Below are 144,179 nucleotides of genomic sequence, written 5' to 3'. Positions count from 1 at the left end.
TCCCCCTGAACACGTGCAGGACCCGCGAGTCCCCAAAACACGTCATCTCTCCCGCCTCGCAATCCAAGAAGAACCCAAACCGTTCATGATCCCCCGGGACGGACAGGAAGGGACATTGATTGTTGTGAAATGCGGAGTATTTGTTATTACATTTATATAAACACCAAGACTCGGGATTCTCTCCCAACCCGCTCTCTCCCCCTTTTCTCCCCATGGAGTTTAAACAGATCCCGATTTCGCACCAACGACTCGACCCCACATCGACCTCCCAGTAATGGCGACCTGAGGAGAAACAATCACGGGAAACAACTTGTTCATAAACATCAAACCGATCAAGATGTTCCGGGTACTGATTGTCGGTCCTGGTTCGAGTCGCCGTCCTGAGATCCCCAGAGATCTTGATCTGTCGATGTGCAGAGTTTGGTTCCAGACTCGGGGTCCGTCCATCTGCGGACATGACACGGGGTCGCGGACATTGTTAGACAAACGGACAGAAACACAAACCATTTATCTTTATAACAAAAAAACTTTTATTACAACAATTGTTTTGTTTATTCACTTCACGATCAACAACTTTATTTGTTTATTCACTTCACGATCAACAACTTTATTTATTTCGCAATGAACAACTTACATTATTTATTTATTTATTTCACCGAGAACAACTTCGAGGGGAGTGGATCGGGAGGGGAGAAGACGAGGGACGAGATCTGTGAGTGAGGAGAGAGGATGAGGAGGGGACAGAGGTTGAGGGAGCGGAAGAGGTTGAGGGGAGAGGGGTCAGAGGTTGAGGGGCGGCAGAGGTTGAGGGGAGAGGGGTCAGAAGTTGAAGAGGGGGGAGGGGAGGGGAAATGAAAATCCTGCAGGTGTGACACTGTTTAACAGGTCGACACACACATTGATGAGTCACTCTGCACCTGTGAAACACCGGGATGACAGTTTATAGCTCGGTCGGGATTCAAACCCAGGTTAGACACCTCAGAGCGAGTGTGGATACCTCTCAGACATCGTGCTTCACCTGTTACTTTCATCCTCCATTTGCTTTCCAATTCCGGAGATGTCTCCATGAAGCGAACCACCGTATCACCATGGAAACCAAGTGGTTTTAGCACTCCACGTTGATTGTTTTACACGTGTATTTATCTCACCTGGAACGAAGTTCAGGTGAGCTGATCCGATGACGCGTCGTCCGTCCGTCCGTCCGTCTGTAAACACTTGAAACTTCTTCTCCGAAACCGCTGATGGGATTTTGACCAAATTTGGCACAAATGATGTTTGTTGTGTTGTGACTAAAGTTTGTTCAAGGCATAAAAACATTCGTCGTCTAAGGGGTTTACCGGGGGTCAAGTGGATCCGGGTTTAACCCCCAAAATAGGAATTTGCTTTTTCCTCTGAAACTACACAAACGATTTCGATGAAACTTCACCACAACCTTCATCCCCCATGATGGACCACAGTTTATTCAGGGCAATAAAAAAAATCTGCTCCTTTGGGGATCTACGGGGTGGGAGGTGTTTCCCCGGGTGGAAGGTGTTGCCACGGGGTGGGAGGGGTTGCCCAGGGTGGGAGGTGTTGCCCCGGGGTGGGAGGTGTTGCCCCGGGGTGGGAGGTGTTGCCCCGGGGTAGGAGGGGTTGACCAGGGTGGGAGGTGTTGCCCCGGGGTGGGAGGTGTTGCCCCGGGGTGGGAGGGGTTGCCCAGGGTGGGAGGTGTTGCCCCGGGGTGGGAGGTGTTGCCCCGGGGTGGGAGGCGTTGCCACCCTCCACCCTCCAAAGGGGTGGGCAACACCTCCCACCCCTTTGATAATATAGATATAAGATAGATGTTTAGCAATCTACTGACAGCTGAGTTTCTCCATTCTGCTTGGAAGAATAAGATGAAGAAGAAGAGGAAGGGGAAGGGCCTGTGCTTTGTTTACGCCCTTTCTCCAGAAGAAGAAGAATGATCATGGCTGTTTCTCTGTAATGTTTTTCCAATTTGAAGAAGATTTATCAGAAGCAGATCGTTTCTCTGTCATGTTTTCTGAGTTTGAAGAAGAAGATTTATCAGAAGCAGATCATTTCTCTGTAATGTTTTCTGAGTTTGAAGAAGAAGATTTATCAGAAACATTTCATTTCTCTGTGATGTTTTCCGAGTTTGAAGAAGAAGATTTCTCAGAAGCAGCTCGTTTCCCTGTAATGTTTTCCGAGTTTGAATAAGAAGTTTCTCGTTGAGTATGAAATGCAAAGCTCGAACCAACATGATGGAAATCCAACACGAGGTCGATGGACGTTATTTTTATACTGGAAGAGTCGACCTGTCGCTTCACTGATGGATCAATTAGTCATCATGTCTCTTGCTGCTAGAAGGGGAAGGAGGAGGGAAGAGGAGGAAGGGAGGAGGAAGAGGATGGAGGGAAGGGGTGGGAGGAGGAGGGCAGGGGGAAGGGGAGGGAGGAGGAGGAGGAGGAGAAGGGGGGAGGGGGAGAGGAAAGAGGAGGGTAGAGGGGAAGGGATGTACTGCATATATTTGGGGGGGGGGGCTTTTACAGGATCCTCAATTTGGGGGAGAAGGAAAGGAGAACAAATTTACCCGTGCAAACAGAGCTTTAACATCAGCGTTGCCCAGGTAAATAGAGAAATTGTAATAACCTCTGCCACCACACCTTTACATAGTGTTTATGCCTTCGCACCAGACCCCACACTTCCTCTTGATGCCGAGGGCACATTTCCGTTGTTAACCTCCCGCTCCCTCCCCCCCCATGCCCCCGCGTGATGCCGTGCCCACATTGCCGATATCACCTCCCCGCCACCCTACCGCCCACACCCACAAGTGATGCCATGGCCACATTGCCGATATCACCTCCCCGCCACCCTACCGCCCACACCCACAAGTGATGCCATGGCCACATTGCCGATATCACCTCCCCGCCACCCTACCGCCCACACCCACAAGTGATGCCATGGCCACATTGCCGATATCGCCGATATCACCTCCCTACCGCAAACACCCACAAGTGATGCCATGGCCACATTGCCGATATCACCTCCCCGCCACCCTACCGCCAACACCCACAAGTGATGCCATGGCCACATTGCCGATATCACCTCCCCGCCACCCTACCGCCCACACCCACAAGTGATGCCATGGCCACATTGCCGATATCACCTCCCCGCCACCCTACCGCCCACACCCACAAGTGATGCCATGGCCACATTGCCGATATCACCTCCCCGCCACCCTACCGCCCACACCCACAAGTGATGCCATGGCCACATTGCCGATATCGCCGATATCACCTCCCTACCGCAAACACCCACAAGTGATGCCATGGCCACATTGCCGATATCACCTCCCCGCCATCCTACCGCCCACACCCACAAGTGATGCCATGGCTACATTGCCAATGTTACCCTCTCCCCTTCATAAATGTGTGTTTGTACCCTGAGTCTGGAGATTGTGGCCGTGGATAAGGAACAATGGCGGACAGACAATGGTGTATATATACACCACTCACAATAAGTTAGGGATATTGTCAGGTTCTTCGGTGTGGTTGGTTTTGTGTATTAATTATGTTGAAAAAGGTTGTTGGTCCTAATTCTATGGTTATTAACGAGTGTGAAAAAACACAGCATTCTTGATTTCAATACCATAACCCAAACCCCTATAAAAAAAAACTCACTCCCACAATATCCCTCTCACTCCCACAATATCCCTCTCACTCCCACAATATCCCTCTCACTCCCACAATATCCCTCTCACTCCCACAATATCCCTCTCACTCCCACAATATCCCTCTCACTCCCACAATATCCGTCTCACTCCCACAATATCCCTCTCACTCCCACAATATCCCTCTCACTCCCATAATATCCCTCTCACTCCCAAAATATCCCTCTCACTCCCACAATATCCCTCTCACTCCCACAATATCACTCTCACTCCCACAATATCCCTCTCACTCACACAATATCCCTCTCACTCCCACAATATCCCTCTCACTCCCACAATATCCCTCTCACTCCCACAATATCCCTCTCACTCCCACAATATCCCTCTCACTCCCACACAATTTCAATACCCTAACCCTAACCCTAACCCCGATAAAAAAAAATAAACTCACTCCCACAATATCCCTCTCACTCCCACAATATCCCTCTCACTCCCACACAATATCAATACCATAACCCTAACCCCTATAAAAAAAATAAACTCACTCCCACAATATCCCTCTCACTCCCATACAATATCAATACCCTAACCCCAACCCCTATAAAAAAAAATAAACTCACACCCACAATATCCCTCTCACTCCCACACAATATCAATACCATAACCCTAACCCCTATAAAAAAATTAACTCACTCCCACAATATCCCTCTCACACCCATACAATATCAATACCCTAACCCCAACCCCTATAAAAAAAAATAAACTCACACCCACAATATCCCTCTCACTCCCACACAATTTCAATACCATAACCCCAACCCCTATAAAAAATAAACTCACTCCTGTAGCAGTTACCGCTGGATGCACACAATCGCCTCGCACCGGCCAGAACACGGCCAGACGCGCCTCTCCCGGGCATGCCCGGACTCACTGTTCCCGGGCATGCCCGAACCTCCCGGGCACGCCCGGTCTCGTCTTTCCCAGGCATGCCCGCTCTCGCCTTTCCAGGGCTCGCCCAGAGCGTCCGGGCATGCCCGCTATCGCCTTTTCAGGGCTCACCCAGAGCGTCCAGGCATGCCCGCTATCGCCTTTTCAGGGCTCGACCAGAGCGTCCGGGCATGCCCGCTATCGCCTTTCCAGGGCTCGCCCAGTGCGCCCGGGCACGCCCAGCCTCGACTTGCCAGGCCACAGCCAAACACGCCCGGGCAGGTCCAGACTCGCCTTTCCAAGGCTCGCCCTTGACACCCGGGCATGCCCGGTATAGCTTTTGCCGGGCAAACTTCCCGACATAAATGTGTATATATATTGCTGCCCGATAAACGGGCTTGTCAGAATACCTGAGCTGTTTTGTTTCAATAAAGCAACTCGGACGAATTCCGTCTTTGGTCGCGTCAATTCTTTTGACTCGCGTTGGAGCGCATTTCCTTCATTGGTGACCTACCGACATGGATACGGCAGTGACGCTTAAACTGCCTACCTTCTGGGAGGCTCACGCGGCTGTTTGGTTCGCTCAGGCGGACTCTCAGTTCACCCTGCGACGCATCACCGCGGACGACACCCGCTTCCACCATGTTGTGGCGGCGCTCGGTTCCGCCACCGCGGCCCGCGCCTTCAGCCTCCTCGAGCACCCGCCAGCTGCTGACAAATACGACGCGCTGAAGACACTCCTCCTCGACGCTTTCGCCCTCTCACCGGCAGCACACGCACGGCGCCTGCTCGCTTTTCCCGAGCTCGGCGACACGCGCCCGTCTGAGCGCATGGACTATATGCTCTCGTTGCTCGGTGAGCACTCTCCGGATTTTCTGTTCCGCGAGCTGTTCCTTCGCCAGCTGCCTCACCCGGTACGCCTTGCCCTGGCTGGCACGTTGATCACGGATTCCCGCGCCCTTGCCAGGGAAGCCGATAAGATCTCCTCGGCGGGCCAGCACATCGGCGTGGTTACCTGGAGCCCGCCGCCGTCTGAGGCGAAGCCCACGATGCCCGAGCGCCCTGCGCAGTTGGAGGCCGAACTGCCGGTGCAACTGGCGGCCACCACGCCGCACCGCCCGCTTCCGACACGACGGCCGGGGCCTCCACCTGACCGGGCGTGGTGTTATTACCACGCCAGGTTCGGACACAAGGCTCAGACGTGCCGGCCCCCGTGCACTTTCGGCAGGTCGGGAAACGGCCGGGCCGGCGTTCATTCCCAGCCATAAGCGCCGGCCACTCGGGCAACTTGCTGTTTATTCGGGACAAAGCGTCTGGGCGGCGTTTCCTGTGTGACACCGGCGCCCAACTGAGCGTCATACCCGCCTCCAAGCAGGACAGGTGGGACGCCGTCTGCGGCCCCTCTTTGGTCGCTGCTAATGGCTCGGCCATACGCACCTTCGGCCCATGCGTCGTCACCCTCTGCTTCGGCAGCCAGCGTTTTCAATGGACTTTTGTGACCGCCTGCGTCCCCATGGTTTTGCTGGGCGCCGACTTCCTCTGCGCGCACGGGCTGCTGGTCGACGTCAAACGTCGTCGCCTTGTCAACGCCGAGACCTTCAGCTCCCTGGCGTGCACGATGAGCAGCTCCGCGCCGACCGAACTGGCGTGCGCCCTCCCGGCAGTGAACGAGTTCGCTCGCCTGCTCACGGAATTCCCGGCCCTCACACGGCCGACGTTTTCGGCCGTCGTGGTGCGGCACGGGATCGAGCACCACATACCCACTACGGGCCCGCCGGTCTATGCCAGGGCCCGCCGCCTCGACCCGGCCAAGCTCGCCATGGCGAAGGCCGAGTTCGACGCGTTGGAGCACCTCGGCATCGTGCGGCGCTCCGATAGCGCGTGGGCCTCGCCACTGCACATCGTGCCAAAGCCGGGGGGTGGGTGGTGCCCGTGTGGTGACTGCCGCCATCTCAACGACGCTACCACCCCCGACAGGTACCCGATCCCGCATATTCAGGACTTTTCCGCCCGTTTGGTGGGACGGGTCATCTTTTCGAAAATTGACCTGATAAGGGGCTACCACCAGGTACCTGTCCGGGCGGCCGACGTCCCGAAGACGACCGTCATCACGCCGTTCGGCCTGTTCGAATATTTGTGGATGCCGTTTGGCCTCAAGAATGCGGCCCAGGCGTTCCAGCGCTTGATGGACGGCGTGCTGCGCGACCTGCCATTTCTTTTCGTCTATCTGGACGATATCCTCGTCGCCAGCACGTCCCGCGCCGAGCACCTCCTCCACCTCCGAACACTGTACGGTCGCCTCAGCGAGCACGGCTTAATTGTCAACCCGGTCAAATGCCACTTCGGCGCGACAACCGTTGACTTTTTGGGCCACCGCATCACCAAGACTGGGGCCGTGCCACTGCCGACCAAGGTCGAGGCCATCACCATGTTCCCGCGTCCCCGTTCCATCAAGGCCCTCCAAGAGTTCCTCGGCATGGTGAATTTTTATCACCGATTCGTGCCCCGTGCTGCTCAGCTCATGCGGCCCCTTTACGAGGCCCTCTGGGGCAAGCCGGCCAAGCATGACATTGTTTGGTCCGCGGCCATGGACGCGGCCTTCGCCAGCGCCAAACGGGCCCTCCCCGACGCAACGCTGCTGGCTCACCCGGTGCTCAACGCGCCCATCGCCCTCACTACAGACGCCTCCAACTACGCGGTGGGCGCCATCCATGAGCAATGGGTGGACGGGGTTTGGCAGCCACTCGCTTTTTTCAGCCGGCAACTCCGGCCGAACGAGTTAAACTACAGCACGTTCGACCACGAGCTGCTCGGGCTATTCCTGGCCGTTCGCCATTTTCGACACCTCCTGGAGGGCCGCCCGTTCACGGCTTTCGTCGACCACAAGCCGTTGGTCTACGCAATGGCTAAGGTCACGGAGCCGTGGTCGGTCCGCCAGCAGCGCCACCTCTCCGCCGTGTCGGAGTTCACCACGGACATCCGGCACGTCGCCGGCAAAGACAATGCCGTGGCCGACTGTCTTTCTCGGGCCAGCGCGAACGCGGTCCACCTCGGCGTGGACTTCGCGCTCATGGCGGCCAACCAGACCACCGACGCCTCAGTGCAGGCACTCCGTGCGGCGGACACGGGCCTCCGCCTGGCCGACATTCCCTTCGCGGGCACCATCCTGCTCTGCGACGTCTCCCAGGGCCAGCCTCGCCCCATCGTGCCCGTTTCCTGGCAGCGCCGCATCTTCGCCTCCATCCACGGCCTTTCTCACCCGGGCCGGAAAGCTTCTCAGAAGCTGGTGTCGGCGTGTTTCGTCTGGCACGGCCTTCGACGAAACATCCGCGACTGGGCCAACGCCTGCACGGCCTGCCAGCGGGTCAAGGTCCACCGCCACACCCAGGCCCCGCTGGCACCATTCGCCGTGCCTGAACGGCGTTTCGACCACGTCCACGTGGACCTGGTGGGTCCCCTGCCCCCCTCGCGGGGGTTCACCCACCTGCTCACCATGGTGGACAGGACCACCAGGTGGCTGCAGGCCGTGCCCCTCGCCTCCACCACCACCGCCGACGTGGCGAGGCGTTCATCGCCACCTGGGTCGCGCGCTTCGGCGCACCAGCGGACATCTCGTCCGACCGCGGCCCACAGTTCACGTCTGAGCTTTGGGGCGCGGTCGCCCGTTCGTTGGGGGTCACGCTGCACTGCACCACGGCCTACCACCCCCAAGCCAACGGGTTGTGCGAGCGGTTTCACCGCTCCATGAAGGCCGCACTCATGGCCGGCCTTCAGGACGACTGTTGGGCCGACCGGCTGCCGTGGGTCCTTTTGGGCCTTCGCACGGCCCCCAAGGAAGACCTCCAGGCATCCGCCGCCGAGCTCGTCTACGGCCAGCCGCTCTGCGTCCCGGGCGAATTCGTGCCCGACGCTACCAGTCCCTGGTCCGCCGCTCGCCAGCGCTCGGACCTCCAGGAGGCCGCCCGACGATTTGCCCCCGTGCCGACGTCCCGCCACGGTGGACCCCAGTCCTACATCCCCCCGGCGCTTTGCACAGCGGAGTACGTCTTTGTGCATCATGACGCGCACCGGGGGCCACTCCGGCCGCCGTACGACGGGCCCTTCCGGGTCCTGCGACGGGGCGACAAGTCTTTCATCGTCAACTTCGGCGGCCGGCCGGACCGGATTTCTGTGGACCGCCTCAAACCGGCGCACATGGATGTCGACCGACCACCACGGTTGGCCCTTCCTCCGCGGCGAGGCCGCCCCCCGTCCACAGTTCCCCCCGCTCGACCACCCACCACCACGTCGGACCCCTGCCCACGACCCTCCAGGGGTCGCTTAGGCCGGGTCATCCGGACCCCCCTTAAATTGACCCTGCCGGTGCAGGTCGATTCTGGAGGGGCGTGTGTAGCGGTTACCGCTGGATGCACACAATCGCCTCGCACCGGCCAGAACATGGCCAGACGCGCCTCTCCCGGGCATGCCCGGACTCACTGTTCCCGGGCACGCCCGAACCTCCCGGGCACGCCCGGTCTCGTCTTTCCCGGGCATGCCCGCTCTCGCCTTTCCAGGGCTCGCCCAGAGCGTCCGGGCATGCCCGCTATCGCCTTTTCAGGGCTCGCCTAGAGCGTCCGGGCATGCCCACTATCGCCTTTCCAGGCCGCAGCCAAACACGCCCGGGCAGGTCCAGACTCGCCTTTCCAAGGCTCGCCCTTGACACCCGGGCATGCCCGGTATAGCTTTTGCCGGGCAAACTTCCCGACATAAATGTGTATATATATTGCTGCCCGATAAACGGGCTTGTCAGAATACCTGAGCTGTTATGTTTCAATAAAGCAACTCGGACGAATTCCGTCTTTGGTCGCGTCAATTCTTTCGACTCGCGTTGGAGCGCAGTTCCTTCACTCCCACAATATCCCTCTCACTCCCACACAATATCAATACCACAACCCCAACCCCTATAAAAAATAAACTCACTCCCACAATATCCCTCTCACTCCCACAATATCCCTAACTTATTGTGAGTCGTATATGTCGATGTATCTACTTATGTGGAAGTGACGTCGTATAATGAAAGCAGATCACACAAAAAGGGGGAAAATAAAATAGCACAACAAAGGCGAGGCACCGGGGGTGGGGGGTGGGGGGGGGAGAGGGATGGGCTGCTGCGTTCGTTGATATACGTACTTTTGAGCTCACCTGGTACAAAGTTCAGGTGAGCTTATGCGATGGCGTGGCGTCCGTCCGTCTGTCTGTCTGTAAACACTTGCAGCATCTTCTGCAAAACCGCTGATGGGATTTTGACCAAATTTGGCAGAAATGATATTTGTTGTATTGTGACTAAAGTTTGTTCACGACAATGAAAAAAAACGGGGTCTCAGGGGGTCTGCGTGGAGCCATATTTCCCCCCAAAATAGGTATTTGCTTTTTCCCCTGAAACGACAAACACTATTTCGATGAAACTCCCCCACAACCTTCACCACACGTGATGTACAAATGTTTGTTCAAGGCATTACAAAAGGAGGTATGTGGGAGTGGACCCCCAAAATAGGTATGTTGTACACCGCTCCTTTCCGATGCCATCTCCAGGCATTGCAAATCGTCATTGCCGGGCACCGAAGGGGGCTCGGCAGTGACGCACGCTGAAAGAGAGTACTCAGTTTTCACCCTGGTTGTTTGTTTTCTTTCTTGTTTTCTTTCTTGTTGTACAACGCTCCTTTCCTATGCCATCTCCAGGCATTGAAAATCGTCATTGCCGGGCACCGAAGGGGGCTCGGCAGTGACGCACGCTGAAAGAGAGTACTCAGTTTTCACTCTGGTTGTTTGTTTGTTTTCTTGTTTTCTTGTTCGTTTGTCCGGTCGATATCTCAGCCATCCTTTGAGCTAGGAAGCTGAAATTTCGGCGCAGTAGTGAGCAAGTCCTTTGTCAAAAACGATATTTTTGGTTTTTTGATTAATCAATTAATTGAGGAGTTATTTAATTATTAGCGATTAATTAAGTACTTATTTAATTAATTAAATTTCCCTTCTCTTCTGACCATTAACTCAGGCACCTTTTGAGTTAGGAAGCTGACATTTGGACATGCCAATGACCAGGTAATTTGGCTGCAAAGGATATTTTTGATTTATTAATTAATCAATTAATCGATTAATTATTTAATTATTCGATTAATGACAAAAACTTTTTTTTTTTTTAGTTACAGATTCTGATGAAATAGTGGTAGTTTATGTGTTCTCTGACCAAATTGATTAATAATTTAATTTTTTTATGATTATTATTTATTTCTTTTCATTATTAATGATTTATTTATTTTCTTTCTCATTTGGCCAATATCTCAGGCACCTTTTGAGCTGGGAAGCTAATATTTGGACATGAGTGACCAAGTGATGTGGCTATCAAGGATATTTTTGATTTATTGATTAATCATTTAATCGATTAATTATTTATTGATTAATCGATTAATTATTTATTGAGTAATCAATTAATTATTTAATTTTTTATTAATGACTTATTTAATTAAATTTCTGAAAGATACATCTTCGGATGAAGCACAAGTGGTTTAGTTATGCTATTAGCCAATTGATTATGAAAATATTTTGTGATAATCTTTTATTGATTTTAATTATACAATTAATCAATCAATTAGTGTACACCTCTCCCTCCCAATGCAGCCTCAATGAGCTGCACTGCGGTATTGCCGGGCGCCAGAGGCGCCCCGGCAATGCCGCTCTGTAGGACATTTAATTATTTGGCATGGGGGCGGTGTACTTTGAATGTATGTGTACTTGTTGTACACCGCTCCTTTCCTATGCCATCTCCAGGCATTGCAAATCGTCATTGCCGGGCACCGAAGGGGGCTCGGCAGTGACGCACGCTGAAAGAGAGTACTTAGTTTTCACACTGGTTGTTGTACACCGCTCCTTTCCTATGCCACCTCCAGGCATTGTAAATCGTCATTGGCGGGCACCGAAGGGGGCTCGGCAGTGACGCACGCTGAAAGAGAGTACTCAGTTTTCACTCTGGTTGTTGTACACCGCTCCTTTCCTATGCCATCTCCAGGCATTGCAAATCGTCATTGCCGGGCACCGAAGGGGGCTCGGCAGTGATGCACGCTGAAAGAGAGTACTCAGTTTTCACTCTGGTTGTTTGTTTGTTTGTTTGTTTTCTTTCTTGTTTGTTTGTCCGGACGATATCTCAGCCATCCTTTGAGCTAGGAAGCTGAAATTTCGGTACAGTAGTGAGCAAGTCCTTTGACAAAAAAGGTAATTTTGATTTTTTGATTCATCAATTAATTGAGGAGTTATTTAATTATTAGCAATTAATTAAGTACTTATTTAATTAATTAAATTTCCTTTCTCTTCTGACCATTAACTCAGGCACCTTTTGAGTTAGGAAGCTGATATTTGGCATTGCCAATGACCAGGTGATTTGGCTGCAAAGGCTATTTTTTATTTATTAATTAATCAATTAATCGATTAATTATTTAATTATTAGATTAATGACCAAAAAAATTTTTTTTTTTAAGTTACAGATTCTGATGAAATAGTGGTAGTTTATGTGTTCTCTGACCAAATTGATGAACAAGTACAGATACATTCAAAGTACACCGCCCCCATGCCAAATAATTAAATATGCTACAGCGCGGCATTGCTGGGGCGCCTCCGGCGCCCGGCAATACCGCAGTGCACCTCAAAGAGGCTGCATTGGGAGGGAGAGGTGCACACTAATTGATTGATTAATTGTATAATTAAAATCAATAAAAGATTATCACAAAATATTTTCTTAATCAATTGGCTAATAGCATAACTAAACCACAGGTGCTTCATCCGAAGATTTATCTTTTAGGAATTTAATTAAATAAGTCATTAATAAAAAATGAAATAATCAATTGATTAATCAATAAATAATTAATCGATTAATCAATAAATAATTAATCGATTAAATGATGAATCAATAAATCAAAAATATCCTTGATAGCCACATCACTTGGTCACTGTCATGTCCAAATATTAGCTTCCGAGCTCAAAAGGTGTCTGAGATATTGGCCAAATGAGAAAGAAAATAAATAAATGATTAATAATGAAAATAAATAAATAATAATCATTAAAAAATTAAATTATAAATCAATTCGGTCACAGAACACATAAACCACCACCATTTCATCAGAATCTGTAACTTAAAAAAAATAAATATATTAGACATTAATCGAATAATTAAATAATTAATCGATTAATTGATTGATTAATTAATAAATCAAAAATAACCTTTGCAGCCAAGTCACCTGGTCATTGGCATGTCCAAATATCAGCTTCCTAACTCAAAAGGTGCCTGAGTTAATGGTCAGAAGAGAAAGGAAATGTAATTAATTAAATAAGTACTTAATTAATCGCTAATAATTAAATAACTCCTCAATTAATTGATTAAACAAAAAACCAAAAATATCGTTTTTGACAAAGGACTTGCTCACTACTGTGCCGAAATTTCAGCTTCCTAGCTCAAAGGATGGCTGAGATATCGTCCGGACAAACAAACAAACAAACAACCAGAGTGAAAACTGAGTACTCTCTTTCAGCGTGCGTCACTGCCGAGCCCCCTTCGGTGCCCGGCAATGACGATTTGCAATGCCTGGAGATGGCATAGGAAAGGAGCGCTGTACAATAATTTAATTTTTTTATGATTATTATTTACTTATTTTCATTATTAATCATTTATTTATTTTCTTTCTCATTTGGCCAATATCTCAGGCACCTTTTGAGCTGGGAAGCTAATATTTGGACATGACAGTGACCAAGTGATGTGGCTATCAAGGATATTTTTGATTAATTGATTAATCATTTAATCGATTCATTATTTATTGAGTAATCAATTTATTATTTAATTTTTTATTAATTATTTCTTTAATTACATTTCTAAAAGATACATCTTCGGATGAAGCACTCGTGGTTTATTTATGCTATTAGCCAATTGATTATGAAAATATTTTGTGATAATCTTTTATTGATTTTAATTACACAATTAATCAATCAATTAGTGTGCACCTCTCCCTCCCAATGCAGCCTCAATGAGCTGCACTGCAGTATTGCTGGGCGCCATAGGCGCCCCGGCAATGCCGCGCTGTAAGATATTTAATTATTTGGAAGGGGGGCGGTGTACTTTGAATGTATCTGTACTTGTTTGTTTTCTTGCTTTCTTGGTTGTCCGGGCGATATCTCAGCCATCCTTTGAGCTAGGAAGCTGAAATTTCGGCACAGTAGTGAGCAAGTCCTTTCTCAAAAACGGTATTTTTTGTTTTTTGATTAATCAATTAATTGAGGAGTTATTTAATTATTAGCGATTAATTAAGTACTTATTTAATTAATTAAATTTCCTTTCTCTTCTGACCATTAACTCAGGCAACTTTTGAGTTAGGAAGCTGATATTTGGACATGCCAATGACCAGGTGATTTCGCTGCAAAGGCTATTTTTGATTTATTAATTAATCAATTAATCGATTAATTATTTAATTATTCGATTAATGACAAAAAAAAAAAAATTTTTAAGTTACAGATTCTGATGAAACAGTGGTAGTTTATGTGTTCTCTGACCAAATTGATTAATAATTTAATTTTTTTATGATTATTATTTATTTATTTTCATTATTAATCATTTATTTATTTTCTTTCTCCTTTGGCCAATATCTCAGGCACCTTTTGAGCTGGGAAGCTAATATTTGGACAGGAGAGTGACCAAGTGATGTGGCTATCAAGGATATTTTTGATTTATTGATTAATCATTTAATCGATTAATTATTTATTGATTAATCAATTAATTATTTAATTTTTTATTAATTATTAATTTAATTAAATTTCTAAAAGATAAATCTTTGGATGAAGCACTAGTGGTTTAGTTATGCTATTAGCCAATTGATTATGAAAATATTTTGTGATAATCTTTTATTGATTTTAATTATACAATTAATCAATCAATTTGCGTACACCTCTCCTTCCCAATGCAGCCTATATGAACTGCACTGCGGTATTGGCGGGCGCCGGAGGCGCCCCGGCAATGCCGCGCTGTAGCACATTTAATTATTTGGCATGGGGGCGGTGTACTTTGAATGTTTCTTTACTTGTTTTCTTTCTTGTTTGTCCGGGCGATATCTCAGCCATCCTTTGAGCTAGGAAGCTGAAATTTCGGCACAATAGTGAGCAAGTCCTTTGTCAAAAACGGTATTTTTTGTTTTTTGATGAATCAATTAATTGATGAGTTATTTAATTACTAGCGATTAATTAAGTACTTATTTAATTAATTAAATTTCCTTTCTCTTCTGACCATTAACTCAGGCACCTTTTGAGTTAGGAAGCTGATATTTGGACATGCCAATGACCAGGTGATTTGGCTGCAAAGTCTATTTTTCATTAATTAATTAATTAATTAATCAATTAATCGATTAATTATTTAATTATTTGATTGATGACAAAAAAATTTTTTTTTTTTACTTACACATTCTGATGAAATGGTGGTGGTTTATGTGTTCTCTGACCGAATTGATTAATAATTTAATTTTTTTAGGATTATTATTTATTTATTTTCATTATTAATCATTTATTTATCTTCTTTCTCATTTGGCCAATATCTCAGTCACCTTTTGAGCTGGGAAGCTAATATTTGGACATGAGTGACCAAGTGATGTGGCTATCAAGGATATTTTTGATTTATTGATTAATCATTTCATCTATTAATTATTTATTGATTAATCGATTAATTATATTTATTGAGTAATCAATTAATTATTTAATTTTTTATAAATGACTTATTTAATTAAATTTCTAAAAGATACATCTTCGGATGAAGCACTAGTGGTTTAGTTATGTGATTAGCCAATTGTTTATGAAAATATTTTGTGATAATCTTTTATTGATTTTAATTATACAATTAATCAATCAATTAGTGTGCACCTCTCCCTCCCAATGCAGCCTCAATGAGCTGCACTGCGGTATTGCCGGGCGCCGGAGGCATCCCGGCAATGCCGCGCTACAGCATATTTAATTATTTGGCATGGGGCGGTGTACTTTGAATGTATCTGTACTTGTTGTACACCGCTCCTTTCCTATGCCATCTCCAGGCATTGCAAATCGTCATTGCCGGGCACTGAAGGGGGCTCGGCAGTGACGCACGCTGAAAGAGAGTACTCAGTTTTTACTCTGGTTGTTGTACACCGCTCCTTTCCTATGCCATCTCCAGGCATTGCAAATCGTCATTGCCGGGCACCAAAGGGGGCTCGGCAGTGACGCACGCTGAAAGAGAGTACTCAGTTTTCACTCTGGTTTCTTTCTTTCTTGTTTGTTTGTTTTCTTTCTTGGTTGTCCGGGCGATATCTCAGCCATCCTTTGAGCTAGGAAGCTGAAATTTTGGCACAATAGTGAGAAAGTGCTTTGTCAAAAACGGTATTTTATTTTTTGATTAATCAATAAATTGAGGAGTTATTTAATTATTAGCGATTAATTAAGTACTTATTTAATTAATTAAATTTCCTTTCTCTTCTGACCATTAACTCAGGCACCTTTTGAGTTAGGAAGCTGATATTTGGACATGCCAATGACCAGGTGATTTGGCTGCAAAGGATATTTTTGATTTATTAATTAATCAATTTATCGATTAATTATTTAATTATTCGATTAATGACCAAAATTTTTTTTTTTAAAGTTACAGATTCTGATGAAATAATGGTAGTTTATGTGTTCTCTGACCAAATAGATTAATAATTTAATTTTTTTATGATTATTATTTATTTATTTTCATTATTAATCATTTATTTATTTTCTTTCTCATTTGGCCAATATCTCAGGCACCTTTTGAGCTGGGAAGCTAATATTTGGACATGAGTGACCACGTGATGTGGCTATCAAGGATATTTTTGATTTATTGATTAATCATTTCATCTATTAATTATTTATTGATTAATCGATTAATTATTTATTGAGTAATCAATTAATTATTTGATTTTTTATAAATGACTTATTTAATTAAATTTCTAAAAGATACATCTTCGGATGAAGCACTAGTGGTTTAGTTATGCGATTAGCCAATTGATTATGAAAATATTTTGTGATAATCTTTTATTGATTTTAATTATACAATTAATCAATCAATTAGTGTACACCTCTCCCTCCCAATGCAGCCTCAATGAGCTGCACTGCGGTATTGCCGGGCGCCTGAGGCGCCCCGGCAGTGCCGCGCTGCAGCATATTTAATTATTTGGCATGGGGCGGTGTACTTTGAATGTATCTGTACTTGTCTTGTTTGTTTTCTTTCTTGTTTGTCCGGGCGATATCTCAGCCATCCTTTGAGCTAGGAAGCTGAAATTTCGGCACAATAGTGAGCAAGTCCTTTCTCAAAAACAGTATTTTTTGTTTTTTGATTAATCAATTAATTGATGAGTTATTTCATTATCAGCGATTAATTAAGTACTTATTTAATTAATTAAATTTCATTTCTCTTCTGACCATTAACTCAGGCACCTTTTGAGTTAGGAAGCTGATATTTGGACATGCCAATGACCAGGTGATTTGGCTGCAAAGGCTATTTTTGATTAAATAATTAATTAATTAATCAATCAATTAATTATTTCATTATTTGATTGATGACAAAAAAAAAAAAATTTTTAACTTACAGATTCTGATGAAATGGTGGTGGTTTATGTGTTCTCTGACCGAATTGATTAATAATTTATTTTCATTATTAATCATTTATTTATCTTCTTTCTCATTTGGCCAATATCTCAGGCACCTTTTGAGCTGGGAAGCTAATATTTGGACATGAGTGACCAAGTGATGTGGCTATCAAGGATATTTTTGATTTATTGATTAATCATTTCATCTATTAATTATTTATTGATTAATCGATTAATTATTTATTGAGTAATCAATTAATTATTTAATTTTTTATAAATGACTTATTTAATTAAATTTCTAAAAGATACATCTTCGGATGAAGCACTAGTGGTTTAGTTATGCGATTAGCCAATTGATTATGAAAATATTTTGTGATAATTTTTTATTGATTTTAATTGTACAATTAATCAATCAATTAGTGTGCACCTCTCCCTCCCAATGCAGCCTCAATGTACTGTACTGCGGTATTGCCGGGCGCCGGAGGCGCCCCGGCAATGCCGCGCTGCAGCATATTTAATTATTTGGCATGGGGCGGTGTACTTTGAATGTATCTGTACTTGTTGTACACCGCTCCTTTCCTATGCCATCTCCAGGCATTGCAAATCGTCATTGCTGGGCACCGAAGGGGGCTCGGCAGTGACGCACGCTGAAAGAGAGTACTCAGTTTTCACTCTGGTTGTTTGTTTTCTTTCTTGTTTGTCCGGGCGATATCTCAGCCATCCTTTGAGCTAGGAAGCTGAAATTTCGGCACAATAGTGAGCAAGTCCTTTTTCAAAAACGGTATTTTTTGTTTTTTGATTAATCAATTAATTGATGAGTTATTTAATTATTAGCGATTAATTAAGTACTTATTTAATTAATTAAATTTCATTTCTCTTCTGACCATTAACTCAGGCACCTTTTGAGTTAGGAAGCTGATATTTGGACATGCCAATGACCAGGTGATTTGGCTGCAAAGGCTATTTTTGATTAATTAATTAATTAATCAATCAATTAATCGATTAATTATTTAATTATTTGATTGATGACAAAAAAAAATTTTTTTTTTACTTACATATTCTGATGAAATGGTGGTGGTTTATGTGTTCTCTGACCGAATTGATTCACAATTTAATTTTTTTATGATTATTATTTTTTTATTTTCATTATTAATCATTTATTTATCTTCTTTCTCATTTGGCCAATATCTCAGGCACCTTTTGAGCTGGGAAGCTAATATTTGGACATGAGTGACCAAGTGATGTGGCTATCAAGGATATTTTTGATTTATTGATTAATCATTTCATCTATTAATTATTTATTGATTAATCGATTAATTATTTATTGAGTAATCAATTAATTATTTAATTTTTTATAAATGACTTATTTAATTAAATTTCTAAAAGATACATCTTCGGATGAAGCACTAGTGGTTTAGTTATGCGATTCGCCAATTGATTATGAAAATATTTTGTGATAATCTTTTATTGATTTTAATTATACAATTAATCAATCAATTAGTGTACACCTCTCCCTCCCAATGCAGCCTCAATGAGCTGCACTGCGGTATTGCAGGGCGCCGGAGGCGCCCCGGCAATGCCGCGCTGCAACATATTTAATTATTTGGCATGGGGCGGTGTACTTTGAATGTATTTGTACTTGTTTTTGTTTGTTTGAAGTCTATTGATTATGTCAGTATGATTCTACCTGCTGTCCTGTCTTCTGGCAACCATTGTAATTGGTTTAAAACACTTTTAGTCAGTGCAGCATACTGGTTATTCTTCCAGGTGAGCGCCAGGTGTATTGCCCATATTTTTACTCTTGAAAGGAAGGAACGAAATAAAATAGACTCAATCTGAGGAGGGAGCAGGGGTGTTACACCCATTACCAAGCTGCTTGGAGTGTGCTTACCAAGCTGCTCAAGCAAGCTTTATTACACAGAAACCGATCTGTTCTGACGCAGGGCATACTTGAATTGAGTGGACAAAATGGGGGGAATTAAGACCCCAAGTTGAGCGACCTGAACGCAGGCTGACCAAAGATAAGCCTGCTAGTGTAAATTATCTTAAACAAACACAAACACCCAGTTTTCATTCATGTAATCCCTTGGAGGTGGAGAAGTATGTATGCAAAGTTTGGGGGTGGTACGTTTCATGGTTTTGGAGTGATGGAGGAGATGGGGGACGGACTGACACACACACACACACACACACACACACACACACACACACACAAACACACACACACACACACTTTTATTATTATAGATATATGATTCCACAATGTTTGTTGATGTAAGATGTTTATGTGAGAGATTGGGAAATATCTTACAAGTTCCTTCAGGATTGTAAATATATTCTGGGATGAACGAGCAATTTATACCGGATTATGTTACAGAACGAAGCAGTATTTGTCAAGAAAGATCTTGTTCTGATTAGATCGTTGGTGAGAAGGGGAGGACGAGGAAAAGAGGGGAATGGGGTAGTGGGAAAGAGAGAGAGAGAGGAGGATGGGGTAGTGGGGAAGAGAGAGAGGGGATGGGGAAGTGGGGAAGAGAGAGAGGGGATGGGGTAGTGGGGGAGAGAGAGAGGGGATGGGGAAGTGGGGAAGAGAGAGAGGGGGATAGGGTAGTGGGGAACAGAGAGGGGGATAGGGTAGTGGGGGAGAGAGAGGGGATGGGGTCATGGCGAAGATAGAGGGGAGGAGAGAGGGGGATGGGGTAGTGGGGGAGATGGAGGGAGAGAGAGAGGGAAAGGGATGGGGGATGGGGGATGAGAGATGAGGGAGGACAGGATGGGGATTAAGAAAGGCCTTTAATCAGCAAACACAAGTTTGGACTATCCCCTCCTCCTGGTTGGACATCGTTCAATTAAACAAACTTTGGGTTTTGTGACACTTGACAAGAGGGAAAATCGAGTTGGAAAATAACTATGTGGAATAGAGTGAAGGAAAATATTAACAGGGAAATAAAACAGAAGAAAACGGAAAGAATGAAAAGCAGAAAATATGGAATTTTAAATTATCTGTAAATGAAAGGAAGAAGAAGAAGAACCCCCTCCCCATTTCCCTTCACTTACAAAGTTTTCTCAAGTTGTTCTGATCCAGCTCCACCTTCTCTGGATGCTCCACCGGTCCTTCTGTGGAAATGATTAAAGATTAACAAAAATTACAAGATGGGAAATTCTATTTTTTTTTTGTTTATGAAGATTTATTTTATCTTTTAACGAAAAATCTAAATACAACAAACATGGGGGAAGAGAAATGGAAATTTTGATGAAGGAAATTTTGAATTTAATTGATGTTTTTTTGAATTTGAATTTTGAATTTTTTTTTGAATTTAATTGAACATAATTTTAATTGACGAATGAAGGAAATTTCACAACATTGTTCTTACATTTCCCTTTAATGTTCTAAAATCGAATGATCGCTAATTCGTTTTCTCCACAAGATAGAATGAATCTTTCGTTCTTCACTGGAATTAAACATCACATGATTCCAGGAACATGCGAATTATTCAAGGTGCATGTGAATGATTCAAGGTACAACATTGTCCATAGGTAAGGGAGTGAGGAAGTGAGTGAGGGAGGGAGTGAGGGAGTGATTGAGTTTGAAAACACTTCAGTCATTATCGCTTGAACCAAACACTAAGTTTAGACATGAGCTTCATATCTGATGCTTCATGAAGGTGAATTAATCACATCAAAATCTGCGCTCAATAAGGGGAACTACGGGGGGTTTAACCCCCCAAAATAGGTATTTGCTCTCTTCTCCGAAACTACACACACAATTTTGAAAAACCTGATCACAACCTTCATCACCCATGATGTACCAAAGTTTGCTCACAGCATTAAACATATCATAGTCTGAGAGGGTCCGTGGGGGGTTGAGCGACTGTTGCTCCTGATCCAGGTGAGTTTCAGGACCCGCGGTCCTATTTTATTTTTTAAGTTTCCCTGGATTGACCCAATGGTTGATCGATCCAAAATGGAAATGACTGAATTATTTTGTCCAACCTTTCATAATGTTCATTGATCAGTTGTTTTTATCATAAGAATCAATAAATTATTTGAAGATGGAAGTGAGAACACCTCATCCATCTGACATGTTCCACATGACACATCACTGTGTTATCACTGTGTGTGTGTTTCATGTACAACACCTGGAAATATTAACCAAAAGTTCTGCTACGTTTATGATGATCCATGAACACTTCACTGCACAGAATTCATTTTAACAACTTTTATATAAAGATTCTCCACTTTTACAAAACCTTTACAATTACACTTCATGAGAAGAATAAAACAATGAATGAATGAATGATCAGTAACATCGACTTGGATGTTAAATTTTGCACAAACACCAAGTTCATGTCCTGGTTCCTCACAATCTCAACTAATGACCTCATTCACCTGTAAAATGTTTGTTTTCTGCACAAAATAAGATTTCTCTCCCTCGCGGGCCGATCCGCCAACAATCCCGGATTACAACTTTGTGGATTTCATGTAATGAATTTTACAATTTATGAAAAGTGATTTAAATGATGTTAGTCTTGTAGCACGGCACCTGGTAGAGCACATACCTCCACCAGGCTGAACAGTTTATGTTTTGTATCCACTGAAGACCGGATCTGGATCCAGACCTGAACCAAAGTCGAATCAGCTTGTTATTGTCGCACCCAACCAACTCATTCACCAAGTTTTGTTAAAACGCATTCACAACTTTTTGAAATATCGTGGTATGCGGGACATCGTTTTTGGCTTCACCAAATCGTAGGAATTCGGCCTCGTCACATTCCCAACCTATCCACAAGATTCCGTCCGAATCCATCCACAACGTTTTGAGATATCCTGCTCACAGACAAACAAACAAGACAGAGACAGACACATAGACAAGGGTGAAAACATAACCTCCATCCACCTTCAGAAGCAGAGAGAATACGTGGAATGTAAGAAAGTTATTTCCTGGAAATTTATATTTCGGGAATAGAACATATTTTACTTCCTCATTCGCGTCATCACCGATTTTTCCAATCACAACACTTTGATTTCCTGAATCCCTGCTGGAATTCCAACCTATACGAAAGGATAAAATTTAAACGAGATTTTAGGTGGGACGAAGAGCAAAAGCAAATTAAAATGGCCTCCAAATCAAGCTCCAGACAATGTATCCTCCATCGCTGAAATTCATTACTTGACAAACCTGAGACTTCATAGAACATGATACTCCACGCAGTGTTCAAGTATTTACTTCAATTTTAATAATATAAACAATTTAAAGATCATTTTTAAAATCTGGAAGTTTAACGCAACTACACTGTACTAGCATGACTACACTGTACCAACACGACTACACTGTACTAACACGACTACACTGTACTAGCACGATGACGCTGTATTAACATGACGACACTGTACTAACATGACGACACTGTACTAACACTGGACTGTACTAACATGACTACACTGTACCAACGATGGTACTGTACTAACACAACGGCACTGTACTAACACGACGACACTGTACAAACGACGACACTGCACCAACACGACCACACTGTACTAACATGACGACACTGTACTAACACGACCGCACTGTACCAGCACGAGGACACTGTACTAGCACGACTACACTGTACTAACCCGACCACACTGTACTAACACGACCACACTGTACTAGCATGACTCCACTGTACCAACATGACTACACTGTACTAAGACGACGATGAGTCACAGTTGAGGAGATGGAGGCTTTATTGATCACCGTAGACCACAGCGTCAATCGGCATCTTCCAGAAGCGTATCGGTGGCCTCTTCTTCACCCTCTCACGTGGCACTCCCTCTCATCATCATCATCATCATCAGCGATATTGATATTTGTGGGGCCGATGACCCGATGATGATTGTTTCCATGGATGGGTTTCACAAAGTACACTTATGCAGTACTGTGCATGTACGATATATTTATTTGGCATTGGGGGGGGGGGGGTGCATTGAATGTATCTGGACATGTTTAGATATTTGGCTAGAGGATAAAAACATCTTCAAAAGCATGAAACAAGAAAATTTCACATCTTGTAGTTTTTGTTCATCTCTAATAATTTCCACAGAGGGGCCGGTGGAGCATCCGGAGAAGGTGGAGCTGGATCAGAACAACTTGAGAAATCTTTGGAAGTGAAGGGAAACGGGAACAGGGTTCTTCTTCTTCGCTCCATTTACAGATTATTTAAAATTCCATATTTCCTCCTTTTCATTCTTTCCTTTTTCTTCCATTTTAATTCCCTCTTTATAGAACGGCTTCGGGGTCACGACCAAAATAAATCTCTTGCTAGATGTCGACATATATCATGGTTATTGAAGGTATTATGAAGGTGATTTGTGTTATAGTGTTAAAGTTTATAATTGATTCAATTTGAATAAATATTTAAAGGTATATTTATGAATTGATTCAGGGTTTTACTGCCGTTTTCCCCAGTGTCTATTACATCACCCCATCTAACACGTTACATTAGTTCTTCATGCCTGTTGTTTGTGTGATTTTTTTTACCCCATTTCCTTCATTCTTGATCCCTCTGCTCTCTTCGATCTCCAACCATCTATAATATATCGAGGATGAATCCCTTCTTACAGTAATTCCTTCTGATCAAACTCCCAAAATCTCGACTTACTGCAAATATCTGACATTTTATCTGATTTGTGGAACTGCTTTCTGGAGACGATTCAATCCAAATTTTCCTTCCAGAAACTTCAAGTACGTGTTACACCAACATATTGTGACATCTCCCATCACTACCTGCAAATATTTCTGCCCTTGTGAACCCCACCTCTCCCAAGCCCCATGGTTTCACATGTTTCCTCCCCTCCCATCTTTAGTTTTCTCCTGTTCGTTGGGTACCTTGCTTGTTGCATCTACCTGTTGTGTACACCTGTTTCCCCACTGAAACCATGTTTGCGTTTTGCCCTCTGTAACCTCACTCATCGTGAGCCATGATTTGGAACATAATAAAAATATTATCATTTGTTCCTTTTCTAGAATCTTTAAAGGGGGATGGAGGTTATGTTTTCACCCCTGTCTGTCTGTCTGTCTGTCTGTCCGTTTGTGAACAAAATATCTCAATAAAGTTGTGGACGGATTCAAACAAAATTTGGCAGAGCTGTAGTGTATGTGACAGCGATGAAATGATTAGATTTGGGTGAAGATCCGGATTCGGATCCGGCTCGTAGAATTTATTAAGTGTTTCTTCACCATTGGGAGATAACACCAAAAACGATACACAGCAGGATATCTCAAAACGTTATGGACGGATTTGGACGAAACTTGTTGGACAGGTTGTGTTTATGAGAAGGAAGAAACAATTCAATTTTGGTGAAAGTCCGGATCCGGATCCAGCTCGTAGAATTTTTAAAGTGATTCTTCACCATTGGGACAAAGGGCCAAAAACGATATATAGCAGGATATGTCAAAAAGTTGTGGATGGATGATTTTGATTAAATGTGATTCTGTATTGTGATTGTCTGGTCTACTCTGGGATACAAAACGTAAAGTGTTCACCTGGCAGAGGGATACTCTCCCATGAGTGCCGTTCTAGTCTCTTCCTGTTTCTCTTTCATATTTGTGCCACGTTTTGTGTTCCCTTATTATTTTCTTTATAAAATGTCCAGTTTGTGTCACTCACTCTGTATCTTCTCAAGAAAGTTATTATTGAGTGTGATGAGCCCGTCCAAGTTCTTCTCCTCCTTCGAGAAGTCCAGAACTGGGAGCGGTGTCCTCTTCACAGATTTAAAGTCTGACATGGTCTCGAGCCTTGGAATAAAAAGGAAAAACATCAGTTTTAGAAATTATTGGAGGAGAGAATATTGTTCAAATAATACATTTTTACAAATCAAAACAAGTAATCTGGAAAAGAATTGTAAATAATTAAACATAGAAAATAGATCGAGTGAATTTTTGTATTAATTTGTATTTTTATTCAGAAGTCGAGATTCCAGAGGAGCCGAATCGAGAATAAAGTAAACAGGTAGAAAAAAAACGATGAACAGGATGGAAAGAGAGTGTTGGTGAGGGTTGTAGAGAATGAGGTGTGCGTTGGGGAAAGAATAAATCAATGATGAATGAGATGATTGAAAGATGAGATGAAGAGCACGAGGCAAGAAGCAGATTTGTTGAGTCAGTTGGTCATGGACTCAGCTTCCTGGCAGGAGATGGACAGAACAAAGGCCATGTGATGGGATAGAAAACCGTCTGTCTGCAGAGAGAAGACCTAGGTGAGAATAATCCAACAAGGTGTTTGTGGTGGGACTTGGGACAACACCATTCTCAGAAGTAATGTTTGTTACCATCTGTTCGTGTTCCCATCTGAGCTCCTCGGACAAGATGCAGAGAATCCAGGTTCAAATGTTATACAGTCACGTGAAAAAGTAAGTACACCCCATGTAAAGTTTTGACTTTTTCAACATATTTCAACATACAGATATTTGATCTTCATTTCAACAATATTGATAGATAAAGATGATATAATATAACAATTATCATGAAACATTTACATTTTGTAGTCCATTGTATAATTTGAATAAACCTTAATCCAAATTTTGCATGTGGAAAAAGTAAGTACACCCCTACATTTATCACTCCTTGAAATACTTAAAATTAGAATCAGGTGCACCAGCTCAGGTGCAAATGATTAGAACATCGTTAGAGAGGATCTTGGAGGAACCTGTCTTATTTAAACCTCAGACATTTAGTTTGGTTTGCTCTTTTTTGTTGAAGTGTGCAGCGTCACTATGGCTAGATAAAAAGAGCTCTCTGATGCCTTCAGAAAGGTGGTTATAGATGCGTACGAGTCTGGGCACGGATTTAAAAGATCTCCAAACAATTTAAAATCAATCATTCGACTGTCCGGAAGATCATCTACAAGTGGAGAAAATTCCAAACAACTGCCAACTTGTTCAGGTCAGGCCGCCCCAGCAAGTTCAGCCCGAGAGCAGACCGCAAGATGCTGAAAGAAGTCTTTAAGAACCCCAGAAGGTCATCACGGGACCCACAGGCAGCTCTTGCCACTGTTGATATCAAAGTGCACGAGTCTACCATTAGAAAGAGGCTGCACAAATTTGATCTACATGGGAGGTGTGCCAGGAGGAAACCTTTGCTGTCCAGAAAGAACATCAGGGCAAGACTAAAGTTTGCCAATGAACACGTAGGCAAAGACCAGCACTTCTGGAACAATGTGCTCTGGTCAGATGAGTCAAAGGTAGAGCTATTTGGCCACAGTACCAGAATGCATGTTTGGCAAAAACCAAAGACAGAATTTGACCACAAGAACCTGATACCAACTGTAAAGCATGGTGGTGGAAATACAGGGTCCGGCTGGGAAGTGACGATTTTCAGAAAACTCATACACAATTATTTTTAGTCGAATTTCAATTTTTTTTTATTTTTTAAGACTACATATATAATGCCATTTAATACACTGTAACAAAGACATTTTAAAAATGTAATTCATGTTTGAATTGGGTATAACAATGCAAGTGGGGGGTCTAGCGCATGCGTGATGGCTGTTGGTTACTGGTTGTTAGGCGCCATTTCAGTAGCCATGGAGCTGTGGACGATTGAACATTGCGTCTTTGTTGTTGAGACGTTTATTCAAATGGGTAGTTCGGTGGTGCTTACACAGCACAGATTTCGTACTCACTTCAATGTTGGTCGACGTGGCGCCGTTCCGTCTCGAAACACAATATTGAAGTGGGTAAAAAAACTTCAGGACAACTGGATCTGTGAGGCCGGGAGCAGCTCGGGGAGGTGATCGAACCGTTAGGACCCCGGAAAACATCGAAAGGGTTTGACAAGCTGTGGAGGCCAGCCCTCGTCGGTCAGCAGTACGGCACGCTCGCGCTCTACGGATGTCAGACAGATCAGTTCGTCGAATTTTGCACTTGGACCTTCATTATCACACGTACAAAATCATGGTGGTTCAAGAACTGCAGCAGAATGATTTCATACGGCGGTTTAGGTTCGCAGAAAGAATGCTGGAACTGCTTAGGGATGCTGCTGTGCCGAGACATGCTGGAACTTTTCCGCGCGTCTGCAAGAATGCTTGGACAAGAACGGCCGCCATTTAGATGATGTCATTTTTCAAACATGAATTACATTTTTTAAATGTCTTTGTTACAGTGTATTAAATGGCATTATATATGTAGTCTTAAAAAAAAAAAAATTGAAATTCGACTAAAAATAACTGTGTACGAGTTCTCTGAAAATCGTCACACCTCCCTGTATTATGGTTTGGGGCAGTTTTGCTGCATCAGGGCCTGGGAAGCTCACCATCATAGAATCCACTATGAATTCTTCATTGTACCAGAGGGTGCTTGAGGATAATGTGAGGCCATCTGTCGGAAAGTTGAAGCTCAACCGAAGGTGGACCTTGCAACATGACAATGACCCTAAACATACCAGTAAATCCACCAAGGAATGGCTGAAAAGCAAGAAAGGGAGGGTTCTGGAATGGCCAAATCAAAGCCCGGATCTAAATCCCATCGACATGTTGTGGGGGGATTTGAAACGAGCTGTGCATGCAAGAAACCCTCAAACATCACACAGCTGAAAGAATTCTGCATGGAGGAGTGGGCAAAAATTTCTCCCAGTGGATGTCATCGACTGGTAGACCGTTATAAGAAACGCCTACTTGAGGTTGTTTCTGCCAAAGTGGGCAATACCACCGAGTAGAGCCAAGGATGTATTTACTTTTTCCACATGTGAAATTTGCATTTATGTTCATTTAAATTATACAATGGACTACAAAATGTAAATGTTTCATGATATTTGTTGTATTATATCAACTTTATCTTTCTATATTGTTGAAATGAAGATCAAATAGCTGTATGTTGAAATATGTTGAAAAAGTCAAAACTTTACATGGGGTGTACTTACTTTTTCACATGACTGTAAACCATGTTTTTGTCCATTGTCCATCAATCTCCATGTAATTCCTGTATCCAGGTTCAAATGTTATAAACTATGTGTGTCCATTGTCCATCAATCTCCTTGCAATTCATGTATCCAGGTTCAAATGTTATAAACCATGTCTTTGTCCATTGTCCATCAATCTCCTTGCAATTCATGTATCCAGGTTCAAATGTTATAAACTATGTCTTTGTCCATTGTCCATCAATCTCCTTGCAATTCATGTATCCAGGTTCAAATGTTATAAACCATGTCCATTGTAGATCAATCTCGTTGTAATTCAGGTTGATGTACACCATCTACTAAAGCATTTGTCCTGTACTGTTAGACAGATGATATTTATGCAGTTATGCATACCATATGTAAGAAATTGTTTATTTTCTCTGACTCTGTAATGTTTGTTGGGTGGGATGTTCATTGTGAAAGTTGATGAGTGGGAAGATGACAAGTGCACCACCGGTCAAAAGTTTTAGAACACCTCAATTTTACTAGTTTTTATTGAAATTTATGCAGTTTAATGTCTCAATGTACTCTGAAATTAAGCATAGAACAAATAAACAATTGGAGATAAAAAAAAAAATCATAGAATCATTGCAAAGAAATTGCAAGGAAAGCCAAGGTGTCAGTGAGTACAGTTTCCCACACCATCAAAAGGCACTTGGAAACTGGAGGAAACTCTGACAGGAAGAAGTCTGGCAGACCCAAAGCCACAACAGAATCAGAAGACAAGTTTCTGTAAGTCAACAGCTTGCGTGATAGGCGGCTCACAGGACAACAGCTTCAAGCACAGCTGAACACTCGTCGAAGTAAGCAAGTCTCAGTTTCAACTGTGAAGAGAAGACTTCGAGCTGCAGGTTTGACAGGTCGAGTGGCAGTAAGAAAGCCATTGCTAAGATGGCAAAATAAGAAAAAGAGGCTTGCCTGGGCCATGAAGCACTCTGCCAGTGGACTACGGAAGACTGCAAAAGTCGAAGAAGGTCTTGTGGACCGATGAATCAAAATTTGAAATCTTTGGTTCATCACGCAGGGTTTTTGTACACTGTCGAATCGGCAAAAGGATGGTTCCTCAGTGTGCTACACCAACTGTCAAACATGGAGGAGGAAGCATGATGGTCTGGGGCTCTTTTGCTGGATCCAGAGTCGGCGCCTTGCACAGAGTGACTGGCACCCTGAACCAAAAGGGCTACCACAGCATTTTGCAGTGCCATGCAATACCCTCTGGCATAAGCATAGTTGGTCAGGGGTTCATCCCACAGCAAGATAATAACCCTAAACACACCTCCAGGCTATGTCAAAACTACCTTCAAGGAAAAGAACAAGACAGTAGGCTTCAAATCATGGAATGGCCAGCGCAGTCTCCAGACTTAAACCCCATCGAGCTGGTGGGGATGAACTGAACAGAAGGGTGAAAGAAAGCAACCTTCAAGTGCAATACATTTGTGGGAACTTCTGCAACAGTGTTGGGAAGAACTTCCCGAACTATATTTGATTTCCATTGTAGAAAGAATGCCACGAGTGTGTTCGTCGGTTATATCTGCAAAAGTTGGCTACTTTGCTGAGTAAAAAAAATTTCAATTAAATTTTGTTAAACAAAATGATTCTATGATTTCTTTTTTATCTCCAATTATTTATTTGTTCTATGCTTAATCTCATAGTACAGTACATTGAGACATTAAAGTGCATAAATTTCAATAAAAACTTGAAAAATTGAGGTGTTCTAAAACTTTTGACCGGTAGTGTATTCTTGGAGAAAATGCCAGGAGCATAGAAAAGGCCCCTCTATATGGTATGTGCCATGCGGAAAATTAAATTAAAGAAGGGACATTCTGAAAAAATCTCGTATGCATGCTGGACTACCCCCTTGTGTTCTTCGGAGGAACCAAGAAATGGTCGAGAAAAGTTCCTATAAAGGGGCGCCCTGCATCTGGCAAATAAAATACATTTGCTTCTTCTTGCAGCTGTATGAATCAAATTGGCACCGCATTATATGTCAATATACATATTATTATACACTGTATCAATATTCATATTACTTTGAATTTCTCTGAGCAACGCCGGGTTCTTCAGCTTGTGTTTTATATTTTGAACACAAGAACACAAATCCCTTTGTTAGCACTTCCAAAAACCTCCAGTTTAGCAGTATTTGGAGAAACGCAAATTTCCGCTATATTGACCAATCAAATTTGCCGTTCACGCTTTCAACCTTGGAAAATATCGAGGTCCAGACAAAAAATATATAGATCGTGCTCGGAAACGCAAACCAAGAGTTGAAAAGACCCTTCCATGCCCTTTTCTCAAGACAGTGTGGGGTAAGGTGTTTTATGAATTATCTTTAGAAATGGTTTGGAAGGGAATGAGGAATAAATAGAAAGAGCAGTTGAAGAAGAAGGGGAGCAGAGATCATGGATGGACATGGAGAGAAGAAGGTGAGCATAGATCACAGATGGACATGGAGAGAAGAATCAATAAGACCAAGTGGAACACGAGCAAATTAGCAGAACAGAATATTTAAGGATGTTTGAGACTTCGAGTGTATCAATGAACACAGTAGATCTCAACAATTTAGAAGTCAATCGTTTTAAGTTGATGAGGATGGGAAAGTATAAAGAAAAGGACAGAAAGGAATGAACTAAACAAGATAAACTCAAATGAGGATCAATGAGGATTTAAGGAGCTTCTTAAAGTTTGTGTCCAATTAATAACACAAATGAACTTTATAATGACCCTCCTCCCTAAATTAACCCAAAACTGTTCATTTATAGATCAGAAATGGGGAAGGAAATCGCGTGAGGAAAATAATCTAGTTCACGAGGACAACTGAGTAACCTGAATCAGTTACATCTTGTTCACCCCGTGTGTCCTTCTCTCACACTCATTCTTTCCCTCACCCTCATTCTTTACCAAACCCTCATTTTTTCCACTAACCCTCATTCTTTCCTTAACCCTCATTCTTTCCCTAACCCTCATTCTTTCCCGAACCCTCATTCTTTCCCGAACCACATTCTTTCCCTCATCCTCATTCTTTCCCTCATCCTCATTTCTCAAAGTCTCCCTTTATTTTGTCTCATTTTATTATTTAGTAAATCTATCTATAATTCCAGTAATCTCTGTGTGTATGTGTGTGTGTCTGTGTGTGTGTTTGTCTGTGACCGCTGTTTCTCGACAACCACGGGTCCGATATACTTGAAACTTGCCAGGTATATTGCTGGGGACCCGAGGATGTGCCTTTTCAAAGTTTGAAATTAATCGGACAAGTGGTTCCCAAGGTATGGTCACCGTACTCGCAAGCCGTTCGCTTTGGCTTTGCGAATGGACCAAACCATTTCATGTAAATAGAGGGGGGGGGGGGTTCTACCGTACTCACAAGCCGTTCGCTTTGGCTTTGCGAATGGACCAAACCATTTCATGTAAATAGAGGGGGGGGGGGGGGGGTTCTGTGGTCGTTACTGCCACGTGGTTTCAAAGTTTTTTTTTGTTGTTGTTGTTTGCACGCATGTTTTTTTGCACCCACGTACGGGCACGCCCTAGTATATTTAAATATTTAAAACACGATTGGGTCAAAAACATCAGGATGTGCTGATAATATGTCGGACACCAATGCAGTCTCACCTTTTTATCAGGTCCTTGGAACCCTGAAAAGGATGAAAACAAGGAATGAGATCAATATATTTGAATGAATGAATGATTGTTTTTATTTATTAAATACTAGAGAGTTCACAGAACATGACACCCCACGCAGTGTTCAATTACGATCTTCAATTTTAATAAAATAATGATTTTAAAGCTCGTCATTAAAAATATCCAGGTGTTAGTGTTACTGAAGCAATCTTGTACATCACCATGTACACTGCAATAAGACGACGTTGAGTCACAGTTTTGGAGATGGAGGCTTCGCATGCATGGGGTAACAAAGAAAGACGTTTTCAATTTGGTAAGGAAAAGATAAATTTGATTTTAATTTTGAAATAGTACGACACTTCCCTTTGGTGAAAACACCTGATAAGGTAAATCTGTAACCCAAACAGTATTCACATGAATAACATTGAATCGTTCAGGAACAAAGAATGTGAAGAGGTTGTTTGACCATAATTCATGCTAACGTTCTCCAGGTGGTTACATACAGGTAACTTTGACTACCTGGATAAATCAAAACATTCACGAATGATCCAGCACATGATGAAAGCCATGATGTCATGGTACCTGGAGGTCACTGTGAGCATCACTTGGATAAAATCCTTGAATGGAATGATAGAAACCCTCAACAGTGACCAGGTAGTCATGCTGTATCACTGCTTTGGAGACCATGACATGAACTCACTCTCATCCTGAATTGTGACAAAACCTAAATCCCACTTCATGATGACAAACACACCTGGAAATGCATTCACTCACCTTTCTAGTCCATTTCATTCATCATTTTTGAACCATTGCATGGTATACTGCACCTTTACCATCAATCGTGACATGTAACAAGGTCTCAACTCAAGGATTATATTTGAATAATGACAAACTCTCCCCAAACAGTATATTTTAAACATTAAAACTTTTGTAATACGTTTATGATAAACCACACCTGTAGAAAAGAAATGGCCTCCAGATCATGGAATGCTGCGTCCATTGTGGATTTTCCTTGACGTAGATCCTCGATCTGCTGCTCCAGTTTCTCCCTCTGCTTTCCAAGAAGAGAAAGCTTCTCCATTTTCCTCTTGTTGATTTCACTCTTCATCAGATCCACAGATTCGTTCACAAATTGGCACACCAACCTTCGCTTCTCCTCCAACCTGTCCTCAGCATTTCCGCTGGAGTTCTGGGAGGAATCATTGTTTGATTATTCAAAAATCAATAAGAAACTTTCAGAGAAAATGTAGAAATTAACAAAAGGTATAATGGATTATGGCTGATAGGATCAGATCACTTGTACCAGGAGTGACTTTTGAAGGTAAAATGAAGTGGGCACTCTTATCTGAAAATATTTTTGAGTGCAGGAATCCAATAGGAAATTTCAACATCCAATAAGTCCGAATTAACATTTCAGGGTTGCAATTTATTTATTTTCAAAATTGATGCACATGGAGGATAAAAGTGAAACTAGAAAATATAATCCAAAGCAAATGTGTTGATGGATATGCCTCTGTCCATGTTAGATGTAAACCCGCTGTTACGTTTCATCTCAAAGGTTGAATAAACAAGACCAAAAGTCTATCAGTGGCATAGCCAGGCTTATTTGATACTTTAGTTGAAGAGGATAGTAAGACCTCGGTGGGGATACCAGTTTCCAAATAATGTAGGTATTTTTTTTTTTTTTGCATTGAGACACTGCTTTGTTTATTTTATGTTTCGAGTTACAATGAACCAACCATACATCGCTTTGACCATAATGATGAACTCTTCCTATATAAACATGCGGTTCCAAAGTAACTTGGCAGCGTGTGAAAAGCGACTGAGAAACAGGTGAAGCGGCCGCTTCCATGTTAGATTCGGCGCACACTCTTCACACATAAACGTGCGACTGAGAAAGACGTGTAGCGGCCACTTCCGTTTTGCCATCAGAGGCACGGATTCGAACCTTTAACAGATTCAAACATTTACGGATTCGAACCTTTAACCAATTCACGACACCATCAGAGGATTGGTCACTGCAAAACCAAGTAGGCCTCAGAGGCAGAACCCAGCACCGAGCCGTACAATGCAGGGAGCTCAAGGTGTCTGGAGACATGATGAATTCATATTGAAGCATTGGAACTCCAACATTTGCTAAATTTAAATATGAATTAAAATAAACTAAAAACAAAACTGCAAAATGTTTCAATGATATGTTCGGCCTGAACGAAATTGGAGTCAAAATGTGTGAGGAGTTAGCCACGTACCGCCGTAATGACGTCAGACGTAATCACTTCACCTTTTCATGTGACCAGATCCTCAGCTCTGATTGGTATACGTTTGAGGGGACGTACATACATACATACGGACGGGCAAACACTGATCTATACGGCTTTGCTCTATGGGCTACGCCATAAAAATTAAAAGTCACAGAACGTAGAGAAAGAGAGGAAGACAGAGAAAGAAAAGGGTAACATTTGATGTTTGTAACTCGACTCGTGGTCTGTAAAATGAGACTTTCACCTGTTGAACCCAAAAATACCATCAGTTTATCTTTTGAATTTCAATCCGTACATGTGCCAAGTTTGATTAAAACCCCTTCAGTGGTTCTCCAGTTATCGTTGGAGAAAAAAAAGAAAAAAAACATTGATAACTGACGCACACATGGAAGGAAGAAAGGACAGCAGGAAGGACATCATCGTACATCCCTTCACAAAACAACGATGACTTAATGGTGATTCCCACCTCTGTTTGCCCTTCCTCTTCCTGAACATGCCGTAGTTGGGATGCAATGCTCTCCATTGACTGTGACACATGAGGATACTTTGCAGCCAAAACACCCTGCACAGAATAAAGAAACAACAGAAGTGAAGAATCATGAACCGGTGGTGGATTAAAAAGGAACATCCTGCACAAAATTATATAAATACTAGCAGAGGGAACCACACCTTGTGTGGAAGGAACTTAGAAGATACAGGATGATTTGTAATACGGGCTAACACGGGGTGGTGCTATACGATACACATTTACATCTAGAGAATTGGGGTCTTCCCCCCCCCCCCCCCCCACCCTGAAACCCCTAACCTGTAGGTTTGAAAATGTTTTCTTGCATCTCCATTTGCCAAGAGGATTTGTATGCAATATTATGGGGTTACTACAGGTTGGGCCGATTCTTTTGGTGGACAAACAGACAGAAAATACAACTATATATAGAGATGGAATATACATTTGTGATAAGGAGCACAGTTAATGTGATGGGAATTTCATTAAAATTTTGAAATCATCTCTTCTCTTTAACTCTAGAGCTGTATGAGAAAAAGTCCCAGGATGACATTAATCACAAAAACTGTTTCTCAGCTGTCTTGACGGTAGATGGCTGGGGAGGGTGCCGTGGGGGGCTGACGGTTATTTGCCCATGCCCCATTCTGCAGATGGATTTTGAAAAATATGGTATATTAAAATTATATGAAAGAGAGAAGTTGGATCAGCGACATTACCTCGTGTTCAACAGAAGCAAAACCCCCTTTTCAGCCTCTTACAGGGGCCAGATCCGGATGAGGAGCACAATCCCATGAGACCTTACTGTCGCGTCCCAGTGTGAGCACCCCTGAGGAGTGGGGACGGATAGCCAATTGAGCTTTTACTCCAAGGCGTTCAATCTAATGGCGGTGTGAATACGCGCGGGGGATGAGGGCAGCGATGGGTAACGAAGCTCTTACCTTCATGGGTCCCACTGGATGTCTTTGAACCTGTGATAATCAACTCAAACCCGACACGGAATTATAATGCAAAAATACTGGCTTTATTGAAAGAAATGTCGGTAACAAAAGAATGCACGGCAAAACTAAAATTCTAATTCAGGGACCCTCCATACGGACTCGTATACAAACAAGGGGAATGATAAAATAACAAGAGAAAAATGACCACAGTGTGGTCACCAGCTGCGACGTGTGGAATCATGAGGATATCTGTTGCAATATTGCGCACATGCACATTGTGTATCATGTATGCGCATGCGCTGTTCAAAAAGGTACCCCAACATCAACAACAACAACAACAACAACAACAACAACATCAACACGGTCCTCTCATGGAGCTGCTCATCGCAGCTAAAAATAATTCATGTTTCTGCCAGCACTCAGCTCTGGTCGCGACGAGCACTTTGGGAGCTTGGTAGTCATTGAAGCTTGAAGGCACCCCATGGAAAGCGCACAAGATGGCGGTGGCACCGCACCCTTAGTAGCCACCGGCGTGAGGCAAGCAGATAACACGACCTCCTTCGGCTCGCTCGCGGCCCCTTCCGCCTCTGAAGAACAACAGCTGCGAAAAACGCCGCCCTTTCACTTGCAAAGCTCCCAAAAGGCACCCAAAAATCTTTCACCGATCTCCTCACAGGCGACCACACAGGTAAAACGTGACCGCCTACGACCAAAGCCAGGACCAAGAGAGGGACAAATGTCTGGACCCCGTTCTTTTGTTCTCAAGGTTCTGATGTCATCGCATGACATCGCTGCCTGCTCCCATCAGCGAGTCCTTCTCATCACTCGACAATACCAGACCGATCACTGCTCTTCAGGGTGTGGCCTCACGGACCTGCCTGCTTGATGTTGTGATGTGGCCGCTGACAGCGCCAGCGGTATTGTTTAATGTCCTGTTCTGGTTGGCTTTTATTTACTGTTTATATTAAGTGTAGCGTATGTTTTAGTGTGTCATAAGGAACAAGGGGAAAAGCACAGAGGCCATTTACATACGGGGAATTTACCATTAATCCCTAACTAATTAACATAACCACACCCCTCATCATGGGAACAAAGATAAACTCTTATATGACATACGGTCTAACGGCTCCCTATTTATGGTACATCGGGTTTCTTCTTCTTCATTGCGACATACGGACCATGGTAATCTATACAATTCTACGAGGCCCTATGGTATTTCATTGCCCTGTGGTATGGCATTGCCAGATAACCCTATAAACATAACATTACTTTCCAGGGCCTACTTACTGGAACCTTTCCAGTGTATACATTTAATACTCCGGATATGCGGTTTAACCACAGGACAGGCTTATCTGAGATTCTAGCAACAGGCCCTGATGCGGTGTACCAAATTTGGTCCATAATCGTTGAGGTAGTTGTGGAGATGTTTTCGTGAAAATGATGGATTTGGGAGGGGCCCATGGCCCCCTTTCCAGGTGACATTTCCCATAAGGAGCACAACCTATGGTTAAGGGCATGGTCCCGATGCCTCTTGGCAAGTTTGGTCGGGATCTGTCTCATGGTTTCTGAGATGATGATTTTAAAATAAAATACCAATATTTAAGGCAGAACCTTTTTACCTCCTCTAAAGGGGCACTCACACAGATGGTGAGCACAATGGGTGGGACCTTGCTGGCCTGATAAATCGTTACAAATTAGATCCATAATTGGTCGGGTAGTTTGTGAGGAGATATTTTCGTCAAATGTTGATGGACGTACATATATACACATGGCCGGACGACTGGGCAGCTGGACACATTCTATGAGCTTATTTCACGGAAATAACCAAAATAGTATAGATATAACACATGCAATAAGTATTTTTTCACTGATTTACTCACCTTCAGTTCAGTATGAGGAATCTCCAAAGCAACAACGTCGTGGTCCCGATGTTGTCCACCTGTGCACGTGACGCACATCAAGCTCCCATCATCCTTACAATAGAGTTGCATTGGCTTTCTGTGCTCAATGCATCTTAGTTCCTCAATCTTCACTCCAGGATCCACCAGTTTGTGCCCTTTCTGTTGATGAGGCTTCAGGTGTTTCTCACAGCAGAGGATCTCACAAGGTACACACCTCTTGGCTGCCTCTCCATAACAAAGCTCACAGTAAATCTCACTGCCCCCCGATTTCACTCCTTCCTTAACATTCACATCACCATGTTCTGTAACTCGGACCTCCAATCCAAACTTTCCCTTTTTCAACTTCACATTTTCTACCAAGTTGGCAATGATCACATTCTTCTTGAGCTTTGGTTTTTGTGGAAAAACCTCACGGCAATTTGGACAAACACAACCTGTCTCTTCTTCCCTGTTTTCCCAGGATTTCTCGATACACACACGACAAAACGAGTGGCCACATGGCAAAGCAACGGGCTCCTTGTAGAGTTCAAAGCACACTGGGCATGTGAGTTCATTCAAAATAACTCCAATATCAGAAGAAGAAGAAGAAGAAGAAGCCATTTCCTTGGGGTGAGAGAAGAGTGTGAAGCAGGGTTGAATTGAAACCTGCAAATGGAGATTGAAAATTAGAAATATTTAAGTAATGGAAGAGCAAGTATATATATATGTAAATAATTAGTGTGGCATGCTGAAATTACAATGCTCTTATTCCAATATGGAATGTGTTGACAAATTTCTTCTGTCACCGCTAATCTTCCCCAGAGAGTCTTATTTATTGAACTGAAATATTTATTGCAAATAATTTGTCGGATGTAATCGATAACTTTGTATTTACTGTAATCCTGTGTGTTGTGTTGAATGGGTGAATCCATCATTTGATGGGATTTTCCTTGCGTATTCACATAAAGAACAATCCCCGAGTATTAACATTCGGAATAATCATTCAGGGTATTAAATGAAATGACAAACTGGATAAGATCATCAGAAGGTGCACTCGATAATCACAAACAGGTAACACAACAGAGTGCCAGGTGTCTCATGACAATGTACGAGTGTCGACAAATACATAAACAGAGATTATAATGAGATTTCATGAGTGAAACATCTGATCCATCACTCAATGGGAGTTTTCGTAAAACGAAGTTCGAAAGGTTCACCTCGTATCATCACTTCCGGTTCCAGTCTCTGAGCTGTGGATGTGCGATTTTCACCTCTGCCAACTTCCTCAAAGATAAGTTTCCCGGTCGTTTTTGTTGTTTGTTTTGGTGTATAACTAGCATAACTAGTATAACTAGTCCCACTCCTCCCTCCGGGTCTGCAAAACAGGTGTTCACCACCATCTCTTATCTTCCCCCATCCGAAACCTTGATCTTTTCTACCCCCGTTAACCTACCTCAAACCTACCTCCTTCAAATTCCGTGTTTTTTTTTCTCTAAAATCCCTTGTCGTGTCCATCTTGTTTATCCCATGTACGTTTACCGGATTCGAACCATTAACCGATTCAAACGTTTACCGGATTCGAACCTTTAACCAATTCAAACGTGTACGGGATTCTAACCTTTAACAGATTCAAACATTTACGGATTCGTACCATTAACCGATTCAAACGTTTACGGATTCGAACCTTTAACAGATTCAAACATTTACGGATTCGAACCTTTAACCGATTCAAACGTTTACCGGATTAGAACCTTTAACCGATTCAAACGTTTACCGGATTAGAACCTTTAACAGATTCAAACCTTCAACAGATTCGAACCGTTAACAGTTAACTGATTCAAACGTTTAACGGATTCAAACCTTTAACCTCGCACCCAGTCCTCCCTCTCTCTTCCACAAATCTCCCGATATCCCTGTTTTCCACTGTTGTTGTACTTCCCTCTCACCCCCTCTCGCTCCCTTTATTATATGTTCCATATGTTAGCTCTTACATGAGCCTCGACTTGGTATAAAATAAAATCATCCGTGTCCCACACCCAGCGTCTCCACCATGTTTCGTCCGTGTCCCACACCAGCGTCTCCACCAAGTTTCGTCCGTGTCCCACACCCAACGTCTCCACCATGTTTCGTCCGTGTCCGTCCACAACTCTTTCAGATATCTTGTTCACAAATAGATGAACAGACATGAAAACAAAACCTCCATCGATCTGACGGTGGTGAAACGAATGAACCTGCGTCTCTGTCTGCCTCTCACTCCCTAAAACTGACGTCATCCTGCCGAACCACACGGATCTTCCCGATCGCACTCTCCACACTCCTTCATTACCAGAGTGAACCAAACACGATCATTGTACAACCTTTCTCATTAATAACTTGATAACTCCTTAACCCGGGTACGAGTACGGACATGTTACCTCTCCTGCTGATGAAGATTTTGAATCGCGTAAAAACTTCCGCGAACTGAGGTCATAGGGGGTGGAGCCTCGTTCAGTGACGTCATGAACAACGTGATGACGCAGCCTCGTAGAATGAACGTGTGAACGCCCGCACATTCGAGTCTCCCAGCAGGTCACGTGATTATTTTAATAACATAAGCTGGATTTTTCACCTTGTTTTTCACCGTCAGTTTATTTTCTTGTGAATGAATAACCGAATGAGGGAACATTCCGCGGGGGTTTAAACCCTTTCATGTGATGATAACGTTTATTTTAAACCCGTTTTTTTTTTTTTTTTTTGTATACTGAATCGAGGCTCGTGAAAGAGCTAACGTTTATTTCACAAACAAATCAACCACACAAACAAAATATACAAAAAGAGGGAGCGGAAGACAAGATGGGGAGAGAAGGGGAAGCACACAACCACAACATTTGAGAGCAGGGAGAAGTGTGGGAGGGAGAGGGCTTGGGGGCAGGAGGCGTGAGGCGTGGGAAGGGGAGGGGGGGGGGGGAGAGGTATAAAACACAAGGGGACCGAAATTAGCGGGGGTAGAAAAGATCAAGGTTTTGGATGGGGGAGGATAAGAGATGGTGGTGAACAGCTGTTTTAAAGACCTGGAGGGTGGAGTGGGATTGAAGAGAGTGGGGGAGTTTGTTCCAGAGGCGGGAGAAAAGGGGAATGAAGGAGTGAAGGTGAGCAGAAAGTCTTGATTTTGGCAGTTTAACCATAAGAGGGTTGCAGGCAGATCTTGTGCGACCTGTAGGAATATTTGGGGGACAGAGCCCAGAGAGGGCTGGGGGGGCAAGGCCAGAGAGGAGTCGGTAGAAGACAGAAAGACCACCAACCTGCCTGCGGTGAGTGAGTGAAAGGCCCTTGGAGTTAGCTTCATCGCAGGAGATTCCAATGATTCTGAAAGCTTTGGTTTCAACAGCGTGAAGACGGGCTAGGTGTGAGGCAGGAGCACCAGACCAGAGGGGAGAGCAGTATTCCATAGAGCTGCGGACGAAAGCCTTGTATGTGGTGAGGAGCTCAGGTGTGCCAAGGAAGGACTTCGCACGACGGAGGATGCCCAGTCGGTGACTGGCTTTTGAGGCCAGATTTGAAATGTGGTTTTCCCAGGAAAGATCATGGCAAATAGTGAGACCCAAAAGCTTGAGTGACAGAACTTCTTGGAGAGGATTATTCAGAAAGTGGATGGGGGGGTTTTCCAGTCGGTCTTTTCAGAGAGACATCATAAGAGTGTGAGATTTATCAGGATTGAAAGACATGTTCCATTTGTTTGCCCAGTCTGTGATTTTGTCCAGGTCTGCAGAGAGTGAGGAGGCTGCAGACTGCCAATCTGAGGGATGAGGAATGGAGCGACAGAGAGTAGAGTCGTCAGCAAAGAGATAGAGAGGATTTTCAAGAGAGTCAGAGAGATCATTGATGAAGACCAGAAAAAGTACAGGGCCCAGAACACTACCTTGGGGAACTCCAGCCTGAACAGGAAGAGGAGATGAGAGAAACCCATTCAGGGCCACACGTTGACTACGACCAGAGAGGAAGTCCGCGAGCCATGCGTGGAGATTTCCCTGGATACCAAAGGAGGAGAGTTTGGTGAGCAGAGCAGGGTGCCAGACCGTATCGAAGGCACGTGAAATGTCAAGGGAGACAGCTCTAATTGCCTGTTTGGCGTTGAGGACCTCCATCCATTGTTGAGAAAGCAGAAGCAGCATGTCCAGAGTAGAGAGACCAGGTCTGAAACCAAATTGATGATCAGAGATCAAGCCATTGGGGAAGAGGAAAGATTTCATATCTGAAGCAATGATGGATTCCATGACTTTGCTGATAATTGGGAGAAGGCTGATTGGTCTGTAGTTGCTGGGATCGGTTTTTGCACCTTTTTTGTGCAAAGCGGTGATGTTGGCTGATTTCCAAGCAGATGGCAGATGACCTTGAGCAAAAGAGAGGGTGAAGAGAACAGAGAGAGGGAGTGAAAGAGCGGAGGAACAGGATTTTGGACCCGTGGGCTGATGCCGTCAGGAACAGTTGCAGAATCAGAGTCGAGGGTTGACAGAAACTTTTCCACCTTGTCAGGAGGAAAGGACACAGAATCCAGGAGCAGCTGGGTACGACTGGGTACGGTGGGTACAGAGAGGGATGGGTTCGGGACACAAGATTTAGAGGCAAACACAGAGTTGAGGCATTCAGCTTTTTCACGTGCGGAGTCAGCCGTTAAGCCGTTTGAGGTGAGGGAGGGGATGGAGGTGGAACAAACACCAGAAACAGATTTGACCAGACGCCACCAGGATTTGGAAGAGGGAGACAGATAAGAGAGTTCGGTCTTGAGAACGGTGAGATATTGTTTTCTGGCTCTCCTGAGGGTGGACGCACACTTGTTTCGGGCTTTGTGAAAGGAAATGAGATTTCCTTCCGTTGGATTTGCTTTCCACGAGACGAAAGCAAGTTGTTCAGGGCAACAGCCTCACCACAAGATTCCATGTACCATGGACGGGAGGAAGGGTATGACAACTGAAGACGAGATGGGATAAATCTGTGCATGAGAGAGAGCAATTTACCTTGAAAGAATTCCCAGGATGAGTTGATGTCAGAGGCGGTAGAGATGGGAGACCAGTCCAGATGATTGATGGCTGCTTGAAGACCGTGCCAGTTGGCCTGAGTGAAATGCCAGACTCGTCGACGCTGAGGAGGCTCTCTGAGAATGGTCAGAGAGATGTCCACTTTGACAAGCACATGATCAGATGAGCCGATTGGAGCAGAAGAAGAGCAGCAGACATTTTCAGGGAAGTTTGTCATAACCAAATCCAGAAGAGAAGATGCTCCGTTGACTGAGATCCGGGTCGGGAAATTGACAGATTGTGTCAGTCCCAGTGAGTCGCAGAAGTCCTTTGCTGAAGAGCCATGGCTGGTGAGAGAGGTACCCACGCCCAGCCAACTGGCATGGTGACAATTGAAATCACCACATATGAGGAAGAGAGAGTTGGGATGGGTAGATAGAAGTTGGTCCATATTATCAGACAGCGAGATGTAGATGGAGTCATCGCTGTTTGGTGGACGGTACAACACACATATGAACAAAAGGTGGGAGCGAAGGGGAAGCCGTAGCCAAAGGTATTCCTGGGGGTGAGGTGGAGAGAGGGCAGTGGAGAGCGAATGAGGAAGAGAGTTTTTTTTATAAAGATAGCAACCCCACCTCCAGGACGAGGCTCAGGTCTATCATATCGGAGGAGGGAGTAACCTGGGAGAGATACCAAGGCATCAGAGACATCATGAAGGAGGAAAGTTTCTGTTAAGCAGATCACATCTGGTTTGTCAGAATGCAACCTGTATGGAGAGATCAGTCAAGTTTGAGCGGAGGCCCCGGATGTTTGAGGTCCATACCGTTAATGAAGAGGAAGGGGGAGCATCGGATACAGAACATGGGTGGGGGGAGGGGTAGGGTATGATGTGGCAGAGGAGGAAGAGGTAGGGAGAGCTGTTGAAGGTGTGTCAGAGATTTCAGAGATTTCAGAATAGCTTGGAGAAAGGGAAGAATGGGGCGGACAAAAGGTTTGATGAAGATTGGGTGAGTTTGGTTTGATGAAGACGTTATCTCTGATTATCCCATTCAATAAACAAACTCGTTCTCATCTCGTTATCATTTATCAAAACAAACATCATTCCCGAAACCCGATCCACGGATTTCTCTTATCGATGTTCGAGGAGGAGGAGGAGGAGGAGGTGGAGGAGGAGGAAGGGGGAGGTGGGGGGGAGGGGGAGCGAGGAGGGGGGAGGAGGGGCGAGGAGGTGGGAGGAGGGGCGAGGAGGGGGGAGGAGGGGCGAGGAGGAGGGGAGGAGGAGGGGGGAGGAGGAGCGAGGAGGGGCGAGGAGGGGGAGAGGAGGAGCGAGGAGGGGGAGGAGGAGCGAGGTGGGGGAGGGGGACGGGGGAGGAGGGGAGGGGAGGGGTGGGGAGCAGGAGGGGAGGGGATGGGAGGAGGTGAGGAGGTGGGGAGGAGAGGAGGTGGGGAGGGGAGGAGGAGGGGAGGGGGAGGAGAGGAGGAGAGGAGGAGGGGAGGGGAGGGGGGAGGAGGAGGAGGACGTGGGAGGGGAGGAGGAGGACGTGGGAGGGGAAGGAGGAGGACGTGGGGGGAAGAAGAGGAGGAGGAGGAGGAGGGGTAGGAGGAAGACGGAAGACGAGAAGGAGGGAGAAAAAGGAGGCGGAGGAGGACGACCGCACTCGGCGCGCAGTGGATGTGGCGCCAAATTACACCCTCAAAAAACCGTTTTCACGCTCCATTTGTTTGTATTATTTATAAATTATAATACAACGAACTCGTGAGATCAGGAAAAGCAACTTTCAGAAACACATTTTGCAGTTTAAACTCCGTGCTTCGTGTAAATGTGTCAGGTCGATGATTACAAACTCCTTTACATCCGAAATCACTTTTCTCCGAATTCCTATTTCCATCACCTCGCACAGATGTCCGTGAGATAACACCATTTACCCTTTACCCGTTACCCTTTACCCTTTACCCGTTACCCTTTACATTTTACCCGTTACCCGTTACCCTTTACCCGTTACCCTATACCCTTTACCCTTTACCCCTTACCATTTACCCTTTACCCGTTACCCTTTACCCGTTACCCTATACCCTTTACCCTTTACCCCTTACAATTTACCCTTTACCCGTTACCCTTTACCCCTTTACCCTTTACCCTTTACCCGTTACCCTTCACCCTTTACCCTTTGCCCGCCCGTTACCCGTTACCCCTTACCCGTTACCCGTTACCCCTTACCCGTTACCCTTTACCCTTTACCCATTACCCTTTATCCTTTACCCTTCACCCGATTCAAAGTTAGGTTTGTACCATTACAAATATGGGGAGTGTTGTGGATATCTTTGTGAAAAGGGTGGATGCGAATGTGCAAATAGGGTAAATTATGGACTATGGTAATCCGATAATGGTTCGAATCGTGTAATGGACTGAATCGGGTAAACGTTTGTATCAGTTAAAGGTTCGAATCTGGTAAACGTTTGAATCGGTCAATGGTTCGAATCCGGTAAACGTTTGAATCAGTTAAAGGTTCGAATCCGGTAAACCTTTGAATCAGTTAAAGGTTCGATTCTGGTAAACGTTTGAATCAGTTAATGGTTCGAATCCGGTAAACCTTTGAATCAGTTAAAGGTTCGATTCTGGTAAACGTTTGAATCAGTTAATGGTTCGAATCCGGTAAACGTTTGAATCAGTTAAAGGTTCGAATCCGGTAAACCTTTGAATCAGTTAAAGGTTCGAATCCGGTAAACATTTGAATTGGTTAATGGTTCGAATCCGGTAAACATTTTAATTTTTGTAATGGTTCGAATCCGGTAAACGGTTGAATTGGGTGATGGTTCGAATCCGGTAAACGGTTGAATTGGGTAATGGTTCGAATCCGGTAAACGTTCGAATCGGTTAAAGGTTCGAATCAGGTAAAGGTTTGAATCAGTTAATGGTTCGAATCCGGTAAACATTTTAATTTTTTTAATGGTTCGAATCCGGTAAACGTTTGAATTGGTTAATGGTTCGAATCCGGTAAACGATTGAATTGGTTAATGTTTCGAATCCGGTAAACGTTTGAATCGGTCAATGGTTCGAATCCGGTAAACATTTGAATTGGTTAATGGTTCGAATCCGGTAAACATTTGAATTGGTTAATGGTTCGAATCCGGTAAACGTTTGAATCGGTCAATGGTTCGAATCTGGTAAACGTTTGAATCGGTCAATGGTTCGAATCCGGTAAACGTTTGAATCAGTTAATGGTTCGAATCCGGTAAACATTTGAATCGGTCAATGGTTCGAATCCGGTAAACGTTTGAATCAGTTAATGGTTCGAATCCGGTAAACGATTGAATTGGTTAATGGTTCGAATCCGGTAAACATTTGAATTGGTTAATGGTTCGAATCCGGTAAACGTTTGAATTGGTTAATGGTTCGAATCCGGTAAACATTTGAATTGGTTAAAGGTTCGAATCTGGTAAACGTTTGAATCGGTTAATGGTTCGAATCCGGTAAACGTTTGAATCAGTTAATGGTTCGAATCCGGTAAACATTTGAATTGGTTAATGGTTCGAATCCGGTAAACGTTTTAATCGGTTAGTCTATTGGAATCTGAACCTGATTGTATGTTCTTCCACAACACGTAGGGTGACATCAATGCGCGTACCGTCCCTCGGATTCGCGTTAAACGGGAATCCCGTCTGCCGACCTGAATCGGTGGACGTCAAAGATCCCACGGTTTCCTTTTGAAGAGTAGGCGAACTATCGCCGGCATCCTGAACAAATTACAAATTCCTGACCGAACTTGCACCTAGTTCCTAACCGAATTCCTAACCGAGTGCAGGGGGTGCCCAGCAGAGCCTCCGTTAGGCGCCCGCGGAGCCGGCAGCCACAGGGGTTCACCCACAAAAAGGGGCCACCCACAAAGAGGAGCCACCCACAAAGAGGAGCCACCCACAAAGAGGGGCCACCCACAAAGAGGGGCCTCCCCCAAAGAGGGGCCTCCCCCAAAGAGGGGCCTCCCACAAAGAGGGGCCTCCCACAAAGAGGTGCCTCCCACAAAGAGGAGCCACCCACAAAGAGGAGCCACCCACATGGAGACCCCACCCACAAAGAGGGGCCACCCACAAAGAGGAGCCTTCCACAATGAGGGGCCTCCCACAAAGAGGCGCCACCCACAAAGAGATGCCTCCCACAAAGAGGGGCCTCCGAAAAAGCGGGGCCTCCCACAAAGAGAGGCCTCCCACAAAGAGGGGCCTCCCACAAAGAGGTGCCACCCACAAAGAGGGGCCTCCCACAAAGAGGGGCCTCCCACAAAGAGGTGCCACCAACAAAGAGGTGCCACCCACAAAGAGGTGCCAACCACAAAGAGGGGCCTCCCACAAAGAGGAGCCACCCACAAAGAGGAGCCACCCACAAAGAGACCCCACCCACAAAGAGGGGCCACACACAAAGAGACCCCACCCACAAAGAGGGGCCACACACAAAGAGGAGTCACCCACAAAGTTGGGCCTCCCACAAATAGGGAGCTCCCACAGAGAGGCACCACCCACAAAGAGGGGCCACCCACAAAGAGGGGCCACCCACAAAGAGGAGCCTCCCACAAAGAAGTGCCACCCACAAAGTGGAGCCACCCACAAAGAGGGGCTACCCACAAAAAGGAGCCTTCCACAAAGAGGAGCCACCCACAAAGAAGAGCCACCCACAAAGAGACCCCACCCACAAAGAGGAGCCACCCACAAAGTTGGGCTTCCCACAAATAGGGGGCTCCCACAGAGAGGGGCCACCCACAAAGAGGGGCCACCGACAAAGAGGGGCCTCCCACAAAGAAGCGCCACCCACAAAAAGGAGCTACCCACAAAGATGGGCTACCCACAAAAAGGAGCCTTCCACAAAGAGGGGCCTCCCACAAAGAGGAGCCTCCCACAAAGAGGAGCCACCCACTCAGAGGAGTCTCCCACAAAGAGAGGCCTCCCACAAAGAGGACCCTCCCACAAAGAGGGGCCTCCCACAAAGAGGAGCCTCCCACAAAGAGGCTCCTCTCACAAAGAGGCGCCTCCCACAAAGAGGCGCCACCCATAAAGAGGAGCCACCCACAAAGAGGCGCCATCCACAAAGAGGAGCCACCCACAAAGAGAAGCCACCCACAAGGAGGGGCACCCACGATGATAAATCCACCCACATCAGGAATCCACCCACAAAGAGGATCCTCCCACAAAGAGGCTGTGATGCATGAGGCAGGTGTGCGCATGCGCGATACATGGGACCAGGAAAATGGAGCTGAGGGCAATGCTAACTAGAACGCCACCCAGTAGAGCGCGTACTCCCGCCGTGGGTGGCCGCTTCTGAGCCCTATCTTCCAATGGTAAAAAATCCTTCAAAAAATTCCTGGATCCGGAATAATATCCTGAGCTTCACCAAAAACTAATCAATTCTTCATTATCCCAAGTGCAATCATCCCACCAACTTTCATCCAAATCCGTTCAGAACATTTCCAGATATCTTGTTCACAAATACACGAACACACAAACACACGAACACACATACGCACACACACACACACACACACACACACACACACACACACACACACACACACACACACACACACACACACACACACACACACACACACACACACACACACGGCTTGACGAATAACTCCCTAGCGGGAGTAAAAAAGCGGATATAAAGTAGAGTGCCTTCATTGGTCTGATTGTTCGTGCTTCCAGACATCACAAGTGGCGACGAGGTGAAGACCGCTCGTGTCTCGATGGCATCTATCGGCATGCTCCATGAATACTCCAATGGGGAGGATTGGGCGGATTTTGTGTAGAGGCTGGACCAGTACTTTGTGGCCAACAACATGGCGGCCGCTGGTGATGCCGTCCGTTGTCGTTCTGTGTTGTTGACTGTGTGCGGGCAGAAGGTCAAGGTGTACGGACTCATCAAAAACCTGCTGTCACCACGGCGACCAACCGACCTTTCCTATGAGGAACTCTATGAGCTTGTAAAGCTGCACTTCAAGCCGAAAGCTGGTCTCATCATATTGTAGCGGCTGCCGCTGGGGTTTCACAATCGCCTTGCACCTATCAAGGACGCGGAGCGATCACCATGCCGGGCTCGTCCAGGACGCCCGGGCAGGCCCGCGCTCAACTTGCCAGGCCTCGGTCGGGACGCCCGGGCATGCCCGGGCATGCCCGGGCAGGCTCGCCCTCAACTTGCCAGGCCGCAGCCAGGACGCTGGGCCACGCCCCCTGGCGCCGGGCCTGGGCAAACCCCCTGGGTTAATAGATATATATTGCTGACCGATAAACGGGTTTTCAGAGTGCCTGAGTGTTTGATTTCAATAAAGCAACTCAGATGAATTCCAGCTTTTTGTCGCGTCCATTCTTCTGAACGACGTGGGAGCCCCAGCTCCTTCAATATCAAGGTGCAAGTTTTACACACACACTGGATGGGAGGATCAGGACATTCCCGGCTTTGTTGCTGATCTGCGCCGTTTAACAGAGCCATGTCCATTTGGTGCTGTACTTGATGAGATGCTCCGAGATTTCTTTGTGATTGGGGTAAACCACGATGTCATCTTGCGAAAACTTATTGCTCAAGAAGACTACCTTGATCTGGAAAGAGCTGTGAAGATTGCACAGGCGTGTGTGACAACTGCTGAAAACCTGCAGGAGATCTCATCAAAAGGGCATTAAGATTAAATAAATGTAATAAATAAGATTGCTCCATCCTCGTATAAGGCTGTGCCGAGACCAGTTGTGTTTTTAAAACCTTGCCTCCTTGGTAGAGAGAGGCCCGGAGAACATGTGTTGACATTGTGGTGTGAATCATGTGGCTCACCAGTGCCGTTTCAAACGGTACACATGCAAAGGATTTGGCAAGATTGGACATCGTCAAAAGAGGTGTCTCCAGTCCAGCAGTGGGGATGGTACTGCCACCGCCCATCATGTGGATGATGGCAAGAATGTCGCTGGTGCTGAGTCATTGCTGCATGATGGGAAGTATGAGTTGCATACGATTTTTGGTGGCTCCACACCAATAACGGTTGATCTTCAACTAAAAGGCAAGCAGGTGTCAATGGAAGTGGACACAGGGTCGAGTTAGTCGATTATGAGCAAGAAAACATTTGACAAGCTGAGGGGCTGTGAGGCCGTGAAGCCTAAATCGACTCAGGTGAGGGCCAAACTTCGGACTTAAACAAAGGAAATTGTTCCGGTGCTTGGCAGCACAGCTATCAGTGTGTCTTATGATCGTGTACTTTATGAACTGGCCATGTGGGTTGTGCCTGGCAATGGCCCTACATTGTTCGGGCGGAACTGGCTTAAGAGCATAAAGTTGAACTCGCATGTGATCAAAGAGCTGTGTACAGTGGAGGCTCCTGGTTGTGCTCAAGTGCTGGATAAATTTCCATCTCTTTTTGAGCCAGGAATTGGTTCCTTCATGGGGATGAAAGTTAAAATTCATCTGAATCCGGAAGTGCAGCCCATCTATTGTAAAGGTCGGTCTGTTCCCTACTTGATGAGACAAAAGACCGAGTGTGAACTTGAGAGACTCCAGAATGAGGGGGTCATCTCTGCTATTGAGTTAAAGGGGCATTATACCATTGAAGGCAAAAAAAAAACATTTTTTTACAAATATACAAATGCATCAATTAAAATGTTTGTCTCCTAGTATTGTATATACTAGGGCATGCCCGTACTATATATATATCTAAAATTATATCCCCCCCCTCTATTTACATGAAATGGTTTGGTCCAAAGCGAACGGCTTGCGAGTACGGTGACAATCCCCCCCCCCCCCCTCTATTTACATGAAATGGTTTGGTCCAAAGCGAACGGCTTGCGGAGTTTGGTAAAGAAATCGCCATAGTGTGCACAAACGCGCAGGAAAGCGAAAGAATCGCAAATTAGTTTTAATTAGTTTTAAAACATAGTTTAACGCCAACATAGTTTGCCAACGTGAAATAAATGAATACGCTCTCAAATGTGCCGTCCGAGGCAGAGTCTGTTCAGCACGTTCAGCACACGTGATAGCTCGCTGCTCTCTGATTGGTTGAATCGTTTTTTGGACATAGCTCGGTAACTACTTGTCCGATTAATATGAAACCTTGAAAAGGCACATCCTCAGGTCCCCAGCAATATACCTGGCAAGTTTAAAGTATATCGGACCCGTGGTTGTCGAGAAACAGCGGTCACAGACAAACAAACACACAGAGATTACTGGAATTATAGATAGATGTACCAAGTTTGAACGTAAATGGACTTGTCATAGAGAAGATATAAGCTCCCCATTACACTGAACACAGTAAAAACAACACTGAATCACAGTAATGCACTTTTTGATAAAATGTCTTGATTGAAAATATGCAAAACTATATATGTACATGTTGCTTGATATATGAACATAACATTGGTATACATTACATAGCATTATATTATGCATGGTTACCATGGTAACCAGATGCATACAAATGATGAATTACCACTTTACAGCTTATATCTTTTATATGACAAGTCCATTTACGTTCAAACTTGGTACATATATACAATACTAGGAAACAAACATTTTAATTGATGCATTTGTATATTTGTAAAAAATTGTTTTTTTTTTGCCTTCAATGGTATAATGCCCCCTTAAATGAATGGGAAAGTCCAATTGTTCCTGTGTTGAAAAGCGGTGGAGCAGTGAGGATCTGCGGGGACGACATGGTGACCATAAATCGCCACTCCATACAGGATCAGTATCCACTGCCCAAAGGGGATGACCTGTTTTTGATATTAGCTAGTGGGAAGTCATTCACCAAGTTGGATCTAACACCTGCCAACATGACACAAGAGCTGGATGAGGAGTCAAGGAAACTCACGTGCATCACCACTCGCAAAGGGCTGTTCATATACAATTGCTGTCCTTTTGGAATCCGTTCAGTAGTAGCCATCTTTCAAAGAAACATAGAAAGTCTATTGAAATCTGTGCCAAAAACTGCCATGTTCCAGGACGACATCCTGATCACGGGCTGCAACACTACAGAACACCTCAGTAACCTGGAGGAAGTTCTGTGTCATTTGGACAAAGTAGAGCTCAGACTGAAATGTGAGAAATGCATGTTTATGTCGCCCGAAGTGGTGTTCCAAGGCAGAAGAGTCACTGCCGCTGTAATCATGCCATGTGATTCCAAAGTTGAAGCAATCAAGAATGCGCCCATATCAGAAAATGTGTCACAATTACGTTCCTTCTTGGGTTTGCTAAACCATTTTGGCAGTTTGTTGCCACAGGTGAGCACAGGAACCCTTGCATCAGCTACTTCGGAAAGGAAAAATTTGGGTTTGGGGCAAATCTCAGGATGATCCCTTCAAGGAAGCTAAAGGTCTATTGTGTTCTGACAAGTTGCTTGTTCTTTATGATCCAGGTAAGTGTCTTGCATTGTCGTGTGATGCCAGTGCCTCTGGGGTTGGCTGTGTATTGCAACAAGCCAATGAGTCGGGCAAGTTACAGCCTGTTGCATTCCCTTCCAGAACCTTGACGAAAGCCGAACAAGCCTATGGTATGATTGATAAAGAGGCTTTAGGCTGTGTGTTTGGGGTAACGAATATGCATCAGTGTCTATTTGGTCGTAAGTTTGAGCTTGAAACTGACCACAAACCGCTCACTTTCTTGTTTTCAGAGAACAAAGGCATCAACACCAATGCGTCATCACGTGTTTAGCGGTGGGCCTTGATGTTGTCTGCTTATAATTATACTATTCGTTACAGGCCTGGCACTGGGAATTGTGCTGATGCACTGAGTCGACTGCCGGTGCCTGTTGCTGATCACAACAAGACTCCTCAACCCGCTGACCTTGTATTGGCTATGAATGCATTTGAGAGTGACAGCTCTCCGGTCACTGCTGCTCAAGTTAGGTTGTGGTCTAACAGAGATCCTGTGTTGTCTGTAGTCAAGCGTTGCATTATGACTGGCGATTGGTCCGGCATACCAGACTCGGGGTACAAACCATATTCACGTCGTAGAGATGAGCTACCTGTCCAATCAGATTGCCTAGTTTGGGGCAGACCTGTCATCATGCCAAAACAGGGGAGAGAGAGCTTGGTCTCTGAACTACACAGTACCCATCCTTGTATTATGATGAAAGCTATTGAAAGGTTTCATGTTGGGTGGTCTGGTATTGATTCTGAACTTGAATCTTGTGTTCGTCGTTGTGATACCTGTACACAGCTCAGTAAGTCGTCAGCGAAATCGCCGCTCAGCCTGTGGTTGTGGCCTTCCAAACCTTGTCCAGGATTCATGTTGACTTTGCAGGTCCGTTCTTAGAGAAAATGTTCCTTGTCATTGATGCATTTTCCAAGTGGATTGAATGCTCTATCATGTCTACCAGCACTTCTGCTGCTACCATTGCGAATTTACGTGTCATGTTCGCTACTCACGGTCTACCAGATGTGTTGGTAAGCGATAATGGTTCGTGTTTCACATGCCAGGAATGTCAGGAATTAATGAGGTAGAATGGCATCAGACATGTCCGTTCTGCTCCGTTCAAACCCGCTTCTAATGGCCAGGCAGGGCGTGCTGTACAGATCATCAAGGAAAGATTAAGGCATTTTCTCAAGGTTCACTTCAAACGCGTTTGTGACGCATGTTGCTAGGGTATAGATCACGACCACATACCATAACTGGAGTGCCCCCAGCAGAATTACTTATGAAGTGAGACCTCAAAACTTCACTCTCTCTTGTTTATCCTGACGTCGGTGAAACTGTTGCTAGCAAGCGTCAGTCAGAAGTTCTATAATGATCGCACGGGGCTGTGTTGCGAGACTTTGCAGTAAAGGATCCAGTTTATGTGTTAAACAATGGCCATGGAGCGAAATGGCTGCCAGGTGTTGATCTTAACAGGGAAGGCACCCGTGTTTTTTGTGTCGAGCTGAAGGATGGGCGTCTGGTTAGGAAACATATGGACCAAATCAAGCGGCGTTATATTGAGTTGGAGGATAATGCAAATCCTGCGGTTCATCCAGTTATTGTTCTGTTGTTCGAAAGAGCAACTGTTGTTCCCGAGCGTGCAACTGAAGCTGTCACAGTGATGCGTCGCCACGCGACGTTCCTGTACCTGTGCCTGCCGACATTCCGGTACATTTGTCCATGTCACATAGATCTGTGCCTGCAACAACTCCTTTGCGTAGGTCGTCCCGCACATCTAGACATCCAGACCGGTTGGATTTGTAATTTAGGGGGGGGGGGTGGGGGAGATATTGTGATGTATGTGAGTCCGGTGTGCGCATGCGCGACATCGGGGACCAGTAACGTGGAGCTGAATGCAATGCTAATAGAGCGGATATAGAGTTGATTGCCTTCATTGTTCTGATTGTTCGCGCTTCCAGACATCACAACGTTGCAAGTCATTTACATATCAGAACATGAGTTTATAAAATGTTTATTTTTTTGTCTACAAACTTGTGATTGTTTCATCTGTTGATCCTGTAGTGCTGGGCCTATTAGAAAATTTGACTTCAACTGATTTAAAAAACGTTTTAAAAAATGGCCAATGATGATTATGAAGTGGTAAATAATGACTTCATTGTGCACGTCTCGATATGAAGTGGATTCACAAATCTAAATATAACTGGATCATTGGTTTGCTGAAAACGCTGAAGTCATCCACTGCCATGTTGGTAGCCACCACAACATGAAAAAGCCAGATAAAAATGAAAACTCACGCTTTATTTAAAAACATGCTCTTGGTCGTCACCACACCATGAAAAGCCCGATAAAAATTAAAACTCACACTTTATTGAAAAACATACTCTTGGTAGTCATCACAACATGAAAAAGCCAGATAAAAATGAAAACTCACACTTTAAAAAAAAAATGCTCTTGGTCGTCACCACACCATGAAAGCCTTATAAATATTAAAACTCAAACTTTATCTAAAAACTAGCTCTTTGTAGTCATCACACCATGAAAACCCTATCAAAATTAAAACTCACACTTTATTTAAAAACATGCTTGCGGTAGTCACCACAACATGAAAAGCCCAAGATAAATAAAAACTCACACTTTATTTTAAAACCTGCTGTTCTGTGATTTTTTTTCCACGTTGCTAATTTATGCAAGATGGGGAGAGATGGGGAAGGACACAAACACAACATTTGAGAGCAGGGACATCGGGAATGTGTGAGAGGGAGAGGGCTTGGGGGGGACGGCGTGGGAAGGGGGTGGGGGGGGGGGGGGTGGGAGAAGTATAAACACAAGGACACCAAGCACTTTCAGGAAGGAAGTTGTTATTTCAAAAAAAGGGGAATTGGGGTGAAATTAGCAGGGGTAGAAAAGATTAAGGTTTTGGATGGGGGAAGACAATAAATGGTGGTGAACAGCACTTTTAAAGACCTGGAGGGAGGAGTGGGATTGAAGAGAGTGAGTGAGTTTGTTCCAGAGGCGGGAGAAAAGAGGAATGAAGGAGTGAAGGTGAGCAGAGAGTCTTGATTTTGGCAGTTTAACAATAAAAGGGTTGCAGGCAGACCTTGTGCGACCTGCAGGAATATTTGGGGGACAGAGCCCAGAGAGAGCTGGAGGACCAAGGCCGGAGAGGAGTCGGTAGAAGAGAGAAAGACCACCAACCTGCCTGCGGTGAGTAACTGAAAGGCCCTTGGAGGTAGCTTCATCGTGGGAGATTCCAATGATTCTGAAGGCTTTGGTTTCAACAGCGTGAAGACGAATTAGGTGTGAGGCAGGAGCACCAGCCCAGAGGGGAGAGCAGTATTCCATTGAGCTGCGGATGAAAGCCTTGTATGTGGTGAGGAGCTCAGGTGTCCCAATGAAGGACTTCACACGATGGAGGATGCCCAGTCGGCGACTGGCTTTGGAGGCCAGATTTGAAATGTGGTTTTCCCAGGAAAGATCATGGCAGATAGTGAGACCCAAAAGCTTGAGTGCCAGACATCTTGGCGAGGATTATTCAGAAAGTGGATGGGAGGGTTGTCCAGTTGGTCTTTTCGGAGAGACATCGTAAGAGTGTGAGATTTGTCAGGATTGAAAGACATGTTCCACTTGTTTGCCCTGTCTTTGATTTTGTCAAGGTCTGCAGAGAGTGAGGAGGCTGAAGACTGCCGATCTGAGGGATGAGGAATGGAGCGGCAGAGAGTGGAGTCATCAGCAAAGAGATCGAGAGGATTTTGAAGAGAGTCGGGGAAATCAATGATGAAGACCAGAAAAAGCACAGGGCCCAGAACACTGCCTTGAGGAACTCCAGCCTGAACAGGAAGAGGAGATGAGAGAAACCCATTCAGGGCCACACGTTGACTATGACTAGAGAGGATGTGCGCCAGCCATGCGTGGAGATTCCCATGGATACAAAAGGAGGAGGGTTTGGTGAGCAGAGCTGGGTGTCAGACCGTATCGAAGGCACGTGATATGTCAAGGGAGACAGCCCTAATGACCAGTTTGGCATTCAGGACCTCCATCCATTGTTTAGACAGCAGAAGCAGCATGTCCAAAGTAGAGTGACCTGGTCTGAAACCAATTTGATGATCAGAGATCAAGCCATTGGAGAAGAGGAAAGATTTCATATCCAAAGCAATGATGGATTCCATGACTTTGCTGAGAATTGGTAGAAGGCTGATTGGTCTGTAGTTGCGAGGATCTGTTTTTGCACCTTTTTTGTGTAAAGCGGTGATGTTGGCTGATTTCCCAGCAGATGGCAGATGGCAGATGACCTTGAGCAAAAAAGAGGGTGAAGAGAACAGAGAGAGGGAGTGAAAGAGCGGAAGAAAAGGCTTTTAGGACCCGTGAGCTGATGCCGTCGGGTCCAGTTGCAGAATGAGAGTCGAGGGTTGACAGAAACTTTTCCACCTTGTCAGGAGGAAAGGACACAGAGTCCAGGAGCAGCTGGGCATGACTGGGTACGGTGGGTACAGAGAGGGATGGGTTTGGGACACAAGATTTAGAGGCAAACACAGAGTTGAGGCATTCAGCTTTTTCACATGCGGAGTCAGCTGTGTAGCCGTTTGAGGGGTTAATGGAGGGGATGGAGGAGGAACAAACACCAGAAACAGATTTGACCAGACGCCACCAGGATTTGGAAGAGGGAGACAGATAAGAGAGTTCGTTCTTGAGAACGGAGAGATGTTGTTTCCTGTCTCTCCTGAGGGTGGACACACACTTGTTTCGGGCTTTGTGAAAAGAAATGAGATATCCTTCCGTTGGATTTGCTTTCCAGGAGACAAAGGCAAGTTGTTCCTGGGCAACAGCCTCACCACAAGATTCCGTGTAGCATGGACGGGAGGAAGAGTATGACAACTGAAGACGAGATGGGATAAATCCGTGCATGAGAGAGAGCAATTTACTTTGGAAGAATTCCCAGGATGAGTTGATGTCAGAGGCGGTGGAGATGGGAGACCAGTCCAGATGATTGATGGCTTCTTGAAGACGGTGCCAGTTGGCCTGAGTGAAATGCCAGACTTGTCGACGCTGAGGGGGCTCCCTGAGAATGGTCAGAGAGATGTCCACTTTAACAAGCACATGATCATATGAGCCGATTGGAGCAGAAGAAGAGCAGCAGACATTTTCAGGGAAGTTAGTCATAACCAAGTCCAGAAGATAAGATGCTCCGTTGACTGAGATCCGGGTCGGAAAATTGACAGATTGTGTCAGTCCCATTGAGTCGCAGAAGTCCTTTGCTGAGGAGCCATGGCTGGTGAGAGAAGGACCCACACCCAACCAACTGGCATGGTGACAATTGAAATCACCACATATGAGGAAGAGAGAGTTGGGATGAGTAGATAGAAGTTGGTCCATATTATCAGATAGTGAGATGTAGATGGAGTCATCACTGTTTGGTGGACGGTACAACACACATATGAACAAGAGTTGGGTGCCAAGGGGAAGCTATAGCCAGAGGTATTCTTGGGGGTGAGGTGGAGAGAGGGCAGTGCAGGGCGAGTGCAGGGCGAGTGCAGGTTGTAAAAAGTTGATCTCAAGGTGACCATTGACCTAAAAAATCAACAGGCTTCTCAGTTGTGACTGCCTCTACAACTTGGTAACGTTTCATGACGATCAGGTTGGAATTGTAACTTGTGGGCAATTCAAAAACAGAAACAAGAAATCTGTCGTGCATGGAACGATACTTGGGAAATCCCTGAAATAAGTTGTTGGCCTTTGGCTAATGTTGACCTTTTGGCCTATGTTGACATAAAAAATAGGTGGCTGAATTCATTCTCCTGGTATGCAAATCTTCTTTAAATTTCAAGTGAATCAGATAAAAATTGAGGATTTTTAGAAATCTGCTAATATTGTTGACCTTTGGCCTATCCTGACCTTTTGACCTCAAAATCAATGGGTTTGTTTTTCCTCAGGCCCAACTTTATGATTTGGTGAGGTTTTGTAAAGATCAGTGGTTTGTGCCCAGGATTTGTGCCCAAGGCCCCAAAAAATGTTAATCCACCTCTGCCTGACTGACCACACACTGACTGACTGACTCACTCACATATACACTCACTCACTGTGAATCACTCACTCACCCACTGACTGTGACAACTCACTCACACAACAACTCATGCTCACTGACTCACTGCCTGACTTCATCACATACTCTCTGACTGTCTCACTTACAGTCACGTGAAAAAGTAAGTACACCCCATGTTAAGTTTTGACTTTTTCAACATATTTCAACATACAGCTATTTGATCTTCATTTCCACAATATTGATAGATAAAGGTGATATAATATAACAACTATCATGAAACATTTACATTTTGTAGTCCATTGTATAATTTAAATAAACATAGATGCAAATTTTGCATGTGGAAAAAGTAAGTACACCCCTACATTTATCACTTCATCAAATACCTAAAATTAGAATCAGGTGCACCAGCTCAGGTGCAAATGATGAGGACATCGTCAGAGAGGATCTTGGAGGAACCTGTCTTATTTAAACCTCAGACATTTAGTTTGGTTTGCCCTTTGTTGTTGAAGTGTGCGGCATCACCATGCCTAGATCAAAAGAGCTCTCTGATGCCTTCAGAAACAAGGTTATAGATGCCTACGAGTCTGGGAAGGGATTTAAAAAGATCTCCAAACAATTTGAAATCAATCATTCGACTGTCCGGAAGATCATCTTCAAGTTGAGAAGATTCCAAACAACTGCCAACTTGTTCAGGCCAGGCCGACCCAGCATGTTCAGCCCGAGAGCAGACTGCAAGATGCTGAAAGAAGTCTCGAAGAACCCTAGAATGTCATCAGGTAGCTCTTGCCACTGTTGATGTCAAAGTGCACGAGTCTACCATCAGAAAGAAGCTGCACAAATTTGATCTACATGGGAGGTGTGCTTGGAGGAAACCTTTACTGTCCAGAAAGAACATCAGGGCAAGACTAAAGTTTGCAAATGAACACCTCGGCAAAGACCAGCACTTCTGGAACAATGTGCTCTGGACAGGTGAGTCAAAGGTAGAGCTATTTGGCCACAGTACCAGAAGACATGTTTGGCGAAAACCAAAGATAGCATTTGACCACAAGAACCTGATACCAACTGTATAGCATGGTGGTGGAAATATTATGGTTTGGGGCAGCTTTGCTGCATCAGGGCCTGGGCAGCTCATCATCATATAATCCACTCTGAATTCTTCATTGTACCAGAGGGTGCTTGAGGATAATGTGAGGCCATCTGTCGGAAAGTTAAAGCTCAACCGAAAGTGGACCTTGCAACAGGACAATGACCCTAAACATACCAGTAAATCCACCAAGGAATGGCTGAAAAGAAAGAAATGGAGGGTTCTGGAATGGCCAAGTCAAAGCCCGGATCTAAATCCCATCGAGATGTTGTGGGAGGATTTGAAACGAGCTGTGCATGCAAGAAACCCCTCAAACATCGCACAGCTGAAATAATTCTGCATGGAGGAGTGGGCAAAAATTTCTCCCAGTCGATGTCAGAGACTGGTAGACAGTTATAAGAAACGCCGACTTGAGGTTGTTTCTGCCAAAGGGGGCAATACCACCTATTAGAGCCAAGGGTGTACGTATTTACTTTTTCCACATGCGAAATTTGCATTTATGTTTATTTAAATTATAATGGACTGCAAAATGTAAATGTTTCATGATAGTTGTTATATTATATTAAAGCGCGGCGTTACGCGCGCTGCTTGCGAGCAAGGAGGAAGTGGACACGCGGCAACTTATAAGCGTCTTTATTTCAGGAGCTCACTGTAACACTAGCCCGCTCCGGGCTGCGCGTCCCGTTTATATCCTCAGGCCACGCCTACCCCTTTGGCGTGTCCGCCGCCCACTTGGTGCGCGGAATGATGTCACCATGCCAGTGGGCTTTCGTGTCCACCACACGCGCCCCCCCCCAGAATTCCCGCGCACCTGGAGGGCCAGTTTGTGGGGCAAACAGATGACCCGGCCGAAGCGCCCCCTGGCGATCGGCGGCGCCCGGGGTGCAGAGATGCCAGGTGGGATGCCCCTGGCTGCCCCCGGGATGGGTGCAGGACCAGGGGGCGGCGTGGCGGCGGGGCTGGGTGGTGCCGGGGGTCCGCCCTCAGGGGGGCGGCCCCGACGCGGAGGTCGGGCCACTGGCGGTGGGTGGTCCACGTCGAGGTGGGCCGGCTTGAGGCGGTCTACAGAAACGCGGTCAGGAGTACCACCGATGTCCAGGGTGAAGTGCTTCACCCCGGTCTCCAGCACGTGGAAAGGCCCGTCGTACAGGGGCCGCAGTGGTGTCCGGTGGGCATCGTGGCGGATGAAGATGTACTCCGCCGTGCGAAGCTCCTGGGCGACGTGCGTCGGTGGGTGCCCGTGGCATGCCGTTGGCACCGGGGCGAACCTCTGGGCGGTCTCTTGCAGAGCGGAGCGCTGCTGTGCCGCGGACCATGGTGCCGTGGAGTCGGGGAGGGACTCGCCCGGCACCCGCAGCGGTTGCGCGAAGATCAACTCCGCCGCGGATGCGCACAGGTCCTCCTTGGGTGCCGTCCGGAGGCCCAGCAGGACCCAGGGGAGCCTGTCGACCCAGCCGCCGTCGCGGAGGGTGGCACGGAGCGCGGCCTTCAATGAGCGGTGAAATAGATCACACAGGCCGTTAGCCTGGGGGTGGTAGGCCATGGTTCGGTGCAGCCGGTCCCCGAGCCCCTGCGCGACCGCCCCCCAGAGCTCCGAGGTGAACTGGGGGCCGCGGTCGGATGAGATGTCTGAGGGGGCGCCGAACCGGGCGACCCAGCTGGCGATGAAAGCCTGCGCGACGTCTGCTGCCGTCGTCGACGCCAAGGGCACGGCCTCCGGCCACCGGGTGGTGCGGTCCACCATGGTGAGGATGTGGGTGAAACCCCGCGAGGGGGGCAGAGGTCCCACCAGGTCCACGTGGACGTGGTCAAACTGGCGTTCCGGCACCGTGAACGGGGCCAACGGGGCCAACGGGGCCAACGGGGCCTGGGTGTGCCGGTGCACCTTGGCGCGCTGGCACGCGAGGCACGTCCTGTCCCAGCCGCGGACGGCCTTCCGGAGGCCATGCCAGACGAACTTGTCAGCGATCAACCTTTGGGAGGCCCTCGCGCCCGGGTGGGACAGGCCGTGGATGGCGTCAAACACCTGGCGCTGCCAGCCCGCGGGCACGATGGGGCGAGGCCGTCCGAGGGAGACATCACACAAGAGGGCCGCACCCACGCCGTCAAACGGCACCTCGGCGACGCGGAGGCCTGTGACAGCGGTCCACGAGGCCTGGACGTCGGGGTCAGCGGCCTGGTCCGCTGCCATCCGGGCATCGTCGATGCCGAGGTGGACTGCGTGGGCGACGGCCCGGGAAAGGCAATCCACCACCGGGTTGTCCTTCCCCGTGACGTGCCGGATGTCCGACGTGTACTCGGACACGGCCGAGAGGTGACGCTGCTGCCGGGCCGACCATGGCTCGGTGACCTTGCCCATCGCAAAGATCAGCGGCTTGTGGTCGACGAAGGCCGTGAACGCACGGCCCTCGAGCAGATGGCGGAAGTGCCTGACCGCCAAGTGAAGCCCGAGCAACTCGCGGTTGAAGGTACTGTAACGGCGTTCGGGCGGGCAAAGCTGCCGGCTAATGAAGGCCAGCGGTTGCCAAGCTCCATGCACCCATTGCTCGTGCACCGCGCCCACCGTGTAGTCCGAGGCGTCGGTGGTGAGGGCGATCGGTGCATCGGGCGCCGGGTGCGCGAGCATGGTGGCGTTAGCCAAGGGGAGCTTCGCGCCCATGAACGCCGTGTCCATCTTCTCGGTCCAGGTAACGTCGCCTTTGCCCGACTTACCTCGGAGAGCTTCGTGCAGGGGGCGCAGGAGCTGGGCGATACGGGGCAGGAACCGATGGTAAAAGTTCACCATGCCCAGGAACTCCTGCAGCCCTCTGATCGTGCGGGGGCGCGGAAACCCAGCACCGCCTCCACCTTGGCCGGCAGGGGGACGGCTCCGTGCCTGGTGACACGGTGCCCCAGAAAATCGATTACGGCGACGCTGAACCAGCACATTGCGGGGTTCACAATCAGGCCATGCTGGCCCAGGCGTTCGAAGAGCATGCGGAGGTGGCATCGGTGCTCTTCGCGGGACGCGCTGGCGACGAGGATATCGTCCAGGTAGACGTAGACAAAATCCAAGTCGTGCAGGACGCTGTCCATCAGTCGCTGGAATGCCTGAGCCGCATTCTTCAGACCGAAGGGCATCCGCAGGAACTCGAAGAGTCCGATTGGCATGATGACCGCCGTCTTCGGGACGTCCTCCAGCCTGACGGGGACCTGATGGTAGCCGCGTATGAGGTCCACCTTCGAGAAGAAGGACATGCCCGCCAAACGGGTGGAAAAGTCCTGAATGTGGGGGACGGGGTAGCGTCATTGAGACGGCGATAGTCCCCGCACGGTCGCCATCCATCGCCGGGCTTCAGCACGATGTGCAGCGACGATGCCCAAGCACTCTCCGAGCGCCGAACGATGCCGAGTCGCTCCAGGGTAGCGAAAGCCGCTTTTGCCACCGCCAGCTTCGTCGGCTCGAGGCGGTGTGCCCGGGCATAGACCGGTGGCCCGACATTGGGGATGTGATGGGCCACCCCATGCTTGACAGCCCCCGCCGAGAAGGTGGGCCGCGTGAGGGCCGGGAAGCCGGCGAGGAGCCGGGTGAATTCGTCCGCTGCCGGAAGCGTACAGACCAATGTGGCCGGAACCGAACCGTTCGGCAAGCCGCTTGGCAAGCCGCTCGGCGAGCCGCTCGTTGAGCTGCTTGACGAGCTGGGCAGCGCACAAGCGAGCGAGCTGAACGTCTCGGCCTGGACAAGACGTCTGCGCTTTACGTCGACCAGGAGCCCATTAGCGCACAGTAAGTCCGCGCCAAGCAGTGCCATGGGCACGTCGGCGGTGACGAATGTCCATCGGAAAACCTGCCCCCCGAACCGCAGAGAGAGGCAGTGTTTTCCGTACGTACAGATGGGCGTCCCGTTCGCGGCAAGCAGCGCGGGGCCCCCGCCCGCGGCGTGCTTGTCTGACATACCGGCGGGAACGACACTCACCTGCGCTCCCGTATCGCACAGGTAACGGCGCCCGGATAAGGTGTCGGTTATGAACAGCAGGCTGCTCGAACGGCCGGCGCTCATCGCCACTATTGAGCGCCGGCCCGGGCGTTTCCCGACCTGTTGAAGGAGCATGGCGGATGACACTGCCGAGCCTCGTGGCCAAACTTGGCGTGGAACCAGCACCAGGTGGTGGAGCTGGAGGAGTGCGGCTGGCTCCGCCAGGCCGGTGGAGTCGGCGGGTTTCCCCGCGGTGGCGGTTTTCTCCGCGGCGGTGGGCCGGGCGTGGCGGCGGTCACGAGGTGCGTATCAGCATGCTGCGTATGCTGTGTAAGCTGATGCTGTGGATCATCATCATCAGCAGGATTAGCATCATCAGCAGCATCAGCCTCGAGGTCCGTGACAGCCGCACCGACACTTGCCCGCGTGTCCGAAGCCGCGAAGTACCTGTCCGCCTCGGCTGCCAATGCTCGAGATTTCGTTAGCACGGTCACACTCTTACTATGTCTCTCCGAAAAGATCGACTGGACAACCCTCCCATCTACTTTCTCAACAATCCTCTCCAAGAAGTTCTGTCGCTCAAGCTTTTGGGTCTCACCATCTGCCATGATCTTTCTTGGGAAAACCACATTTCCAAGCTGGCCTCCAAAGCCAGTTGCCGACTGGGCATCCTCCGTCGTGCGAAGTCCTTCCTAGGCACACCTGAGCTCCTCACCACATACAAGGCTTTCATCCGCAGCTCAATGGAATACTGTTCTCCCCTATGGGCTGGTGCTCCTGCCTCACACCTGGCTCGGCTTCACGCTGTTGAATCCAAAGCTTTCAGAATCATTGGAATCTCCCGCGATGAAGCTATCTCTGAGGGCCTTTCACTCACTCACCGCAGGCAGGTAGATGGTCTTTCTGTCTTCTACCGACTCCTCTCCGGCCTTGCTCCCCCAGCTCTCTCTGTGCTCTGTCCCCCAAATATTCCTACAGGTCGCACAAGATCTGCCAGCCACCCTCTGATGGTTAAACTGCCGAAATCTCGGCTCTCTGCTCACCTTCACTCTTTCATTCCTCTTTTCTCCCGCCTCTGGAACAAACTCCCACACTCACTTCAATCACACTCCTCCCTCCAGGTCTTCAAAACAGCTGTTCACCACCATCTCTTATCTTCCCCCATCCAAAACCTTGATCTTTTCTACCCCCACTAATTCACCCCAGATCCACCTTGTTTGAAATTCCAACTTCTTTCCTGGAAGTCTTGGCAGTGTCCATATGTTTTATACCTCTCCCACCCCCCCCCCTTCCCATGCCTCCCCCCCCAAAGCCCTCTCCCTCCCACAGTTCTCTCGATGTCTCCATGTCTCTCGGTCCCTGCTCTCAAATGTTGTGTTTGTGTCCTTCCCCCTCTCTCCCCATCTTGTCTACCGCTCCCGATGTTATTTGTTTTGTGTGTCTGTTTGTCTTTCTGTGTGATTAATGTTCGCTCTTTCACGAGCCTCAATCTTGTATACAAAAAAAAAAAAAAAAAAAAAAAAAAAAAAAACGGTCCCGGCCAACGCGAGGCGAACCTGCGCTGGAAGGTGGCGATGGAAAAGCGCCCGGGATAGAGAACCGGGAGCTTCGTCGCCCAACAATGACAGCATATGGTCCATTCAGACCGACGGGCGCGTGTTGCCGAGCTCGGGGAGATCCAGGAGGCGGTCGGCCCGTGCGTCGTCCGTGAGGCCGAACGTGGCTAGGCCTGGGCCGAACCAGACCGAACCAGATTTCGGCCTGGGCCTCCCAAAATTCGGGAAGCTTAATCGACATTGCGTCGTTGGCCATGGCAATGGCGTCATGTGTGGAAGGATCGCTCCGGCAGATCCAATGTCGAGGGCCACCAGTAAAGCGCAGCGTTACGCGCACTGCTTGCGAGCAAGGAGGAAGCGGACACGCGGCAACTTATAAGCGTCTTTATTTCAGGAGCTCACTGTAACACTAGCCCGCAGCCCGCTCCGGGCTGTGCGCCCCGTGTATATCCGCAGGCCACGCCTACCCCTCGGGCGTGGCCGCCGCCCACTTGGTGCGCGGAATGACGTCACCACGCCAGTGGGCTTTCGTGTCCGCCACAATATCACCTTTATCTATTAATATTGTTGAAATGAAGATCAAATAGCTGTATGTTGAAATATGTTGAAAGAGTCAAAACTTTACATGGAGTGTACTTACTTTTTCTTTTGACTGTACACCCACTCACTCACTCACATGCACACTCATTGACTCACACTGACTCACTCAACTCAATGACTGACTCAAACAATGCACTCACTGTCTGCCTCACTGACTCGCTCACTGACTCACAGTCACTGACTTCTCAATGACTGACTCACTGATTCACTCTGAATGTCTCTTACACCCACTCACTCACTGACTCACTCCATTCACACTGACTGACACACACACGCACGCATGCACGCACGTACGCACACACACACACACACACACATACACTTACTGACGGATGGACACTGCTCGATCGATAAGTTTACTGGACTAAGGTCCAGGTGAGCTAAAAACGAGTTTGTTACCTGGTAAAAAGTAAGACAAGTTTTAGGAATCCTTTTTAACATCACACGAATGTCGGTACACGTGGTCATCATGGGGAGTGATACATTTATTTTATATCAATAAATTATAAAAAAACGGGGAATATCAATTAAATATTTTAATTATAAAAGGAGAAAATATCAATTCATTATCTCATAATTTCTACCTCAAATTCAGTGTTACGTCACATAATGTCGGATATGCTTTTACATTGAACATTTCACAGGGAAGCACAAGATTATTAGATTCGATGAAACTTGTGTTGTAATGCAAATATACAATGTATTATACAAATGTACAATGTACAATGCAAGTTTGCACATCACGGTCGTTGTTACGGATGTTAACAAGTTACATTACGCATACACCGCCTGGTGGGTGATTATGGCATGCATGGTAATACGGTGGGGGATGTACTTCCGGCCCCGGCGTCACTTCCGGGCTTGCCGTGGACAATGGCTTGCTTGAACTAACATCGGCGCCTTTTCCACAAACGGCTGAAACAGTGATCGGGTCGGAACTTCTGAGGAAAAGGTTTGTTCGGAGTTTCTCATTTTATTATATTAATACTGAGAAAGATATTCTGTAAAACGATCATTTGATGTGATTCTTCATATTATTAATGGAGAGATAGGACGAACATTATGATTATACATAGCACGATATGACAAAGAGATGTGGATGGATTATGACGAAACGAGGGGATGATATGGGTAGCGGAGAAGAAGAAGAAGCTGATTAGTATTAGGTTCAGGTCCGAATCCAGATCCGGTCTATCAGTGGATACAAAACGTTACCTGTTTATCCTGGTGGAGGTTTGTGCGATACAGAGTGTCGTTCTACTTCGTTACCTGTGAAACAAATCCTGTTGTTGGCTTCATCTTTAATGTGGCTGCTTTAAGATGTTAGGGTCACGCCGTTAAAATAACACCAGGTAGGTTGAGTCAGCTCGTCCTCCTTTTGAAGTCGGCAAAATGAGCACCAGGCTCCCGGAAACAGGGGGCACTGCATCAGCGGCGCGCCAAACTGGAAGTGGGTTGTTTTTGAGGCAACATGTCTTCGGTCACGTGACAAATCATCAATTTTCAACATTCACTTAATGTGTATTTATATTTATATTCTTGGGCAAAATGCCAGGGGCATATAAAAGGCCCCTCTATATGGTACGTGCCATGTGACAAACCATAGAAAAGGCCCCTCTATATGGTACGTGCCATGTGACAAACCATAGAAAAGAAGGGACATTCAAAAAAAAATTCGTGTACATGCTGGACTACCCTCATGTTATTAGGAGGAACCAAGTAATGCTCTCGTCTAGAGTCTAGGCTAGGTTACGAAGTTCACATAAAGGGGAGCCCTACATCTGGCAAATAAAATACATTCATGTATCACGTCACTTCTTCATGCAGCTGCATGAATCAAATTGGCATTTTCCCCAAGAATGAATGCGAGCAGAACGGACAGCCCGACAAGCCCTCACCACATTGGACTAAATACAAAATAAAAAACAAACCTCTTTTTCTTAAAATACACAGTTTTGTCAAAAAAGGGTGACTTTTTATTAGAAATGGGATTCTGGTGTGTGTGTGTGTGTGTGTGTGTGTGTGTTTGTTTGTGTGTGTGTATCTATGTTTGTGTGTGTATATATCCATGTGTGCGTGTATGTATCTATGTTTGTGTGCGTGTGTGTGTGTGTGTGTGTGTGTGTGTGTGTGTGTGTGTGTGTGTGTGTGTGTGTGTGTGTGTGTGTGTGTGTGTGTGTGTGTGTGTGTGTGTGTGTGTGTGTGTTAAAATTGGCGTATTATTTATTTATCATTGAAAAAGGAACATATTTCATTTATCACTCATTTTGGGAACTCAAATGGTGAGTGTCGTTCAAATTTGATGTGATGGTCGATAACATCTGGTGATGATGTCACGGCCAACACATTTTTGCAGGGCTTTGGTACCTCAAAATTTGGCCCAACACAACTGTGGACATTACTCATAATGATGCTGAAAATCAGGTTGAAGAATTAATACGTTTTAAATACGAACAAATTGCATTTTGTTTATCGTTCACGACTTCATTCAAGATGATATAAAAGATTTGAAAAATAAAGAAGAAAAAAATTATTCAACACAGATGGGACTGAAACCCACAATCCCCATCTTGAAAGTCTGATGCCTCATCCATTAGACCAATAAAGGGGCGCCAATTTGATTCATACAGCTGCATGAAGAAGTAAATCTATTTTATTTGTCAGATTTGATAATCTGCCGCTTCCGGTCTTGCTGGCGAGGTTTCGTTTATTCGCAGCTGTCTATGCTCTCCATCGAAATCGAAGTTAAGTAATTGTTCCCATTTGTATTTTCGTTATAATTGTATTTATTTTATGGTGTTGTTCGTATCGTGTGTCCCGAGGAAGATTTTCGGTGCAAATCTTTCATACCTGTATAGAAAATCGTGTTAATTCGTGTCGTGTCTTTTGAGGCCTTGTACAGTGTCCAACCTTGAGGCTTTGTTTTCCTCTCAGTGGTCCATCGTTTGTGCTCTAATAACTTTCGTTCTCTGCTTTTCTCAGTCTTTTCACCCCATAGCCTACTTCCTTGTTTCAAATCTCAACTCCCCAAAAAAAAAAAAAACCCAAAAAAAATTTCCTTCTCTGTTCTTATTCGTTGTTCTCATTCCTTTATTTGTTCTTATTCGTTCGTTCGTTCTTCGACCATGTGTTTCTCCCCCATTTCCCCAGATAGTTTTCACTGTTATTAACCTTAAAATGTTTACACTTTCCCCTCAAATTCTGTAGTCTGTCGTATATTATAACACCTTTTTGTTCTTCTTCTTTAAAAGGCTGTTTTCGACTTGCTCACCAAATCTATTCATCCCCAAAAAAAATTCCATCTCTTTCAGTGCCTCTTTTCTACATTCCCTAAACTCTCCTGCACTCCATCCTCCCTCCAGCATCCTTAAACGTATTTTTGACTCGAAGATCACAAGAAACTCATTTTGCAATAAATGTTCGTTTCCCATTAATCGTACACTTTCTATAATCCAATCTCACCCCTCCCCTCCAAATCTTCCCCATAACCCCTCCCATCCAAATCTTCCCCATCACCCCTCCCCTCCAAATCTTCCCCCTTGCCACTCCCCTCCAAATCTCCCCCATATCCCATCCCTTTCAAATCCCTCCCCTTGTCCCTTCCCTCCTAAACTCCCCCCTCGCCCCTCCCCTTCAAATCTCCCCATCCTCATTTCTTCTCAATTTCCCCCCTCTCACTCCTCCTCCTCAAAGCATCCTCCCCGCTTCTTCCCCCTTCCAACTCTCACCTCCATCTCCCCCAACCTTCTGCCTCGCTCTTCCCCCTCCTCAAATAACACCTCATTGTGCCTCACCCAATCACCATCAAACCTTTTGTCCGCCCCATCCTTCCCTTTCTCCGAGCTATTCTGAAATCTGACACACTTTCAACAGCTCTCCCTACCAATTCCACCTCTTCCACATCTTACCCTACCCCTCCTCCCCCCTGTTCTGTATCCGATGCTCCCCCTTCCTCTTCATTAACGGCATGGACCTCAAACATTCGGGGCCTTCGTTCAAACTCAACTGATCTCTCCATACAGGTTGCTTCTGACAAACCAGACGTGATCTGCTCAACAGAAACTTACCTCCTTCATGATGTCTCTGATTCTTTAGTATCTCTCCCGGGTTACTCCCTCCTCCGGTATGATAGACATGAGCCTCGTCCTGGAGGTGGGGTTGCCATCTTTATCAAAAACTCTCTTCCTCACTCACCCTGCACTGCACTCTCTCCACCTCACCCCCAGGAATACCTCTGGCTACGGCTTCCCCTTCGCTCCCACCTCTTGTTCACATGTGTGTTGTACCGTCCACCAAACAGTGATGACTCCATCTACATCTCGCTGTCTGATTATATGGACCAACTTCTGTCGACTCATCCCAACTCTCTCTTCCTCATATGTGGTGATTTCAATTGTCACCATGCCAGTTGGCTGGGTGTGGGTACCTCTCTCACCAGCCATGGCTCCTCAGCAAAGGACTTCTGCGACTCACTGGGACCGACACAATCTGTCAATTTCCCGACCCGGATCTCAGTCAACGGAGCATCTTCTCTTCTGGACTTGGTTATGACTAACTTCCCTGAAAATGTCTGCTGCTCTTCTTCTGCTCCAATCAGCTCATCTGATCATGTGCTTGTTAAAGTGGACATCTCTCTGACCATTCTCGGGGAGCCTGCTCAGGGTCGACGAGTCTGGCATTTCACTCAGGCCAACTGGCACGGTCTTCAAGCAGCCATCAATCATCTGGACTGGTCTCCCATCTCTACCACCTCTGACATCAACTCATCCAGGGAATTCTTCCAAAGTAAATTGCTCTCTCTCATGCACAGATTTATCCCATCTCATCTTCAGTTGTCATACCCTTCCTCCAGTCCATGGTACACGGAATCTTGTGGTGAGGCTGTTGCCCAGAAACAACTTGCCTTCGTCTCCTGGAAAGCAAATCCAATGGAAGGAAATCTCATTTCCTTTCACAAAGCCCGAAACAAGTGTGTGTCCACCCTCAGGAGAGCCAGGAAACAATATCTCTCCATTCTCAAGACCGAACTCTCTTATCTGTCTCCCTCTTCCAAATCCTGGTGGCGTCAGGTCAAATCTGTTTCTGGTGTTTGTTCCCCTTCCACCCCCTCCCTTACCTCAAATGGCTACACAGCTGACTCCGCACGTGAAAAAGCTGAGTGCCTCAACTCTGTGTTTGCCTCCAAATCTTGTGTCCCAAACCCATCCCTCTCTGTACCCACCGTACCCAGTCATACCCAGCTGCTCCTGGACTCAGTGTGCTTTCCTCCTGACAAGGTGGAAAAGTTTCTTTCAACCCTCGACTCTGATTCTGCAACTGGACCTGACGGCATCAGCCCACGGGTCCTAAAATCATGTTCTTCCGCTCTTTCACTCCCTCTCTCTGTTCTCTTCACCCTCTCTTTTGCTCAAGGTCAACTGCCATCTGCTTGAAAATCAGCCAACATCACCGCTTTGCACAAAAAAGGTGCAAAAACAGATCCTAGCAACAACAGACCAATCAGCCTTCTCCCAATTATCAGCAAAGTCATGGAATCCATCATTGCTTTGGATATGAAATCTTTCCTCTTCTCCAATGGCTTGATCTCTGATCATCAATTTGGTTTCAGACCACGTCACTCTACTCTGGACATGCTGATTCTGCTGTCTCAACAATGGATGGAGGTCCTCAATGCCAAACAGGAAATTAGAGCTGTCTCCCTCGACATATCACATGCCTTCGATACACTCTGGCACCCCGCTCTGCTCACCAAACTCTCCTCCTTTGGTATCCATGGAAATCTCCACGCATGGCTGGCGGACTTCCTCTCTAGTCGTAGTCAACATGTGGCCCTGAATGGGTTTCTCTCATCTCCTCTTCCTGTGCAGGCTGGAGTTCCCCAAGGCAGTGTTCTGGGCCCTGTGCTTTTTCTGGTCTTCATCAATGATCTCTCTAAGTCTCTTGAAAATCCTCTCTATCTCTTTGCTGATGACTCCACTCTCTGCCGCTCCATTCCTCATCCCTCAGATCGGCAGTCTGCAGCCTCCTCACTCTCTGCAGACCTGGACAAAATCACAGACTGGGCAAACAAGTGGAACATGTCTTTCAATCCTGACAAATCTCACACTCTTACGATGTCTCTCCGAAAAGACCGACTGGACAACCCTCCCATCTACTTTCTGAATAATCCTCTCCAAGAAGTTCTGTCACTCAAGCTTTTGGGTCTCACTATCTGCCATGATCTTTCCTGGGAAAACCACATTTCCAAGCTGGCCTCCAAAGCCAGTCGCCGACTGGGCATCCTCCATCGTGCGAAGTCCTTCCTTGGCACACCTGAGCTCCTCACCACATACAAGGCTTTCATCCGCAGCTCAATGGAATACTGCTCTCCCCTCTGGGCTGGTGCTCCTGCCTCACACCTAGCTTGTCTTCACGCTGTTGAAACCAAAGCGTTCAGAATCATTGGAATCTCCCACGATGACGCTATCTCCGAGGGCCTTTCACTTACTCACCACAGGCAGGTTTATGGTCTTTCCGTCTTCTACCGACTCCTCTCCGGCCTTGCTCCCCCAGCTCTCTCTGGGCTCTGTCCCCCAAATATTCCTACAGCTCGCACAAGATCTGCCTGCAACCCTCTTATGGTTAAACTGCCAAAATCAAGACTCTCTGCTCACCTTCACTCCTTCATTCCTCTTTTCTCCCGCCTCTGGAACAAACTCCCTCACTCTCTTCAATCCCACTCCTCCCTCCAGGTCTTTAAAATGGCTGTTCATCACCATCTCTTATCTTCCCCAATCCAAAACCTTGATCTTTTCTTCCCCCGCTAATTTCACCCCAAATCCACTTTTTTGAGGTGACCTTGTCTTCTTTCCTGGAAGTCCTTGGTGTCCTTGCGTTTTATACCTATCCTGCCTCCCCCCAGGCCCTCTCCCTCCCACACATCTCCCGATGTCCCTGCTCTCAAATGTTGTGTTTGTGTGCTTCCTCCCCTTCTCTCCCTATCTTGTTGACCACTCCCCTTTTTATATACTTTGTTTGCTTGTTTGTTTGATTTGTTTCTTTGATAAATGTTAGCTCTTTCACGAGCCTCGACTCTGTATAAAAAAAAAAGAAGAAAAAAAAAAGATGTAGGGTACCCCTTCATATGAACTTTTCTGGAGCAATACTTGGTTCCTCCTAAGAACACAAAGGTTGTCCAGTATGTATATCAAATTTTTTGGAATGTCCCTTCTTTTCTATAGTTTACCACATGGGACATACCATATAAAGGGGCCTTTTCTATACCCCTGGCATTTTTCCGAATAATTCCCCTTCTTGTAACATGTTAGAATGATAAGGCGGTGCAATAGCCGCTGGATAAAATGGTGGTAAATACTGGAATAATTTTGCATTTACACCTTTAAACCTTCAAATTAAATTGAATCTATATTATAATAGGCGTAGGTGATTCTGTCTGTCTGTCTGTCTGTCTTTTGGACGTCTGTCCGGGGGTGTGGCTTACTCGGTTTGCAGAGTAGCTCCACCCACTCCTCCTTCTCGAATAGCTTTGAGGCCTGTTTAGTTAAGCCCGTGCTGTCTTTATCTCTCACACAGGTTTATTTCAATTCTAATTCGATATATCATTTCATTTTTCGCAGTCGCTAACATGGTTTTAGACTCGGTTGAAAAAAAAACGGGAAGAAAATCCGATGAAAGTTTCCGTTTATAGAACGAAATGAAATCTCAAACGCCTGTAACTTCAAGGCCTTCTTGAATCTCTCTCACGCCTTTATCTCCAATCTAACTCACCATCTGATTTCATTTTTATTAATGGTTTTAGACTCGGTGTCAGCAACGCGGGAAAATGCAGAGATATATTTTTTAAAATACACCATATCACCGCCCAACCGCCAACAACCACCCAATATGTATCATATACCGCCCAACATGACACAGACGGCAACATGTCGACATTATCGCTTTTTCTTTAAACCGAGTGAACCGAGCCGAACCGAATAAACCGAGTGAATTCACCGAGCGAATTTCATCCAATTCCACCGAGTTTCATGAAATTACCGAGAGATATTTCTTCGTTTTTATTTTATTAGTTACCAGCAGAAGTACCCAGCGTTGCCGGGCGGGGGAGGTGGGAAGGGCACGTACACTTTAAACATGTATATACATGTGGGATGTGGGATATATACATGTGGGACAATGGGACGTACGTGTGTGTGTGTGTGTGTGTGTGTGTGTGTGTGTGTGTGTGTGTGAACATGGGCCGGTGTGTGTGTGTAAAGTGTGAGGAGGTATTGGAGAGGAAAATGCAGAGATATATTTTTTAAAATCGTGCCATGATGATAAACGAAAATACACCGCCTAAAATAACAGTCGAGATATATTTAAAATTTGCTTTTTCTTTTCCGTTAAGATATATTACTTTTACTTTTGATGACAGTCGTCACAAAACGACATATATTTCTTCGTTTTTATTTCATTCAACATTATTAGCCGGAAGTAAAATATGTTTCAGGAAATTACCGAGAGATATTTCTTCTTTTTTTTATTAGTTATGTGCGCATACACTTTAAATAGGTTTATGTGAAATCTTTAATTTTCACAATGTAACTTACTTGGCATTTGTCATTTGATGATCACGAGACACTTCCTCTTGAGGATCGTGACAATTCATGCGTTGCGTGGAAACTTCCATTTCCAAAATGAATGTGACGGTCAATGAAGAACACAGACTTGAACAGGATGTAGCAAGAAAACGAAAGACGGGCGAACGAGTCCGTCGACGAACGTCAATGCAGACTTGAGCAGGATGTAGCAAGAACCGCACAGAGACCGCAAGAGATGGGAGAACTGCACAGAATGCTGCTGCAACAACGATGAGGAGGGTTGGAGAGGAGCTAGGGGTTGGAGAGCGAGGTGCTAGGGGTTGGAGAGTGAGGAGCGAGGGGTTGGAGAGTGAGGAGTGAGGGGTTGGAGAGCGAGGAGATAGGGGTTGGAGAGCGAGGAGCTAGGGGTTGGAGAGTGAGGAGCAAGGAGTTGGAGAGTGAGAGCCGATTGGAGCAGAGAGTGAGGGGCGATTGGAGCGGAGAGTGAGGGCCGATTGGAGCAGAGAGGAGTGTGAGGAGGTATTGGAGAGGAGTGTGGGGTATTGGAGAGGATTGTGAGGTGTTGGAGAGGAGTGTGAGGTGTTGGAGAGGAGTGTGAGGGCTTGGAGAGGAGTGTGAGGGCTTGGAGAGGAGTGTGAGGGCTTGGAGAGGAGTGTGAGGGCTTGGAGAGGAGTGTGAGGGCTTGGAGAGGAGTGTGAGGGGTTGTAGAGGAGTGTGAGGGTTTGTAGAGGAGTGTGAGCAGGTATTGGAGAGGAGTGCGAGGAGGTATTGGAGAGGAGTGCGAGGAGGTATTGGAGAGGAGTGCGAGGAGGTATTGGAGAGGAGTGCGAGGAGGTATTGGAGAGGAGTGCGAGGAGGTATTGGGGAGGAGTGCGAGGAGGTATTGGAGAGGAGTGCGAGGAGGTATTGGAGAGGAGTGCGAGGAAGGTGTTGGAGAGGAGTGCGAGGAGGTGTTGGAGAGGAGTGCGAGGAGGTGTTGGAGAGGAGTGCGAGGAGGTGTTGGAGAGGAGTGCGAGGAGGTGTTGGAGAGGAGTGCGAGGAGGTATTGGAGAGGAGTGCGAGGAGGTATTGGAGAGGAGTGCGAGGAGGTATTGGAGAGGAGTGCGAGGAGGTATTGGAGAGGAGTGCGAGGAGGTATTGGAGAGGAGTGCGAGGAGGTATTGGAGAGGAGTGCGAGGAGGTATTGGAGAGGAGTGCGAGGAGGTATTGGAGAGGAGTGCGAGGAGGTATTGGAGAGGAGTGCGAGGAGGTATTGGAGAGGAGTGCGAGGAGGTATTGGAGAGGAGTGCGAGGAGGTATTGGAGAGGAGTGCGAGGAGGTATTGGAGAGGAGTGCGAGGAGGTATTGGAGAGGAGTGCGAGGAGGTATTGGAGAGGAGTGCGAGGAGGTATTGGAGAGGAGTGCGAGGAGGTATTGGAGAGGAGTGCGAGGAGGTATTGGAGAGGAGTGCGAGGAGGTATTGGAGAGGAGTGCGAGGAGGTATTGGAGAGGAGTGCGAGGTGTTGGAGAGGAGTGTGAGGGCTTGGAGAGGAGTGTGAGGGCTTGGAGAGGTGTGAGGGGTTGGAGAGGAGTGTGAGGGATTGGAGAGGAGTTCGAGGAGGTATTGGAGGGGAGTGCGAGGAGGTATTGTAGAGGAGTGCGAGGAGGTATTGTAGAGGAGTGCGAGGAGGTATTGTAGAGGAGTGCGAGGATGTATTGGAGAGGAGTGCGAGGAGGAATTGGAGAGGAGTGCGAGGAGGTATTGGAGAGGAGTGCGAGGAGGTATTGGAGAGGAGTGCGAGGAGGTATTGGAGAGGAGTGCGAGGAGGTATTGGAGAGGAGTGCGAGGAGGTATTGGAGAGGAGTGCGAGGAGGTGTTGGAGAGGAGTGCGAGGAGGTGTTGGAGAGGAGTGCGAGGAGGTGTTGGAGAGGAGTGCGAGGAGGTGTTGGAGAGGAGTGTGAGGAGGTGTTGGTGAGGAGTGTGAGGGCTTGGAGAGGAGTGTGAGGGCTTGGAGAGGAGTGTGAGGGCTTGGAGAGGAGTGTGAGGGCTTGGAGAGGAGTGTGAGGGGTTGTAGAGGAGTGTGAGGGTTTGTAGAGGAGTGTGAGCAGGTATTGGAGAGGAGTGCGAGGAGGTATTGGAGAGGAGTGCGAGGAGGTATTGGAGAGGAGTGCGAGGAGGTATTGGAGAGGAGTGCGAGGAGGTATTGGAGAGGAGTGCGAGGAGGTATTGGGGAGGAGTGCGAGGAGGTATTGGGGAGGAGTGCGAGGAGGTATTGGAGAGGAGTGCGAGGAAGGTGTTGGAGAGGAGTGCGAGGAGGTGTTGGAGAGGAGTGCGAGGAGGTGTTGGAGAGGAGTGCGAGGAGGTGTTGGAGAGGAGTGCGAGGAGGTGTTGGAGAGGAGTGCGAGGAGGTATTGGAGAGGAGTGCGAGGAGGTATTGGAGAGGAGTGCGAGGAGGTATTGGAGAGGAGTGCGAGGAGGTATTGGAGAGGAGTGCGAGGAGGTATTGGAGAGGAGTGCGAGGAGGTATTGGAGAGGAGTGCGAGGAGGTATTGGAGAGGAGTGCGAGGAGGTATTGGAGAGGAGTGCGAGGAGGTATTGGAGAGGAGTGCGAGGAGGTATTGGAGAGGAGTGCGAGGAGGTATTGGAGAGGAGTGCGAGGAGGTATTGGAGAGGAGTGCGAGGAGGTATTGGAGAGGAGTGCGAGGAGGTATTGGAGAGGAGTGCGAGGAGGTATTGGAGAGGAGTGCGAGGAGGTATTGGAGAGGAGTGCGAGGAGGTATTGGAGAGGAGTGCGAGGAGGTATTGGAGAGGAGTGCGAGGAGGTATTGGAGAGGAGTGCGAGGTGTTGGAGAGGAGTGTGAGGGCTTGGAGAGGAGTGTGAGGGCTTGAAGAGGTGTGAGGGGTTGGAGAGGAGTGTGAGGGATTGGAGAGGAGTGCGAGGAGGTATTGGAGGGGAGTGCGAGGAGGTATTGTAGAGGAGTGCGAGGAGGTATTGTAGAGGAGTGCGAGGAGGTATTGTAGAGGAGTGCGAGGATGTATTGGAGAGGAGTGCGAGGAGGTATTGGAGAGGAGTGCGAGGAGGTATTGGAGAGGAGTGCGAGGAGGTATTGGAGAGGAGTGCGAGGAGGTATTGGAGAGGAGTGCGAGGAGGTATTGGAGAGGAGTGCGAGGAGGTATTGGAGAGGAGTGCGAGGAGGTGTTGGAGAGGAGTGCGAGGAGGTGTTGGAGAGGAGTGCGAGGAGGTGTTGGAGAGGAGTGTGAGGAGGTGTTGGTGAGGAGCGATTGGAGAGGTGAGTGAGGCGTGATTGGAGAGGCAGGTGAGGAGCGATTGGAGGGGAGTATGAGGAATTGAAGACGAGTGTGAGGGATTTGAGAGGAGTGTGAGGGATTTGAGAGGAGTGTGAGTGATTGGAGAGGAGTGTGAAGGACTGGAGAGGTGTATGAGGGATTGGAGAGGAGTGTGAGGGATTGGAGAGGAGTATGAAGGATTGGAGAGGAGTGTGAATGGTTGGAGAGGAGTGTGAATGGTTGGAGTGGAGTGTGAGGGGTTGTAGAGGAGTGTGAGGGGTTGTAGAGGAGTGTGAGGGGTTGCAGAGGAGTGTGAGGGGTTGTAGAGGAGTGTGAGGGGTTGTAGAGGTGTGTGAGGGGTTGGAGAGGAATGTGAGGGGTTGGAGAGGAATGTGAGGGGTTGGAGAGGAGTGTGAGGGGTTGGAGAGGAGTGTGAGGGGTTGGAGAGGAGTGTGAGGGGTTGGAGAGGAGTGTGAGGGGTTGGAGAGGAGTGTGAGGGGTTGGAGAGGAGTGTGAGGGGTTGGAGAGGAGTGTGAGGGGTTGGAGAGGAGTGTGAGGGGTTGGAGAGGAGTGTGAGGGGTTGGAGAGGAGTGTGAGGGGTTTGAGAGGAGTGTGAGGGGTTGGAGAGGAGTGTGAGGGGTTGGAGAGGAGTGTGAGGAGGTGTTGGAGAGGGCGAGGGGTTGGAGAGTGAGGAGTAATTGGAGAGGCGAGTGAGGAGCGATTGGAGAGGAGTGAGGAGCGATTGGAGAGGCGGGAGAGGCGATTGGAGAGGCGAGTGAGGCGCGATTGGAGAGGCAAGTGAGGGGCGATTGGAGGGGAGTATGAGGAATTGAAGAGGAGTGTGAGGGATTTGAGAGGAGTGTGAGGGATTGGAGAGGAGTGTGAAGGACTGGAGAGGTGTATGAGGGATTGGAGAGGAGTGTGAGGGATTGGAGAGGAGTGTGAATGGTTGGAGAGGAGTGTGAGGGGTTGTAGAGGAGTGTGAGGGGTTGTAGAGGTGTGTGAGGGGTTGGAGAGGAGGGTGAGGGGTTGGAGAGGAGTGTGGGGTTGTAGAGAAGTGTGAGGGGTTGGAGAGGAGTGTGAGGGGTTGGAGAGGAGTGTGAGGGGTTGGAGAGGAGTGTGAGGGGTTGGAGAGGAGTGTGAGGGGTTGGAGAGGAGTGTGAGGGGTTGGAGAGGAGTGTGAGGAGGTATTGGAGAGGGGTGTGAGGAGGTATTGGAGAGGAGTGTGAGCAGGTATTGGAGAGGAGTGTGAGCAGGTATTGGAGAGGAGTGTGAGGAGGTATTGGAGACGAGTGTGAGGAGGTATTGGAGAGGAGTGTGGGGAGGTATTGGAGAGGAGTATGAGGAGGTATTGGAGATGAGTGTGAGGAGGACTGGCATTGGAGAGGCATGGGGGTGGAGAGGAGTGAGGGGTCACATATTATGGGAAATAAATAAATTGTGTTCATTACACTATTTTAACCATTTTGTAAAATTTAATGTGCAGCATGTAAATCAAGATGTCCAAATGTCACACACGTCCATACCCATGGGATTCCCACGGGTGACTCCGCTAGTAATATTAATAATAAGCATAATTACACATAGATTCAAAATTGATACAAAACAAAAAAAAAGGGGAAAAAACAACTTGCAATGCGTTTCGGAGGACCTCCGCCGAAACCCTGAGACTGGCTCACTGAACCCCTGTGGTTCGGTCGAACCCAGGTTAAGAACCATGGCCATAGGAGGAGAGTTTGGTGAGCAGAGCTGGGTGCCAGACCGTATCGAAGGCATGTGATATGTCAAGGGAGATATCTCTGATTTCCTGTTTGGAATTGAGGACCTCCATCCATTGTTGAGACAGCAGAAGCAGCATGTCCAGAGTAGAGTGACCTGGTCTGAAACCAAATTGATGATCAGAGATCAAGCCATTGGAGAAGAGGAAAGATTTCATATCAGAAGCAATGATGGATTCCATGACTTTGCTGATAATTGGGAGAAGGCTGATTGGTCTGTAGTTGCAAGGATCTGTTTTTGCACCTTTTTGTGTCAAGGGTTAATGTTTGCTGATTTCCAAGATATTGGCAGATGACCTTGAGAAAAAGAGAGGTTGAAAAGAACAGAGAGAGGGTGAGATAGAGCGGCAGAGCAGGATTTTAGGACCCGTGGTCTGATGCCATCTGGTCCAGTTGCAGAATCAGTCGAGGTTTGACAAAAACTTCTCCACCTTGTCTGGAGAGAAGGACACAGTGTCCAGGAGCAGTTGGGTTCGACTGGGAAAGGTGGGAACAGAGAGAGATGGCTTTGGGACACAAGATTTTGAGGCAAACACAGAGTTGAGGCATTCGGCTTTGTCATGTGCGGTGTCAACTGTGTAGCCATTTAAGTTAAGGGAGGGGATGGAAGGGAACAAACACCAGAAACGGATTTGACCAGACGCCACCAGGATTTGGAGGAAGGAGACAGGTTTGAGAGTTCAAACTTGAGTGTGGGGAGATAGTGCTTCCTGGCACTCCTGAGGGTAGACACACACTTGTTCCAAGCTTGGTGGAAGAACTGAGATTGCCTTCAGTTGGATTTGCCTTCCAAGAGGCAAAGGCAAGTTGTTTCAGGGCAAATGCCTCGCCGCAAGATTTAGCATACCATGGATGGGAGGAAGGGTGAGACAACTGAAGACAAGATGGGATAAATCTGCATGAGAGAGAGAGCAGTTTGCATTGGAAGAATTCCCAGGAAGAATTGATGTCAGAGGCAGTAGAGATGGGAGACCAGTCCAGGTGATTGATGGCTGCTTTCAAACCGTGCCATTCAGCCTGAGTGAAATGCCAGACTCGTCGGCGGTGAGGAGGCTCTCTGAGAATGGTCACAGAGATGTCCACTTTAACAAGCACATGATCAGAAGAACCGATTGGAGAAGAAGAAAAGCAGCAGACATTTGCAGGGAAGTTTGTCACAACAAAGTCTGGAAGAGAAGATACTCCATTGACTGAGATCCGGTTCGGGAAATTGACAGATTGTGTCAGTCCCACTGAGTTGCAGAAGTCCTTTGCTGAGGTGCCATGGCTGGTGCGAGAGGAACCCACACCCAGCCAGCTGGCATGATGACAGTTGAAGTCGTCACATATGAGGAAGAGAGAGTTTGGATGAGTTGATAGAAGTTGGTCCATGTTGTCCGACAGCAAAATGTAAATGGAGTCATCACTGTTTGGAGGACGGTACAGAACACATATGAACAAAAGGTGGGAGCGGAGAGGAAGCCGCAGCCAGAGGTACTCCTGGGGTTGGGGTGGACAGAGGGCAGTGCAAGGAGAGTGAGGAAGAGAGTTTTTGATAAAGATAGCCACCCCACCACCAGGACGAGGCTCAGGTCTATCATACCGGAGGAAGGAGTAACCAGGAAGAGATATTCAGGAATCAGAGACATCTTGAAGGAGGAAAGTTTCTGTTAAGCAGATCAAGTCTGGATTGTCAGAAGCAACCTGAATGGAGAGATCAATCAGGTTTGAGCGAAGGCCCCAGATGTTTGCGGTCCATACCGTTAATGAGGAGAGAGGAGGAGCATCGGGTGCCGGACAAGGGAGGGGAGGGGTAGGGTCAGATGAAGGATGAGAGGCGGAGGTAGGGAGAGCAGTTGATAGTGTGTCAGAGATTGCAGAAGTTACAAGAAAGGGAAGGATGAGGAGGACGAAAGGTTTGATGGTGATGGGAGGAGGCACAGTGAAGGGTTGTTTGAGGGGGTGGGGGGGAGCAGTAAGTAGAAGGTTGGGGGACATGGAGGTATGAGATAGAAGGGAGACGAAGTGGGGAGGAGGCAGCTTTGAAGAGGAGGTGGGAGGGGGGAGAGTTGGAGAGGGATGGTTGGGGGGGAGATTTGAAGGGGAGGGTTTGGGGGGAGTTTTGAATGGAGGGGAGAGTTTAGGAGGGGAGGGGCAAGGGGGGAGTTTAGGAGGGGAGGGGCAAGGGGTGAGATTTGGAGGTAGGGGCTAGGGGGGAGTTTCAAAAGTGGATGATTAATGAAAGATGAACATTTATAACAATTTGGGTTCATTGTGATTTTCAAGATAGCGATCCATTTAAGAACGATGTAGTAGGGGAGCTGCCAATAGAGTTCGTGACCATTTTCCCGTGATCAAGGTTTGAAGGTTGATTTTGAAAGATAAAAATATATATAAAAAAATAAGCTTGGGTACCTTTTTTTAAAATGCGGGCTAACTCGGCCAGAGGACAAAATCCAAGATGTCCGCCAAAACCGCGAAATCGGGCATATTTCCGCCTACGTGAATGCTACATATACATATTGGGTGTCCATATGTGGGTTTTTCTGGGCCCAGATCTTGCATCTTACATCAGTCAAGTGATATTGTGACTTAAAATGATATTAAATGATTAATGTTGACCAAAATCCAAGATGGCCGCTGCAAAAAACCATGTATTGTTTATGTTCATAATTGTGCATACCATAGATTCATCGCTGGCATCTAAATACAGTTTTACATGACTAGTGTTTTCATTTATAACCTTATTGTTACTATGAATGACTTTTTGAGCAGGTAACGAACCAAGATTGCTGCCTTATCTACAAGATGGTTTGATTAAGTTTCACAGGTATTTGTTCACAGGTAGTTGTTAGTATTAATTTCCAGGGAGTACCAGGGTGGACAATGGATCAAGGCATTACAGTTAAGTATATTCAACTAATAATAGTTAAAATATTAGTTAAGTCCCTTTCTTTAAGAGATAAAGATCTGTCCTGTTCAATATTTAAGTTCAGTTAAGTATTAACATCATTCATATCATGCTGTCTGATGTACGGTATGTACAGTAAGTAATAGGTTTTATTTTTCATTGCAGAGTATACCATGGCGACACCACCCATTCAAGGAAAGAAGAGAAAGAGTGAAGATGAGGACCAGCCTCCAGGACTATCAAGCTCCAGTGAGTGTATCCTCTGTCATAAGCATTGTGATGAGGAAAAGAGTAGCTTAAGCCCAGAAGCCTGGCAGCATCTCCAACAACAAGCAGAACGATGGAGAGGATTGGACAAATACGGTCAAGTCTTTGATGCAGTGCCATGGCACAATGGACCAGCTGGAATATATTTCCACAAACTGTGTAAAGTTCAACTGGCCAGTAACTATAAATTGGAGCAGGCACTAAAGCGACAAAAGAAATGTTTTGAAACAGAAATCTCTCGCAGCGATGATGTAGCTGACGAAGCACCTGGATCATCTTGCGCTCAGAGACAATCACGATCACAAACCGGTATTATACAAGACAAACATTTGTGTATTTGGTGTATGAAGGGAGAAGACCTGAAACACCCTGGACGGGACAAGTGGCACATCATGCAACAAATGGATGCATGGCATGTCTTCAAAGGTCACACAGTCCATCTGGACGACGAGAATATGCGGGATCACATTTTGACACTGATTGATTCCACGTCAGATCCATTTGCCACAGAGATCCGCTACCATCGGTCATGTTGAACGAAATACATCAAAGTCCATGATTATAATGATCAACATTTGCACATGCACAATGTACGACTGGCAGAAGTACGTCAAATGTTTTTCAAACATGTGCGCACTGTAATTTTTGAAAGACATGAACTCCGAACACGACAAAGCCTTCTACAAGACTACACGCAAATGCTGGTGAACTTTGGCATGACTGTGAACACTGTGAAGTCTAGCACAATAAAATCTATGCTCCAAACGGAATTCAGCGACCAAATTGGTTTCCACGAAAGAGTTACAAAAAACAAGAGCTCAATGGTTTTTGACACGTCAGCTGGTGGAACATACATAGAAGCTGCTGTAAATTGCCTAGGTGCAACTGATGACCAACTCGTCTCAATTGTAGCGCAACGAATTAGAGCTGAAGCAGCAAAAGTATCGCCAATGATCTGGCCACCTCACATTGACGATTTACTCAATGAGGACGAAACAAGCAGCCTACTGAAACAGCTCATTTCCCGTCTAAAGTCTTCAAAACCTCAGCGTGACCTTGATATGGAGGATGACGACTCTGCAGTTATCGCTTTGACTGCCTTGCTCTCTTCATATATGACAGGCAAACGAACTTCATTTGGAACAAGGTTGTCTGTTATGATACACGGACTAACCAGAAGCCGGGAACTTGTCGAGTTATTGAAAAAATTCTCAATTGGGATCAGCTACAAAGACGTGCTACATCTCTATGATGCTTGGGCCAAGTACGATATTGAGCAGAACAAAGCATGTCCAGAGGAGCTTGCACTGGGTATGCCAGGGACAGCAGTAATGGACAATGATGACTTTTCTGAGGACACGCTAACTGGCGCGAACACTTCACACCGTACAAATGTTATGTTTGTCCAGCCACTTGATTTGGTTCATGCTCCAGAGGAATCGGCCCCAGAATGAACAATTCCCAAGTCTAAAGAAATGAAGCATCTTTGCATCGATCAGCATAAAGTCCATCCTTACAAGACTGTCCAGCGTGGAGCTCCAAGTATGCGAACAGGTGTTGACATTACTCCTTCAGATACTAAAGTCCAGAGGCAGCGAGGACTCATTCATGCCATGGCACGTCTAGATGAGACTCATACACCACCTGCACCATGCAGTCAAACAGTTGGGGGATTTGCAGGTTTCCAGTCAACAGTTCAGCCGCATGTTGTCAAAAGCAAGCCGTATTACTTCTTGACTTTTCCAAATCCTCCTGGAAAATCTCAGCAGGTGCTTGATCATATGACGCTGTACACCATACGGTACATATACAAGGACAAACAAAGTACCACTCTGTGTGATGCTCGGGCCAGGAAGTGGCGACAAATGAAAAGGAAATCAATACTGCGGCTTCCACCAGACAAAGAATCCCACGATTTGAAAGTCAAGAGAGTGAACTATCAAACCTACGTGTTGCTCAACTACGAAAAACCTGATGCGCCACCGTCTCCTTTATCTCATGGCTGGCATCTCGAGGAAGGCATGTGTCTTCCATTGAGGTACATTCACCCAGCACTCCCAGAAAAACTAACTCAGGCTTTGGAAAGCAGCCCAACTATGGATGATCCAGTCAAGTCTGGGTCCGAGACGGACGATTCGGACAGTGAATAACAATTTAAATCTATCCAACACAAACAAACTGTTATAACAACTATTGTCATTTTCAACCCTACCGTATATGCTACTTGTGCAATGTGTATCACTGCTTGTAAATGTAATGTCATGTCACTGTAAATATAATAAAACAAAATAGAGAAAGATAAATTCTTTCTTACTGATTGCAAATGAAAACCTTGAACATTGTGTCAAATAAAAGACGTTGCAATAGATACAATGTACAGTAGCCATAACTGCTTATCTAACGGGCGAGAGGCAGCCATCTTGGCTCGTTACCTGCTCAAAAAGTCATTCATAGTAACAGTAAGGTTATAAATGAAAACACTAGTCATGTAAAACTGTATTTAGACGCCAGCGATGAATCTATGGTATGCACAATTATGAACACTAGGACGTGCCCGTACGTGGGTGCCCATTCCTTGGTGCGGCCCGCGTGCCCGTACTATATATATATCTAAAATTATATCCCCCCCCCCTCTATTTACATGAAATGGTTTGGTCCATTCGCAAAGCCAAAGCGAACGGCTTGCGAGTACGGTGACAACCCCCCCCCCCCCCCTCTATTTACATGAAATGGTTTGGTCCAAAGCGAACGGCTTGCGAGTACGGTGACAATCCCCCCCCCCCCTCTATTTACATGAAATGGTTTGGTCCAAAGCGAACGGCTTGCGAGTACGGTGACAATCCCCCCCCCCCCCCCCTCTATTTACATGAAATGGTTTGGTTCAAAGCGAACGGCTTGCGGAGTTTGGTAAAGAAATCGCCATAGCTCGGTAACTACTTCTCCGATTAATATGAAACCTTGAAAAGGCACATCCTCGGGTCCCCAGCAATATACCTGGCAAGTTTCAAGTATATCGGACCGGTAGTTGTCGAGAAACAGCGGTCACAGACAAACACACAGACACACAGACATTCACACAGAGATTACTGGAATTATAGATAGATATACAATACATGGTTTTTTGCAGTGGCCATCTTGGATTTTGGTCAACATTAATCATTTAATATCATTTTAAGTCACAATATCACTTGACTGATGTAAGATGCAAGATCTGGGCCCAGAAAAACCCACATATGGACACCCAATATGTATATGTAGCATTCACGTAGGCGGAAATATGCCCGATTTCGCGGTTTTGGCGGACATCTTGGATTTTGTCCTCTGGCCGAGTTAGCCCGCATTTTAAAAAAAGATACCCAAGCTTATTTTTTTATATATATTTTTATCTTTCAAAATCAACCTTCAAACCTTGATCACGGGAAAATGGTCACGAACTCTATTGGGAGCTCCCCTACTAATGGAGGGGTGGAATGAATGTAAATTTAACGCATGTAGTGAGAAAGAATTGTAAGAGATTGAATATTTTTTTGAAGTGGATTGAGTTGAAGAGGGAATTGAAAAAAGCCTTTTAAATAGGAAGAAAAACAGCGTGTTTTAATATACCACTGAATAAAACACTGCAGGGGAAAGTTTAAAAATATTGTTACGAATTTGGTAGAGCAATATGTAGAGCAGAGTAGATCTGAGTAGGTAACATGCTTCGACTGTCGCGATAGGGCATCTACCTGTAATAAGTCATGTGTAGGCGTTTTGTCGGCTAAGATGTACGATTGTGAATCTACCAGGAGATTCGTGTGTTAATTAGTGTAGGGAATAATGAGTAGAGCCCTTGTATGTCTCACCTGGTCGCCAAACCTTTGTCCATTTTGGCACTGCACACCACTTAAACATTAGTTAGGACCTTTAGTACAACACTAAATGACGCCTTCCCCCCTGACATGACTTAGGCAGAAATCAGGCTACAACACCGCCACAATTGGCCGCCACCATTTTCGCCTCCGAGAGGCCTACCCACCTCGCATAGCACGTGCTATAACACAAGGACCACAGAGTAGGGGACGAGAGTTGGAGTGACGCAGTGGGCATGCACAGGGGCGAGTCGGTGGAGGCTCTGATTGGCAGAGCAGTGCACCAATGGTGACGTCACCGGTGAGAGATATTAACGAGGGCCGGATGCCATTTCGAGACCAGAGTGAGGAGTGCAGATCTGATCAGGAGTTCGTTTTGAGGTGCGATCCTGACAGTCGAGTTCAACACGAGTTGAGTGGAGAGAACGCCAGGCAGTTCGTTTGAGGTGCGTACGGGCAGAGTTGGCAGTTGATCCAGAGCAGTTGGATTCCTGGCAGTTCGCAGTTCAGCGCAGTTGATCCCGAGCAGTTGGATTCCTGGCAGTGCAGTGCAGAGCCCGAGTCCATTTTGAGCAGTTGGGTTTGAGACACGGCAAGACTTTGGGTCCGGTCGACCTCTTGTGGAGCCGCTGGCCTGAGTGGGACGAATGGGGCTAGGAGCGAGGCCTTGAGGGACTTGGAGCGAAGGACCTCGTGGTGTGTGGTCGGGGCCGAATGGAGCCGCGTGTTGGACAGCAGCCAAGGAAGATGACAAGACAAGCTAAGCCGAGCTCCGCGTGTACATTTTACAAGACGTGTTTCTTTCTTTAATTCATCTCTCTCGTCTCGTGTTTGATATCTGGTGTGTGTGGGATCCCAATTTAGTTACCTTCGGTTTATCGTCACATTTTCCTGTTCCTGCCTGTTATTCAATAAACCCTTATATTATTTTTAGCCGCGTCGCTGACGCTGCTCATAGAGTGCCCTCTGTTGTTGTTTTTGTTCTTCTTCTTGTTCTTGCAGAGAAGACAAAACCTCAAAGCTCCACACAATCTGGGAACCATAGCTCCACCCATTCTGGGAGAGGCTTCATATAAACAAATATCCACCATTTTATTAACTCGCATAGCTTTGAGGCCTGTTTTGTAGGCCCGTGGTGTCTTGCTCTCTCACACAGTTTTATTTCAAATCAAATTCGATATATCATTTCATTTTTCACAGTCGCTAACATAGTTTTAGACTCGGTTGAAAAAAAACGGGAAGAAAATCCGATGAAAGTTGCCCTTTATAGAACGAAATGAATTCTCAAAGGCCTGTAACTTCAAGTCCATTGAGATATTTTTTTTTTAAATCGCGGCATGGTCAGTCATACACCGCCCGAAATAACAGACGGGAAAATGCCGAGATATATTAAAAATTCGTCCATTTGATGACAATCGTCACGATGAAATATTTAATTTATATGTCGTCACAATAATGTGGAGAGAGGAGCATAGCTTCGTTCACGTGTCGCTACACACGGGAAATTGCCAAGATATATATTTTTTAATTCGCGGCATGGTCGCGGCATGGTCATGGCATGGAAAAATAACATCAAGTAATCGAATCAATAGGAATGTCCTGTGCCTATAACATCGACGTTATAGGCACAGCTGCATCTAGGCATTGTGTAACATCAACGTGGATTTTGTTTTAATTAAAACTTTTTGCTCTTGTTTTGCATATTGTTGCGGATATGAGGACTGTTTTTTTTTATTGTGTGCTTTATTATTATTATTATTGGTTATTCTGCGCCTCCTGCCTCCGGAGCTGTGTAAAGGTCAAAAGGGCGTCCCATAATTAGTCCACAAGCATACACGTCAGCCAATCATAGAATACCCCTGTTCGATAGTTATATCTTATTCTGTGTTTTAGGGTAAGGCTGTGTCTCCCATTAATAGAAGTACTCCATTGCACCAAGTGAAAGAGATAGATTCCCTTCATTACCATTCCCAAAACCTCCATTCCCCCTTTTCGTCAATTGCCAACTGCATTTTGGGCAGTTTTCCCTTCATCCGCCATTGACCACGAGGCAGGGTTGGGGAAGAAAGGCGGGTCCCCACCTCGTCATAGAAGGGAGGAATGAACCAGCCCTTGCCGACCAACCCAGAACGAGGGGTTGGCTTTAGAGGGCGGAGAGAGAATGTTTTGGGGAGGTTCACAAAGGGTCAAGGGTGGGGCTTATATAACCCGAGGCAGAGGCCCCCGGAGAGAGTCGAGGAGGGAGGAGATCAGAAGACAGAAAGGCCTTGAGTTGGACTAAGCAAGAGAGGAAGTTGTTGGACTGGGTGGGACTAAGAAAGAGAGAGAAAGAGTCCTGAAACTTGTGAGGGAAGGAGAGAGAACCCGTCACACCAACCCCCCACCAGCCGCGTTGGCTCCACCAAGCGTTCACCTCCACCAAGGCTCCACCAAGCTCCACGTTGGCTCCACCAAGCGTTCACCTCCACCAAGGCTCCAACAAGTGTTCACCTCCACCAAGCTCCACGTTGGCTCCACCAAGCGTTCACCTCCACCAAGGCCCCACCAAGCTCCGCGTTGGCTCCACCAAGCGTTCACCTCCACCAATGCTCCACCAAGCTCCGCATTGGCTCCACCACGCGTTCACCTCCAACAAGGCTCCACCAAGCTCTGCATTGGCTCCACCAAGCTTTCACCTCCAGCCATCCACCTCCTGCGATTCCTGTCATCATTCCCCGCGTGAGTCTGTCTTTTGTTTGTTCTGTCCTGGGTTAATTAAGACTGTAGGTAAGCTAGTATTTTCACTGTGTCACCTGCGTCTTATGTGCTGTAAGTAAACGTGACTGCTTTCTTTTTGCTTATGTGTGTAAATAGTAAATAAATTTAGTAGTATTTCCAAACCTTTCTTTGCCTTCGTCTGCCTCTTTGCATTCGTCGTTTTAGTCTTTTCCCTCATTGAGCAGCCGCGGTGCGATCCGGCCAACGTTTGGGTGGAATCGGGTTCTAATCAGGGAATAACTGTTCGGTCGCGGTAATACCAACCGCTCGGAAAAAAAAAACCTTTAACCGCGTCCGCAACAATTGGTGTCGAGGAGTGGGATACGAGGCCCGAAGCGCGCTTAACGCGCTCAAAATTACAAGCAGCTGGAAATTTGTTCTGTGTTGTTGTAAAGGAAAACCCGAATTTTGAAATCGCACCATGGCTGGTCAAGGCGATCGGATGTCGGTGGGTGAGCTAGAGATAGACAGGGTGGAATCGACCCAGGACCTCGGGGAAATGTATATGGAGGATGTGGTTGAGGGGGTAACAGACATGCAAAATGGCGCTCTCGCGCACGAGGTATCAGGCGCGCAAAATGGCGCCTTTGTGCACGCGGTTACAGCGGCACCAAATCTAGCCACGCCCGTGACCGTAGCAGCGCCGCTGGGGAATTCGGACCTTTTTATGTTACAAATGGGAGCCCTTATGGACAGGCTAGAAGCAAAAATGGATGCTCAGGGTGAGCGAATGGGACAAATGGGGAACCGGATGGATGCTCAGGGTGAGCGATTGGAGGGCCAAATGGGGGTAATGAGGGACGAATTGAGGGCTGATAGTGAGCGATTGGGGGGAGAAATGGGGGGCAAAATGGGAGAAATGGGGGGCAAAATGGGAGAAATGGGGGAACGGCTAGAAGCTAAATTTGAGGGGTTAGACAACGGGATAAAAGAGGTAAAGAATGGGTTAACGGGGGTGGAAAATAGAATGGCTGCCCAGGAGAATCAGTTAGAGGGGGTGAAAAATGGGTTAATGGGGTTAGAAAATAGGATGGAAGACAAATTGCGGGAAATAGGGGAGCAATCCACCTGGGAAATCGAACAGATGGGGAACCAGATGGAGGAGATGAAGGAGGGGATATGACGAGGTGTAAGTGAGGAGGTCTCGGGGGTACGCGAGGAGGTAAAGCGAAGCGAAAAGCGTATCGAGAAAGAGGTGAGGAATAATACGGCTAGGTTACAGGGGGGCATAGAGGGTCTGACGAAGGGAGTAGAACAGCTGACAGTGGTACAAAAGGAACTAGTGGACCAGGTGGAAAAGAACACGGCAATAATCGGGGGGTTAAAAGTGACACAAAAAGACATTAAGAACGAATTAATAGCGACACAAAAGGAATGTCAGATGGTACATGAGGCGTTGACGAAGAAGTTGGAGGAGCTGACAGAAGTAATGGAGACAAAGGACAGAGAGGTAAGGACGCACATAGAAACGGTTAAAGTGGCGTTAGAGGAAGAGATAGAGGGGGCGCACAGGGAGATGAAGGAGGTAAAGGAAAAATTAGAGGAGGTGGAAGAAGGGGTGAGTGAAATTAAGAAGAGACGAAGGGAAACTAAAAAGGAAATAAAGGAGGAGGTGATGGAATTGGTACAAGGTCTGTGCTCGAATCGTGATGAGGTGCTCACTAACCAAATAAAGAGTTTGCAGTTGGCAAAGGAGGTGCGGAGACGAGGTGCCAAGGTGAGTGGCAATATACGAGGAAATGTACATGATGTGAGGGGAGCTTCAGTCGGATTGGGGATTGGTTTGGATCCGGGTGTTCCTGAAAGGCCGTTGGTGAAGTGTGCGACAGGTCTGGTGTGCGAAAGAGGAGGCGAGCGAGAATGTCCGACTCTGGGGTGTGTGAGGAAAAAGTACGCGCCAAGGAGTGAGTGTGCTGTCGAGAGTGAGTTGGTCGAAGCGCGTGTGCGAGGGGGTACATGGAAGCACGGTGTGGTAAGTGTTATGGAGGAAGTAACGAAAGAGTGTGCGCAAGAGGATGCACGAGAAAGGTGTGTAACGGACAGGTGCATGGGGAAAGAGTGCGCTGTCAAGAGTAAGGGGGAACGCACGCCTGTGGTGAGTGTTACAGAGGGTGTAACGGGAGAGTGTGCGCAAGAGTGTGCACGAGAAAGGTGTGTAACGGACAGGTGCATGAGGAAAGAGTGCGCTGTCGAGAGTAAGGGTGAGTGCGCGACCGAGAGTGGAGGTGAGAGTAGTGAGAGTGGCACGGAGCGTGAGTTAGTTGTGACAGGTGAGCGAGGATGTACACCTGGCATGGAAGGATGCACACCTGGAATGGTAGAGCGTGTGTGGGAATGCACACTTGAGTTGGTCGTGAGGCATGTGGTTGGGTGTGCGAGTGAGAGCACACCTGTGATTGTCACAGAGGAGGTGACCGAGGAAGGGGCGCGAAGAGGTGTGTTGGTGAGGTGTGCGAGCGATGAATGTGTGCCAAGGTGTTCGGTGGTCAGGTGTGTGACCAAGTCTGTGAGCGGAATGAGTGTACCTGGGTGTGTAAGAGAAGGTGCAATGACCAAGGACAGGGAAACGGCTGGATGTATGAGCAAGAAAGGGGTAACGTATGCGTGTAAGCATGCAGGTGAGGCATCGACGGTAACCGGGTTAGCGGTTAGAGCGACTTATAGCCGAATCGGGCCCTCGGTGCACGTCGGGCAGCTTCGCGTGCCGCGAGAACCAGCGGGGATCCGAGCCACGGCGGGTTTGAAAGGACCGCCGTATGTGATCCACGCTGGGCCGCGTTTCGAACGGCCGCGTCCGTGCTCCGCTAGGCGGAACGGGCAGCCCGATAGGAAGGGTCGTCATGGCGACCACTTTTTGTTGAGACGTTCCGGCAGGTCGAGATCGGGACATTGGATGGCTCCATGCCGAGGTGGTGCGTGGGATCTCGGCCCGGGTAAGCCCCCGTCCCTGCCCCGAATGCGGGACGCATCCAGCCGCCGGCACCAAAGAACCCGCGTTCATTGCTCGGCTGTACGAAGCCGGGCTGTTGACGTGAATTGGCGCACCGAGAGGATCTAATAAGTAGACGGGTGATGAGGTTAGTGTTTTGGACCCAAAATTAGAAAAAGGCAAAATTTGATGATTGGTACGGTGATTGGCAGATGATTGGCAAAATTTTTGATTGGTTGATATTTGGTGAGCAAAATTGATAGTGGGACCTCCCCGATGTGGTGGGATGGCAATCCACCATCCCTCACAGACGGGGGGCAAAGGAGCACTAGATTATGGGGTTGATGGCAGTGAAAACTAGCCCGGGTGGGTTAGGATATTGTGTGTAGGGATCTAGCGAAGATGACCTTAGGTGACGTTAAGGTTAGGTAGTGACAAGGATACCTGTAGTGGGGACGCAGGTAGATTAGTGTGGATTATAATGACGTGGTATGTGCTTAGCTTAAAGGGAAGACGGGGAGCACTAAGTTAGCAGGGCAACAGGTAGTTCAGATGATGCCGTGTGAGTGTTGGAGGAGTATTCAGAAGTGTATTGTGAAAAGTGTGTGAGGAACAGGTGTGACTGAACAGGTGTGATTGCACAGGTGTGCAACTGAACAGGTGAATGGAGCAGTGTATGAGGGAGTGATAGTGATGAGTCGTGCTGACCAAATGGTCCAGGGAGAAGGAGGGTGCAGGTGGCACCAGGTGTGATTGCACCGGTGTGCAACAACAGGTATGAGGAACAGGTGTATGTGGCTATGTGGAATAAATGGTAGTGTGGAATATCTGGAGTATTGGAATGGATGGTCGTGGAGTGAGTATGGGTGAAACAATGGAGTGGAGTGGATGGTGCGGAGGTGTGAATGGGGGAAGAGTGGACCCCCATCACGGATACCCGGGGCGGGTAGTGTAAGTGTTAGGTAGAGGGTATAGGTAAATTCTGGTTGGATATTGGCATCTGTGGTGCGGGTGGAAGAATGGTGATTGGATGGGTGCATTAGTGTTGTGGAAATGGCTGGGCGTGCAGCCTGTTAGTGTGTGTAGTTGGATTTGGCACTCCACCACTGTGAGGATGTCGGCCAGGTGAGGCCGCAGGTGGGCTCTGGGAGCCGGTAGTTGTGGATGGGGCCCGAGGATCCGGAGGACGGACCCGGGTAGCCCAGTGCCAGAGGGCACCAAGGGGTGACAGAGCCAGGAGGGGCCTTCCCCAGTTAGATAGGTTAGGGTGAGGAGCAGGTAAGCTCGGGAGGCAACTGCAGTGTTGGAGGTGTGCAGGTGGGTAGACCTGCTGGGAGAGCTACACGTCACAGCCCAGAAATTGTGCAAGGGCACCGGGAGATGAATCGGGGGAGTGAGACCCCAAATTGATGAAGCACCACAGTTTGGTCAATGGGAATTGGTTTTTAGAACCCATAGTGTAAGTTGGCCAATGGATTGGCAGGGAGAGACCCCGGGTAGTGTTAAGTGTGTTAATGTCATTTAGAGGATAGTTAGGATTAGGAAGTCTCCTCGCACCATCTGCATCCACTCACCTGAGGTGACAGGTACTCCACACCATGCCATGTTTTGATTATTTTTTACTGTGCAAATGTTTGGAATGTGAGACGCATCATGACGTGGGTGTGACATTGTGCTTGATGTACCATCTCTTCCTCCTTATGAGGATTGATGACGAATTGGGTGATGGCAAATTTTGGATAGAGGAATTGTGGTGACGAATTTGGTATAGAGGAAATATGGGGAGACGTGACAGTAGCGACGGATTGGTAATGTGTAGATTTTGTACATATGGGGTAAGGGCAAGGGTAGTGTAGGTGACAGGGGGGTGACGTACGGTAGGGACAAGCTTTCTCACTTCGCTCTCCGTACGCATTTCGCCTTGCATTGCCTTATTGATGTGTACCCTTGTGACCTTACCCCTCGCTCATTTGTCTCTTTTGTCTCCCACATGACCTGTGCGCCATTGGGCGCCGAGGGGAGCGTGCGTGAGGCGGCCATTGTGCGCCCGGCACTCTCAGAACCAGCTGTCTGCATCGATGCACCACATTATGGACCACATGTCTGTGGCCGAGCACCACTTATGGACCCCATGGGTTGGGGCATGGCCCCTCTGCTGGAACCGGCCATGAGGGCCCAAAATCTTGCTGGCGGACCTTGGCCACAGGGCACCGATGCCCCACAGGTGAACCACACGTAGTCGGCCCTGTGGGCCATAAATAAAGAAAATAAAATGGACACGTTGGGCACACTTTATTGCAAATAGGCCGCCAGTAAGAAAATGAGAGAGAATGACAACAACTGGAAGACATAATAATAGCCAGCAGAGGGAGCCGAAGAGCAAGAGATCACCTGCAGGGTTAGGGGTTGTTGGTTTTATTTTCTTGAACAATGGTGACTGCACCGATTGGTGCTTGGGTGTGTATTGGTGTGTTTTTGGGTGCTTTAATGGTGCATTGATGCAGAGCAGACTGTCTTCCCCCCCAGAAAGAACAATTACAGGTCCTGGGTTAGTCTTGTAAATAAAAGCAGAGTCATTGTAAATAATGCTCCCCACCGTCAATGTATAGTTTGAAGACCATTCCGCAATTCGGTTAACTGTGGGCGTAAGTCTGTTAGGCAGGGTGCAATGGAGCACCGGGACACATTTATTTATGTTTTAAAAACTGTCGCACTCAGGGTCAGGTTAAAAGTAGAGGGAACTACACCTACGTGTCACACTAAATAAAAGTTGTAGGCCCGGGATGTGCCTAAGAGGAGGAGGGTGCTGTATTGCGGATATGAGGACTGTTTTTTTTGATTGTGTGCTTTATTATTATTATTATTGGTTATTCTGCGCCTCCTGCCTCCGGAGCTGTGTAAAGGTCAAAAGGGCGTCCCATAATTAGTCCACAAGCATACACGTCAGCCAATCATAGAATACCCCTGTTCGATAGTTATATCTTATTCTGTGTTTTAGGGTAAGGCTGTGTCTCCCATTAATAGAAGTACTCCATTGCACCAAGTGAAAGAGATAGATTCCCTTCATTCCCATTCCCAAAACCTCCATTCCCCCTTTTCGTCAATTGCCAACTGCATTTTGGGCGGTTTTCCCTTCATCCGCCATTGACCACGAGGCAGGGTTGGGGAAGAAAGGCGGGTCCCCACCTCGTCATAGAGGGGAGGAGTGAACCAGCCCTTGCCGACCAACCCAGAATGAGGGGTTGGCTTTAGAGGGCGGAGAGAGAACGTTTTGAGGAGGTACGCAAAGGGTCAAAGGTGGGGCTTATATAACCCGAGGCAGAGGCCCCCGGAGAGAGTCGAGGAGGGAGGAGATCAGAAGACAGAAAGGCCTTGAGTTGGACTAAGAAGGAGAGGAAGTTGTTGGACTGGGTGGGACTAAGAAAGAGAGAGAAAGAGTCCTGAAACTTGTGAGGGAAGGAGAGAGAACCCGTCACACCAACCCCCCACCAGCCGCGTTGGCTCCACCAAGCGTTCACCTCCACCAAGCTCCGCGTTGGCTCCACCAAGCGTTCACCTCCACCAAGGCTCCACCAAGCTCCGCGTTGGCTCCACCAAGCGTTCACCTCCACCAAGCTCCACGTTGGCTCCACCAAGCGTTCACCTCCACCAAGGCCCCACCAAGCTCCGCGTTGGCTCCACCAAGCGTTCACCTCCAGCCATCCACCTCCTGCGATTCCTGTCATCATTCCCCGCGTGAGTCTGTCTTTTGTTTGTTCTGTCCTGGGTTAATTAAGACTGTAGGTAAGCTAGTATTTTCACTGTGTCACCTGCGTCTTATGTGCTGTAAATAAACGTGACTGCTTTCTTTTTGCTTATGTGTGTAAATAGTAAATAAATTTAGTAGTATTTCCAAACCTTTCTTTGCCTTCGTCTTCCTCTTTGCATTCGTCGTTTTAGTCTTTTCCCTCATTGAGCAGCCGCGGTGCGATCCGGCCAACGTTTGGGTGGAATCGGGTTCTAATCGGGGAATAACTGTTCGGTCGCGGTAATACCAACCGCTCGGTAAAATAACATCTTTAACCGCGTCCACAACAATATAATACCTGAGCTTCCGCCTCAGAGTTAAAGCCTTCGTGATCGGCATCCGTGATCACCAGATATTAATTTCCGCGGTTGCGCGACAATATTTAAATAAAACCGTGAAGAACAGTCTTATATTCACAAAAATACCAACGGGGAGAGGGAGCCTAGAGGGACAACCACGATACACGTGAACAGGGGAAAAGGTGGAAGGCAAGGAGATAATGGGGGTGGGGTGAGACAGCGCACGTGGACAGAAGCACACGATGGGACAACTTCACACGTGGAGAATGGGAAATAAATGTTGCTGTTGGTTTTTTTTTTGTTTTGGTTTTTTTTTGGGGGGGGGGGGGGGGGTTAAAACGTTAGATAAAGAGTGGATGTTCGAGGAAGTTTGGGGGAGAAGGGAAAATCGAAGAACCTAGCAAAAACAGCGAAGAACGAAACAAACTTCAACGGGGGACCGGGGAAGCCTGAGGCAAGGCCGCACACGCGGCAAACAGAATCGATTAATTTATGAAAGATTAACACCGAGAAACTTCCTTGGGACACACTATACGTTCACACACCGAAAGATAAATACAGTTTCGACAAAATACAATTGTGAACAATGACTTAACTTCGAAAACGTGGAGAACGTGTACAGCTTCGAAAATCTGTGCTGTCGCCGTCAAGATCTCACGAGATCTCCCCAATCTCATGAGGTCGTGACTAAGAAACCAAGTAAAGTTATTATAATTCTTATTATATTTTATTTAATCCATTGCTGCAGACAGCTACATATAACTGTAAGTTTCTGAGATGACAGGGTTATGCGTGTTGAACCTGCAAAGTTCAACTTCCAGCAAAGTGGAGACTCCTTGGTGCATGTGTGTGAGACAATTGCAGTGAGAGGAAAATAAAAACAGGTTTTATATGTACGTGTGTATTAAAAAAGAGAACCAACTCTGACCCTGAACGTGACAATCGCGACATGATGATGATGTCGTATGCATAAATTATACTAACACATCACCTTCAAACTAGGATAGCATCCATGTGCTACTCAGGTCTTTGAAGACAGAGATTTTTGGTCACAAATACATGGAAATAGAGCGGCCGATGCAGCTTACGCCCTTATTATGGGCACATCAGGATAAAGTTCTGGTCAATCATTTAGTTGTGACCATGCTTCACAGCTCAAAGGTGAGTGTGGCTGTTTCTTTAGTAGACTGTCAGTCTAAATGTGGTGATCAAGCTGGATACGTTTACCGTTTCGCTGGATACGTGATCAAATTGGATAAGATAATAACTCACAAAAAATTCCAAACAGAGTAAAGAAAATAACATGTGTAACTTTTCTGTGATTAACATAAGCATTATATCCTTGGCAGGTCATCGGTGAAATGGAGAGCTTCTTGGAATGGCTCAAGTCCCAAGGCCTGAGAGCAGAAACAGCACGAGCAGTGATTGATAAGCTTGGAATTGAGAATCAGAAGGTTATTCGAGCTTGTACTGAGTCGGATGCATTGCGGACCGAACTCCTATCTCTCTCCAAAGATAAATTACAATTTGCAATGTATGCTGACTTCTGTAAATTTGTGAATTCTTTTTCGAAGCCACAAGATGTCCTGATTGCAGGTTCTTCTCTTTTGGGAAGTATTTTCGTCAACTTGGAGAATGTTATTCTGGAACTTTCCAGTTTCTGTGAAAAGATTTTCAGATCCCAAAATGTGCAACGGGACAACGTTTCTGGTTTCTCTGGAATCGGGTTCAGTGATGTCAGCAGCCTCCACTCTCAGGATGATGGATCAAGACCCATGTCTGGTATGTGACTTTTGATTATGACATCGCATGTCATCAAATATCTTGATGTTCCACCATTGTTTTTTTTTCTTTTAACTTGTATAATCTCTTTTGGTGCAGTTTTGTATTGTCTAATATGAATGTATTTTTGATGGAGGGTCCAAGGTAAATTTGAGCTCACCTGGAACATATTTCCGGGGAGTTTATGGGATGGTGCGTCGTCAACCTCTTCTTCTCCTTCACTTGCAACTTCTTCTCCACAACTGCTGATGGGATTGTGACCAAACCTGGCTAAGATTATGTTTTGTGTGTTCGAACTCAAGTTTTTTCACGGCATTATAAAAAAATCGAGGTTTCAGGGTGCAGCAAAAAATGTAATTTGAGGCACATTTTAAACATTTTTTAAAATGTAGCCTTGGACATGCAATCAGCATTGGGGGACACGTGAAATATCAACCTTTTTCGTTGACTTCTGCTTCATGTCCCAGGATTTAACATCACCGGTCAAAATGGAAAGGAAACCCTCAATTTGATTTTGGGTCTTTCCTGGTGGAATGTGTTGCCATCTTTCAACTTTGCTTTTGTTGTGAAGCATAGGGATTTGCGATGGCGTGCCATGCTTTGCTCTTGTAGTTTTAGTACCTCTCTTTCGCCATGGATGGGCTCAACATTATTGTTGTTGTTGTTGTATATCCCTGGATAGTTCTCTTGAACAGGCCCACTGCACGGAGACATCCAATCACTATCCCAGGAGTGACCCAGGGATCCCCCACATCGAATATGATGTGCCCCACCATCTCTTATCCTTGTTTAAACTATGAAATTCATCGTATAATTCTTTATATCTTAGAAATATTTTGTTGAACAATGTGAACGTTAAAAAAAACTTTCGTTTGAAAACAAACTCCAACCCACTCGTTAATAAAACAAACAAAATGTGGAAATTGCTTTTTTCCAAAAACAATTTGGTCTTCTAAAGAAAAAATTATTATTAAATTTTGCAATGTTTATTTAGACCTAAATCAAGGTTTGAGTTGTGATCAACTAAATTTCAGGAACTGCAGTTTGGAGATCGACCACCTATGTGCAGTATTGAGTAAAATATCTTATCTTCTCTTATCCACCATCTCTTATCTTATCTTATTCACCATCTCTTATCTTCTCTTAAACACCATCTATCTTCTCTTATCCAACATCTCTTATCTTCTCTTTTCCACCATCTCTGTTCTTCTCTTATCCACCATCTCTGATCTTCTCTTATCCACCATCTCTTATTTTCTCTTGACCACCATCTTTGATTTTCTCTTGTCCACCATCTGATCTTCTCTTATCCACCATCTCTTATCTTCTCATTCACCATCTCTTATCTTCTCTTTTCCACCATCTCTTATCTTCTCTTTTCCACCATCTCTTATCTTCTCTTATCCACCATCTCTTATCTTCTCTTACCCACCATCTCTTATCTTCTCTTATCCACCCGCTCTTATCCACCATCTCTTATCTTCTCTTATCCACCATCTCTTATCTTCTCTTAACCAACATCTCTTCTCTTCTCTTATCCAACATCTCTTATCTTCTCTCTTTTTTTTTTTTTTTTTTTTTTTTTTGTATACAAGATCGAGGCTCGTGAAAGAGCGAACATTAATCACACAGAAAGACAAACCGACACATAAAACATATAACATAGGGAGCGGTAGACAAGATGGGGAGAGAGGGGGAAGGACACAAACACAACATTTGAGAGCAGGGACCGAGAGACATGGAGACATCGAGAGATCTGAGAGAGGGCGAGGGCTTTGGGGGGGGGGGGGCGTGGGAAGGGGGCAGTGGGGGAGGTATAAAACATATGGACACTGCCAGGACTTCCAGGAAAGAAGTTGGAATTTAAAACAAGGTGGATCTGGGGTGAATTAGCGGGGGTAGAAAAGATCAAGGTTTTGGATGCGGGAAGATAAGAGATGGTGGTGAACAGCTGTTTTAAAGACCTGGAGGGAGGAGTGGGATTGAAGGGAGTGAGGGAGTTTGTTCCAGAGGCGGGAGAAAAGAGGAATGAAAGAGTGAAGGTGAGCGGAGAGCCGAGATTTCGGCAGTTTAACCATCAGAGGGTTGCTGGCAGATCTTGTGCGACCTGTAGGAATATTTGGGGGACAGAGCACAGAGACAGCTGGGGGTGCAAGGCCGGAGAGGAGTCGGTAGAAGACAGAAAGACCACCTACCTGCCTGCGGTGAGTGAGTGAAAGGCCCTCAGAGATAGCTTCATCGCGGGAGATTCCAATAATTCTGAAAGCTTTGGTTTCAACAGCGTGAAGCCGAGCTAGGTGTGAGGCAGGAGCACCGGGCCATAGGGGAGAACAGTATTCCATTGAGCTGCGGATGAAAGCCTTGTATGTGGTGAGGAGCTCAGGTGTGCCGAGGAAGGACTTCGCACGACGGAGGATGCCCAGTCGGCAACTGGCTTTGGAGGCCAGCTTGGAAATGTGGTTTTCCCAAGAAAGATCATGGCAGATAGTGAGACCCAAAATCTTGAGCGACAGAACTTCTTGGAGGGGATTGTTGAGAAAGTAGATGGGAGGGTTGTCCAGTCGATCTTTTCGGAGAGACATAGTAAGAGTGTGAGATTTGTCAGGATTGAAAGACATGTTCCACTTGTTTGACCAGTCTGTGATTTTGTCCAGGTCTTCAGAGAGTGAGGAGGCAGCAGACTGCCGATCTGATGGAAGAGGAATGGAGCGGCAGAGAGTGGAGTCATCAGCAAAGAGATAGAGAGGATTTTCGAGAGAGTCAGAGAGATCATTGATGAAGACCAGAAAAAGCACGGGGCCCAGAACACTGCCTTGGGGAACTCCAGCCTGAACAGGAAGAGGAGATGAGAGAAACCCATTCAGGGCCACACGTTGACGACGACTAGAGAGGAAGTCCGCCAGCCATGCGTGGAGATTTCCATGGATACCAAAGGAGGAGAGTTTGGTGAGCAGAGCTGGGTGCCAGACCGTGTCGAAGGCACGTGATATGTCGAGGGAGACAGCTCTAATTTCCTGTTTGGCATTGAGGACCTCCATCCATTGTTGAGACAGCAGAAGCAGCATGTCCAGAGTAGAGTGACCTGGTCTGAAACCAAATTGATGATCAGAGATCAAGCCATTGGAGAAGAGGAAAGATTTCATATCAGAAGCAATGATGGATTCCATGACTTTGCTGATAATTGGGAGAAGGCTGATTGGTCTGTAGTTGCTAGGATCTGTTTTTGCACCTTTTTTGTGCAAAGCGGTGATGTTGGCTGATTTCCAAGCAGATGGCAGTTGACCTTGAGCAAAAGAGAGGGTGAAGAGAACAGAGAGAGGGTGAGATAGAGCAGCAGAGCAGGATTTTAGGACCCGTGGGCTGATGCCGTCGGGTCCAGTTGCAGAATCAGAGTCGACGGTTGACAGAAACTTTTCCACCTTGTCAGGAGGAAAGGACACGGAGTCCAGGAGCAGCAGGGTATGACTGGGTATGGTGGGTACGGAGAGGGATGGGTTTGGGACACAAGATTTAGAGGCAAACACAGAGTTGAGGCATTCAGCTTTTTCACGTGCGGAGTCAGCTGTGTAGCCGTTTGAGGTAAGGGAGGGGATGGAGGGGGAACAAACACCAGAAACGGATTTGACCAGACGCCACCAGGATTTGGAAGAGGGAGACAGATAAGAGAGTTCGGTCTTGAGAACGGAGAGATATTGTTTCCTGGCTCTCCTGAGGGTGGACACACACTTGTTTCGGGCTTTGTGAAAGGAAATGAGATTTCCTTCCGTTGGATTTGCTTTCCAGGAGACGAAGGCAAGGGAGAAGCACGGGGCCAGACCGTGTCGAAGGCACGTCATATGTCGAAGGCAGCGAGCAAGAGAGCCTCTTATCCAACATCTCTTATCTTCTGTTACCCACCATCTCTTATCTTCTCTTATCTACCTTCTCTCATCTTCTCTTATCCACCATCTCTTATCTTCTCTTTTCCAACATCTCTTATCTTCTCTTTTCCAACATCTCTTATCTTCTCTTTTCCAACATCTCTTATCTTCTCTTATCCAACATCTCTTATCTTCTCTTATCCAACATATCTTAGCCTCCCCCATCCAAAACGATGATCTTTTCTACCCCGTTAAACAACCCAAAATCCACTTTTTCAAATTCCATTTTTCTTAACTGAAAGTCCAAATAGTGTCCATTTGTTTTATACCACTTGCCACCCCCCTCTCCCTTCCACAGATCTCCCGATTTCCTGCTCTTCTGTTGTTGTGCTTCCCTGTCTCTCCCCCTCTTGTCTCCCACTCCCTCTATTGTATGTTTTATGTGTTTCTGTTTATGTTTTGTGTCTTATGTGTTAGCTCTTACACGAGGCTCGACTCTGTATTTTCAAATGGTAACAATGTGTTGGCTCGAGTGAGGAACATCGTTTGTTTCACCTTTCAAGCAACCACTGCTGATGAATGTTGGAGAATGCTAATCGATGATATGCAGAATCTGTTTGTAATTATATCTCAAATAAACAGCTCAGTTCTTTGTTGCGGATTTGTTGCGGAAACCAATTTGTTGCGGACCTCGAGCCCGTCGACATACAGAGGGAGGTTAAACCCTTTTCCCCCTTGGGCCTTCGAGTCCACGACCCACTTTACACTCGTGGGGTGGATTGCGGAGCAATTCCAGCTGCCACCCCCATAGCGAGCTTGCGGAAGGGTATCGGGTCGAATCCCCACGTACCTTCTATACACACGCTGCCATGAAGACAGGTGCTGGACCTCGCACGGGTCACGTTGGTCTGATACGCCCGAGCGGTTTGCGTGTCACGTGACCCGTGTGCCGTTAATTCTTATTGAACCCGATGGAGCGGGTTTATTCGTACAGTGCGAAGCCAATGGTGGGAAATGACGTGAACAGCCAAATGGATGCGAAAGAACACAGGTTTATTATACAATTTATACAAATGATCAGGGCAAAGAGACACAGAGCAGAAACGTATCGTCCTTAATCCCTGGACAAGTGCCCACTCACTCACGCGGGGAAAAGGATGAAGAAGGACGACTCGCTCCAAGCACCGTCGTTGGTGCTGTTCGCCCCGATCAGCTCGTTCGGCGTGTCCCTGGGATGTTCGCGGCACATGCAGTGAGTTCAGGCAAGGAGATCGTTGGCGTCTGTGGCCCCGGGAGAGATCGTCCTCGCAAGCGCTGTTAACAGGCAGCAGAGCGCAGGGCAGGGAGAGTTCGTGCTTTCTCTTTTGACACACCTCTCTACGACCGAGGTAGTTTAGCATGGAGGAGATTGTTCAGGGGCAGCGAGCAAGAGAGCCCGTTCACAGAGAGAGCTGGGGGCAGAGAGAGTTTGGGGGCCCGGGGCAGGGTCTTATAGCGCCTTCCCAGAGTCTTACCCAAATGTTCCAAGCCCCTCCCCCAGCTGCCGTTGTTAGTCACCCCCCCTTGAGCGTTCATTGGCTGCCTGCCGCTTACTGGCCACTCCCCTGCAGCTCCTCCCTTGGGCCTTCTAGGCTTGTTCTGGGCAAAGGACATGGCATTCTAGCCCAATTGAGGCCTACACTTACTGGCCTGCTCAACGCATACTAACACAGGAAAGGAGACTATGCTTACATTTAAGAGGAAATAAATGAACTAAAGCGAGGCTACATGTTGTGGTGCAACTACCTACGAGGGGGGTCATCCTTTATTCGCAAAACTGCAACACTACCCACCTCTCTCACCAGACTCTTCCCGAGTCGACCCCAACAGTGGAACGACCGGTAGAGCCTGGCATGCAAATTTACCATTACTTTTACATGTGACACATAGGTGTAATCCCCCTAGCATTTATTCTGACCCATGTGTGCGACATTTTTAACACTAGATATGTCCCCCCTAATGCGTTGAGCAGCTACTCTAACAGACTCACACCCACAACTATCTGGGTATTTTCGGAATTTTCAAATTAAACACATAGCCAGTGGGCAACATTCTTATGTTTACAAGCACATATATTTACAATACTACGACCCAGGACCTGGATTTAAGGAAAGAATTGGAGGAAAGAAAATCAAACACTTTATATGGCACTTGCTGCTTGCATCTTGCATCTTGCATCTTGCATCTTCCGTGTGCAGCTAACAAAACGGGCTGGCCCTGACCGGTATACAGGCCATATGAAGCATCAGGGCCATCTAAATCTTCATGTCTTCGCACTTGGCACACAATAGCACACAATTTCCTTTTATTTTTCATTGCCAAGCAGGGCCACTCTCACGTGGTCCAACTGCGTGGCGTCAGTGCCACTCAAACAGTGGTCCGAAGGTGCAAGATGATTTGCAGCAAGATGCTGCACCGCAGAGGTGCGAGCCACAAGGCCTGTGGTCCACAAGTGCAGCAAAGGTGCAGCAAGGTGGGTTTGGCAGCAAAGTGCTGCACAGGTCGGCCGCACAGGTGTAACATGGCAGAGTGGATGCTGCAGAGTTCGGCCTCCAAAATGGTCCTGGGGTGGGGAGGGAAGACAAGGCACAACAAGCAAAGCGAAAGGCACGCGGTAGCGCACGCAAAACAAGGTGACCTTGCACCACCATACCTGGTGCGGTGCAAGGGATGCGGAAGAGCGAGCGGAGCAAGCTCGTCCCTAACCGTCCGTACCCCCCACCGTTGGCTACACTACCCTAGCCCCCCTTGTATTTACAATTCGTCTCTACGTCTTGTCTCCCATATCCCCCTCTATACCAAATTCGTCTCCAAATCCCTCCCAGGAAGGAAGGGATGGAACAAAGCAATGTCTCACTTACGTCATGATGCGTCTTACTTCCAAACAGCTTACAGAGCTCTGGTGTGAAGCTCATCCTCCTCGGTGACTGGCTGTGGATGGTGCGAAGGGATATCTCATCCTAACTACACTAATAACATTACTCATTTAAACTACCCGGGGTCGTACCCTGCCAATCGGCCTCTTTAAACTATGTGGTTCTAAGAACCCGAATTTCCACTGCCCACACTGTGTTGCCCTCCGAATTTGGGTCTCACCCCAAAAACTTTCTCGCTGTGCCCTCGCACAATTTCGGGACTGAGTCATGTGGCTCTACCAGCAGCTCTACCTACCTGCGCACCTCTGCCACTGAAGCCGCCTCCCGAGCTTGCCTGCTATTCACGACTACTCTAACCGGGGAAGGCCCTCCCTGGCACTTACCCCCTATCTGCCCACCTCAGCATCGGGTAACCCGGGTCCTTCCCTTGGATCCTCGGGCCCCACTCACACACTATCCTAACCGGCTCCAAGAGCCTACCTGCAGCCTTACCTGGCCGACAAGCTACCAGTGACGGAGTGCCCCAATAACCACACGCACTAATTAAGCCACACGCCTAGCCATTCCACAGTCTACTGCACCCTACAAAACACTACTTTCTACTACCCGCACCACAGGTGTCAATATCCATGCAATTTACCTCTGCCCGCTACCTGGCTTTACACTACCCCCCCCCCTCCCCGGGCTTTCGTGAATGGGTTCCACTCCCCCCCCCATTCAATCCTCCGCACCATGCATTCCACACCAAGCATTCCACACCTTTTATCTCGCACACACCTCTTATTCTTACACCTCAACACTATTCCATCCACACTACTACACAACTCCGTTTATTCTCACTCACAATTCCTCAAACACACAGCATCATCTACCTAATTAATTTCCCCTAAAACTCGTGCTTCCCTCGTCAGCCCTTTACACTATGCACACCCTTTTCTTTAACACCCACCTAAACTCTCTATGTCCCCTCTACAGTTCAGGTGTCACTAATTAATTATTGTCCCTAAAGTCGCTCTAAATCCCTATCATTATCCTAGCCCTCCCTCGGCTAGCTTCGGTGCCCCATGGAGGCAACCATTGCTGGCCCCTCCATGTGCCTAATACTGCCATCCCCCTAAATTAATGCTCATGCCCCCCCCCCACCCCGTGTGAGGAATGGTCAGTACCACCCCCCACATGGGGTGCAATACTCTCACAGTCCTCTAAACTACGAGCCCCTCCATGTGGAGTTACGTTGTCACGGCTCAGCCTCGAAGGGCCGAGCGTTCCATGCCGGTGGTTGGTCGCCTGTATATGGTGTCCGTCTGGCATTGACGAGCCGAGGGGGGAGGGATTGATGGGCCCAAGTGCCGGGCTCCATTCCTGCGCGGGGCCTCGCGGTCCCATGCACGATGACCCAACCGGCCACCATCCGAGCACCTCACCCAATAAGGTGCATGGCTCCGAAACTGTAAACCACCCCTTGATCCCGGCCAACCGCCCTTGCAACCATACAGCGCCAACCATATGGTACGGGGGCCGGAGGCACGAATTGCACGCCGGTCATTGTGAGACCGATGCAGCACCGATCCCCTCCGGTCCCTGCGGCACGCAACTCACTGGGGGCTCATGTATGCCACCCGTCCCACTAAGCGCTACCCCGGTCAGTGTCGATGCTTGAGCCGCATCCTCACCACTCGCGACCCACTCCGCACTCGCACACCCTGGCGCACATGCACCCCTCACACACTCTGCTATCACACACTCTGATGCACACTCTTCCCACACACACTCCAGTGCACACACTTCCCATTCACACTCCGGTGCACACTTCCCACACACACTCTGGTGTGCACTCTTCTTTCACACACTTGGCCATCGCACACTCCAGTGCACACTTTTCTTCTACACACTCGGCCATCGCACACTCCGGTGCACACTCTTCCGTTACACACTCCGGTGTGCATTCTCGCTCACACTCTGGTGGGCACTCCCGCTCCTCGCACTCTGGTACGCACTCTCTCTCACACTCCGTACCATCCTCTCGCTCCACGCACTCCGGTACGCTCTCCCTCTCACACCGCACAATGGGCCCTTCGTGAACGCCTGGGTCTCGCCTCTCTCCCAAGCTCGCCGAGCACCCGTTCACGCCAAACACATTCCCGCCATTAGCGCCACTCACCTCAGGGCTCTCCTTCCCCTGCTTCTCCACCAGCACCTGCAAACTTTTTGTGGGGTTACCAAGCACGGCATCACGGTGCAAACACGAACTTGGCGCGGATTCCATCTCTTCTTTCCGTGACTCCTTCTCTGTCTCTCCCGTCTCTTCAACCCCAATTGTTTCTTCTTCTAACACGACAATCGTCGGCGCCTCTAGAATTTCCTTTTCCAACTCGACCTTCGCCGGCGCCCCCAAAATTTCCTTTCCCAATTCGACGATCGTCAGCGCCTCCACACCCCGCGTCACTACTCCCATAGCCCCAGTCAATTTGGCTGTGCTCCGCTTTAACTCGCCCCCACGCACTCGTCATATCGCTTCACCCCTTCACGTACCACCGCGACCTTCTCGCTCATCTTACGCCCTATCTCCTCCTCTGCCTTTTTCATATCCCTCTTTGATGCTGCCCTCATCCTTTGCCTATCGCACCTGGCTTCGTCCCTCTGGGTATCCATTTTGTTTTCCAACCCATCCTTCATTTCCTTCATGTCTCTTCTTGATTTGTCCCTCCTGGGTATCCAATTTTTCCCTCATTTTATTCATTTCTTCACCCATATATGCCCTGAGTTGCACCATAAAAAGGCCCATATCCATTGGCACTGTGGGCTCGGCTTCTGCCGCCACGTGCGAGGCGCTGCCATTTTCTTCCCCTACTGCCGCACCCTCATCAATTTCCTCCCCTACCAACTCTTCCTGCTGGTCCTGGGCCATTCGTTTTTCCTAATTTATTATTCCCACCGGCATTTGGTCGCCTTGGCCAGCCATTGTACGAATTTAGTTTGATTTTAAATACTATATTTCGTCCACTCGTAATTTTGAGCACGTGAAGCGCACTCTAGGTCCAAATATCCCACTCCCGGACACCAATTTGTTGCGGGTCTCGAGCCCGTCGATGTACAGAGGGGGGTTAAACCCTTTTCCCTCTCGGGCCTTCGAGTCCACTAGGCCGCGACCCACTTCACACTCGTGGGGCGGATTGCGGAGCAATTCCAGCCGCCACCCCCGTCGTGAGCATGCGGAAGGGTATCCGGTCGAATCCCCACGTACCTTCTATACACACGCCGCCACGAGAACGGGGACTGGGCTCTCCTTAGATATATATGCAATGTCCGCTCGCGGTCCACGATACACGCTCGTTGCCTGCCAGGGTTTCCCGCCACGACACGTGTCCACTCCTGGAGCTGGACCTCAACGCCCTACTGTCTGACGGGACCTTCTTTTCCTTCCAGCCATTCCTTCCTGCCATTCCCTGTCGTGTAAGTCTGTTTGTTTGTCCGGGGTTATAATATAAGACTGTTTTAAGGCTTGCCCTGTGTATCTGCTTCTTCCTCTTCCTGTACAGTCTTACCTTTCGTTTCTTCTTCATTTCATGTGCATAATTAATAAATATCTGGTATTCCTTTACTTTGGTTTCTTCTTCCCCACGATCTCTTTAGTCCTTTCCCGATTGAGTACCTGTGGCACGATTTGGCCAACCGCTATAGTCGGGTTTAGTCTTTTGTTAACGGCCTGAGTCGTGGCTTGCTTCGCTCGGCGTGTCCATTACAGCCGCAGCTCGGGTGGGGCTCATTTCCTCGCTTACCGGAAGGCGCTGGTACTTAGGTCATAGGAATAATTGGCCTACTACCCTATTCAGCACTGACCGGAAGTGACGTCATAGCTCCAGGACTCGGGCGGCCAGTGTGATAGACGAGGGGATTAACCCCCCCCCCCCCCCCGGTAAGGGGAGTGCAGAAACCGAGAACCGTAACAATATTTATGGATGTGCATTGAGAGTGCATACCGCATTTGGCACCGCCAATCCATTTGGCACCAAAAGGAAACACGTTTGTAAAAGAGCAAGAACCCTGCGTCCAGAACAATTGAAGTCAGGAGTGAGAATCGAATCTGGGACGCTATCAGCGCCACCCCAAAAATTATAAGGAGTGTCGGGTGAAATTCTGCTTCAAATAATTATACAGGTATGTCAAGCCAAGGTGAGCAGGACCTGGTGGGCTAACTTTAGGAGGATATGGAGGAGCTAATGGCACAGGAAGCTGTATATGAATGTAACATTGTGGGAGAAGGACCATGAGGGGCAGCAGTAGAAGTGCCAAAAGTGATCGAGGACCCAACCCTCCACTTACCCTCCCCCCCCCCCCCTCCCCACAACCAGCCCCTAATGGCACGTTATAGTGGGTCGCCATTGCCATCGCACTCTGGCAGCGACCAGGTGATGTTGTGGATTCGTCAACTAATGGCACAGATGACGATGAAAATGGAGGATGGACAAGGTTGCTGACATAAGGCATGACATGCATGTGGGGCAGGCAGAGGTAAAGGCTGATATGAAGGCTATGGGCAATGAGATAGCCGCAACGCTCGAGGCTGTGTGGGAAGAGGCGAGGAAGCATGTGGATGGCATCCGGAACGAGATGGGGGCAGGTGAAGCTAGAATGATGGAGGAGACAAATGGGGTAAAAGAAGAGGTGAATGGACTTAAACAGGGAAAAAAGGACTTGTGGAGGGGAAAAAAGAACTACGAGCAAATCAGAAGAAATACAGAATCTCAGGGCAGCTCATAAGGGCAAGTAAGAAAGAATGTAAAATGTGACATGATGACGTAACACAGAAGATAGAAGAAATGGGATGAACGATCGAGACAAAAGAATGGAAAATGAAAGAGAATGGAAGACATTAAAGTAATCTTAGAATAAGAACTAAAAGGGGAAAAGCGGAAAATAATAAAGATAGAAAAATGAAAAGGATAAAAGCAAAGAAGAATGATTAGAGACAAGTGAGAGGACAAAGAATGTTGAGGAGTAGAGCGTGGAATGTGTAGAAACAATGTGTAAGGATCGGGATAATGCATGACAGGTGCAGGTGGAGAGGATGTGAGCGATCAAAGCGGATCACGACGAGGTGTGGCTGTGTAAGCTGGAGTTAATGCATGATGTGAAAGGGTGCATGCCGAGCTGAGGTAGAATAAAGAACCCGGAATTTTTTGAGTGCCGAGCCTGAGTGTAACGGAGTGTATGCCACGAACGTGCAGAGTGGAGTGCATGAACGAGCGAGAGTACGGGTCATGTACCGATTCAGTCGAGGGTAACCGTTACCTTGACTGAGGGGAGGGGTGAGGTTACCGAGCAGGAAATATTTTAAATGCTGGGATGTTCTGGTCCTGTGCGAGGGAGATTAAAAAGAACAGGTTTGTAATCCGTACCGGTCCAAAGAGGTCAGATTTCGAGGCATATTGTCACTGTGTGTTAACGGTCTGTGCCAGCAAAACGTCCGAATGCAGATGATTGAAAAAAAAATTCCCAAGGAATGGTGTGCGGCTGAGTGTGCGTGGCACAAATGGCAAATTCAGCTGCGGGATCTCCGCGGAAAGGCTCATATGTAAAGTAGTGTGTAAACTGTCATGGGGTGACCCATGTGTGTGAATGGAGTGAGATTGACTGTGGAGTGGATCGTGTGAATAAATGGTGTGCGAGAGATCATGAGATTGTCGGGGTGTGTACGTTGTGTGCGCTGGTCCGCGAGGCGATTTGGGGATGTACCGGATGTACCACGGTGCGGGAAGGGGCGTGGTGAAGGTTACGGAGCTGCGCGTATGTGTGTGACGTCTGTGGAGGTTCCACAGCATGAGCAGTGGATGTGGAGAACACGTCCGGGTTCCCCGAAGGAAATCCGCCAAATGTGAGTGCGAACATTTAAATGAAATGGCAGGTTATGGATGTGCTGCCGAACTTTCCCACAGGGGGAATTACATGCGATAGAATATTTAGTGCGGATGCGGATTAAAAGCTGGAACACCAGAGCAGAGCAATAGCTGCTGTTTGAACGCGCTGGGCACCCGAGCAAAAGCTGCCTACCTGTTTATGCCATGGGAGGATCACCTGCCGAGATAAATTGTGTTGCCATGTTTGGCGGTCTCAATCGGTGTCAGTCGTTGCTTACCATCCCGTTAGGCCGCAAACCTATCCACGGCACGGCGACCTGCGGGTCCAGAGGTCGGGGAGAGTCTGAGAAGTCCCACTCGTGACGCACCCCAAACCCAAAACCCCGAGTCTGCAACAATATTTTCACTCTATCTGCTGCTTCGGAGTCAAACAAAATTGCAAATCATTCCAAACCAGAGAGTTGCTGTTGATAATGACATTATAAAGGACACAAACAACAGGCACAAATAACTAATGTGACGTGTTGGATTGAGTGATGTAATAGACACTGTTCAACGTCAGTAAATTCCAGGATTTTTTAAAGATGAATTTTACAATGTTTATTTTATTTATTTTGAATTAAATACTTGAACACTGTTGAACACAAATCGCCTTCTTGTTACTTCCACTAACCTTCAGGTTGGCATGCTTCAATAGTGCTTAACATCCGGAATTTTTATTTATGACAATATTTAACTTCATTTTTAACTTGCTTGAAACGTAGTTCCTGGGAGCTTATGCGGTGGTGCATCGTCAGTCCGTCCATCCATCCATCACTCCGAAAAAACTTGCAACTTCTCCGCAACCGCTGATTGGATTGTGACCAAACTTGGCACAAATTATATTTGTTAGGTTATGACTACAGTTTGTTGATGGCATTTAAAAAAGTCGGTGTCTAAGGGGGTCTACCGAGGATCAAATTGGATCCAGTTTGACCCCCCCCCCCCCCCCCACCCTTCCCAAAATAGGAATTGGATTTTCCTCTGAAATTACACACTATTTCGATGAAACTTGACCACAACCTTCATCACTTGGGATGTACCAATGTTTGTTCACAGCACTAAGAAAATCGAAGTCTAAGGGACTCAACAGGGGGTGGGGGTGGGGCATTTGGGTCCTGGTTTGACCCCCCAAAATAGATATATGCTTTCTTCTCTGAAACTACACACACAATTTTGATGACACTTGACCACAACCTTCGCCACCCGTGCTGTACAAAAGTTTGTTCACCATATTTTAAAAAATCTGCCCCTTTGAGGTTCTATGGGGGGGGGGGGGCAGGGGCTGCCCTCCAAAATAGGTATTTGCTTTCTTCTCAGAAACTACACATCCAATTCCAATGAAACTTGACAACAACATTCCGTTCATTGCCTATGATGTGCCAACGTTTTCTCCTGGCATTTAAAAAATCAGGGTCAAAGGTAGTCTATGGGGGGGGGGGGGGGGGAGGCGGGGGTCGGGGGAGGTGGGTTCGGAAGCGTGGGAGGTTGCTCCTCAAAATAGTTTTTTTTTCTTTTTGTTTAAAGTCTTGTGATTATGTTAGTATGATTGCACATGCTGCCCTGTCTTCCAGCATCCATTGAAATTGGTTAAAAATGCCATGATACGGTTTAAAATACCTATAGTCAGTGTAGTGTACTGCTTTATTCTACCAGGTGAGCACCCAGAGGTATTGTTCCGATGGTTATTTTTAAAGTGAATTATAAATTCCATGATGTAACATGTTCTATGAACTCTCAAGATGGTTCTCAATCCCATTTCCCTGCAAAGGACTGACGCTGATTTGTACACAGGTGATGTCTATCCTGTAAATGTGGAAGGCAAACAACACAACAACGATTTATCTGTCACAGATGATTCAAAATGTGCTTCTGCAAAGAAAGGTTCAGATGATATTCACATGACAAATGGAAGTGCCTCCTGTTTTGCAACTGGTGAGTGGAAATGTAAAAAATTAACATACTGTCGTGTGGTTTGGCTCAGTTAAGACCGAGCGTCACCACGGATGAATCAAACAATGAGGCATCCAAGTCAATGGCGGATTTGCAATACACGAGCAGGAGGAAGGGGTAGGGGAAAGGAAGAAGCGGCGAGATTACCTGACACGATCTCGCTGGCAGTCTTCAACCTGCAGGAAAATAAATCAAGCGAACGAAAACCTAATTCAATGCACAAAAAGAAACACATTCATTGAACGGAACCCGAGAACAATGGACGAGTCAGTAAATAAATGTCCTTAATTGGGATCCCACACACAGCACTTACACAACAGCACAGGGGAAGGAATTAAATAAAAGAATCATCGCGTTATGTTCTGTGGTGCGTCCTATCTGTCTCTGGATGTGTAACATCCGTCGTCCAATGCGGCTCTGGTTGGCGCGAAGAAAGGCCTCGATGCGCCCCCGTTTGCGCGCTGCTGGGCCCACGCCTGCCCGTGCGCGGCAGGCTTCGCGTCCGCGCACGAAGCGGGCGAGCGGGCGTGCAACCCGCCTCCGCAGCCGTGCAACGTCCTCCTCGGGTTCGGCACGGCCCTCCGATGCACCCAACGTTCATGGCGAGTGAGTCGCAGATGAAGGGACCAAACGAGGAGGGCGAGGGAGGAAGGAAGGTCTGGGAAGGCAGAAGCCAAAGCGAGAAGAAAGGTCGAGACGGAGGTCCGGGCAGAATGGATCCAGGAACGAGAAGGGAAAATGTTGGCACACATACGTTCACCACCAAAGCCTGGACTGAAGTGACAAAATGTCCGCCGCTCCAAGTCTCTTGTTCGGCGTGCTCTGACGTCAGCCGGGCCTCTCCCAAATTCTCTAGTCCCCTCCCACCAGTCGTGCGACCCAACCACCAACCCCTCACTGTCCATCCATCGCGCGGTGGGTGTGACCTTAGCCTGCCTTGTACGATGTTCCATTGCCATGGTGGCACACTGGGCGGCCGCCTCCTGCTTGTTGTCCCCCGTCGCACCGCGTAGCGAAAGGGGGACTATGGTTTTCCCCTCCGTCCGTGTGTCCTTCCTTCCGTCCGTCCGTCCGCGCGGGCTTGCGTGCGTGTGGGTGGGTGTTCATGCATGTGTAAGCGAAGGACTGCCTTCGAATTTGGTGTGTGGGTGCAACCCACGTCAAAATCCAAGATGGCCGCCGCCATGTATGTCTGATGCCATGTATGTCTGAACCTTTTGAGCTGAATATCTTGAAAAATAAGCGAAGTACCAACTTCTAATCTGTTGGGTGGGTGTATCTAGGCACAAGCAAGAACGCTGTTGAAAAATTGGGTCGCCACATCAAAATCAAAGATGGCCGCCGCCATGTATGTCAACCTTGTGAGATGAATATCTTGAAAAATAAGCGAAGTACCAACTTCTAATTTGGTGTGTGGGTGTATCTCGGCATAACGAAGAAAGCTATTGAAAATTGGGTCACCACGTCAAAATCCAAGATGGCCGCCACCATATATATGTCTGAAATTTGTGAGCGAAATATTTTGAAAAATAAGCGAAGTACCAACTTCTAATCTGGTGTGTGGGTGTATCTAGGCACAAGCAAGAACACTGTTTAAAATTGGGTCGCCACGTCAAAATCCAAGATGGCCGCCGCCATGTATGTCTGAATATTGTGAGATGAATATCTTGAAAAATAAGCGAAGTCCCAACTTCTAATTTGGTGTGTCGGTGTATCTCTGCATAAGGAAGAAAGCTGTTGAAAATTGCGTCGCCACGTCAAAATCCAAGATGGCCGCCGCCATGTATGTCTGAAGCTTGTGAGATGAATATCTTGAAAAATAAGCAAAGTACCAACTTCTAATCTGGTGTGTCGGTGTATCTCGGCATAAGGAAGAAGGCTATTGAAAATTGGGTCGCCACGTCAAAATCCAAGATGGCCGCCACCATATATATGTCTGAAACTTGTGAGCGAAATATCTCGAAAAATAAGCGAAGTACCAACTTCTAATCTGGTGTGTGGGTGTATCTCGGCACAAGCAAGAACGCTGTTTAAAATTGGGTCGCCACGTCAAAATCCAAGATGGCCGCCGCCATGTATGTCTGAACCTTGTGAGATGAATATCTTTAAAAAGAAGCGAAGTACCAACTTCGAAATTGGTGTGGGTGTATCTCGGCATGAGGAAGAAAGCTATTGAAAATTGGGTCGCCACGTCAAAATCCAAGATGGCCGCCACCATATATATGTCTGAACCTTGAGTGAAATATCTTGAAAAATAATTGAAGTACTAACTTCTAATCTGGTGGTTGGTTGTATGTAGGCACACGGAATAACGCTATTGAAAATTTGGTCGCCACGTCAAAATCCAAGATGGCCGCCCTCATGTATGTCTGAACCTTGTGAGCAAAATATCATATCATAGAATGTTTTCTGCGTCTTCCACTTTGTCAACTCGCATCACTTCACCGATGGGGGACCTAGTCGTCTCGCTTGTCTTTCCGGTTTGTTTTATCGTCAGTCATTGTATGGTGGGGGGGGGGGGGGGGGGGGGGGGATGGGGGAATTTAATCAATGTGGTGCACTAAGGGCCTATCTAATGTCTATGGGGTGTATTGCCATAAGGGACACAGGTATGCTCACAGAGGGAACGACACACAATGGAGTTAGCATATTCCCTACAACTACTTAACATGCCCCTCTCCCTCGTGGCGGGGACGAAGATACACTTAATCCGACATACGGGCTACAGGTCCTCTACTTATTTACATCGAGGTGGTTCTAGCTACCCACGACAGACGAAGCATGATACCTACACAGATCTACCTAGATCTAGATATTCCCGAACCCCTAAATTCATAACGCAGCGCCCCCTACCCCCTCCCCCCTGGAGCCATAGCCCCTGCAAGGTACACTGCAGGCGCTACCATTCCAGTCTTAGCACTTACCGTCTCACACTCAATTAGCCTCTGAAATAAAGCAGGAGGGCTGTGGGAAGTAAGCCAAATCTACCTACCTATGCTCCTTAACATGTTATCCCCCTTAATCATTAGAATTTGTTGTTCCTGCGGAGGGAGGAAACAAACAACAACATGCAAAAACTAACTTCACCACAAAACTTAACCTTATCCAAACCTTCAAAAATTCGTAAACTCGAATAAAACATTTGTACAAACCCCTTCCTACAGACCGCGTCCCCTTGTGGATGCCACAAGATGCAACATTACTTGCGGGCCATCCCAATGTACCTCTAAATTTCCACGGGCCCTGTCCTGGTGATACAGGTGAGTGACATACCTTGGTGGATTTCGCCCACATTCATTCAACACAAATCCCATAACCATTCATTCCCATTCCAAAAATCGTTACAACACTAAATCACGACCAAGCACTTATTTCACCCCCCCCCCCCCCGCCCTGCAGAACCATGGCATAGATGTCGTATCACATGTGTGCATTTCTCTCAACTAGGCAGCGGGGAGGAGGTACTGCACAATCATGATGGTGGGGGCGCTTCAGGCTGTGGTGCCCGCAGTCCCAAACACAAGTCACTTGGCTTACAAATTAATTGCACCCCCCACTCCCCTTTACCTCTTGATCCCGTGAAAGTTAAACAGCCCCTTTCCACCATTACCCCGCCGGTGGGGGTCTCCACACACCAGGCTCTGTTGCCTCCTGCTTCTGCACAGCACACGGGTCGCCGGGAGTCTCTTACCCCAGGGCACCCAAACAGACCCTCCACCGACGGCTCCAATTTCCAGATACCACTGGCTGCCAGGGGTAATTGCCGCAGAAGGGGGTCACAGTCATCACTCCTCACAGCTTGATCTGTACCTGCGGACACGCACACCTTCCCCACCCACAAAATTCCCAAAACACATTTCCTCCCCCGCTGCCATTCAATTCTCAACACATATTTCAGAGAAGATGGTACCAAAAAGATGTTACAAGAGTTGCCATGGCCTGCTTCATGTGAAATCCCATTCACATTTAACCAACACATTTCAATTATAAGTCACTCATATTTCTACTTCCAAACTCACGACCACATAAAAACATATCACCTCAACACATAAACAAACGCCACCCACAAGACCCTGTGATACACATTCCATCTCCCTCACCGGCCATGTCATCACTCTCACCCGACCCCTACTCCAGATTACATGTCCCCAATTCAATAAGCAAGTCCTGAAGCCTGGGACAGTAAACATAAAGGCCTTACCTCGACCTTGATGTGCAGGTAATTGCAGGTATTTACAGTTGGTCAGGTCCAAAAGTGCCATCCACAATCAAAAATCCTCCAAATTTATCATTGGGTCAATCAAGTTCCACCAAATTTTACTTTTGTCCCCACTGTACTGGCAGGTATGTGGATCCGCATCCAATGGTGAACTGTTCTAAACTACATGTGGCCACGACAGCTCCGCACCTCTACGTCCAAGGGTCATCGCGACAAGCTGAGCAGTCGAAACGCCAACATGGCCCATGAGTGTCCATAAGGGTGCACCCCACCATCCATCTTTTGCCCCCCCCCCTGCGAGGAAGACAGCTGCTCCAGCCCCAGCTGGCCAATGTGGTGAGCACCTGCTGCAAAAAACACAACCAGAACCACACTCACAACCTCGGCCCTGGGGGAGACGGTCACAGTGCGTGGCATCCACCCTCACATCACCTACGCCTCCCTCATCCCCCAGTCCACACAACTGCAGCTCCCAGTGCCCACCCACACTTGACCATGCCAAGGTCCAGCAGACAGCCATGCTACACCAAGAGACTCACCCAGAAGACATGGTCCACACACCTCGGACACCCATAGCACCACGTTGACACGCAGGCTACCCAACACCATCCCCCCCATAACACAGTGTCCAAAATATCGGCATAGCCAGTTGTAAGCTGTGTCTTGCTAATCTATCAATTTTATCACAGCCTCCAACACTTTGGTCTAACACACCGGGATCAATAATGGTGCCATTGATGTCAGTGACCACCACAGCCTCACAAAATTCACCCTTAAATTTGCATCTAACCCTCAGATTACCCATGCCAAACATTTTTCACATTTTACTAATCTCACCAAAGAAGGATGCTTTTCCAAACACATGCCAGCAGAGCTTGGCCCATATGCTCGGCACGTTAAACATTCCCAATTCAACACTCCCATGGCTCTCTTCACAAGCCGAAAGTCTACAAATAATAACGGAACATATGTGGAAGATCACTCTCACACCATCATGTTCCACAGATGCCCTCATCGTTGTCCAGTAGGCTATGTCCATGTGGTTCAACCCACGTCCATAGACCAGCACAGCATGGCAGGTCACCACATGCTGGCTGCCCCAGAGTTTCAGCGAGAGGGTGTCAGGCTCAATGCCCGGGCGGTCACCACATCAGGCCCAAGTTGGCCGTCCGCAATGCCACCACCAAGGCGCGATCCGCAACACCTCCCCCTAGTAGTCCTCTCAATATATGCCATCCCAGGCTTGCGAAACCACCTCTGACCCCCCCCCCCCTGCGGGAGGTCTTAACCCCCACCAGGGTCCGGTGACCCTATCGAGCTGAGCCACCCACTTGGGCGGCGCCCCGATTGACAAGGGACGCCACACTACACCAGACCCCCTTGTGGGGCCCAAGTCGTACCACGACACACATGGCTGGACCCCATGTCCAAATCCCCCCAGCCCAGCCCCCCTGCTGGCTGGCATTACAAAATTTTGAAAAGGGCAACTTTTCCCTGAGGCCATCCCCAATGACCTCTCCTCGTCCAAATTCCGCAGCCCGGGGACCAACTCCCCCCAAGGCTGCTCCAAATCCAACTCCCATTTAAATGTAATTTTCATTTTTCTTTTAAAAATTTTCACCACCTGTGCCAAAGCGCAGTTGCAGGTAACAACTCCTCCCTCAGGTTGTTCTGGCCCTCACTGCAACTGTTCCAAATTCCCTACAGGGACCAAATCATCTGAGGCTCGATCTCCCGACTCATCACCATCCAAATCCAGCTCGGAGCCAAAACACTCCCCTTGCTGTGTATGTAATTTCAGAGCCTCTTTTACCCAATTGTTGTGCATGGTGGGGGTTGCCTCGGTCCCTTCAATCTCCACCTCAAACCGACTCACGCCATCCTCCAAGCTCCTTTGGGCCTGGTCAAACTCCATGCTATTGTCCCAGGTATTCAGCTGCTGGGTCACATCATTTACATCCCCATCAATCATGTGCGGCCCCCACAGGCCTTCCCAAATAAATACCTGGTCCGGCTCCATTACCCCCCCCCCCCCTATTGTTACCCCGTCTTGCTCTGCACCTGTGCAGCAAGGATTCCAATCCATCCCCAGGTTGGGGTGTTGTGGCATCCACCCGGCCCCGACAACCCTCCAGGCCTCCATGTGGGAAACATTCCCCATTAAAATTTTCACATTCCCCATTAAAATTTTCACATTCCCCATTAAAATTTTCACATTCCCCATTAAAATTTTCACATTCCCCATTAAAATTTTCACATTCCCCATTAAAATTTTCACATTCCCCATTAAAATTTTCACATTCCCCATTAAAATTTTCATTCCCCATTAAAATTTTCACATTCCCCATTAAAAATTTCACATTCCCCATTAAAATTTTCACATTCCCCATTAAAATTTTCACATTCCCCATTAAAATTTTCACATTCCCCATTAAAATTTTCACATTCCCCATTAAAATTTTCACATTCCCCATTAAAATTTTCACATTCCCCATTAAAATTTTCACATTCCCCATTCACTTGTATGCACTCCCCATTCACCTCCAAACATGGAGTCTCCCATTTTAATTTGATTTCAATTGCAATTCCCTGCTCCTGAGCCCCATGCACATCAGCATGGGCCGCAATCTCTTCCATTCCATTTATCAATTCCCCCTGTTCAGATTGAATATTGGCCACCCTTGGCTTCTCCTGTATTTCCTTCCCCTGTTCACTCATTCCCTTCAGTTCGTTACTCATTCGCTCACTCTGAGCATCCAGTTTAGCCAACCATCGTTCCTTACGCTCCTTCCGAGCATCCATTTTCTTTATCATTACCTTCATTCCCATCATCATTTGCTCAATTGCGGCCTGGAAAGACATTGGAGACGTCTCTGTAGCAGGGGAAGTTCCATCCCTGCTCTCCACCCCATCTACATCTGACTCACTTCCAAGGCTCTCTGCACCTTCCACCCTTTCTTCTTCCATATCATGTGCCTCTTCCATCCATGGGGAAGAGGTAGCTTTCTTGCGCGTATTTTGCCTCGGGAATCGATTTAAATTTAATGGCGCGCCTTTCGCATCACGCAAGCCCAATCGACTATTCCAATTTATCACCTCGACTATGAAAAAAAATTCTCAAAATTCTCTTCACTCTTGACACCAATTATACTGTCGCGCGAATGCCCTCAGTTAATACCGTGGGATCGCGGATGGCCAAACCGGCTTTAACTCCGAGGCGATGATCAATTGCAGACTTGACTATGCAAGCAAGGAAGGAAGAAGGAAGAGGAAGAAGCGGTGAAAGCTCTTTCCTGTAGCGATCTCACCGGCAGCTCCGATCCTGTAGGAAATGAACTCAAACGAACACGGCTGTAAAATTTATTATGCGGAACCCGAGAACAATGGAAGCGACGGAAGAAACTAAATCCTAAATCGGGATCCCGCACACCTCACTTCAACATCAGCACAGGGGAATGAATTAAATAAAAGAAACCGTTTTGTGCACGTTTGTTGATGTGAGCTTATCTGTGTCTGGCAGTGTAGCGTTGGGGCGATGCTCGAGCGCGTCGTCCGACGCAGCTCCTGTTGGCCCGAACTGCCCGGTCCATAGCATGTAGCTGCCCTCGGCGCGCCCGCTCGTCAGAGCTCCAACGCAGGCCCCGCTTGTCATTCGTCGTTCGCACACCAACGCAAGGCAGAGAATCGACGGCGTTCCTTCTCACCACCGTCTTTTGAACTGCTTGTTCCTCCACCAGGTCCGAAGCAAGAGAAGGCCCAACGCAAAGGGACAATGAGGAGCAAGAGGCCAAGGGAAGAGAAGCGAAGACCCAGCCAGCGAAGAGACAGCCAAGAGACAGCCACGAAGAAAAATGCCGGCGAGCCAGTCATTTTGTCACTCGCGGTGTGACGTCAGCCCTCTTCTCTCCCAACCAGTGCCTCATTTCTTTGTGGTCTTTCGCGCCTTCTGTCGTCACGGCGCTTGTCCTCCAACCAGCAACCTGCTTCTAAGTTGTCGATTTGCACCTTCTGCACTGAATGGCTGAGGTGTCAACGGTCGGTGGCCAATCAGTGTGCCGCCTCCTTCCACCTTCCTTTCACCAATCAGTGGCCAGACTCTTACCCCAACCAATCACACGTTCTCCTGGGTGTGGCTCCAGTCTGCCAGGCACAATGTTTGTCGCCCATGGTGGCGTACTGGGTGGCTGCTGCCTGTTGGCTCTTCCAAAGTCATTGTGGTGGTGGGGGAATTATTTAATGTGTGGTGCGCTAATGGACCTATCTAAAGTCTATGGGATGTATTGCCATAAGGGACACTGGGTTGCTCACAGAGGGAATGGCACACAAGGGAATTTTACCCATAATCCCTGTAAGGATTAGCATGCTCCGCCTCCTCATGGCGGGAACACAGCGACGCACTTACTCCGACATACGGCTAAACACAGAATTTATTACAGGTGAGGTTCCCTTTCACGACAGTCAGACACCTACCTATGCAGATCTACCTGAATCTAGATATTCCTCCACCCCGAATTCATAACAATACTATAGGGTTCAATCCCAATCCTGACTACCAGTTGTCGTGTGGTTTGGCTCAGTTAAGACCGAGCATCACCATGGATGAATAGAGCTTAACGAGGCGTGCGGGTCAATGGTGGATTTGCCATACACGCGCAGTAGGAAGGGGGGAAGAGGAAGAAGCGGCGAGATTTACCTGACACGATCTCGACGGCAGTCTTCAACCTGCAGGAATTTAAATCAATCGAACGAAAACCGAATTCAATGTACAAAAAAACACGTTTATTGAACGGAACACGAGAACAATGGACGCGCAGGTAAATAAATGTCCTAAATCCGGATCCCGCACACCTCACTTCAACAACAGCACAGGGGAATGAAATAAATAAAAGAATCGTCATGTTATGTTCTGTGGTGCATCTTATCTTTCTCTGGATGTGTAACAACCATTGTCGAACGCGGCTCCGGTTGGCAAAAAGAAAGGCCTCAATGCGCCCCCGTTCGCGAGCTGTGAGGCGCACGTCCGCCGGTGCGCGGCAGGCCTTACATCCCTGCGTGAAGGGAGCGGGCGTGCAACCCGCCTCTGCAGCTGTGCAACGTTTTCCTTGGGTTCGGCACGGCCCTCCGATGCACCCAACGTTTGTGGCGAGCGAGTCACAGATGAAGGGACCAAACGAGCAGGGCGAGCGCGGAAGGAAGGTGTCTGGCAGCAGCAGCCAAAGCAGCCAAAGCAGCAGCCAAAGCGAGAAGAAAGGTCGAGATGGAGGTCCCGGCAGGATGGATCCAGGAACGAGAACGGAAAATGTTGGCACACACACGTTAACCACCAAAGTCCAGACCGAAGTGACAAAATGTCCGCCGCTCAAAGTCTCTTGTTCGGCATGCTCTGACGTCAGCCGGGCCTCTCCACAATTCACGAGTCCCCTCCCACCAGTCGTGCGACCCTCCCACCAACCCCGCAGTGTCCATCCATCGCGCGGTGGGCGTGGCCTTAGCCTGCCTTGTATGATATTCCATCCCTATGGTGGCGTACTGCGCGGCCGCCTCCTGCTTGTCTTTGCGGTTTGTTTTATCATCAGTCATTGTGAGGGGGGGGGGTGGGAAGGGGGGGAGGATTTAATCAATGTGGTGCATAAAGGGCCTTTCTCATGTCTGGGGTGTATTGCTATGAGGGACACAGGTATGTTCAGTTCACAGAGGGAACGACAGATAATGGAGTTCACATATTCCCTACAACTACTTAACCTGCTCCGCACCCTCGTGGCGGGGACACAGATACACTTAATCCGACATCCGGGCTTCAGGTCCTTTACTTATTTACATCGAGGTGGTTCTAGCTACCCACGACAGACGAAGCATGATACCTGCACAGATCTACCTAGATCTAGATATTCCCCAACCCCTAAATTCATAACAATACATATGATCTTTTGTGTTGAGAAAATATCGAATTTTCGGAAAAGTGTTAAATATTTTGCATTTTGATTTTGACAAAAAAAAGAAAATTGTGTTCCTTCTTTCTGTAGAACAATCCAGAAGTAATATGGGACAAATATGGTTCAGTCGCAGTTTGACAGTGAGTAAGAAGCCTTTTTTGAAGAAACAATCACGAAAGCAAGACTCACTTCCTATAAAATACAAGTCTGGGCCTCGCAACACCAAGATTAATGTTAAATTAAACAAACACAAAAAGGTTGTAGAAAGGCGGCTGCATTATAAGTGTAATGTGTGCAGAATGGATTTTGCCTCGACACGTAACATCAAAATACACATGAGGATCCACACTGGAAAACATCCGCACAAGTGCTTTGCCTGTGATAAAGGTTTCTTGACAAAAATCAATTTGAAGAAACATATGAGGATTTATACAGGAGAGCGACCGCACAAGTGCTCGATATGTGATAAGGGTTTCTCTCGAAAAGGCCATTGGAAATTACATATGAGGATCCATACAGGAGAGCGACCACACAAATGCTCGATATGTGATAAGGGTTTCCTTCAAAAAGGCCATTTGAGATCACATGTGATGATCCATACAGGAGAGCGACCTTACAAATGCTCGATATGTGACACAGGTTTCTCTCAAAAAGGCAGATTGAAATTACATATGAGGATCCATACAGGAGAGCGACCGCACAAATGCTCGATATGTGATAAAGGTTTCCATCAAAACAGCAAATTGAAATTACATTTGAGGATCCATACAGGAGAGCAACCACACAAATGCTCGATATGTGACACAGGTTTCTCTCAAAAAGGCAGTTTGAAATTACATATGAGGATCCATACAGGAGAGCGACCACACAAATGCTCGATATGTGATAAGGGTTTCCTTCAAAAAGGCCATTTGAGATCACATGTGATGATCCATACAGGAGAGCGACCTTACAAATGCTCGATATGTGACACAGGTTTCTCTCGAAAAGACATGTTGAAATTACATATGATGAACCATACAGGAGAGCGACCTTACAAATGCTCGAAATGTGATAAAGGTTTCCTTCAAAAAGGCCATTTGAGATCACATGTGGTGATCCATACAGGAGAGCGACCTTACAAATGCTCGATATGTGACACAGGTTTCTCTCAAAAAGGCAGTTTGAAATTACATATGAGGATCCATACAGGAGAGCGACCACACAAATGCTCGATATGTGATAAAGATTTCTCTCACAAAGGTAATTTGAAATTACATATGAGGATCCATACACGAGAACGACCGCACAAATGCTCGATATGTGATAAAGGTTTCTCTCAAACAGGCAGTTTGAAATTACATATGAGGCTCCATACAGGAGAGCGACCTTACAAGTGCTCAATATGTGATGAAGGTTTCTCTCAGAAAGGTAGTTTGAAATTGCATATGAGGATCCATACAGGGGAGAAACCATACACATGCTTGATATGTGATAAAGGTTTCTCTCATAGCGGCAATTTGAAATCACATATGAGGATCCATACTGGAGAGCAAACTTACAAATGCTCAAAACAACAACAACAACAACAGGCACTTTAAGGCCATTTTCCCTGCGAGGGCAGGGGTTAGCCTTGCGGGCCCCATGACAATCTTCTCCATTTTGCCCTATTTTCTGCATCTCCCCTTGTTAACCCCCTTGCCTGCATTTCTTCTTCCACCACCTTTAGCCAAGTCTTTCTCGGTCTTTCCCATCCGCTACTTCCTTCTCCATTCATTTTCACCATTCTTCTCAACCAGTGACTTTCATCCTTCCTCAACACATGACCAAACCATCTCAACCTGATTCTCTTCACAGCATCCATCACAGTCTCTATTCCCATCATCTTTAGGAATTCATCATTTGTCTTCCTCTCTCTCAATGATACTCCACACATCCACCAAACCGTTCGAATTTCCACCCTTTGCAGCCTTTGTTGCTGCTCTACGTTCATTACCCATGTCTCCCTCCCATAAATCATAACACTTCTCACACATGCAGCATACATCTTTCCCTTCAGCTTCAACGACACTCCCCTCCTTGTCAGCACGCCACTCAGTTCCCGAAACTTCTTCCATGCACATCTCACTCCAGCAACCGTTGCCGAGTCTGATCCACCTTCTCCATTCAACATGTGTCCTCGGTAGCAAAATGTTTTCACACCTTCCAGCTTCACACCGTCTCCAACATCCAACTCAACATTTCCTCCATCTGCAGCTCTGCCTGTGCACACCTTACACTTGAATGTAGCTGCCACACTGGTTAATGACTCAGACCACTACATTTTTGATGAACCCACTATGCGAACATTGTACATTGAATGGAGTTCATTCCGACACCCTTCCTGCACACAGCACACAGCCACTTCCCAGTTTTTTCCACCTCACCACATGCTTTATCACTTGTCATTACCTTCGTTTTTCAGATATTCACTTTCAGACCTTTTGTCTCCATACATTCCTTCCACTTGTTCATCTTCTTCTTCAGTCCATCCATACTTTCCGCAATCAACACCAGATCATCTGCATACAACAACCCCCACGGTAAATCATCCTTTACATTCCGAGCCAGCAGCTCCATCACAGCTACAAATAGTAGTGGACTTAGTACTGACCCATAATGCACTCCCACCTTCACCTCAAACTCACCACTGTCCCCATCCTTCATCCTTACAGCTGTGCGCACTCTCTCGTACATTGCCATCACTACTTTGATCAACCATTCTAAACTTCCTTAATTCCCATGTCACTACTTCACATGGAACCCTATTGAATATTTTTTCCAGATCAACAAACCCAAGAAACAACTTCTTCCTCTTCTCCCTTTACTTCTTCTGAAACTGCCTTACAATAAAAAGCACGTCTGTCGTTCCTCTTCCTGGCATAAATCCAAACTGCATTTCGTCGATCTTCACTTTCTTCTTTATCCTCCTCTCCAACACCCTTTCCAATACCTTCATTCCATGCTCCAATAACTTTATTGCTCGATACGAGCCATCATCCAGAGGGTCACCTTCCCCTTGTATACCTTCCAGAGGGTCACCTTCCCCTTGACAAGGGTACTCAGTGCCCAATCCACTGGAATGTGGCCTTATTTCACCACCAGATTACAGATCTCTGTCATTCTCGTCACACCCCAATTTCCCGCTGCCTTCAACACATCTCCCACAACTCCCGTCGGCCCTCCTGCTTTTCTACTCTTCATTGCTTTTATCGCTCCCTCAACTTCCTTCTCAGTTAACTTCTCTGCCTGTCCTAAATCTGGGCTAATCTGTATGTTGCCATCCCATTCATTCTCTGCATTTGTAATTCTATGTTGTCATCCTAAAACCTTACAAATGCTCAATATGTGATAAAGGTTTCTCTCATAGCAGACATTTGAAATCACATATGAGGATCCATACAGGAGAGCGACCCCCACAAATGCTCGATATGTGAGAAAGGTTTCTCTCAAAATGGCAGTTTGAAATTGCATTTGAAGATCCATACAGGAGAGCTGAAATCTGAAATACCAGGATATGAAAAATGATGTGAAGTGGATTTCGAAATTGTAGAAACCTGAAATTGTACCTGTGATAGCTGGAGCAACAGGGAAGGGATCCAGATGATCAAGAAAACCCTAACTGAGTACTTAAAAAGCATTCTGGGGAATATTTCGAGAAACAAGCTCCAGGTGGAATCTGTCAGACGTTCCATATGGATTCTAAAAGGAGCCCTTAGAACAAAGCTATGAGAATGAAGTTTCTCAAACTGGTTCATGAATGATGATCCTTTTCCGAAAAAGGAGGTGGAGATTTTGAATCCTGGGAGAACTGCCTCCCACCTCCTAAAACCCACCTTTTGAGATAATAACCAACTAGAGCATCATGACAAATATTTTATTTGTGACAAGGATTTTATTTCCAAACGGAGCTTGAACCTCCATAGTGCAACCCACACTGTTGTGCTCACATAAAAAGTGCGCTGACTGTGAGAAAAGTTTTGCTGATAAAATTTGTTAAATTCACATAGCATTACCCATACCGGTTGTGCGTGCCCCCCTTGTAAGCGATCCTCAGCAGAAGGCAAGGTATTCAGTGAATCAGTAAGGAGAAAGTTATCATGAAAGTGTATAGCCCTTTGGGCATCTACCTTGAAAGCACAACTCCTCAGAGTACCGTCTGTAACCCCTGGCAACCAGCCAGTACCCCATATCCCCTGATGAAAGCCATACGTCTGGCTGTCACCAGAATGTCCACAACAATGACTGCAAATTGCTGCAAAAAGACAGCAATGCTAACCTCAAAATGCTAACCTCAAAATGCTCCAGTTTAAAGAAAATTACAGCTTATAAAAAAAATGTAAAATTTATCAATGTGGTTCTCCAAATTCTCATAATGGAGAATTGTTGAAAATTTGATGTCAATAACTCAAATGGTAACATAACTTAATCTCTCAATCTGATCTTGGATCTCATTATGCTTCCTTCAGGGTCTTCCTTTGGTTGCCAGTTTGTAATTCCTGTCTCTGTCCTTGCCATGTATCCAGCCAAGTTCCATTTGAGTTTTTTGATTTGACCAGTGTTTAGGAATTTTATTTTCTGTCTGATTTGGTTGGTTTTCTTGTCCCTTTTTGGTTATGCCCAGATGGCATCTTTCCATGGCAGTTTGGACATCAATTGTTGCTCTATCTTTGCTGTAGTCCATGTTTGATTGACATGTCTGATGTGGGGAGAACACCCTTGTTGTAAAATTGTTTATCAGAAGAAAACTCCTGCCTATATTTTTTGTGAAACTTGAATTTGTGAAAGGTTTCATAATAAAGAGAGGTCATCAAAGCACAATTGCTCTGTCTGTGTTATTACCCTGTGCTCGCAAAGCGAAAAACGGGTTTAAGCAATTTATTGGTTGTGTATGTGTGCCGTATGTGTTCCGTGTGCCATACATGTGCCGTCTGCATTTAAAAAAAATCATTTTCTCAGCAAACGTTGGTGCGATTGACATGAAATTTTACCGTAGGAGCGCCTCTGCCTGTAGATGTTTTTGCTGATAATTATGACGTCATAGTTCACGTGGTATGGACTCCATCTTGGAAAATCGATAAACCTATATCTCCCAAACCGCTTCATGGAAAAAATTGAAACATGGCTCATTGTCAAGTACACCCCATTAGGAATAAGATATGTTAATGATGATGTCATCGGTGCCTCCATTATGACATCATAATTCGACAAGTACACGCTTGATCTGATCAATATGAAAAAAAAATTGCCTCTGCAACTGTTAGTCCAATGAAACGAAATTTTCAGAATATGAGCGGCTCCTCCTGTAGAATTGTTCTAATGATAATTATCACGTCATTGGTCACATGGTACAGGCGCCATCTTTGAAAAATCGAAAAATGTTGCACCTCTATATCTCCAAAACCACTCCATGGAAAAAATTGAAATGTAGCTCAATGTCAAGCACTCCCCTTGGGGAATAAGATATGTTAATGATGATGCCATCGTTGCCTTCATAATGACGTCATAATTTGACAAGTACAACGCTTGATTCAATAAGTATTTTTTTCTTTTTTTCTTAGCAACTGTTGGTCCGATGGACATGAAAAATATATCCGAAACCTTTACATGAATGGAAAACAAGAAAGAGCAATCAGAGATCGCAGACCCTCGCCAGGATGTGTTTATGTTTTTTTTTAAGGCTTTTGTGTCGAAACAAATATGGCGCCCGAGACACGTCACCGATAACATCATCATTTTTTTTTTCTCCACTAATTTATCCCCAGATGACGCTCAATAAATTTCATCTTGATTGGATGAAGTTCTGTACTTGTCGAATTATGACGTCATAATGGAGCAACCGACGTCCACACGCAAATCCGATCAATGCAAATCTTTAACTAATTGATCAACTACCTATGGGAAATATCGTTTGATAAAAGTGACATCAGTCACTGGTCTGGCAGCCATATTGGATAAAAAAACCCTTAAAAAATGGAAGAGTTGGCTTGCACTAAGTCCTTCTCAAGACTGCGCAGGGTAAGTATTCCATGAATACCATCTAGTGAATATGTAATGGCACATTATGATCAATTTATCAGTTAGCGGAGAGTTTGGAGTTGTCTATATCCCCAAAAGTAATCCTGATCAGACCGAGAGTTGATCATCAAACCAGTTGAAAGCCTTGCATAGCATTTACCATCATGGCATGACTGCACTTCATGCCATCACTGATTGCTGCCAAGTTTAAATTACAAGTTTAAGTTATCTGTAAACAGTTTCAATGCATGGTTTAACAGGAAGTCCTGGAAAATAGGATTAAGTTTTTTAGTCGTCGGGGCTTGTTTTCACTGGGTCGGTCTCAACCAGTGTTGGAGAAGGCGAGTGTTCGTAAAGATATTCAGGATCTGCATGATAGATACGTCACAGTTCCAGTGGATAAAGCTGCTAATAATTTTGTGGAGGTTTTATAAAGGGAGTTCGGCTTCGATATGGTTACCTTCACTGGTATAGTAAATAGCACATGTTCCTTGTCATAAGTCGCTCCAGGATATTATCTCTGAACATCAGGAAGTTTTAGTTAATAATTTCAGCATTAAATGTAAAGGTCAATATTTGTATTCCTCGGCTTTTCTGGATCCCAAAGTTTCATAAGAACCCGTACAAGTAGAGGTTTATAGCTGGTCCCAGGCAATGCACCATCAAACAGTTATCGGTTATAGTTAACTCAGGATTATAAGTTGTTTGGGAACAGTTCAGGAAATATTGTTTGGCAATTGAGAATAATTCTGGTGTTAACACTTTCTGGAAAATTAATTATACTTTGGAGTTCTTAGATAGGATTTGATGCCTCAATATCAAGTCAGTTGAGGTTTTTGATTTTTCAACTTTATATACAAATTTGGATTTAGCACTAGTAAGGGATTCACTCTTCAAAGTAATTGACAAGGTTTTAGCTCTTTTAATACGTTTTTATGTGTCAGGTTTGAAAGAACATTCTTTTCGAAAAATAATACTCAAGTTTTCATTGTTTTGAAAAGCAGAAGTTTAAGGATGCTATTAATTTTATTTTATTTTATACTTTTGTGTCCTTTTGTGGGATAATGTTTCGACAGATTAAGGGTATTCCCATGGGTGGGAATTGCAGCCGAGACAGGTCCAGATTTGAGAAAAATTGAATGTTGTAGGCATTTCATGTTAAAAGTGGGAAAACAAGTTTTTTTAGGATAATTTGAGGGTGCTAAATTCAAAAACATTGTTTGCCAGGCTGAATTTTGAGATTTTAACCCTCAGATTTGAAAAAAAAAATAGCCGCAATTTTTCATCTTTTTTGCCTTATTGTTACGGGGTCCTCCCCTATTTACCTGGTCTCGGTGACCTCCGACCCTCGAGGGGAGCCCCGACAGAGAAACCTGTTATCCTTGGGGAAATCAATCAGATCATTAAGGAGACCACACCAAGGTTTATGAACGAACAAGGATATATTCACAGTCCCAAACACATAAAGGGTGAATACATCAATCCACAATTACAGTCACAGTATTTGAGGTGGTACCACCTTATATATATCCCTCTAACCCAACTCACGGCACTCCCCCCCAATGTCTCTGGACTCCTCCAAGGTGACGTCGAGTCACTCCGGCGATCGTCGGATCAATGGCCGCTCAAAGTCAATTGAGGCTTGGACGAGTGAAACAACCCTGAGATCACGTGATCCAGTTCCCGCACAATGGCGGTGGTATGGGCGCTTTCCCAAGACACTCCAAACATGCACGTACACCGTGCAGCCGCAAACCGCACCGTCCGCACTGGTATGGGCGTGGTGGTATGGGCGCTTTCCCAAGATGCTCCAAACATGCACGTACACCGTGCAGCCGTAAACTGCACCGTCTCCTTCAAAGGCCGCTGGCGCGCACACACGTCCTTGGCAACCCACGGAGGAAGGCGAACCCAGCAGATGCGGCAACCTTATTCTGCGAACGCCGCGCAACGCGCGCGAGTCCCAATGGCGGCGGGCTTGTATTTGCGGTGAACTTATGCGACGAGGGTTCAACCGAATCCGATGTCGACGTCGATCTGACACGCAGATGTGAACAGTCCCAGCGATCACACCGCTGAAGGCAGGACTTCCTTTAGGCTCAACCGCACCGTCTCCTTCGACAATGCTCGCTCCAGAGCGTCAACCACCTCCTTTTCTTCGCTCCACCTCTTCCGGTTCACGATCCGATTTCCGGCCACATTTTACCAAGGGCGCTTTTAAATCGTTTACTCACAACAACCCTTTCCCTTAAGTCACAATAAGCCTACTATCGATAACACCTCGAACCAGCAACAACACTCATCACCACAATCATTAAGGCCGAGTCCGTAACACTTATAACTCGAAGCTCATATAACTAAACATTATTGAAATTTTAAAATGGTGACAATACTGATGTTTTTGATACCAATAATTCCAAATATGTTGTCACCTAAGTTGTATTTAGTTTGGTTTATCTGGCATCTTGAATTCCAAGATGGCCGCCATTATTCACCTAATGAATTAATCAGCCCATAGGCAACAATAACACTTATGTTTAAAATGATGACAATACCCATGTCTGTAAAACCAATGTTCCCCCTCCTCCCCTCCCCCCCCCAAAAAGAATCTTCCGCATAAGTTGTAACCTGTTTGGTTTGCCTGCCATCTTGAATTCAAAGTTTTATGATAAATTAGTATGACGTGAAATCATTCTTCAAAGTACATACATTAATTAAGCACTTGCTGCCTGTTAAAGTAGATTCCAGCGATCCTGGCAGATGAAGGTGCATTTGAACGTGTCCATTTGGTGAAATTTGGGGTACCGCGGTATGATTTGGTTTGAACTTTAGCAATGCTTCAGAGAGATCATCGGTTGATTGCTATGTGTCAATGATAATTAAAATCTACCCATTGTCCATCAAATCAAAACGTAACCTACACCAGAATGGTATCTTGCACCTGGTACCCGGGATCTAGCTGCAAAGTAGCTGAATTTTACTTTAGCAGTGCTTTACCTGTGCAATACCCCTCATTTACCGACATGGAGTTTCAGATACAAAAGATTAATATTGGAAACAGTTGTTCCGGAAAACCAACACCTTGCTTTGTTCTGTAGTACACTCGGGTGTTTTGTATTACTATTTCTTGAAATAAGCACACAAAATCATTATTAATATTGTTCCTCCTTTCTGTCCATCCACTCATTGCTTTGGTATTCATTCTTACTCTGAGTAAGCCCTGGTCTCTTCTGTTTCTGCATTCTTCTTGGCCATATGCACATACGCATCCTCCAGTGCAAGGTAGATTCCCTATCCTACAGCCACAGTTGTTGCTTTGACAGGTTGTGGTGCAGCTGCATGTGACAATCTCACGGCACATCTTAGGAATAGGTGGAAGTGTCATTAACTTTGACACCAAGTGCCCATCGGCATGTGTCCAACCTGTGTCAGTTACTTGGGGGAGTGCTGGCGTAGAGATGTTTGCTTGCTTCCATATTAAGGCCTGATAATGTGCACGTCTAATGTGTAGTTTCACTGCATCAGATGTTGGTGGAAGTGCTTCCTGCGAACGACCCTTGCAGAAAAGCATGACACGTGCCTTGTCACAGGTGTCAACATTATCAGGCAGCTTGTACAAGCAGCATACAAACTTCTCCGCAGCTTTGATTACATCCTCCGTGGCATCTCCTGTACCTAGGTCTGTCAAAAGTCGACTGTCTTTCTGGAATACTTTCCAGGCTGCCTTCTTACTGTGGCTCGCAATCTGTGACACACTGTCACAGCCCGCAATGGCGTGAAATGAGAGCAAGGCTTCCCCCTGACTAGAGGGTAGTCCCTGGTTGATATTGTGGATGGGAATGTATTTAGGCTTCTTCGAAGTCCCTGCCTTCATCCACAGCTGAGCTGAGTGCATTGCATCTTCTCAAAATGTGCAGTTAGCAAGACAAGCACATCAGTGTCACGTGCTGAAACCACAACTGTTTCGGCATTGGTGTGAATGCAATGCAGAATAAGGCATGTATCCACCTCCCCATGTGTAGCCTGTAGGAGTGATATGTCCATCCCAGGATATGAAGATTTCAAATCTGTTATCTCCTTGAATCCTCCAGCCACTACAAGTGTTTTGGATACAAGAGAAGAAGCATGTGCCATGAGCTGCTCAGAAAGAAACTCTGCCAAATTTGCTTTATTCTCTCCAAGTGACAGAAAGTTGGACCATTTGTCCGGTAGAGGAACAGATTCATTTTCTATTACCCTGCGTATGGGCCGAATGCCACGTGTTCGTTTCATTCTAGTGCCGGTCTTGATCGAATCCTGCTGGTATCTGTCAAAAGTTACATCAATCCTGTCAAACGCTGCACCCATGTCAAAAACTGACTTCACGAACACATCTGCATATTCACCAAAAGTAGTTACTCCGCGGGGCTTTCCAAGGGCCATCACTTGTGCTTGGCATTCGATCACTAAGCAAGTAGTTCCACTAAGCGTTACCTTTGCAGGGGTTGAGACATCTTGGGTCAACACATCTGCTAGAAGAGATTTATTGCCTGTGTGAAGACTTCCATTCATTGCAGCAAGTGAAATTGGCACAGGCAATTATCGTTCATGCTGTAGTCTCTGGTCTTGGTTTATGGGGCGTCCTGCCTTATAAGCTGTCACAAGTCGCTGTGGAATGTTTCTATCAGCTTTGATGGTTGTCTGCTTTGCTGTGGTTTGTTTGGAGTCGACAGCAAATAGCGACAAAAAGGTCTCTGCCTTGTTCCTATGCAATGGAGCATTGAAATCAGTATGCTGTGCATTATCAGGAGGCTCAATGAGACATTGCTCAACAAACTGGTCCAGCTGCCTTTGCCCAAGTTTCTCTGCATTAAGCAAAGAATTATTGATGCTCTCAGATGCCAGATCCTTGGTAGCGATATTCTGCAGTTCAGGAGAAGCCACGCCCTTGCTGAATACATTGAATCGCCGGCGTCTTTTTTTTTTTTTTTTTTGGATACAAGATCGAGGCGGTAGACAAGAGCTAACACTAATCACACAAAAAGTCAAACCGACACATAAAACACAAAAAATAAGGGGAGCGGTAGACAAGATGGGGAGACAGGGGGAACGACACAAACACAACATTTGAGAGCAGGAACATCGGGAGAAATGTGGGAGGGGGAGGGCTTGGGGGGAGGTGGGAGAGGTATAAAACATATGAACACTGCAAGGACTTCCAGGAAAGAAGTTGGAATTTCAAAAAAAATAAAATCTTCATCAAGATTGTCACGGTGTTTCCTGGATGGTTTGAGCTCATTGTGTGCATCGTCCTTGTCCAATTCAATCATCAGCATTCGGTGAGTTAGAGTTGATATGCAAATTCTCAAGTTAAACGACAGAGCCCATCTGCTTAATGCTGTGATTTTTCTGGTTATCCCCACAATGCCTCCACTCTTCTGCCCGATGCCATTCAGCCATTCTTGTCTGTGATCGGGATCCAACTGTTTTTTTTTTTTTTTTCTTTGTGTACAGGATCGAGCTACGTGAAAGAGCTAACGTTTATCACACAAAAAATCAAAACAGACACACACAGTTCACAATAAGGGGAGCTATATAATAAGGGGAGCGGTAGACAAGATTGGGAGAGAAGGGGAAGCACACAAACACAAAATTTGAGAGCAGGGACATCGGGAGATCTGTGGGAGGGAGAGGGCTTGGGGGAGGAGGCGGAGGAAGGGGGTGGGGGTGTGAGAAGTATAAAACACAAGGACACTGCAAGGATTTCCAGGAAAAAACTTGGTATTTCAAAAAAGTGGATCTGGGGTGTAATTAGCGGGAGTTGAAAGATGAAGGTTTTAGAATAGGGAAGATAAGAGATGGTGGTGAACAGCTGTTTTAAAGACCTGGAGGGAGTGGGACTGAAGACAGTGAGGGAGTTTGTTCCAGAGGCGGGAGAAGAGGAATGAAGGAGTGAAGGTGAGCAGAGAATGTTGCAGAGAGCAGAGAATTTGAACTTTCGGTCTGATTCCTTCACTGCAAAGTTTCCATTCTGGAATTCCTCAAAGACTTCTGGTGGAAGGCAGTTCATTTCTGTCAGGTAAAAGGTTCCCCATCGAAATAAATAAATCTTTATCGTCCCAATTTCAGGGAAATGATTATTTGGTGACACCGTAAGTTGACCATCATTAAAACATAAAACACAAAGGGAATAAGAACACAATATAAAAAGATATAAAATATAAAATAAATATAAAATATGGAAGATTGACTAAACAGCAAAATGTCTAGGAATTTGAATTTAGCATTTGAATTGCACATGGTACAAATGACCTTTTGAAAATGTTCTTCGTCATCCTCCTTGCACAAAAGCGTCTCCCTGATGGCAGTTTTTCAAAAAGTCCGTTCAAGAAATGACTTTCATCAGTACACACCTGCACCGCCTCCCTTTTCAATGAGTGTGATCTAGCATAATGAGTGTGATCATACCTGAAGAAGAAAGGGAGAATCCTTCGGAAGGCATTTATGTGCATGTCCCATATACCATCACGCTGTTGTTACGTGGTCCCCTCGGTGAATACCTGGTCTCGGTGACCCCCGGACCGTGAGAGGAACTTCGCCAGAAAGTTGTATTATATAGGCGCTTTCCCCACGCAATCCATATGAATTCCACCCAAGAGAAAACTGATGTTCAAGGATATATTTCAATGGTAATGACACCATACAATTTCAATGATACAACCACGGAGATTTTCCCCGAGCAATCAATAGCAAACAACCATCCACAATTCCCAATCCACAATCAATCCCCTATATGATTAAGATGGCCATCTTATATATGTGTGTTCACTTCGGTACTCACGACCCCCTTTTGGTCTCTGCTCCTCACAATGTCTCTGGGCCCCTCCTGACCAAGATTCTGGTCGGCATCGCCGCACTCGGGCGGTTGAACGAACCCCGGGTGGACGTTTTTCCACCGGGCAGGTATCGTACCAGGCAACGTGGCTGCAGCCCCTCGTGGCCACGCGAAGCGGGGTATGGTAGAGCAAGCCAAAAGCCCCACGCCGCTTGCAAGGCGCGTTAGGCCCCAACGTGCGACCCGCACGCGTCTGTTTAGACGGTGCCGCGAACAGTGCCAGACGCGGGGTCGATGCACGGCCCCACGTCAACTTGACGTCTCCACCGGGCAGGTACACGTCCCGGTAATTCCTCTCGCCAGACGGGCTTCGGAACGCCGCTTTTCCACGCAGCGCAAGGTCGATCCCACCTTTCGTCGGAGCGGGGCGAGGAAGAAGAATACTCGTCCTTTTTCTTCCTCGTGTCTTTTCCTCTTCCGTTTCCGGTCACTTCCGTTTCCGGACACTTTTTCAGAAGGGCTCCTGACCCTCCAACCACAACAACCCTTAATCTACTATGCATGGATAAGCAAAGACCTGAATGGGAATTCACATACATTCACATAAATATGTAACACTGTGCTCTGATAAACATCAAGAGGATGCTCACCATATCCATAAATTGCCACCAGAACAGTGCATTTGGATCGCTTTCCTGTAGTTTCATACCAAACGCATCCGTGCTGCCATAACCTATCTGTAGGTAGTATGTTCAGCAGCTCTGCAAAATCATAGTTGCTTGATGGCATAGTGCTCTGAAGTTTGTCTTTCAACTCTTGATCATGTTCATCTAAGTAACTAGAGTTGAGGAAGAAGTAGCTGCCACAGGGCCAGTAATATGATCTTGTGAACTTTGATAGCACGTGCATATGCTTTGCCACCAATGACATGCTGTGCTGCATTGGCTCCGAGAATTCCAGTTTCAATCCACACATCAGTTAAACCAGTCTTGCATGTGCTGCCCAATGACCCGAAGGAAGTTTATTGCAGTATGCAGTCCACCAAGGTGTGGTATGAGGATATTCTCATATTCTAATACTGACCACTTCAACTCCATTAACTTTGGAAATAAGGCTTCATCAACTGTTAGTACCACATATTTCTGCGCGCCCGGTGTTTATCCTGAGGCCACGCCTACCCCTCGGGGGTGGCCGCCGCCCACTTGGTGCGCGGAATGATGTCACCACGCCAGTGGGCTTTCGTGTCCGCCACAACACTTTATTTAAAAACGTGCCCTTGGTAGTCACCACACCATAAAAAGCCCTATAAAAATTAAAACTCACACTTTATTTCAAAACGTGCTCTTGGTAGTCACCACACAATAAAAAGCCCTATAAAAATTAAAACTCACACTTTATTTCAAAACGTGCTCTTGGTAGTCACCACAACATAAAAAGCACTATAAAAATTAAAACCCACACTTTATTTATAAACATGCTCTTGGTAGTCACCACTCCATAAAAAGCCCTATAAAAATTAACTCACTTTATTGTAAAACCTGCTGTTATGTGATTTTTTTTTTTGACGTTGCTAATTTATGCAACTTTCGGTCGGTTGGGAGTCCCAATATGGCGGCCGAGTAGCTTCATGAGCAAACACACTCATCGGCTGGTCGTTCCTCCATATCATGGCGCTGTGAGTGGATACCATGTCGGACCTGTCATCTGTGCTCTGCCTGCGATTGACCTTATTGAGTGTCTTCGATTCAATACATTTTAAATCCTTTCCCTAATCGATTGGTGTATCAAATCAAGTAGCACAGCAACCTGTCATTTTTAAACGGATGATGAGCTACCGTATGCTTGTGTGATAAGCGATTGATGGATATAAAGTGAAGCGTTTCATATTATAGTGGTGGATCTGGTTATTGAACATTTTAATAGCAAATATATTTCCCCTCAATCTCAGGTCCCTGGTCACGTGCCCAGTGTGCCCATTGGTTAATCCGCCATTGGGGATGAGGTTAGTATTAATAGGAAAAGCATGTTTAGTAAAATAATAACTACCTTTAATGTATACGAATGCAACCATAACCACAATAAAAATTGTATAATTCCTAATGTTAATACTTACCGATACTATTTAGCAAATCTAAACTCTATTATATTGCACTGTCACAAAACACCCCCCATTAGTAAATGGACCAACCCATGATCATGGCGGAACATTGCGGTTTTTTAAACCAGAACACCTGTCCCAAGGTGAAGCAAAACTACTCCAGCGATGTTGAAAAGGGAAACACAGCTCAACGAGAATGGCATTCGTTAGAGAGATTACCTGCACCAGGTGAACACCTTATGTTTTGTTAAGTCGGACACTGAAAGGTTGAATCTAGATTCGACTTGAACCAAAATCTAATCGCTTGTTCTTGTCGCTTAGCACTCAACTCATAGTTTTGTCATAATTCGTCCACAACTTTATGAGATATCGTGCTATAATATATCGTTTTTGGCCCGATCTATCATTGGTGAAGAATCGTTTACAAAATTAAAAAATTATCCGACCCGGATTCGGATTCGGACCTTCACCCAAATTTTATCGGTTCTTCCTTGTCACACACACAACTTGTCCACCAAATTTCGTCCGAATCTGTCCACAATTATTTGAGATATCGTACTATATTATCGTTTTTGGCCTTGTCTTTCAATGGTGAAAAATCACTTTAAAAATTTTCAGACCCAGATCCGGATTCGGATTCGGATCTTCACCAAAATGGAATATTTTCGTCCTTGTCACACGACAAACCTCTGCACCAAATTTCGTCCGAATCTGTCCACAATTTTGTGAGATATTCTGTCCACAATTTTAACAAACAGACAAACAGGGGTGAAAACAAAACCTCCTTGATGATCCACCTTCGGTTGTGGAGGTAACAAAAGGTGAAAAGGGTCGAACATCACCCGAAATTAACTTTGTTCATTACACAAGCAGAAGAATCGCAAAAGGGTCTTCGGTCTGTCTAATTTGTGTGTTCAGTCACCAAGCAGCTTGCTATCGCTTGCCAAGCCAGCCGTTCCTTACCAACGGTTTTGATGAAGTGCTTGATTGTGTGCTTAAACCACTTGGCGAGCACTCGAAAATAAACTTTTTGTTCTTCCACGAGCCTCGTCCATGTGAACAAAAACAAATAAATAAACAAGAAAGACGTTGTGCAGAGCACAATACTTGATAAAATCCACCCCCAAACCCACCCCAAAAAATTTGCCATTGAGACATCAAATTGTTCATTTCATTGAGATTAAAGTTGAGAATCTTAATCATAGCTCATTGAATTTCAGATGAAAATTGATGATTTTGAGAGTTTGACCTTTAACCTTTTTACCTTAAAATAGTTTGTCTCCCAATTCAGTGAGGCACTTTGCAATTGCTCTTTAATGTTCAGGTTAATCGGATGAAAATTGATGAATTTTTAGACAAATTGATGATTTTAGAAGTTTGACCTACAGTTGACATTTGACCTTTTAACCTTAAAAAATAGTTGATTCCCCAATTCGATGATTAAATATGCAAATGCTGTTCAACGTTTATGGCAATCAGATGAAAATTGACTCTTTTAGAAAGTCGACCTCAAGATGACCTTTGACCTAAAAAAAAACAAAAACAATGGGCTTGTCAGTTGTGACTACCTCTACGACTTGGGAAAGTTTCCTGACAATCAGGGTAGAATTATAACTTGTGGGCAATTGACATAAAAACAGACAAACAAGAAATCTGTCGTGCATGGAACGATACTTGCGAAATCCCTAAAATAGGTTGTTGTCCTTTGGCCGATGTTGACCTTTTGGCTTATGTTGACGTCAAAAATAATTCGTGGCTGAATTCATTGTCCTGATATGCAAATCCTCTTTAAATTTCAAGTGAATCGGATGAAAATTGAGGATTTTTATAAATCTGCCAAAATTGTTGACCTTTGGCCTATCCTGACGTTTTGACCTCAAAATTAATAGGTTTGCTTTTCCTTATGGCCAACTCTATGATTTGGTAAGGTTTTCTAAAGATCGGTGGTTTGTGCCCAGGGCCCCAAAAAATGTTAATCCACCTCTGCCTGACTGACCACTCACTGACTGACTGACTCACTCACTGTGACTCACTCACTCACTGTGAATCACTCACTCACTGACTAAGTGACATCCTCACTCACACAACGACTCATACTCTCTGACTGTCTCTCTCACACCCACTCACTCACTCACGTACATACACATTGGCTCACACTGACTCACTCAACTCAATGACTGAGTCACACAATGCACTCACTGTCTGCCTCACTGACCCACTCACTCACAGCCTCACACTCACTCACTGACTGACTCCCTCATTGATTGACTGACTCACGCTGACTGTCTCACTTACACCCACTCACTCAATGACTCACTCAATTCACACTGACTGACTCTCACTCACACACACTCACACTCTCACTTACCTTCACTCACTTACCTACGGATGGACACTGCTTGATTGATACGTTTACCGGACTAAGGTCCAGGGCCCGTATTCATAAACGTACTTAAGTCTAAGTTCAACACTTAAAGTCACGTGAAAAAGTAAGTACACCCCATGTAAAGTTTTGACTTTTTCAACATATTTCAACATACAGCTATTTGATCTTCATTTCAACAATATTGATAGATAAAGGTGATATAATACAACAAATATCATGAAACATTTACATTTTGTAGCCCATTGTATAATTTAAATAAACATAAATGCAAATTTCGCATGTGGAAAAAGTAAGTACACCCCTACATTTATCACTACTTCAAATAGCTAAAATTAGAATCAGGTGCACCAGCTCAGGTGCAAATGATTAGAACATCGTTAGAGAGGATCTTGGAGGAACCTGTCTTATTTAAACCTCAGACATTTAGTTTGGTTTGCTCTTTGTTGTTGAAGTGTGCGGCGTCAACATGCCTAGATCAAAAGAGCTCTCTGAGGCCTTCAGAGAGAAGGTTATAGATGCCGTCGAGTCTGGGAAGGGATTTAAAAAGATCTCCAAACAATTTGAAATCAATCATTCGACTGTCCGGATGATCATCTACAAGTGGAGAAGATTCCAATCAACTGCCAACTTGTTCAGGCCAGGCCGCCCCAGCAAGATCAGCCCGAGAGCAGACCGCAAGATGCTGAAAGAAGTCTCTAAGAACCCTAGAATGTCATCACGGGACCTACAGGTAGCTCTTGCCACTGTTGATGTCAAAGTGCACGAGTCTACCATTAGAAAGAGGCTGCACAAATTTGATCTACATGGGAGGTGTGCCAGGAGAAAACATTTGCTGTCCAGAAAGAACATCAGGGCAAAAATAAAGTTTGCCAGTGAACACCTAGGCAAAGACCAACACTTCTGGAACAATGTGCTCTGGAAAGATGAGTCAAAGGTAGAGCTATTTGGCCACAGTACCAGAAGACATGTTTGGCGAAAACCAAAGACAGCATTTGACCACAAGAACCTGATACCAACTGTAAAGCATGGTGGTGGAAATATTATGGTTTGGGGCAGCTTTGCTGCATCAGGGCCTGGGCAGCTCACCATCATAGAATCCAATATGAATTGTTCATTGTACCAGAGGGTGCTTGAGGATAATGTGAGGCCATCTTTCGGAAAGTTGAAACTCAACCAAAGGTGGAACTTGCAACATGACAATGACCCGAAACATACCAGTAAATCCACCAAGGAATGGCTGAAAAGAAAGAAATGGAGGGTTCTGGAATGGCCAAGTCAAAACCCGGATGTTAATCCCATCAAGATGTTGTGGGGGGATTTGAAAGGAGCTGTGCATGCAAGAAACCCCTCAAACATTGCACAGCTGAAAGAATTCTGCATGGAGGAGTGGGCAAACATTTCTCCCAGTCGATGTCAGAGACTGGTAGACAGATACAAGAAACGCCTACTTGAGGTTGTTTCTGCCAAAGGGGTCAATACCACCTTTTAGAGCCAAGGGTGTACTTACTTTTTCCACATGCGAAATTTGCATTTATGTTTATTTAAATTATACAATGGACTACAAAATGTAAATGTTTCATGATATTTGTTATATTATATCACCTTTGTCTATCAATATTGTTGAAATGAAGATCAAATGAAGAATAAGAAGAAGAAGAAGATCAATGAAGAATGTTTCTGGTGTTTGTTCCCCCTCCATCCCCTCCCTCACCTCAAATGGCCACACGGCTGACTCCACACATGAAAAAGCTGAACGCCTCAACTCTGTGTTTGCCTCTAAATCTTGTGGCCCAAACCCATCCCTCTCTGTACCCACCGTACCCAGTCGTACCCAGCTGCTCCTGGACTATGTGTCCTTTCCTCCTGAAAAGGTGGAAAAGTTTGTCAACCCTCGACTCTTATTCTGCAACTGGACCTGACGGCATCAGCCCACGGGTCCTAAAATCTTGTTCTTCCGCTCTTTCACTCCCTCTCTGTTCTCCTCACCCTCTCTTTTGCTCAAGGTCATCTGCCATCTGCTTGCAAATCTGCCAACATCCTCGCTTTGCACAAAAAGGTGCAAAAACAGATCCCAGCAACTACAGACCAATCAGCCTTCTCCTAATTATCAGCAAAGTCATGGAATCCATCATTGCTTCAGATATGAAATCTTTCCTCTTCTCCAATGGCTTGATCTCTGATCATCAATTTGGTTTCAGACCTGGTCACTCTACTCTGGACATGCTACTTCTGCTTTCTCAACAATGCATGGAGGTCCTCAATGCCAAATAGGAAAATAGAGCTGTCTCCCTTGACATTTCACGTGCCTTCGATACGGTCTGGCACCCCGCTCTGCTCACCAAACTCTCCTCTTTTGGTATCCATGGAAATCTCCATGCATGGCTGGCGGACTTCCTCTCTCGTCATAGTCAACCTGTGGCCCTGAATGGGTTTCTCTCATCTCCTCTTCCTGTTCAGGCTGGAGTTCCCCAAGGCAGTGTTCTGGGCCCTGTGCTTTTTCTGGTCTTCATCAATTATCTCTCTGACTCTCTTGAAAATCCTCTCTATCTCTTTGCTGATGACTCTACTCTCTGTCGCTCCATTCTTCATCCCTCAAATCGGCAGTCTGCAGCCTCCTCAATCTCTGCAGACCTGGACAAAATCACAGACTGGGCAAACAAGTGGAACATGTCTTTCAATCCTGACAAATCTCACACTCTTACGATGTCTCTCCGAAAAGACCGACTGGACAACCCTCCCATCCACTTTCTGAATAATCCTCTCCAAGAAGTTCTGTCACTCAAGCTTTTGGGTCTCACTATCTGCCATGATCTTTCCTGGGAAAACCACATTTCAAATCTGGCCTCCAAAGCCAGTCGCCGACTGGGCATCCTCTGTCGTGTGAAGTCCTTCCTTGGCACACCTGAGCTCCTCACCACATAAAAGGCTTTCATCCGCAGCTCAATGGAATACTGCTCTCCCCTCTGGGCTGGTGCTCCTGCCTCACACCTAGCTCGTCTTCACGCTGTTGAAACCAAAGCATTCAGAACCAGTGGAATCTCCCTCGATGAAGCTAACTCCAAGGGCCTCTCACTCACTCACCGCAGGCAGGTTGGTGGTCTTTCCGTCTTCTACCGACTCCTCTCTGGCCTTGCCCCCCCAGCTCTCTCTGGGCTATGTCCCGCAAATATTCCTACAGGTCGCACAAGATCTGCCTGCAACCCTCTTATGGTTAAACTGCCAAAATCAAGCCTCTCTGCTCACCTTCACTCCTTCATTCCTCTTTTCTCCTGCCTCTGAAACAAACTCCCTCACTCTCTTCAATCCCACTCCACCCTCCAGGTCTTTAAAACAGCTGTTCACCACCATCTCTTATCTTCCCCCATCCAAAACCTTGATCTTTTCTATCCCCGCTAATTTCACCCCAATTCCACTTTTTTGAAATACCAACTTCTGTCTTGGAAGTTCTTGGTGTCCTTGTGTTTTATACTTCTTTCACCCCCCCCCCCCCCTTCCCACGCCTCCTCCCCCCAAGCCCTCTCCCTCCCACACATCTCCCTGCTCTTAAATGTTGTGTGCTCTCAAGTGTTTGTGTGCCTCCCCTTCTCTCGTCTTCCGCTCCCTCTTTTTATATATTTTGTTTGTCTGGTTGATTTGTTTGTGAAGTAAATGTCAGCTCTTTTACGAGCCTCGATTCGTTATACAAAAAAAAAAAAAAAAAAAAAAAATTGATGTATGTTGAAAAAGTCAAAACTTTACATGGGGTGTACTTACTTATTCACGTGACTGTAAGTACCTCCTAAATTAGGTTTTAAGAACAAGTGGTATTCAATATGCTAGTTACCTAATGTATTACACTCAACTTCATGCCTATATTTCAGACACCTCCAGGTGTGTCTTAAATGAACGTAAGTTGGCCACACACTGTAAATTCTGTCCACTTTCGACCAGACAGCGAAGAGGAATGGCTGCATTGCTTCTGATAGCACAAGAACGGCTGGTTCCACGCCGTGCAATTCGTCGAGAACGAGTATTTCGTGACCGACTTCATCCGCTAGATGAGTCCGATGATGTCGAACTATACCAACGATACCTCCTTGACCGTCAAATGATTTTGGATGTTATTGATGTTATAGAAGACAATCTTGATCCATTGACATTGCAAAACCACGCATTGCCAAGGGAACTTAAGGTTTTGGCAGTTCTACGTTTCTATGCGACCGAAGCCTTTCAGCTGACAGCAGGAGATGCAGTGCATGTATCACAACCAACGATGAGTCGAGTTTGTCTCTCAAGTCACCCATGCATTGCTTCCTTTACTGCAGGCTGTCGTGAAATTTCCAAAGGATCGAGACATACCTACCATAGTTGAAGAGTTTCATGAAATTGCAAATTTCCCCGGTGTTCTTGGCCTAGTTAACGGGACACATGCTTGGATTTTAGGTCCCACCCAGCACGATTGGCGACATGTTAACCGGAAAAACTATTTTTCAATAAACACCAAAGTAGTGATGGATGCTAGATACCGATTCATCAATGTCATTGCCAAGTGGCCGGGAAGTACCCACGACTCAGTTATTCTGAGGGAAAGTGGACTTTCCACAATATACGAGGAACGGAATGGTGTTGATGTGCTATTAGGTGACAGTGGGTACCCCGTGCGACTATGGTTAATGACGCCATTTCTCAATCCAAATACGCCACAGCAATGTTGATGCAATAGAGCTCACCACAAAACAAGGTGTTTGGTGGAAAGAGGCATGGGACAGTGGAAAAGACGCTTTCATTGTCTTCACGTGATGTTGAGATACTCGCCACAAAAATCTTGTGAAATCATTGCAGTGTGTGCACTTCTTCACAATATTGCAATTCACAGAGCTTTGCCTGATTTTGATGAAGAGCCAATCGCACTGCGGCCGCAACCCGAAGATGACCCGGAAAATGTAATTGTTTTACCGG

The 144,179-nt window shown here is 46.6% G+C and overlaps 2 protein-coding genes across 3 annotated transcripts in view; one reads left to right on the top strand and one right to left on the bottom strand.

Moving 5' to 3' along the window:
- LOC137418097 (E3 ubiquitin/ISG15 ligase TRIM25-like) overlaps positions 1 to 39,816 on the bottom strand; it is a 39,908-nt gene extending 92 nt beyond the window's left edge. The window contains exons 1-8 of the mRNA XM_078770742.1: positions 39,758 to 39,816; positions 37,344 to 38,009; positions 34,490 to 34,585; positions 32,718 to 32,951; positions 31,754 to 31,776; positions 24,864 to 24,991; positions 20,269 to 20,328; positions 1 to 447 (exon numbers count right to left, since the gene is read on the bottom strand). The exon at positions 1 to 447 is cut by the window's left edge and continues 92 nt beyond it. Of these exons, the coding sequence (XP_078626868.1) occupies positions 1 to 447; positions 20,269 to 20,328; positions 24,864 to 24,991; positions 31,754 to 31,776; positions 32,718 to 32,951; positions 34,490 to 34,585; positions 37,344 to 37,964 (1,609 nt within the window). The 5' untranslated portion in view covers positions 37,965 to 38,009; positions 39,758 to 39,816. The remainder of the gene's footprint in view (positions 448 to 20,268; positions 20,329 to 24,863; positions 24,992 to 31,753; positions 31,777 to 32,717; positions 32,952 to 34,489; positions 34,586 to 37,343; positions 38,010 to 39,757) is intronic.
- A 25,981-nt stretch (positions 39,817 to 65,797) lies between these two features.
- On the top strand, positions 65,798 to 126,746 carry LOC137418116 (uncharacterized). 2 transcript variants are annotated; one of them, XM_078770716.1, is made up of 5 exons: positions 65,803 to 65,898; positions 81,627 to 81,710; positions 96,698 to 97,130; positions 111,597 to 111,737; positions 121,998 to 126,746. In XM_078770716.1, the coding sequence occupies exons 2-5, from the start codon at positions 81,678 to 81,680 to the stop codon at positions 123,485 to 123,487; spliced, it is 2,097 nt and encodes a 698-aa protein (XP_078626842.1). In that variant the 5' UTR covers positions 65,803 to 65,898; positions 81,627 to 81,677; the 3' UTR covers positions 123,488 to 126,746. The 2 variants fall into 2 exon arrangements, with proteins under 2 accessions (XP_078626843.1, XP_078626842.1); XM_078770717.1 differs by lacking the exon at positions 81,627 to 81,710 and having other exon boundaries at positions 65,798 to 65,898.
- The last annotated feature ends 17,433 nt before the right edge of the window (positions 126,747 to 144,179 follow it).

This window comes from Myxine glutinosa, chromosome 1 (genome assembly GCF_964187855.1).
Source record: "Myxine glutinosa chromosome 1, kmMyxGlut1.1, whole genome shotgun sequence".
Lineage (NCBI taxonomy): Eukaryota > Metazoa > Chordata > Myxini > Myxiniformes > Myxinidae > Myxine > Myxine glutinosa.
This window is presented reverse-complemented; position numbering and strand designations above follow the sequence as displayed.

Coding starts and splice junctions, on each gene's coding strand:
- LOC137418116 (XM_078770716.1), top strand. CDS start 81,678: ATGAGGACCAGCCTCCAGGACTATCAAGCTCCA. Junction 97,131..111,596: donor TGGATCAAGACCCATGTCTG/GTATGTGACTTT, acceptor ATTTGTACACAG/GTGATGTCTATCCTGTAAAT. Junction 111,738..121,997: donor TGCCTCCTGTTTTGCAACTG/GTGAGTGGAAAT, acceptor TTCTTTCTGTAG/AACAATCCAGAAGTAATATG.